Source organism: Amblyomma maculatum, chromosome 5 (assembly GCF_055883805.1).
Source record: "Amblyomma maculatum isolate TAMU_Amacu chromosome 5, ASM5588380v1, whole genome shotgun sequence".
Lineage (NCBI taxonomy): Eukaryota > Metazoa > Arthropoda > Arachnida > Ixodida > Ixodidae > Amblyomma > Amblyomma maculatum.
Genome location: NC_139348.1, coordinates 125229336 through 125373514, shown reverse-complemented (window position 1 = coordinate 125373514; position 144179 = coordinate 125229336). Strand labels below are relative to the sequence as shown.

The 144179-nt window shown below is 46.6% G+C and overlaps 2 protein-coding genes across 2 annotated transcripts; both read right to left on the bottom strand.

Annotated features, from left to right (window-relative positions):
* Positions 1-26486: 26486 nt before the first annotated feature.
* Positions 26487-63375, bottom strand: LOC146189447 (uncharacterized). Its single transcript, XM_084604257.1, has 17 exons — positions 63160-63375; positions 55266-55367; positions 53882-54048; positions 52822-52977; positions 51560-51686; positions 49589-49817; positions 47951-48038; positions 47102-47232; positions 46824-46908; positions 46068-46186; positions 43458-43610; positions 41585-43206; positions 37251-37548; positions 36445-36754; positions 34856-34994; positions 33505-33741; positions 26487-31517 (listed from the first exon to the last, which is right to left on the bottom strand). The coding sequence occupies exons 2-17, from the start codon at positions 55357-55359 to the stop codon at positions 31228-31230; spliced, it is 4245 nt and encodes a 1414-aa protein (XP_084460383.1). The 5' UTR covers positions 55360-55367; positions 63160-63375; the 3' UTR covers positions 26487-31227.
* A 2229-nt stretch (positions 63376-65604) lies between these two features.
* On the bottom strand, positions 65605-100267 carry LOC146189446 (uncharacterized). The gene is made up of 14 exons (XM_084604256.1): positions 100023-100267; positions 96420-96544; positions 93990-94107; positions 90520-90565; positions 87623-87857; positions 82588-82709; positions 80833-80935; positions 79748-79936; positions 78015-78245; positions 75775-75922; positions 73775-73891; positions 72690-72754; positions 70209-70454; positions 65605-67257 (listed from the first exon to the last, which is right to left on the bottom strand). The coding sequence occupies exons 2-14, from the start codon at positions 96525-96527 to the stop codon at positions 65785-65787; spliced, it is 3201 nt and encodes a 1066-aa protein (XP_084460382.1). The 5' UTR covers positions 96528-96544; positions 100023-100267; the 3' UTR covers positions 65605-65784.
* Between the last annotated feature and the right edge of the window lie 43912 nt (positions 100268-144179).

Genomic DNA, 144179 nt, shown 5'->3' with positions numbered 1-144179 from the left:
TCTTAAATCTTAGGTTCTTGTTTAGTTGATCATTAATTTAAAGCACTAGTATCTGTAGGACATTTGGCAGTCCACACTGAACCCTGCAGCCAATCCCCCTTCGTGGGTATGTGCCATTTATCAAGGCAGAATTCGAAGAAGAAGAACGGGTTGATTACTGACACAGTTACACAATAGATACACAAAAGTGCTTGTGTCGTCCGCGTCTTTCCCTGTCCGTGTTCGTGTGCGTTATACGGTTGCAAAGCATCAAGTCGCTCAACAGTCAGTGTGCCCTCGATGCAAACACTGCCCTGCGTTCTGGACCTGTTACCTGCACAAAAATGAAATCAGTGTCCGGCGAGGCTGCATATGCAAAATATCTGCAATTTCCGCAGTAATATCCACATTTGTGATGGACTACTCAGGTCCTGGAAAATATCCATGCGCTGTATTTTCCGGTTATGGCTATGAACGGAAAAACAAGCGGTCAGTGCCACAAAGTATAATTCAACGTAATCTTTAAAATGAATTTCTTTTGAAAGTGAAAAGCAAACTGAATTCAATAAGCCGATATGTTTGAAGATCGAAGCCCCTACCTTTCACATTCGCGGTGATCAAGAAAACGTTTGCGCATCATTATAACACAACCAACACCAGAATAAGAAATGTGCAAGCGGCACTTTTATTACCTTAGCCCACGAGAATACGATCTACAGAATGATTCAGCTATACCAGAGTACTGGGCACAGCGAAATATCTTCTCGAAGCGCCATCTGTTTTTCTTGTTCTTTTCTCTCTCAGCACTTTTTCAGCAAGTAAGGCATTGTGCTCCATGCGAATCCAGCAAGTTGATCTACATGCACAGGTAGTTTGTATTCGTTAATCTTGACAGTGCACTTATTACATGCAGAAAAAAAGAGTCTGAAGTATCCACAAGGTAAGAATGAAATTACGTACTTTTCATTAAACATCGCAAGCGCAGTTCCTACGTGAACGCATAAGTTTAAGTTTGGTCCATACAAAATACACAAATGGAGTTAAATCTTATTAATAACCCGAGAACAGGCCTCCGAACTTCACTCGGATAAACTGGTAACATATGAGCTTCTACAAACAATGAAATTACCAAGAATGTTAGGCACCGTTACAAAGCACATTTTTTAAGGGGCTTCATACGAGATCCCCGTTCACAATGGAATGCGTCGGCGAAATCGTCACTATTGCCAAGGGCAACCTCCCAGTCACGGCCACCTGTCATGTCCTCCCCGACACTTGTACCGTACTTGCACGTCTGAAGCATTAAGTAAATGAAAAACAGCTGCTGTCCAGTCAAGACATGGTCGTCCGACAGGCGAAGGTTCTTTGTTTCGTGGCGACTTTCGTTCCTAAAGTACGCGTACGCCGTTCGCACAGCTATAATGTCGCGAAACCTGGCGAAGCGCGGAGAGAGTTCTCCGTCAGGAGAATATATGCAGGCCTCAACGCTCCTCATCTCTTTCACGGTGCTCTCCGTCAGCCAGTTGGCGGCGCTGCTTCGCGTCTCAAACGTGGCGTGGACCATGAGGTCGAAGATGCATCGGCCCAGGCGCGGTCCCGTTCTAGCGAAGTGGTACACTCCGCCAAGCTCGTTGTAAGGAGCGCGCACCACGTTGAACACGAGCAAGGGGATGTAGAGTGTGGCTGGGTAAAGCTCATGCCAACAGTCCGTGCTGAAGGCAGACCGCGTCCAACGGCTGGAAGAGCTGAGCACGTGAGACGCCAGAAATGTGTACTCGTAGTTCTTTGTGTACAGTTCGAGGCAACTCTGGTTGTTAGCTACGAGGGGTAGACCTTGAACGTATTGCTGGATGAGGGTTTCATTGATTACCCATTCCGGACCGAAAATGTGGACCTCGGCTGCGGATATAAGGCTTCTAATGGCCGTTTCAGACTCCACGTCAAATTGTGGAGAAGCCTCTATTACATCCATGAACGCTTCCATAAAGTCGTGCGTTTGGCCAAGGAACGAAGTAATATGAGTATGCAGTTCGAGGTTTGAAATTAGAGATGCGTGTACTAAAGGAAATAAGGCCTTCTCAACGGCACGTACGCAAAGCTGCCAACGAGGCACGTCCCTTCGGCGCCGGGCATAAATTAAGGTGCTGTAAAAGTCGTCGAGGCCCGCTTGAGGGAGGAACACAGACGTCCCAATCACGACGCGAACGGCGAGGTAGTTCATAACAGTATGCACTTCCGTCCCACGAACAAGATCGAATATTTTGTTTATCAGAATAGGCGACAGCACCATCACCTCTGACCCTTCGCCAGCGAAAAGTGACCCATTGATGCCACGAAAAATTTCCGCGAGAAACTCCAGTAGCTGTGACGGTGACTTCAGAACAATAATATTGGGTGAGTTCTTCCTCCACAATTTCGCATCTCCAATCTTTTCCAGGTCGACAGCGAACTTGACAATGTTGTGGGAACTCTCAGGGAGTATCTGCTTCTTGAATACGCGGGAAGAAGAGAACACGGCCTCCGTATAGAAGTCAATCGCTTCGTTCATGTCTATGTCTTCACTAGCCATCACAAATTCGGGCGGTCCCACAGATGTAAAATCACGGTCATAAGGTTGATATTGACTGGCTGCAACACCGACGCTGAGGAGCGCAGAAGTGCCAGTCTTTCGAAGTGCTTTGGCGGCACTCTCCCAGATGGATACACTGCTCTCCATGGGCGCTGCAAATGGGAAGCCCTCCAATGATAGCTCGGACATCAACTCCTGGAGCGCTGTGAAGCCCTGCACCTCGCTGGCTCTGCGGTCTCTACATCTCATGTAGAGCTGTCTGACCGGCAAAAGCACGTCCGATTTTAGGGGCTCGTCTTGGATGATGGCATGCATCTTGCTCTCCAGATAAGCTGAGTAGTCGTCGTCATAGGAAACCGGGTGATCTTTGGAAGCTACCGTGATGTAATGGCTCTTCCAGCGTCGGCACACGAAGGAGTAAAAATCGTCGCACGGATCGTCAACTTTCCAAGAAAGAAGGTCGTTCAAGTACCGTGCGATCTCAAGACAGCTGGTAGAACGGCAAATATCAGAAGTCAGCGCTCTGACATTCATGTGAGCGGGCCCTTCTGCCGGCACTAGCATAAAGACGCAGACGAGACCAACGCCAAAGAGGAGGAAGACTGACAGCGGGTAGAGAAGCCACTCCTTGAAGAGGACTTGGTGCTTGTGCAGACGTACAATAAAATCAGCGTTGCACTCTTCAGATGCGAATCTAGGTGCCGAATCAGGTGGGCGCTCGCAATCAAGGTGTTTCCATATGCCACGGTTGTGAATACTATTCCTTGCCAACTTGTCATGGCTCCGGACAGCCAAAAATCGGCTTTTCCTCGTGGAAGGTTCGGCTATGTCATTCGAGTCGCCATAAAAAGAGCGACACAGCGTTCGTCTTAGCTCCCGTTCACTAGCTTCAAAGTTTGTACTTCTAACTTTCACCCGTTGAGAGTCAGGCGAAGTACGCTTACAACTGCGCTCGCGTTCTTTGTTTTTCACATGCTTAGCGAGCGGTGCTTCGTGGATAGTTCGGCTACCTAGTACCGTTGTCTTCCCTGAAGCGAGAGAATTGTATCGGTAAGACACGGAATCATTTTCGAATTTCTCGCAGGAGGCTGACTTCGACAACTGTGCTGGCAGGTCGTCGAATATAGTGTCACTGGTTGGAACGAAGCTATGATTAGCATCTAGCTGATGCACCATGTTGCATCCGAGTTGAGATCTCACTGCAAGGATTTGAGACATAGCCGGAAAGGAAGGTCCAGAGAAGCATGTTTCATCATTCTGTAGTGGGCCATCTCCTCTGTGCAAGTACTGTCTCTTGGATACAGACGGTCCGCTATTCTCTGCACTGTACGGCCGGTTAAAAGTGCTAAGTGGGCTATTTGAGCTTTCATCCACTCTCTGTGAGGCAAGTTCTTTGAGAGCAGATTCGAGCCGAGGCACTTCCGCGAATTGGAGGACCGATTGTAAGTCCTGTGCACTTGCTCGGTAATGAGAGGCGGGAATCTTGCGAGTAGGGATTTCTCCTATGATACCTCGATTCGTTACCGTGCAGCTTGAACCGTCCGGTGGCGGTGACGTCGAGGTTTTGGTGCTGCTTGCCGGACTCACTGGTTTCGAAGACTTCTGTACCAAGGACATCTCGCCGCTGCTTCCAGCAGGAGCGCTGGAACAAAGTCCGGAATCCCCAGGGACGGCGGCCTTCTTGTGAACAGTGGAGATGTTTGTGGCGGGCGCACAGTGAAGGGCGTGGTGTTCTTCGAGGCGTTTTCTTGCTGTCGATGGCGACCCATCGCTGAAGGGAGAAAAGTGGACGGAGGTCGCATCACTGATGGAAGAGGTCTCTTGCGAACTTGCACCCAAGCAGCAGGAAAGCTCACACATTTGAGGCGTGTCGATGTCACCGTCGTGCGCCGAGGGTGGCTCACTTATTTTCGGCAAGCTTGACTGAGGACGGAGGGAAGTCTTCTCAGCGATTTGGCAGGGGCCTTCATCGATGCGAGACATCATCTTCTTTGTCTGGAAGCGCGAGCACTGGATAGTAATGCTTTAATGCAGTGACGTGTTAGCTGCTCCTAAATATGTTTCGAGGGAAGGCGATGGCTACAAATAATTAAAATGGAAAACTGAGAAACCTTAAAGGGACAATACTGGTGGCCCCTCATAGGATAAACAAATTTGCAATCCAGAAAAACTGCGACTGCGAGCATATTCATAACTTTACCATGCGCACGAGTGACTCAAATATGCGCAAGATAGGAAGAAGTGACAGAAAAAAAAATCAAATTAGCATCGCACTCTGTTCATTTCCTCTTCTACACCTGATTTATTTAGTACTGAGCGAAGATATCCTTAACTGCGTTAATTTATGCCGACGTAGAGTTCTCAAAAGCGCGAGAAAGGCTCGTAAAGTATATCCCTATATAGAAATAGAATTGTAACAGCTGTAAGATTAGCGCAAGTTGCCCGCGTTTGAGCGTCGAAAAAAAATGCAGCCTAGTTTATCCCGTTGGAAAAAAAAAACTCGCTTTCTCGGTCTGTTGTTAGTGAGCCGCAGCATGTTGTCTCCCACTGTGAGAGTGCCATCTCATTTACGCACATGCTTAATTTCATACTATTTCTCCTAGATGCAAAAAGACTGTCAAAACATGCGCTCTCTTTTTGTGCGTTGACGCATCTTCTGACGCCTCACTTTTCATATTTTGTCTGAAAACTAAGCTGATGCAAACTCATTTGGCGATTCCCCTATACCAGCTCTGACCTTTGGAAAAGAGCATGTAGAATGTTATTTCTAAAGCTGGGACGGTATTGTTCGAGAATTGTAAATTGTATTACTGAACTGGGCTAATTGCCGACTACAGGAAGAGAAATCCATACAGCGCTAGAAGCCACTTTTCAGGAATGCTGGCTATTTTTGTGCAGTATGAACACTGATCAACAATTGACAGCTTACGAACTTAGAAGTCTTTTTGGCTTACAAAAGACACTGAAGTGCAGGCTTACAATAGGCACGACTCCAGAACTCAGCGTCAATAATTCCCCCAGTTGATAGCTAGCGTCTGCCTGTACTGTAGTACTTCTCGATACAGCAGGTTCAAAACATAAGCGTGCCAAATCAATGAATAATTTGCCACCTTGACTACGTTCTCTTTACTCTGGATGTCTCAATGACAAAGATTTTAAGTTTATTTTCCAGCAAACACTTCAATATCTAATTAACAAGATCTAACTCTCATCATGAAATTTCGCGGCCTCAAGATAAAAAGCGTAAAATTGATGCCACTTTGAACTCGAAAGAATTTTAAGCGGGAAGTTCGCATAACACACGTAACCCTGAGATGTTTGGACATACATAGAAAAACTGTATTCACGTATGTTACAAGATGTAAGTACGCGTTGATTCCAACTCAGTTGGACATTTACGCTCCGGGTTCATAACGGAAAACGGGCTGCACTTGTACGCTGCTGCAAATTCGTAACTGTTTTGAAGAGCAACACTCCAGTCGGCACCGTCTGCAGACTTCTTGACGCGGCGAGGGCTCTTCTTACAGTTCTGAAGCATCAGGCTCGCATAGAAAGCCTGCGCAGCGGTGAACGCGCCACGTCGATCACGAGGAATGACGAGTTCAGCGTCGGTGTCGACTAGCTTCCCGAAGAGCCTGTAGGTGGCGCGGACTGCCAAGACGTCACGCAAGCGGCCAAAGCGAACGTAGTCCTGCTTCTGCTTGAAGCACTTTTCAGTTTCAAGTAGCTTCCGCCGCATGTGGTCCGTGAGCCAGCGCTCGTTGTCTTCGGTAGATTCGGCGGCGTCCAGGATCATGTCGAACAGACAGCGTCCAAGTCGCGGCCCCAGTCGCGTCACCTGCATGGCGTCCACACCACCCCCGTCCAGGGCCTGTGTCACGTTGAAGGCCAGCAGGGGTACGTACACAGTTCTCGGATGAGATTCGTGCCAACAGTCAGTGCTAAATGCCGAGCCGCTCCACCTCATTCGTGGGCCGCGTTCCAATGTGTACACGAAAGTGGTTCGGTAGTATCCGAGGTAGACCTGATGCGCCGAATAGTTAGCCTTCACTTCAGGCAGGCGACCGACGTATTCTTGGACTAAGTCCGCGTTTTGAGTCCAGCTCGGACCAACTACTTGGATTGCGGTCTTCGACAAAATGCTCCTTATGGCAGCCTTGGAGCGGTGGTCGAAAAATTGTGAAGCGTTTATTTCTAAGTTGAACTCGTCGACAAAAGCCTGAACGAAGTTGACGAGGGCAGGAGTTGAAGCACTAAGATTCGGAAACGCGAATAGGTAAGTGAAAACTATAGGACGCAGAGCCATCTCGACGACCCGTACGCACAGCTGCGAGCGAAGAAGCCGGTCGCAGTGCTTTCCGTAAAGAAGAGTGCCGTGGATCTCGATCAATGATGAATGCGGAACGAATGGAGCCATCTGAATCATCAGTCGTAAGCCTAGATAATTCATAACGGTCCGAGCATCAGTGCGCACAACCATGTTTATTATATCGTCCAAGAATTCCGGCGATCTGACTAGGGTCTCATTCGTCTCACCGGAAAGAAAGTCGCCGTCGCCGTGAAACTCCCCGAAAGCTTCCGTTAAAAATTCGAGCAGAGGCGACTGAGTATCGAGCACTCGCATTTTGGGCGCGCTTCTTTTAAGTCTTAATTGGGCCAACCTCTCAAGTTCGCCTGCAAACGTTACTGCGGCAAGAGAGTCTGGCTGCGAAAGCAAGCTCACATTTAGTTGTTTGGCAGCTGACAAAACGGCCGTCATGTAAATGTTTAGGGCATCGTTGGCGCTGATACCACGTCGGGTCGTCAGCAGCTGGGGTGGTCCGACTGATGCAATGCCCTTAGCTTTGAAGAAAGGGTGAGAGGCAACGCCGACACTGACTAGTGCAGCAGTGCCGCTTTTTCGGAGTATTTCAGCAGCGGTTTTCCATACTGAACGACCGGATGGTGGCGGTGTTGTCAGAGGAAAGCCCACTGGAGAAACCTCCGAGAGCAGGTCTAAGAGGATGCCAGGATTGGCGTTGTCAATAACCTCGAAGGCATTACATTTTTCGTACAGATTCTGGAGTGGTCGCAGCGGAATAGAATCTGAATATTTTTTATGAAGAACGTTGCTGAGGGCCATTTCCAGGTAGCCGGCGTAGTCATCGTCTGTTGACAAGCCCCTTGGAGAGTCATAAGCAAACCGTGCAGTCCAACGACGGCACACGAAAGCGTAAAAATTTTTGCAAGGGTCCACAGGACTCCAGGAAAGGAGATTGCTCAAATACGGTGCATTACTTAGGCACCTGATGGAGATGCACTTGTTAGTAGCGAGTCTATCAGCTGATCTTCTGTTCTCTCTGCTCGGAGCAAGCGTCGTCTTGGTAGGCAGGAGCAGAAAGCACAGCACAAGAATGAGAACGAACGCGAGGCAGAGCGCTACTGCGTATAAAAGGTGCTCTTTGGGCACCATCGCCTCTACATCGGGGTGGACGGGTGCAACAGCAGCACGGGTTTGGTTTGATGTTATTCCAGACGTATTGTTTACCGTCGTGCTGCTGGTACTTGCCGCAGTGGTGGAAAGCTGTGAGCTGCTTCGTTTCGCAACAATCTTGTTAGATGCGGCCGTGCCATTATTATTTTTCGATCGTTCATAGGTTGATGTCAAATATGGGAGATAGTTTTTACCTACTGTACTAGATTTCTCATCCGAGATGTCACCTTCAGTAGGCTTAGGAATTTCCAAACCAATTCCGCGAGTTGGTAGGCCTTTTAGAACAGGCAAGCATTGCTCGGAAACGTTGCATGTTACATGATCTGGCATACCCTTTTCTGTTGAAGCAATTCGAAGCGTTTTCCGTGAAGCGGCATTTGCTTTCTTCACCAATTTTCCTCTGTCGGAAGTCGTGCAAATATTAGCATTAATAATTGCTGTTTGTGAAAGCTCTTCGCTCAGCATCGCAGTCGTGGAAGATGTTTGCTCAGCATTGAATGACGGTTCTTGCAGTAATGGTCTTGTCAGTAGTGGTGATTTGCACGCCGTAATATTGTCTTTGTTTATCTGAGTACCAGGAACAGGCACGGCTGCACAATTTCGTGTTGAACCAAGCCCGTCATTTGTTTCGCCCATCCTGTCTTTTTGTGTGATCAGCGGATTCAAAACGGCAGTGTCAGCTTGCGTTTTTCCGCTAGTAGCTGAGCCGCCTGCCGAGATGCGTCTCCGTAGTACCACCTGGTCATGTGAGTTCTGCAATGAGAAGCGGCGAGTTGCTGTCAACTTTTCATTCTCCCGGAGTACCCAAGAATCAGGCGATATCTCCCTTGGCGCTAGGGGTTGTTGTGGATGATAGTCGCGGCTTCTGCCCGAGATCTTTTCGCTCGAGCCAGCCATATCTCGGACTCTCGTTCCACTCTCACCTTCTCCAAGGCTTGCTCCAGTGACACTAGACGCAGGAAAAGGTCCGCGGAAGTCTGAAATATTGTTGGCCTGCTGTACGCCGCTCCTTGTAGCCTTCTTTATGGTTTCACGTTCGCATGACGGCATGTTTTTGTCGCTGCTGTCTTTCGGAACATGGTGCACACAAGTATCGTTCAAGTCCAGCTCGACGCAGCTTGGCACATCGACTTTATCTGCAGATAGCGAGCCCGGCAGTGACGTTGGGTCCTTTTGCACGAAAACTCTCCGCACTCCTCCGGTCTTCTCTGCTGGCCCCTCGTTTGCAGTGTTGTCTTGAATCAATGCGGACGCGTCACCGATTGATGCACCGCGAAGCGCTTTGTGGTTGTCAACCCGATACCGGTGACTGGCATTCACTGACTCAACAGTGGCAGCGGAATCACGTTGTCTTCCTGGAGTGGTACTGGCCTGTGAAACGTTGTTGTGGGAGCTGCTGAACGCACCGCTCTCGTCCGGCTGCTCGGAGGTTCGAACGTTGCCTTTAGTCTCAGTCGTCGATTGGAGATGTCTGATGGATGCCATAATGAGCTGAGGCTCAGGACCCTCGGGAAGTTCGTGAAACGCCGAAAAATCCTTGCTAGGTGACCAGCTAGTGCCAAAGATGGCGAGGATGTTCTTTCTCTTCTTCATTAAAGACTACGCACGCTCCAGTTCACCGGTAGCGCTTAGCCGCACATTAGTGAACAATGCCGTCAGTGATCATTGCTTCTGACTAATAATAATATAAAGCGTTCTTGGAGGAAATCATCTTGAAAACAAAAAAAAATTAACGGTTTGTTGAAGGTTTGCAATGAGCTGCACAAACGTTTGTCGCTCGCCAAATCTGCCCGCTATTATTTTTAAGCGAGCAGCAAAATTCTGTTAAATTGCAAATAAAATATTTGCGTATCAGAACCACTTAAACAATCTAGGGCGGATTCGCCTAATGTTACTTCAACAGGTTCGATCTCGACCGCAACGGCTGTGTTTTCGATGGATGCGAAAAAGAGGCGTCCGTGTGCTATGCGATATCAGAGTTGTTGTGGCTGTAGGAAGAAGGAAAGTGGTGGTGGTACAAACTTTATTCATTGAAGGCAAAAAAAAAATTAAAAACGTAAAATTATGTTGCCGCCGTTCCGTGGGTGGCCTTCCGGCTGCTGATCGTGGCCTCCAGGTCACGCCTGGCGGCGACTTCCACTGCCCAGGTCGTAAGCCGCTGTTGAATATGCGGCTCCGAGCTGGCCAAAGCAGCCTCCCACAGCTGCGGGTTGTTTATTTGCCAGGAGACGGGGGGAAAGTGCGCCGGACAAGAGTAAAGAATGTGAGCATAGTCTGCTCGGGGAGAGCTGCAAAGCGTGCATTGGGGCGAGAAGGCACCGGGGTGAATAAGGGCAAGGCGTGCAGGGGAGAGGAAAGTGTGGGCCTGTAAATGGCGCCACGTATTCTGTTCGATTTTAGATAGGGACTTGTGAGGGGGCGGAGGGATAATCGGGAGTTGCGGTAGTGGAGGGCGATGTCATGGAAGGTGAGGAGGGAGTCACGCGTGTAAAAGAAAATGCACGGGCCTGCTACTGGCTCTGTTGCTGAGCCACCTCCGCTGCCTCGTGCAGACAGAAGAGAAAAGATGAAAATAAAGAAAGAAAAGGAAGAGGGTGAGAAAGACGCGCGCCGCAACAACAGCTGTCGTCCACCACCGAAGCGGTGGCGGTTGGAATGACGGCCTACAACAGATAAAAATTCGGTGGCAGGCTAGCCCCCGCCGCAAGCGGCGGTGACCTACCTGCCCCGGCCCCATCAGGGGAGTCCCATATGATATCACAGCACGTTCAAAATCCCCAGGTGGTCAAAATTACTCCACAGCCCTCCACTACGGCTTCCTTTCTCTCTTTCCACTTTCATTTTCCCTTGCCTTAGGCGCGGTGCAGGTGCCCACAGAAACAAGTGTGACAGTAGCGTTAAGGAGCTCGTGTCGCAGAAAAGCCGGTGTCGTCGGCATCCAGTGAGCGATAAATCCCGGCATGCACTTCATAAATAAAAAGCAAGTTCCAAGATGGGCTGGGTGGGAATCGAACCAGGGTCTCCGGAGTGTGAGACGGAGACGCTACCACTCAGCCACGAGTTTTTTTTTTTTTTTTGTTTATTGCCTGTTTTGAGTTCACATCAATTCAAAAAGGATCCACAATAATGGTAAAACTCGCAACAACCAGACTTCGGCTGTCACGAAAGGTTTAAATTTTTTTTAGGACAGCCAGTTCATCGAGCACACTGATCCAGTCAGGTGGATCAGAAAGCACCCGATACGTTTCTCTAAGGAGCAGCACACTCTTCACTCAGCCACGAGTTCGATGCTTGAAAGCGGTACAAAAGCGCTTCTAGTGAATGCGGTGTTGCCTTAGAAACATGCCGTAGAACGTTATACTGCAGTGTCTATCGGTAATTATGAGCATGTTACTTACAGAAGTCGCTGTTACACGAGTAGCGAAGTACGTTTCCGCTACATTTCTTCTGCGCTCTGCGCACATACAGAGCCATATCTTGCGGCAAACACAGAAGAACCCCTCCTCGCAATGTGCGGCGCAGCCCCGACACGTGGCGCGCCACTCGCCCCTGACGTAAAGACCCTGACGTAAAGTCCCTCGATAAAGAGAAAGTACCGCCACGCTTTGTACTTTGCCGCCGCCGCATCACCTCCTCTCCTCACCTCCTCGCCACCTACTCGGATTCAGATCTCCGCGCGACGGGCACCTCTGCGCGACGCCGCGCGCAGACGCGCGGCGCGTTCCGCTTCGCGCTAATTGGTCACTCTGGCTGTCCCCGGGGTCGCCATGGTTACACGCGCGCTTTTTGCATTCTTTGTGAAGCTTTTCGTTCTTCGCGCGCCATTTTTCACCCACTCAAGCAAAGGAGACCTTGCGCACGTTGTTTTTCTTTGCGATGTACCTCACTTGTTAAAAAATCTTAGAAATCATTTGACTAAAGGGCACCTCATCTACCTTCCCGAAGAAGTTGTGCAAAAACATAACTTGCCAACTAATGTCGTGAATTTTGAGTTCATTAAAGCACTTGTAAGGCACGATGAAACGGATGATATAAAACTTGCCCCGCACCTAAATGCTTTCTGTCTTGATCCAAGCCACTACGATAAAATGAAGGTAGGCCCAGCTTTTTCCATTTTCCATAATGACACAGCTTCAGGCTTGCGCTTGCTTCAAGACAGAGGAAAAATTCCGAGAAATGCTCTTACTACTGCATGGTTTATCGAAACCGTGTTCAGGTGGTTTCGCCTGATCACGTCACGGACAACAAAGCTAGCTTTTAGCCACGCAGTTCAAGTGGAGTATGACTCCAGTGTAGCATTTTTGGAAATGATAATCGAGCTCTTCTCTAAAATTCAAATTGGACGTGAAAAAAATGCTGTCTGGAAGTCTGTACAATCGGGAATTATACTAGCGACAACAACAGCACTAGAAGTACAAGACGTCCTTCTCACAACGTACAACTTTCATTATGTGTTCCTGAGCAGGTTAGGCCAGGATGGGCTTGAAAACTTTTTCTCTACATTACGCGCCAAAAACCCCATCCCGAGACTATATGAGTTTAAGTGTAGCTTAAGGAACGCAACACTAGGTCAATTTTTGAAGCCTAGCAAATCAGGAAGCTACTCCGAGGAGGAAGATTATTTACTATTACATTTACGCGACACAAGTGAAGCAAGAAGCGACACAGATGCTATTCAAGCGCCCGATGATATTCTTGACCTGAGCCCTGAAATAGAGCAGTCATTAACGTACCTAGCAGGCTACGTTGCTTCAAAACTTGTGAAGCGAGTACAGTGTGAGAATTGCTATAATTCTCTGATTGAACGAGACAGCTCTACGACGCTGATAGAGCTCAAAAACTTTTCAAAGCACCAGCAGTCTTTGACCACTCCATCGCAAGGGGTGATTGAAGTGATAAAAATAGCAGAGAACTACTTCCGCACTAATAAGGAAGAGCTAATCCGTAATTCTGTACATGAGTCGCAGGTGAAACCATTACCCAAAGCGTAACTTCGCAGACATGCTTTCCTTCTTGCCATAACTTACTTGAAGACATTGTTAAAATATTCGGCAAACTGCGCATGGAAATTTTAGTGAAAAGTGAAGCGGCTAAAAGATCTTCTATTCAGAGTTCCAAATGTGCCAGTAAAAGCATTGGCATGCGCGTTGCTGTTTCAAGCATTAAATGATGTGTAGACGCTTCATTGCTTGCGAAGCAAAGGACCTTTATGTGATACTTTTAAAACAAATATCTTTCATAAGCAGCAAGCCACTGCCTGGGATAAATTTTAAAATTTTACAGCCACTGTGTAGTTAATATCTAACGTGAGGATTTCACTTTTCATGTCGAAATAAATTTTGTTCACAACAGAAAATACTTTTTTATTTCAATCCGCTTTCAATTTACTGCAACATAAAACTGAAGGGGCTCAATGGTAAAGTGCACCAAGAAAAAAAAACTTCAGAACGTCCACAAAGGGTGAAGGAGAGACAATAAACGTTAAAGAAAACTGCGTTCCGTGCGTTGAACTTCCTTTTACTGGAGAGTTTCGGCTCCAAATAATGTGCTGGCCCTTGCACCACGTAGCATCGGCTTCATTACATGTCTGGAAATCGTAAGCAGTTCATGCTTGGTACCGTGTTGGTCATTTTTCAGCCGCACTAAACCGATTCATTCATAGCGTGATATTGCTTTTGTACAATTGTGCTTGCTTTTTGTGTTGTGTTTTGAACTGTCAGTTTTGTAAGTTTTTTTATGTCCATCACTTCTGCGCCGCACATCTCACTGCATGCACCTGCGTTCACATCAGGAAACTAAACGCATCGTCTTGCACAGCACTTACAACTAATGTATTGTACGCCGCCATAAACACTAGCAAACCGTTAGATGTCTTGCACTGATAAGCTTAATACGCATTAACTTATGCCTGGAGCACTACTTAGTTGATTACACGCCGCAAAACATCACATCTCCTTTCAGAGACGGTTTTCGTAAATGACACCCGCAGAAGAATGTTCTCTTCTGGGAAATATTTAGAAATTAAGTGCCTTAAAAAAAGAAAAAAATCCACAGAATTTTTTCTCAGCATTCTAATCGCTTGGGTAACCGTTTATGAGAATTACTTTCACTACCGAAGCTGTAAACGGTGCTTAAAAAGCACGCCAGCGTTCAAAGGCGCGGCTGGCCGGCGGGCGCTTGGGTGAAAAAGAGTGCCGTGTGCAGCGCGGGCGGCTGGCGGGCGAGGAGAAACGAGGAGGAATGCGCCGCGAAGGAGGAGAGTGTCGCTACTTTCAAAACATCAAGGGGCTTTACGTCAGGGTAAAGTCCCTTGATAATTTGAAAGTAGCGACACTCTCCTCCGCGCCGCGCTTTCCTCCTCGATTCTCCTCGCGCGGCGGCGGCGAGCGCTGCGCACGACACGCTTTTTCCCCCTGACGCCCGCCGGCCGGCCGCAGCAGTGAGTGAAGCGCGAGCTTTTGGGCCAGGTCTGCGCTCCAGGAGTGCACAAAATTTTTGAAAAATTGCGAGAAAAGCATTGAGAATGCCGATAGTAAAGTTCATGAATTGATTCGTTTCTTCTTAGAACTGTTTGAATGGGGAATACTGATAAACAAAGCTTTCAGGCGAGTTCTGTGCTACAGACACTTTTTAAGTCTCATGATAACGTTCTACTTTGTGCACTTAATCTAGTACAGCCTCTGACTTTGTGTTTGTTTTTTTAGAGCGTGAAATCTGTCACCGCGGTAAAACTTCAGAAAACGATCCAGGCTGGTGCTTTGAACTTCAAGATTAGAGAAGGTTAAAGCAGGACTTAGTCTATTTCGCTACTGTCAAGCTATCTCTCTAAGCATAGTATATGTCACAAGATCAATCATGAGATTGGATTATTGGTTAATTGTACATGTATTTCAATCAATTACTGGGCCAAATTAATTTATATTTAGTAAATTGCAATTAAAATCTAAATTTTAGCTGCAACACCGAACCGTATACCGTTGGAAAGCTTAGGCCAAGTGTAATGGCCCTGTGCTAGTTAGCGATCCGCGATAATCTGCGTTCATTAGTTAATTTTGTATAAAATCAAATTTTGAGCTGTTCCTTGCTGCTTCGAGGCAAGGAACAGGTTTGCCACGGCAATCTTGATATGATGCTGATGGAGGAATTAAATAATTTTATGAGTACGTGGCCCCTCACTGACTTCGCGTGTGCTTAAAAGACAGCAGGGTACACTGGAAGAAGTGGTGGGCCCTATTGCCGATACACTGAAGTTCTGGGGCAAGCATGCTGTGGTCTCATGCGCTGTGTAAAAGAGCTTGATTTCATTGAACGCAACAATCAAATAAAAAAATTACAAGGTGCACATAGGTCTTCAACGTGCGGAAATGAGAAAGCATATAACTGCCAATTCATTAACTATCGCTATCCTATCTATCACTATATCTACTAATGCCAGAGACCTATCGTAACTGTCACTATCCGCAACGAACACTATCACCTCACTATCCGGGCCTATTACTACAATTTACTATTATTATTCGTAACAGTCACCATCATTACCTATCACTATTCATAACCATCACTATTTAATCTGATGCCGTCCCATGACCCATTGATATACTTCAATTTTCATTGACTTACGTTGTCAGTCATATCTCTATTGTCTCATAATATCTGACGAGACAACTATACATTGACTTTTAATTCTTATACTTTCTTGTTTTCTCATAAATGGAGTTGGGAAAAGAGCAAGCCACAGAAATAACTGACTACTATCAGCGCGACGTTCATGTCTCTGTCGAGGAGGCTTCCTTTATTTCAGGACAGGTCGGTGAGAGAAAATTGATGGAACTGCGTTTGGTCTGTTTTTTTTTTTCGAGTTCGTGTAATATTGGCGGCTCAAGCTGGTCTTCAGTGAAATGTAGCTAGAACATAGAGCGATGAGATAATTACTCAGGCTATAGGTGAAAAAAAAATCTTGCATACAATTGAAATGAGCAATATGTTACAGTGCTGAGAATTGTTGCTCGCAAAATGTTCCCCTATTTTTACATAATAACTATAATCATCATTGATTGTTTAAGTTTCGTAAATACATAAAATTGATGCAATGTTTCCGGCTGATTTGACATCGATGGGATAACTTTTCTCGCAATAAATGAATACGCGGAATCGCGCTTTTAGAGCTCCAGCTTTCAAAGCGAAGGTAACCTGCCAACGCCTAGTAGTCATCGTCAAAGTGAAGCGTGTGTGATCATATGAACACCTCCTGCACATTGGCCGTATCCCTGATAAAACGAACGCATATTTTTTTAACCCACGCGTGCGTCGAAGCATGGCAAGACACATTCAAGAATTGAAAAAAAAATGCCATACGACCTAACTAGTGCAGATTACCCGCAATACCTCGGGTTTACTTCCCAAAGAGTTTTTCAGGGCCAGCATTCATTGCTCCCGAGTAACCGACGCACACTACAAGTAAAAGCTGGAAAGGCTAGCTCCTCTACAAGCCCGAATTTTGATTTTTAGTGAAGGAGGCCAGGGATCCTAGCATAATCGCGACAAATGCAATCGAGAGACTGTAATTTTCCAGTTATTTCTGACAGCAAAAAGCAGATTATAGCGCCCTGTTTCTGACTGTACAGAAGTCGAAGCGTGTTAAATGATGGAGCCTTGGAGCCTCGCAGAATATTCAGCATGCTGCAGAGGACAACCTTATTTTTATACAATGAACATGCTGCCGCCGCAAAATATTGAGCAGCAAGCAGGAATAAAAAACGCAGCGTCAGGTGACGCGTTATTACGGGGAGTGAGAAAGGCACACGACGTCGCAAACAACTCTGTTGTTTCTAGGAATAAACGTCTTTCGACTAATCTTGTGAATCCATTGACTCGTGCGCAAGCCGTCACGCTTGCCTTGAGATATCATGAATACCGCATAACCATCTTCAGGTCGCTTGCTACAGTTGTACGCGCAACAGCACGGCATAGAGCTTGCACGCTGCAATAAAAGCACAGCGCGCAATATTCGCTCGCCGAGACTAGGAGAAAAATGGCGCGAAGGAAAAAGAAAACACAAGGAAAACGCCAGACGCGCGTCGGTTTCCAATGGCAACGGCAGGGAGACCAATCGTCGCTCAGGAAATCGGGCGGAGAGCCGGCCTTCAGCGAAGGGGCGCGCAAGGGGCGAGGAGGAGGCGAGGAGGTAGCGCGGCGGCGGCAAAGTTCAATCGTTGGCGTAACTTTCAAAGTATCAAGGGGTTTTACCCTGACGTTTCGCCGTGCACCCTCACAGGTTGTAGAATCAAGCGTCTTTCCTTTCTTTAGATCACTATCTTCGCTCACCCGCTTCTCCCCTTCGGGCCGCGCGGGTACCGGTGCGAGGATGCCCCAATACCTTTGCGTTTAGTAAGTTTTCTCGACGAGGTGCAATAACGCTATCGCGTTCCACTCTTGAAGGCGAAGCTTAAGCGTCCTCCAAATTTTCGTTAATTTATATGAATTATCGAGTGCCCCAAAATAGCTTTGCATCGCCAAACCTGACCAATTACAACGATACTGAAAGGTACCTACTGCATCAAACAGATACCTGTTTTTGCAGCCGTTATAAAAATATTTGGACCTTGTAAACTCGGGAGCGGTTTTTTACGGCAGGTGTTTAGAACGGGCTCTCAAAAAGAAGTAAGGGAAAGCCAGAAATGACAAGCGTAACGTATATTACAGGCTGCATGTCTTCTGACTTAACGACTAAGCATAAGCATAATCGGGAATTTGTGAGCCTACCATATTTCGTTAAGCCTGCGATATTTCTCCAAGTAAACTTGTGGAAAGGAAAGCACGTTCCATTGAATTTAGGAACTTTGGTCCATAAAAATTCAAAACAAAAAATACAACCCAGAGACATTATGGTGACTTTAATAATTGCGGTCCATAGAGAGAGAAAGGAATGAAAATGAAAGGGGAGAACGTTATGAAGGAAAACGATTACCCTGTACCCTCAAACCAATCTACAAAATGTGCAAAATATGCTTTGTGGTCTGTTAGGCCAGGAGCCGCATTCCCTAAGCCTCCCTTTCCATTTCATTTGACTAAAGTTTGGAAACTTCATTTCAGAAGGTGACGACAGTTTTATTATGCACTTTTCGGATGCTGCCGGACGCTTACGCATGGGGGCACCACCTACAAGCGACCAGCATCTACTTCTCACCATGACCTTCTTAAAGGAGTATAGATATCAAATTTTATGTCATTTTTCTTATTTTTAATTACGCGTAAGACGCTCCTGTATATGGATCACTACGTTGTTTTCGCCTACGACCGCTCAATAATTTATAAACAAATTTTCCTTTCTCGCTAATTGCGGTTTCGATTCCAGCAGCCGTTTTTGGTTACGGTATAGTTAATTTCTATCCGAGTTTTTTTCTACCGTGAGTTTTTAGACCTTTTGTGATTTTAAGATTTCTGGCATGTTTCTTTGGTATCGCGCAGCATCACCTCGGCCCTAGCCCTTTTGGGTCATGTGCTCCGCTCCGAAATAAAATTATATTTATTAGCGCCTGCGTCCGTTATTCCCTTGTTTCTCCTAGCCATAGTCTTAGGAAGACTGTACCAATTAGCCCGACACCTTGTTCTTCTGATTCTAACCTCATGTGTGCGCAAATTAAAACAGACGATAAACTATAATAATTGTTATATAGTTTTGCAGCGCGTAGCCGGACAAGAACAAAGACGGAGGAACGTGTAAGACGCACAGGCACTGAACAATGACAAGTTGTTTTCCTTCAAATGTGAAATCGTTTTCTTAATCGGAAACCTGTTCACTTTTTCGCTACAACGCGTCACTACATCTACGCTCTCCGCAACACATCTTTCGGCTTCACCCTGGGGCGCAAGCCTGGAGACTTGCTTGGCCATAGTGAGCAAATGCGGAGCGGTCTTCCTAGGTTCCACAGCGTACTTTGGTCCATGGCTGAGGAGCCGCTGTCCTCTTCAAGCTATATAATAAATAGTCTACGAGGGGAAACCTCGCCTCTCTGACGACCGGGTGGTGTGGATGGCGGAGTGGAGTAGGAGCGCTGCCCGACGTACTACACGGTGAAGCGACTGATTGCTCATATATGTACTTATTGGTTTCTTCTTCTGTTGTTTGCCACCCCTGCGGTGTATTCTAATCACTCTGAGGAAGCTTGATACATCCACCGAGCAAATCATCCTGATGATATATCATATCAGAAATAAGCACCAGATATGAAGGAAAAGGACGCCGCCCGCTTAGTGAAAGCTTTCGTGATCTCGAGGTTAGTGTACGGGACGGCATTCCTTAATCACTCCCGGGCTGAAATTGAAAAGTTGGAGACACTAATCAGAAACTCCTACAAGACGACGCTAGGGCTACCGAACTCCACGCCAACGGCAAAGCTCATGTCTCTATATAGGAGTACATTATACCCTCGATGAGATGTGGCAAGCACAATGGCTCTCACAACTCAACAGGCTCACCCTCACAAAACCAGGTAGAGAACTGCTCAAAAAAAAAAAAGGTCTCTGTTAAGCTCCCTTATACGATCGACCAAAGGGAACAGGTACCGCGAGATGTGAGGAGACGCAATAAAGTTGAAGGCTCCGCCTTCTAGAATACGGGTCCGCGAACGATGGTCTCGCCCGACGAGTGAAAAACCAAGTCTTTCTTAAAAACACCGGCTTATTCGGATCAACAGAAAAGTATAAAACAGAAAAGAAACAGCATTGGTCAAAACTGCGCTGGAAACATGTCGTCGAAGTGCGCGACAATGGACTATGCAGAATAAAATGGAACATATGGGTCAGGACTTCACCGCGGCAACACAAAACACACTGCGGCGCGGATAGGGCGAGTAATAGGGCCAAAGCGTTGATGACGGTACAAAAGCATTGTTACTCGCGTGGCAGCACTCACGCTAACACTCCTAAGGCATTCTTGTAGGCGCCGCTTTCGTCTTCGTCTCGCAGGACTCCGCTCCGTCGTCCGTGCACATCCCGCCGGCCTGGGACGCTGCCTCGCCCCCCTCGCTGGCCGGCCGCGCGGTGAAAAAGCCCCGAGCCATGCTTCCGACGCGTTTATCTACCCTCGGTCTCGCGCCGATAACATGCCGCCCCCGTTCCGGGCAGCTCGCTCATGCGTACATCGCGGTGCCCGGGCGCACACCAACACAAACAGAAAAAAGCGCGCGCGGTTTGAAACACTAAAAGTCGTTGTGGGGCCCACAAAGTGTACCCGATTCCGCGGAATATGCATCCCGCATACAGCATCGAAAGGAGAAAGACAAGAGGGGAAGCCCTACAAAATAAATGGGACGAGCAACCCAACATACTTTACGTGGACGCAGCGGGACCAAAGAATGGAGTGATGACTACTGTAGGCTCAACGCCTTCAGGATCGCTGGTGAACTGCGCCTCGATAAAAACGTTCAAACCCACTCACGCAGATGAGGCAGCTATTGCGTTAGCTGTAACATATCTAACCCCAACCCCGTCGTGCTCACGGATTCCCAGAACACCTGTCGCAACTTCAACAACAGGTTGATTCACAGGTTAGGGATGTCATTGCTAAATAAGCACCCACCCAGTCAAGCCCCAGTCATCTGATTTCCGGGTCACCTGGAAGCACCAGGAAGAAACGAAGCTTCCCACAGGCATGCCCGAGCTCTTCCATATCGGGCGTTTCCCTCTGATAACCATGGAGGGTGCTCTGACCTAATAGCTTCAGCAGTACACATATGCTAGCAATCTCGGGTTATACAGAACAGCCAGGCAAGCATGTGCACCCAGCACCACATAAATCTCTTAAAAAGTTAGAAGCGAATTAGGAGACTACAAACAAACACATGCCCAACGCCAGCTAGGTTACACTAGCGGTACCCTACATTACACTCTCCGCAAGGCCCACACTGTGAAGAGGTAGCTAAACCACTACCACATGGTGCATGCATGCCAATTCAGTCCCATAGTAGGCCCCATTACAAACCCACCAGAAGAGCAGTGGGAGGCTGTTCTGCTCAGCGATGATCCTGACCGTCAGCATTGGCTGGTGGGAGGGACCGCGGGGCAGCAAAATCCAGTGGCCTACCGGACTAGGCGGCCCACCCACATGGTCTACAAGACTGTAAATAAAGATGTTTTAAATCAATCAATCACGCAGCCGAGCAGAGGCCACTTCTGGGCATGCGCGGCTACCTTGACACCTAGACTACACATTGCAGCGCGTGACGTCATTACTTCGATATGCGCCATGGGGCGCACGAAAGGCGCACGAGCAAGGCGCCTACGCGCCCAGGGCCGCGCACTGACAACGCTGGAAAAAGTACGCGTCTCGATGAAGCTCTCTGGCGAGCGCGCTCCTGTGTTGTTGCAAGACTTCGCAGGCTGAAACCGGCCGAAACAGTTCGACTGATACTTGAATCTTGTCCCGAAGCGACTTCCATCGCCTTTGCACACGCTTGATGCTGTCTGCGCGACTGCAGCACGAGGATTTTTAAGCACATTTCACTTATTCAATGCTTGCCGTAAACAATGCACTCGCGCGGTGCTCACGAGCAGCACCTCAGACGCCATTTCTCCCCACAACAGCTTAACTTATTTATTTTAGGCGGTTTTTAGGCGCGTAGATAGTCCGACGTGCTCTGCAGGCTCTCCCAGTCATTCAAGCTTAAAGTCAAGTTGCAGTGACTTTATTCAAGCTATGCTGGTTTCGCCAATTTCGCTACGCCAACGAAATATATGCCCACGTGATCTAGAGACATCGCAAGCCTACCTGATCGAAATTCTGATTCCCTCCTTTCCCGCCTTCTTCCCTCGTGCTACCCTACCTAGAATATCCTAGCGAACCTGATTTCTGTGTGTTCCGTCTTTTTTTTTTATTAATGCGAAAGAATTACTTCGCTATGTTCGCAGATTTCTGTCCGCAGAACGTGTCCGCAAAATCATGTCCGCAGCAGTTGTAATTGAGGAGTGGTAAAGGTTAATGAGTGGTGTCAGTTGATAGAGAGTGACGTGTGTCCGAAAGAACAATTAGGCAAATAAGTTAGTCAGGTAATTAATTAGAATAACTGGTTCACATGAAAGGAAAGACACGTGTCACACTTGTTATGTGGACACCTGAACCGTACTGTAAAGGAGGGGAGGGAGGTGGGAGTGAAAGCGGAACGCGAGAAATAGTGTTCCTGTATATCGGGAGCATATACAGGAACACTAGCGAGAAATGGAAATGGGTGCCGTAGTGGATGTGGCGTCACGTAACGGGAAGTAGAGCCGAAAAAAGGGCATAGGAAGGGATTGGCGCGCAGTTTTAAAGTACCAGACTATAATGGGTAAACAAGAAGTGGATTAACGCAACGTAGAGGATGTGGCGTCACGCAACCGGAATTAGAGCAAAAAAAAAAAAAAGAGCATAGGAAGGGATTGGCGCGCAATTTGAAAGTACCAAAGACTAAAATGGGTAAACAAGAAATGAATTAAGCAAATAAAAACTACCAGAAGCAACCAACAGCAGCATCCGTGCTTTCGCATTATTCCAATGCATATTCTGTAGTGCTCTTTAATTTTTTCATCACCTTCCTACGTACCTGTTTCGAATATCGAGCGCAGAGGAAGAGATTCTACCCTTTGCAAAGTTGCGGACTGCGGTCTTAGAATCGCTAAATATGAAAAGGGCCGGCGTGCTGGCAATGGCGAAGGCGATGGCTGCTTCCTCTGCGGCAGTGGAAGTGAGAGCAGGGATAGTGGCGACGGAGAGGGGGTTCGTGTATTGGAAACAGTGGCCAGGGCATAGGCGGGGTGCGAGAGGTAGGGTGCCGCATCAACATACACGGCGTCATGACCGTGTAAGCTGGCACCAGAGGGTGGAGGCGCGGGCAGATCGGCAAGCGGCATGATGCTCCGGGTGCATGTTCTTGGGAAGGGGCTTGACAGTGACCATAGAAGAGGGAGCTGGGTAAGGGATGGGTGACACAGACATGGGATCGAGACATGGGTCAAGCGAATGGGAGTAAGAAGGGCTCTGACAGGGGTGGTGCGAGATAAACGATCGAGTTGTGCCACGCGATGGGCCTCCACGGGTTCTGAAAGAGTATTGTGGACGCCCATCGCCAGCAGACGAGACGTGGGGGTGGAAGTGGGAAGCCCGAGAGCCGATTTATAGGTTTGGCGGATGAGACAGTTGACCTTGTCTTCCTCGGCACGAGACAGAAAGAGGTAGGGGAGGGAGCAGACAAGGCGGCTTAGCACAAAGGCCTGCACAAGACGACGGAGGTCGCGCTCGCGCGTGCCATAGTGTCGATTAGCGACCCGCCAGATCAGCCGTACCGCCTGCTGGATGGTGGTGTAAGTCGGGAAAGGACAGTAGTGTGTTTGCGATTGGATTGGAGACAGAGACCGAGAATACGAATACAAGAGACAGAAGGGATGGGATTTCCGTCGATAGTGACGTTAAGGTTAGGAGATAAGGTTGGAACTATGCCTCGAGCCCGGAGGATCAGGAGCTCCGAATTGGACGGGGAACAAGCTAGCCCGACCGTGCGAGCATGTTTGGCGGCTGTAGAATGGCTTCCATCTCTCCAAGATTGCCGGTAGTCACCCAGCTAGAGGGTGATATCATCAGCGTAGAAAGCATGGGGGAGGTTAGGAATGGGAGCTATAGAGCATGTGCCATAGAGAAAAGGGTGATGTTGAAGAGAAGGGGAGGGAAAACAGAATCCTGGGGGGTACCTCGATTTCCGAGGGAAAGCGGGAGAGGAGAGGGGGCCGAATGAGATCTCAGCCGTGCGATGGGCAAGAAAAGACTTGACGTAACCATGTATCGGGAACCCATGTTAAGGGTAGAAAGAGCGTCTAGGATGGCGGTATGGAAGAAATTGTCAAATGCTTTCATCAAGTCCAGCGCCATGATCGCGTGAGTGCGCTTGGCGTGAAGAGGGTGAAGGACTTTTTCGGAGATCTGGAGCATGACATCCTGGGTAGAGAGGGATGGGCGAAAGTCGAACATCGAATCGGGGAAAGGATGGTTGTCCTCAAGGAAGCTCTGCAAGCAGTCTAGAACTATGTGCTCAAAGAGCTTACCGAGACAAGAGGTGGGGGAAACAGGACGGAGATTTTGAATGTCTATGGGTTTGCCGGGCTTGGGGATGAAGGTTACCTTAGCGTGGGTCCACTCAGAAGGCAGAGTGCCTTTGTGCCAATGTTTGTTAAAGAGGTGCATAATGGCCTCTAGGGTTGATGTGTCCAGGTTACAGAGGGCCTTGTTAGAAATTTGGTCTGCTCCTGTGGAGCTTATGTAGCGCCGTACAAACCTCCCCCAAAGTAATATCTGCGCCAAGCGCAGAATTGAGGGTGCCGATGTAGGAAGGGAGGGGGGACGGAGGGGAAGTGCTGAGATAGCGATCTCGGAGTGCAAGAAGGAAATAGAAATCTGGTAGTGGTGAGGATTGTAGGAGGCGCGTCACATCTCTGTGTTGCGTGGCCTTAGTATGCGACGGGTCGAGGACACGTAGGAGCGTCTACGTATCCCTCAGCCCGAGGTTACCGGCCATGTGGTCGCAGGTCTGGCCCCACTGCTGCCTGGCGAGATATGAGCAGTGCTCCGCCTCAATTTCCATAGGCAGGCAGGCAAGGCGGAGGCGTAGTGAGTGGTTGTCTTTTTGTGAAAGCCAGCGGCGGTGCAGGGAATGATGAGCCCCCCGTAGGTGAAGGAGGCGGCTGTCAGCCGTGGAGGAGTGAGGAGGGGCAGGGACGGTAGAGGGGGCGGATGAAACATCTTTGAGCAAGGTGGCAGTCCATTAAGAAAGGTCTGAGATGGAGGTGGGGGCATGTTGCCGTGAGTGGAGGAACCGATCCCAGTCGACTACCTGGCTCAGACGCTGGCGGGAGGATAGGGTAGGAAGAGAGAAAGAGATGGACAGGATATAGTGGTCGCTGCCGAGAAAGACCCAGATGTTCGTCCACGCTGCGTCAGAGACGTTTTTGCAGGTGGAAAGGTCCGGGTTAATGTTGCGTTGGACGCTGCAGCCGATGCGGGTTAGGTCAGAAAAATCATTAAGGACGGATAACCATTCTGGACGAATGTCCACAGCGCGGGACAACTGCACAACTGCAATGAGCTGCACAAAGGCAACAGTGGTGTGCTAGGTCCCCACAAAGTTTAGCGTCATAGTGAAAAAGGGAGAGGGGTGGCTTGGTAAGGAGCGATGAGCTAGGCCCCACAAATTCATAGTGAAAAGGGGAGAAAGAATGAGTTGGTAAAAAGCTGTGTAGACAACAGCGATGTGCTAAGTCCTCACAAAGTCTAATGATTGCTATCAGAAGGTGCATGTCGGCAGGAACGGCACAAAATAGCCACATTTATAACTATCTACCAGATTAACTTTAATACTGCATGAAGAAGCACAGATCGGTTTGTCGCTAAGTCATCTTTTATTTATGTACACAATTCACAAGGTGAGCTACAGATTCATCGAACCACTATACAAACTCAACACTTCGACACTAGCGGTGTCCGCAGCTGAAGAGACAAGGTCTCCGTATAATACTCTCAAAGCTACTCTGGCAATACAAAGAAAAATATAGACATCATATATATTCTACTGGCACTCTTCACCTCTGGACTGCACAAGGAGTAGACTCTACGTGGCAGACTTGTGTCGTGGAACAAATAAATATAAGCACAACCTGAACTTTCTCCGGCGACAAAAGGCTCTTGGGAGCCACAAGCACTATGTACAAGTATCGAGACGGATGTGTTTTCTGTACGACTGCTGTGCACAGGCGAATTGTGACTATGGAAGGGTGATACGTTCAAATTCCTAAGCACGAGGCGAAACAGAATCATGGATCAAAAAACAGACAGGCTTCTTCATTTCAGACTGCATTCACAAACACATCTGCACACTGCAAATGAAAGAAAAAAGCAAGTCTACTTTATCGAAAAATGGATACTCGTGTAGCTGCAATTGAATCTCGTAAAACATAAACTTAAAGCCACAATGTGCATAATTTGGGAATGGAAGGTCCGTAGCATACGAGTGTCACTAGCCTGTCATCAGCACAAGCAGTTGCTCGTTATAATGCTTGGAGGCTTCAAAGTTTATTTATGCTTGGCTATGGTGGTGTAGAAACGTATTAATTTTGATTGTGCAGTTTTGCTACAATGCATAGAGGCCTAAATAATGGACCCTAGCCCCAGTCTAATTCTGCCAAGCCTATTCTAAAGCACTTGGCAGAAGAGGCTGAAGTATGGAAAGCAACATACAATATTAAAGGGAAAGTTAATTATGTGCAGTTTGAGCAGCAGTATCCACTTTACCTCAACAAATCAACCCCGCAATCCAACCTCGTAAGCAAAAATTTGAGGCTCTGCAAACTATCGTACAGACTAGTTTGTGCAACACACAAATATGCGCAAAAATCCTAAAATGATACAGCAGAATGGCAGTCCACAAATAAAATCAAAATCAGGGATGGAGATACCTTCTTTATAGTCATCTTATTCAAAACAAGAAAGGAATTTCAATGTGTGAGCATTTTAATTATACTGAGAGACTATACCATGTAACGAGTGACAGCGCTAAGGTAACAACGTTGATTCAAATAATTCCAAAGCCACTTGATTTTACGATACAGACAATGGTCAGATAGCTCCGTTTCGCATAATTCAGAATAAGATTACTGGCATGTGCATGCACAGGCTGGTTAACAGGCATAAGCATGAGGTCCATAGAAGTCGTACACATAAATGTTGTGAACAATTCAGCCCAAGAGGAAATGAAAATAAAAACAATGGTATGCACTGAAAACTTGCTTCCCACAACTAAGCGCAGCCGTGACCATCAGCAGCTTTGCAAGTGTGGAAGCTAACACAAGCGCAAGTTCACGTCCTGAGTTGGCAATACTGAAGCGGTGCCCGCTGACCACATGTGACTATCTCATAACAGAAATGCTTGTGTAATGCAAGCACCGAGGTAAAAATTCTGGCTCGCATAATGAAGCGTGGGCCAATTCGAACTTCCTTACAACCAAAACAAGCAGGGAAAACCCTATTTCGAGCACATAAAGCAATAAATAAAAGGAGGCAGTGCAGTCAATCATCCAATAAAATTTTAGGGGACACTGATTCAATTAAAAAAAGTGAAATACATTGCCATGCATCAAGGGACAAGAAATTATAACGTATGGAGCCACAACATATCACAAAAATGGGCGGAGAATTCTTGCAGATCTCATATCTGCCCTAACTTTCAGATCCAGATTTAATGCCAAGGCCTGTCTACTGCGCAGCGACGACAATGCAAAAGTTAGTAACGACAGGTCTCACAAAACTTCAATATAGTACACAAGCTTGGGAGGACGTGGACAACCTGCAGACACAAGGTCCTGCCAGTTAGCGGGATGAATCCTCTCCCAGAGTGGCAAGCAGCCTATACACCTCCACTAACCACATCCTGTGTTGTTGCTATGGCAACAATCGTCAGAGGCTAGGAAACAAAGGGAATGGGCCCCAAGAAAGTTCTTGGAGTTCCTTATTTTAAAACAGAGCTCAAACACTGACGGAAAGAAAGAAAAACACAAATTGTGTTTCTCTTTCTATCAGTCCATGTTCTAGCGCTGTTTTAAAATAATGCTCAACCAACTCGTCCAACAAGCCACTTTGGAGTTACTGTTGCAGCAAACATGTATCCAACCTTAATAGAACCCACTACATGAAACAATGCAGAGCTGACGGCTGGAGAAGCAAGACATCTCGAGCGTTTCATGGGCACACAAAAAAATTCTGCCACAACAAATGAAGTGTACACTTAAAGATTGTTTCGAACTGACTGAGAAAAAAAAAAGTAAAACCTGAACTGCTCACTGTGCAAAAAATCTTTATACTTGTAATATAAACAACATCCCCAGAAATAATAACACAGCAGGGTTCTTCAGTAAAATCCAACTTGGCCACTTCCCTGATGTAGACGCATAAAACGAAAAGCAGCAAAAGAAAAAACAAATACAAAAAAGCACAACCGAGCATATTTACAGGCTTAAGAGGCACCACAACGCAGCTCAAGAACAAAGTTGAGGCTTTCTCGGCACGTTCACGCTTGTGAAGCCCTTCAACTACGGTATTAGATTGGCAGGCTTACTTCCCTTGGCATTTATGTCGGCCAGAAATCTACAGATACTACAGATTTCAAAGATGTCCAAAGCGGTCGACAATTAAGTGAAAAAAAAAAAAAGGTTTTCAAGGACTGCGACGACTGGCAGGAGAGAAAAAAAACACCGATGGGAATCACTGAAATAATTTGAGATAAAAAAGGGCTGGGAGATGCCCAAACAAAGAGCAAGGAAAGCTTTAAGCTTTCAGCTACATTTGAACATTCACCACCCATCCATTACCCGGTTAACATGGTGCTTACCTACTCTAAATTCTTACAGAAGGATCTCTAGTGCAATTTCTAGTGCAAATCTTAAGAGACTGTGCGTAAGTGTCTTGCACCGTATTTAAAATTGGCCATTGTCTAGTGACTCCACCGAATGTGTAAAACACTTGCAATTTACTGAAAAATTTCCCTTCCCTTTCTCACTTCCCTCAGCTTACAACCTGTAGTGATGAGGCCTGTTGCAGGCGTTTCATGACCTCTGATCTGACGCCAATTTTACCGTAAATTTTTTTCTGCAACCTTATCTCTCTGCAGTTTCAGTTCCAACGGGAAATAAAACAAATGGACCAGTTCTCCCAATGAACAACACCTTGGCTCTTCCAGCAATGAATGCGACAGTCAGCCATCCTGAACCTGCTTAGTACTATCCATATATATATATATACGCTATCTTCATCAACATAGCATCCAAAAGAGGAGACCTTAACGGGCCTCATTTCCTGCCCTCGAATCAATGTACAGCCTTTGTCAAAAGTTTAGAGCCCAGCCCAGAATGAAGCTGTATATTATGACTTCTTCAACAACCATGGAAGTCCTAGCCATTGGAGAGGGCAAGACGAAAAATCTTGCCTTCAGCAAGTTTGGAAACCTGCGAATGCACTACAAGCCTACACTACAATGCACTACAATGGTATGTCTCAGAAGTAGACCCCCTGGGCTCTAAACTTTTGACAAAGGGTGTACCTCAGGGTAATCAAACATTCGCACCACAAAACCTTGCTTGAACCATGTGTCCTATAAGCGCTTCCTACGTTTGTTCGGCTGTGGCTGTTACAGGTTGGCATTACCAATTAAAATGAATGGTGCATGAGACATACTCCAAATTCTTTAAACGTGGGCTCACTCCGGTAGCTTAGCTTCGTCGACCTGCACATCAAAATTCTGAACGAATGAGTGTCTTGCTGTACAGCATAACAGGTGCATAATAACACATCCTACAGTCCCCGTTTGGCTGTTTAAAAATCGAAACGGGCACTGTAAGAATACAGTCAAAGCCAGATACATCGAACTTCAAGGAGATTGGGAAATAATTCAAAATATATCCTTAATTCGATACATAAAAAATGGTACACCTGGCAGCGTGCTGAGAATGCATGCATCATTCTTTAGGCGCAACGGAAGAAGCCCCGTCAACACAAACTGAACTTGACGAGGTGATGTGCGTCATTCAATATATACAACCAACGGAAAAATTAAGTTGACACTGCCTATGATCCAAAACATCCGTGTTTGATATATCCGGGTTCAAGTGCAGCAAATGTGCCAGTGCATCAGCAAATATTTGCTACTCTGACCACTAGCTGAGTAATCCGTTTTTGCTTCCAGAAAGCTACATGGCTTTACTCGGGCAGAGTGTACTACAGTGGCAATCAGGCTTAAGGGAAACACCTAATCTGTGTCCAAGCAAGACCGACGTGCAAACTTTTTTGTAGCCTGGCCTCAGTAGAATGGCTGCCGCGCGGCAAGCATCTAAAGGATGCACGCTAGTCTGTAGTCCTTGAGCTCCAATCTGAGTGGTCATCGGCACTTAAATATTAATGAAAGTGTGAATGTCAGCAATGGCCATTATAATACCATGGTGACACATCTGTGACTGATGCATCACTCTTCACAATATTGAGAACCATGAACCAGATTAAGGAAGGCTCAGAAATGCTTACAACAGTGCAATGCAGAGGTTATCGGCAAGCATGGTGTTGTAGAGAAGATGACCGTAAATCCAGTGACATCAAGGTTATTAAAGGACCCATGCTCCTGCCGCACGGTGTTCAGCAAATCCCAAACACGATAGAGATGATCCTGTGGCCTTTATCCTCGTACTAAAGGAGCACCTCTTGACACACTTCAACCAATCAGTTCCGTTTCGTTGGAATAATTATCCACGAAGTGTGTGCTCTCTTCCAAACATAAAGATTTCACTAGAGCTCCAGTTTTGTATGCATGCACGCACGCACACACATACACAGAAAAACACACATACACAAAAGATGAGGACTTCATAAGAGGCTCCAAACACTGGGGCAGATGACATGACAAGGTGTGCGTCATTTCTGGCAAATAGACAACATGACAAGAAACGGCTTGATACTAAGGAATGGAGATGATGTTGGAGGGAAACTGTAAATGGCAGGACGGACATGACATGGGGGGGTGCCGGAGGGAACTGGCTGTACATGACTGGTCAAACAGAGCAGAAGGGCGTCTCAGGTGGCTCTACGCTAGCCGGAGGCTCGGAAACACCAGGTTTGAGCTCCCAGTTCTGCTAATTCTACTCCTACAAAGGATTAAGCATCTGTATATGCAGGGACAGACAATCCCGAGATGTCTTTTCTATTCTGCTATGCTATTTCAACAACAGGTTCAAATATATACAAGCCAAGTGAAACTGTTCTCGCACCAGTTATTAACCGTTCCCCTCTCTCTCTCTCCCTTGGGATTTGCACACCATATCGCTTCTTGGCACAAATCCTCGAACTCTGACGGCACAAGACTCTCGTGCTGTCATTCCTTCGGCTTACCTTATGTACACGAAATGACTAAAACAGTACCAAACGATGACTGCAACGTCACATCTGACAGCTCCAGCCTGCAATGCATCACTGAAGCAATGACAGGAGACTGGGAGAACCACCCTTAAAGTCCATCACGACGGCCATGAACAATCTTTTTTCCGACCCCGGCTTAAAACAACACCTTCCTGAGTTGGCTAAACGGAGACTTCGCAAGCGGGCAGTTGATCCAAAAGCAACACTGTCCTTCCACAGGCCGCTGCTCTAAGCCTAGTGCGCGGCGGTCGGCGCAGAGTTCGCGCCACTGTCGCTGTTGGCATTGGAGTCCTCGCAGGCCGTGTGTCGCGGCAGGCGGAAGTTGTTAGCATTGAGGTCGATGCTGTGATTGGCTGTCGCCAAGGGGGCAGTGGGGGAGGGCTTGGCAATGGGGCTGTCCGACCGGATGGAGTCGGCGTCGTCCGAGACATCATCCAAGTTGGACAGGTCGCTCATGGAAGAGTCCCATGGGGGGCGCTGGTTGATCAGCAGGTCTTCGCTCGGCTCATCAGCAAGGGATGGCTCTGCATGAAATCACAAGCAAAAAAAATATTAGCTGGAAATTAAATTGAGTATGTGAAAATAGAGTGCGATATGGTTTGATGTATGAAAAATTGCAATCAATAATCTTCGCCCAGATAGATGCAAGAATACACCAGAACAATCGCTCACTAAAATTAAGGCGCGGATGATTCCTGCATTGCCTCCAGCAGTGAAGTGAGTGAAGAGTGCCAGGCAAAAGCCGCTGCGAAACTCTGGTTAGGCTGGTGTCACGACATGACAGCAATGGGGCATAGAAAATGAAAGCCAGAAACCGATGGCTACTCCTCACGCATAACCCTGTTCATCACGTCGCACAGTTTCGCAGCGCCAACAGCAAGAGCCTAAGGTTGTTGTGCAGCAAGACTGCCTCCAGAGTGGACGATAGAAATGGACCAGTAGCAACTGCAGCGTGCAACAGAGCACAACATTATGCATTAAATCAAGAGGTTCCTTGCCTCTTGGCCTTCTTTCTCATTAGGCATTTTTCCGTGGAGCTGGCTGGTATAGAACCGGGGCAACGTTGCCATATTACGGTGTTAGTCTGCACATTAAAAGTGTGTTATAGAGAATGTGTGACGAGTCTTAATTGCGGACACTCGAACTATGCAGCACAGAGCACACATGCGATTAAAGCCAGAGATCATACCACCTGGGAAACTCCGCTTCAAAAAGTGGCTAATTTTAATATGCGCTTTTCGGGTGCCTATGAATTGTCGCGCCATCTAGAAGCGGTCAGTAGAAGCTTTCTGCTATTGCAGTCATTGCCTTCTGGATATCACTGTTTTTTTCTTTTTTTCTACCTTAATTACCTCTACGGCTGTTATGCCTAAAAGCAATTTGCTGCTGCAACTCAACTCTTCGTTTTCCTGGCTGTTGTGCATTTATCAATAATCTGAAAGTTTGCAGCTTACACACAAGTTTCCTTCAATGGCCACGGGCGCTCAACTTGTGTTCAATATGTAGATGAGAGCAGATGGCGTTTGAGCGCAAAGCACTCATTCAATAGCACATGCTCGGTGCTATGGCAGACGTTTCTCTTGCGGCAGTTCATCGACACGAAACTTTCTTGTAGTTAGACCGAACTTCAATGTAGCAGATGATCACATGTCACCAATGAGACCTAAGCCTATGTTCTTGGGCTAATTGGAGGAACATGAGAGAGGTCATTGCCCTACAGTAGGCATAGTCTGGTTGATGAACCTTCAGTCTTCACCCTCGGCCTCAGCGGATGAAGGAACGTCCTTCTTATAACAAAACTGTCTCATGTGCGAGAGACCACTTATGCTTCTCGTGGTACCAAGACTGACAGACCTAGGCCTTTGTTTGGCTAGTTAGCAAACAAGAACAGCGGACCGAGGAGATAGTAACGACACAAGCATACAGAAAATTAACAGCCACAAAGCGAAGCGAGTTAGCTATACAATGATCGACTGCTGCCACGTTTGTTTACCCGAGTACACACACAATCACACACACTTTAACATAGGCGGTACTGGGAACTTGGTTTGGTTAGGTTTATAGTGTTTAACGTCCCAAAGCGACTCAGGTTATGAGAGACTCCATAGTAGAGGGCTCTGGACATTTCGACCACCCGGGGTTCTTTAACGTGCACCACACGGGCACCTTGCTTTTCGGCTCCATTGAAAGGCGGCCACCGTGGCCAGGATTCAATCCTGCATCCTTGAGCACAGTAATCAAGCGCCGTAACCAATGCAACACCGTGGCTGAGTGGAGCACTGAGGACTGAGATACTTCATACTAATGTCAAGAAATTTGGTACACAGAGGCTTATAAATCCAGATTACACTAGTTCCCATATGATAGCACAGCTCAACAGTACAAAAAAAAAAATCCTGCAACTCGCATTAACTGTCACCGATGGCGTAATTCAGGCTTCGCAGAACAGTATGTGGAAGCCACACGTAGTTCCAAGTATGAAAGAAGCTTCTAAAACAGCCGCCTCCTCACCTGTCCTCAGCTCCTCTTCATCAGTGGTTGGGAGGTCATCGCTGGAGAGGGCCGCAATGCAGTACAGTGGAGCAGCTGCAAAGCTGCTCCCCAGTTTGGTGATCCGCGGACGCACAGGGAGACTGTGAAGTGATCCCCGCTGTTGACCCCTAGGGGGAGACTCGTCTTCGCTGCTACTGCTCCCACCACCGTTGGCCTCGGGAAACTCCTCATCCAGGCAGAAGGGGAACTCCCAGTCTGCGAGCACCAGCCACCACTCCTTTCGTCACGCAACCCTCAAGCAGCGACCAAACACTGAACACATTCCAGAAAATGAAGGCCTTATACAGAGAGTGGAAGAGGCAATAAATCAAGTATCCCTACTTGAATACAAGTAGGAGTTGAAGTGGTCTCACCAAGGTTCACTTGTGGCATATAAATTTGCATTTATAATAACAGCTGTTGGCAGTTTAACAGACTAAACTGTGCTCACCATTTCTGCTATCACTACGGAGCGAAAATGCACGAAATAACTTTGCCCGATAGGCAAGCTTCACTGGTTCCAGTTTGAGAGTTCCACGAAGAGGATTATACAAACAACAGCAACAAAAGTGTTCTCAGTGGATGCATAGATACTGATTTCTCGTGATTGTGTGCTTGTCTTGACTTCCATAAAAGTATATGTAATTCTGTCTCGATGCCATTTTGTTTTTGCTTTAACTAGGAAGTGGCCCCACTTGACAAATGGTACTATTTGCAACTGGTCCCTGTCCAATAACCCATTTTAAGCGGTCCAAATTGCAAAATTTTCGAGTAAGAATGAACACCTTCTCAAGAGAGGCTTATTGGCCAGCGCGAGCATATTCAACAGGCAGCATGTGAATTCTAAGGGTCTTGATTTGGCACACATTGTAACTCCAGTGACCACACCATTCCCCACCCGCAAGGTAATCTGCTTCTACTCAGGTGTCCCTGCTAATACAGGCTCACCTGAATTATTATTATTATTATTATTATTGTTATCATTATTCAATTCAAAAAATTTAGTGCTAGTATATGCATATAGCACTGATAACGAGCAAGACCTACTATAGCAGGTAAAAACGTTTGCCGACACTTGGCAGAGCTGCATAACGTGACCTTCAGCATAGCAGCTTGCGGCAGAGAATGTTCCACCTTCGTTCCTCTTACTTCCTAAGCTCTAGAGTATTCCGCAATGTCAGGCGTGGCATGGCCACTCAAAACATTCCGCACACGAACAGCGGAATCAGTAGTTCACCACTGCCGGCAGAAAGCACCCCTACCCTTTCCTCCTCCTCAAACTTCTGCATACAACTCTGAACAATGCCGATGTCATATAATCGAGGTCTACCTTTGAGGCTGGCATAGTCGAGGGCAGAAGGAGGAGCAGATGGAGGTGGTGACGGGGGCGGCTCTTCATCGGCTGCGTAGTGGTGCACCGACGAGATGACATCGTGGAATGACACCGTCTTGCGGAGAGAGGTCGAGCCCTGCACCAAAAAGAATGGCAAGAAAGGATGTAGGAGCAGCGACAGAAGGTGCAACAAAGTGGGAAAATAAGTGCCTATTCTTAATGGTTTCTTCACTCCGCCCTGTGATAATGCGCTGACAAGCCAGCCAGTTGACGATCACACACTACAAAGTATTAAGTATTGGCAAATAAGGTTTAATATCCCAAAGTGACATTGGCTGGAAGACCATAATAGAGGGCTCTAGGTAATCTCTGTGTCACACAGTAAATAGGCGCAATGCATTTCGCCCTCATCGAAACACATCCACTGTGGCTGCAATCGAACTTGTGTCCCCGAGATATGCAGTTGAATGTCCTAACCGCAGAGCTATCATAGTCTGGCAACAGTGGTGTCATTTTCACAATGCCTAGACATTCCCCTCTCGGAATTCATGTGTTCTGAAAGTGCTTTGGTGCATTGTGCTGTATGTCGGCCTGACGTGCATAACACAAACTTAAGCATAGCATAACCTTTTCAGATGCTTAATATGTTCTGTACTAGTATGTCAAATATGAAAATGTGCATGTGAATATTTGGAAAATGACACAAATGGCTAAAGTTTCGGAATTCAGGCATGCTGCGCACTTCAATGTTGATAGAACTGCAGCCCTATTCTTCAGTAAAACAGATTTATATCTGATCGCAATCATTTTCTTTATCGTCCAAATACTCTCCTGCAACCAAACCAACAAATGTACTCCAGTAAGCATTCCACAGCATGAGAAAAAAATTACAGCACTAGAGAGTCCATTTTTTCGACGCACCGCCGGACTTCACGTCTTCCTTTATTTTGTTTTAAGCATGAAATGCTTCTAGCTACCGTTGTTGGTGATTGAGGCAACATCGAGCCAAAAGCAGGCACTGATTTCCCGTCATCTGGGGGCCAAAACGTGAACATCTGGGCACAGAACAAGATTTAAGAAGACGAGTTCTCTGCTCTCCAAGGATTTGCATCATGGGTTTGTACCACGAGAGTCCAAGGGGTATCTAGGTGGGTGCCAGGAGGAACCTTGTGAGGATGGAGGAGATGGGTGAAGGCATTTGGATAGTGGGCATTGGTTATGTGTGTGGCAGGTGGATGATTGCACGAGGGAGGTGCACCTTCCGGCCCAGAGAGTGCCAGAAGAAAAAGGGATCCCACATCGGTGCCAGACACTCTTGTTATAAATGGGCGTTCTAATGCCGTAGAATCAAAGGTTCAAAGAGCCACGCCCACAATTGTAGACGCCACGCCGCAACGGGTTCAGCTCATCTTGCTCACATCTACAGCTCTCAGTGTGACCGTCGCATCCACAGCTCCTAGCATGACTATCGGACCGGTGAGCCAAATTAGTAGTCACGCAGCCCGGCAGGTGGCAGTAGCGCTAAACTAAATATACCGAATGCCCACCAGTGGAGTACGTCTCGCCGTTAACTCGCAATCGCTCACCTTTCCTGAACTTGGCGGGCGTCGGTTACTGGCTGACTTGAGGGCAGATTTGGTGGGCGTGGCCCCGCGGTCCCATGTGCTGGCGCACTTCTGGCCATCGGGGCTGCCCTCCAGGCTGCGTGGCCTCACAGCGGCAGACGGCATAACCGTGCCCTCCACCGTGTCGTTGACTGCCCTGCCCCTTTCCTCTTCCCCTCTTGCCTCCTCCTGGGCGAGGCACTCAAAAGACCCGGATGTGGAAGTGCACGACGTTCCCGTGCTGCTGGTGTCGTCCGTGTCCTCCGCATCGTCGTCCAGTTCACCGGCACGCCTGCAGGCACCCAAACGAGTTAAGGAGGCAACCCAGATTGGTTTGATTATGTTGAAGGAGTACAATCTGAGAGAAGAAAGCACTGTGCGATCAAACAACTGACACACCGATTGGGCTACAAGAAATAAGCATCTGTCATGTGAACGGTCACATTGAAAGTTCTTCAACGGCTTTAGTTTCACGTGTCCACGTGAAAAATGTCTGAGAGATGACCCAACGTGCCTCCCATACCCATTCACTGAATGCAGTAGAAACAAGGCATATGAGGATAAGCCTTTCACGCCTTTTATTAAGCCTGTCCTTTTTTTTTTTTTTAGCCCACAAAAAAAAAAAAAAAAAACACTAAAAAGTCAATGCTTATTAATTAGAAGAAAACCTGAGCCCCCGCAACTCTGAAGGTACGTGTAAAGATGGAACACACTCTTTTCGAGCTCCATTGTCATTATCTGAAGGGATCGCTGTAAAAAGAAAAAGGCACGGCTCCAAACCAACAAACCTGCTGCGTTGTTGCCGCTCGGGCGTTCCTAGGGGACTGGCATCACCCTCGTCCTCTTCCACACCGGCCAGCACTTCCCGGCCGTCGAAGATGACAGCCGCTGGCCTCACGGTTATCTCGTGGGTGAGCGTGTTCACCGTCAGGATCTCCTCTTCCTCTCCACACACTGGTGAGTCCTCCAGAGGGGGCCAGGCTGACCGTGGAGACGGCAGTGCCCCCTGGCCCTCAGCATTGTCCAAGACCAAGGAAATGTCGTTGAGGTCGTACTCCACTAGGCCCTCTTCGTCGCTGCTGTCGCCTGGTGGTTGAAAGAAGTACAGCTTTAGAAAAAGCGAGCACACACCAGACTGCCTGTCCAACTGCGATGCATAAAAAGGTCTTCCCCTCACAGCCTTGTTTCTTTACTTCAGGAGCCAATCTAAGGAATGTTACCGGTAAAATGTAATTTGAAGCAATTTTGCAGAATTAAAATTTCTACTCTGCAGCACATTGCAGCAATTGGACATTGATTTAAAAGAATTCTAGTGCACATAGCTTTTAGTTTCAAAACCTTTTAAGTTAGCAAACAAAACTAGAACCGTCTCAGTGCTGCATTGTCAAGTCTGTTATTATTGGCACAGAGGCATCTAACAAGGCACCTAACATGACCTCTGCATTGAAGTATTATGCTATAAAGTGAAGAGAAGAAACCTTTGTCAAATTTGCTAGTGTTTACTGCAAGAGCACACATATGTAATATATAGGGCATTCAGCATTTACTACTGGACTCTTCAGGCTCAAACACCGATCACAAGGTAGTTTTCGATGGTCTACGTTTCTGAATAAGTAAATTAGCATCAGAACTTCCGTGAATTTTCTGGAATCAGTGAAAAACTGCAGTCATCTGCGGCAGACTATTCGTTGTGGAGCCCATTCGACAGGTTGCGCCATCTGGCTAACTTGAAGGCCCCCCGAGTCTTGTGCACAATACTGGTTGCCTTGTAGTTCGTAGGATGGTGCAGCCTGACGAATCGGCTGCCCTGTTAGCCATGAAAAGTTCACAGGCAGACAACTGCAGTTTTTCGCTAATACTAGAAAATTCGGGCAAGTTCTATGTAGATCGTCGCAAAGTACCTTAAGATTGGCAATTCAACCCAAAGAGTCGAGTTGTTTGCGTATTAAAATTTCACACAACTCGGACAGATAAATACGGAACGCCCTGTACATGAAAATACAACAGCCCAAATGTGCTTATGTGTAGATCTCACTCCTCTTCCGGAGAGGTTCAATGGGTTTATCAAATCTCTAAAATAAATCCTCTTCAATTTTAAGTCAGTCAGTTCTGTCGCACGTTCTTGCACATTCGTGCTTGCCTCACTCAGAACAAATTAATAACACACAGTCGACTTCAAGTCCAGGCCAGTCTTCATCAGTCCCTGTTCTGGCTGAAGCACCGTCTTTGGCTGTTCTGTCTGGAGTGTGCACAAAGCGTGCATCAACCACGCACAACACAGCGTGCTTCATTTTTTTTTAACAAACAGCGGAGCGCCGAGACCCTCAGTTTGCATAACTGGAACAACTCTAGACAAGTACAAATGCAGCAATTCCATGCAGTGCTCCTGTTTACAATCAAAACTGGACTAGTACAGTTAAGGTCAACGTAGCAGTTGAATGCACAATACGGCTGTGTACCCCCGAATATCGAATTACAGAACGTTCCCAAGAGCAGTGCTCGCTTGCAACAAAGTTATGCAAGTACCAGTATCCTCCAACTGAGAAACTAATGACTAATTAATGCTCAATGAGCTGTTGACGCTTTTTGCCCTACCGCAGTATGCTCCACTTCTTTTAGCACAGAGAAATATGCATTCTATTTCACACCCAATTAAAAAAGATGCAACACCTCAAGAGAACTGCGAGGAGTGGCATGAACATCACTCTGCTCTGGAGCATGTTTATAAGTGCTGCTACTTACTGCCCAAGTCGCGTGCACCGATTAATCATGCATATTTAATGCTGCAGTACTACAACCCACATTCTCGCAAAAACCCGATGTCCAAAGCAGATTTGACCTTTGACCTTTCCGGGGACATCAGGTGTCCACAGAAACAAGTGTGACAGATACTGCACCTCTCCTTTCCTGTATACCAATTATAAAACACAGATGAACTATGATGCGTACAACGAAACGCTGGATGTGTTCATCAAGGGGCACGCGATGTACCGTGCACAGCAGCAACGCTCAGACTCTCACATTTCTCCGATGCATATTTTGCAGTGCTCTCGGAATTTGTGGTCTGGTCTATAAGCATGGCCACCTGATCAACACAGCAAGATAACGTTTAACAACTGAGACGCAGCGGACATAATCCTGTCAAAACGCCCTGCTGCTGTGCGGTATTCCGTTATTAACAGAGCTAAACCATCCGTTTTCTAACCTTGCCACAGAACCAACAACACGATTCTCTATATAGTAGACTGGAAGATCACGCCTCACAACCATTTCATTCCAAAATTTGACAATGCTGCGCGAAGTGCTGTCGATGCATTGTTGCTTCTCCCCACCCCTAGCAAAGGCATGCGCTCTCGTCGCAAGCTGTCACTAATAATTTCTCAGCAAAGACTACTACATTCTAGCAGATGCGACGTTCCGCATTAGCAAAAACTGCAGCATATGAGCATGTGAATCATACCACCAAGATACATTCGAGTCATAATTAAATGCAACCTTTGATCACTTGACTCGTGCTAGGTGTAACTGTCAGGCTAGTCAGAATCGTGCCAACATAGATTCTCAATCAGCTTCCATCTCAATGCATGCGCACACTCGTGCTTTCTAAGTGAAAGAAATGGGCAGTGGCCCGCAATCGCATGCCAAACCTTCACTAGACTAAAGGCGGCTCTGACATAGGGCATAAAAGTGTACTATAGAAGACTGTTCCGGCGTTAATTTTTATTAATTAGTCCATTTAGTGCAAACTTTTCGACATAAGAAATGAGTGCCATGTGACAGCCATGCTTGTCATGAGAGGGCTTCGTCAGAGTAACTTCTGTAGTTTTTTGGACATTCTCATATTTTCGAAAAAGTTTCCCTGCAGGTTTTCCTCTCTGCCCCAATGCATTTTACGAAATTCGGACACCATGCAATAATTCATTGTTGCTCGCCAAGGAATGTGGTGCATTCAGTAACTAAAAATGAAAAAAAACCACTGAAGCTGCCCTGTAACACATCGATTCGGCAGTGATAACTAATGTCGCGTCCGCAAAGATAGCCCCGTTTCCAGAGCAGCAAGTTCAGAGCAGTTTTCCTAGTAATTATCAGGATGACGTAGGCTTTGTCTCGCTTGCCCCAATTTAGCGTATTTGGTGTAAAGATTTCTGAGTGAAACCTGCCTGGACTGGCCTTTAGTTTTTTTTTTTTTCCACCTGAGCATAGCATCTGACAAGCTGATCATTATAGCCTCAGCTTAGGAGACATGATATTTCATCCTCCTTGTATGGTATGGTACATAGTTTGATGCTCATTTTCGTGCCGGCAAACATCAAATCTGCTAAGCAGGCAGGAATGAAAACCATTAAATTGCATCCCACTGAATGCCTGCAACTGAAACTAGCTGGAAGGCATTCCTATACACTGAGGTAACTACTCATTTATTCATATTTAAACTTTCTTGTATGCCAACACCCTATTAACGTCACACTTGCTTAGTAGATCACCTCTGAAAGTTGCTCACAAAGAAATGATGCGAGCAGAATATATATATATATGCGCAACTTCACATCACCCGGTGCGACTCACTCATCCACACATCTGCATGCACTAACTCAAGCGTGTGTGCGCTGAAAAAGATGAAAGTACGAGCGCTAAGATTCAATCACCAAGACACAGGATATGCAGAAAATTCGGCAAGTCAATATGTGCACACTTAACGAGTAGAATAGCCCTTCCCTTGACCTTTTGTCATCTCAGCCAACTCTTCTTTAAGTTCATTTCAAGGATGACTGCTTGGGTCAGCTAGGCCAAAGAAGATGCATGCACAAGGACTAAAACTCGAGATTTGTACTTACTCATATTTAAACATGGTCTGAATCACAATGGTATAACTAGATGCTCGCACAAATGCATTCATCACGACCTGCAGTGGCTCACAAGGAATAACTCAAGATTCATGTGCCTGGATTTACGTAAATGAATCAAACTCATGCATGTTTACAAAAAAAAACAGAACAATGAAACGCCCTGACAGTTATTTCTACTGACCAACGCACCTGCACCTTTTCTCCCACCCGTAAATATTTCCCCAGCAAAGGAAACCTCTGAGAAGACCTGAAGAGATGCCAACTAAAATGCTCACCGTCCTCCGGCGCTATCGGTCCATTGCATAAATGCCCATTGGTGACCGTCTGCCCATTCTGCATTCCCTGTCGGTGCTGTGCCACAGCCTCGTTGGCAATTCTGCGCATCTCACCCACAAAAGAGTCCTCGGTGATTGCGAGCGAGTCCTCAAATGAAGAGCCCCCCCTCCCTGCATCGTCCTCCTCCGTCGTCAGGTCCGAAAGTGCTGACTCCTCAATATCGTCCCCCACGTTCCACGACGCACACTTGGGAATCGGCGACACACCAGGACTCGGACAGTCCATTGTCGGTGTCGACGTTCGCACACACTGCGCTTGCGGGCTCGCAAAATTGTCATCATCATCATCGGCCAGGGTCGCTTCAGAGCAGTCCGATGTGTCGTCGCAGTCTGGCATGGCTGTCAGAAACATAGTCTCCGACTCTGACGCCGGACAGTCCAAGAGTCCCGGCACCAGCCCGCAACTCGATTCCTCCGACTCCAGTGCCGTCACGTACGAAGCACTGTCACGGCTGCTGTTACTGCCGGCCTTCGCCGTAGGCTCGAAAGCCGGTCCGGCAGCCGGCGTCGACGTCTCAGAGTCGTCTCCGCTCTGGCTGCAAGTCAAGACAGGGTTGTGCGAATCAGTCGCCGCTCCCTGGGCAGCGGCAGCAGCATCACCGGAGGAAGAAGCGTCTGGGGTGTTAGTGCTCAGCGTGCCACCGTCGATGGAGTTAGCGGCCGGAGGGGGCGGGAAACAGCTGTGTGCTGAAGTGCAACCACCACCAAACCGTCCCGCGACTCCGCTACTTACGTCCTCACGTGCCGTTGTCGCCACCACGGAGTTCCGCGGACCACCACTGTCCCTTTCAGCCAGATGCGGTGAAGACTCGGTCACTTGCACCGCGTCACCGGCACCACTGCCCCAGATGGCCGCATTTGATGCCACAGCACTACTGCCGCCACCGGCAACAACCCCCCCGTTCACCGCACCGTTGACAGATGTTGCAGGACCATCATCGAGCCGCCTCCAGATGTCCGAGTCAGCTCCAAGACTGCGGGGTTCACTACCGCTGGCGTCCGCATCGTCGATGACAGTGATGCGGAACATCTCGGCTACTTTCTCAGGCCCCTCGCGGAGCAGATCCTCGACAGAGGCGCTCTTCTTGAAGCCGAGCGAGTTGAGCTCCCTCGAGTCGATCGACTCGTTGCCCAGGCTGTCTTGCCGGTGCATCGACTCGCTAGGGAGGTCGACAGAGGCCGTGGTGGAGCCTGACTCAGCAGCCAGGATGGCATCGAGGTCACGGATCGCCTCCGAGATGTGGAAGGATGTCAGCTCTTCTTCCTCCTCCTCTTCCACTGTTGGCTCCGTGCGGAGGTCCTCGGCACTGCCGTGCAGGTTCTGCAGGCTGGCAGCAACGAAGTCGCTCTCGAAGCCCAACCGGGACAAGGACAGGGCAGCCGGATGGTTGGGCGCTAGGTTGTGCTCCTTGACACGCTCTGGCCGGAGGGCAGCCCAGCGGGACTCAAAGTCGTGCGCATCGCTGTTCTCACGCAGGAGATGACCGAGCAGCTCGCGCAGCTCATGCATGGATGGCCGGTCATTGACCACCTCGCTCCAACACCAGGTGGCAACTTGGTACCTGCGCCATGGTGAAACGACAAGGTGAAACTTGTAGTTTGCCAAACAAGCCTTCTAATCCTCTTTCCAAACTCTGTATAAAAGCTTCATCATAAACAGTCATGAAAATGTAAAACAGAAAAGGAAAATAATAAACTAATCTTGCCAAAGGCTGTGAACTGCACATTAACAGCACGTCCAGCTCGTGTAGGAACTAGGACAAGCTATTGTTCATGACGAGGAGCAGGCACAAGGAGAAGAGGGGAAACTCACAAGCGGTCGGTGTGGCGTCCAGCTGGTGTGGTGGGCCTGGATGGCACCAGATTGCGCTGCACCACAACCCGCTTCAGCACCTCTTCGTCCGAGAGACCCTCGTAGGGCAGGGCCCCCAGGGACAGCAGCTCCCAGAGCAGGACCCCAAAGCTCCTGCACATACACGCACCAGATGCTGCAATTCTCAACCTAACATAGAAGGGAGCAATCATCCCTGCCACAAATGGCAAAGCTCTTTGTCCTCTTCACAGCCATGCAAGTTAGTCTTTGATTAAAATGCATTCATTCAAACGGATTGGTTTGGATCATCATCATCAGCCAGACTATACCCACTGCAGGGCGAAGGCCTCTCCCATATTTCTCCAATTATCCCGGTCCTGTGCTAGTTGCATCCACTTGATCCCTGCAAACTTGTTAACCTCACCTGCCAACTTAACTTTCTGCCGCCCCTTGCTATCCTTTCCTTCCCTTGGTATCCAAATGGTTACTCTTAGCGACCATCGGTTATCCTCTCTTTGCACTACATGGCCATTTCTTCTTCTTGACTTCCACAAGAATGTCACTAACCCGAGTTATTTCTGTAACCCACCCTGCAAGCTTCCTATTTCTTATCCTGGCTTGCATAAATCTGGTGATTTCTGTACACCACTATTTTTTCACTCGAGCTAATGGCACGCTCTCCGTTCTTGTCAATCATTTAGAGAAGCACCCCTGAGCTTCTTTTATCAGACTCGATTATGACAATTGCACAAATAGACCTTGACCTTTATTCACATACTGCAGGAATTGCGACGTGCTGGTTTAGCAATGTATTGGTTCTAAGCAAGGCTCACGGCATGACCTATGGCTACGGCACACACCTCAGTGTTTCTGAACCGAGGTGTCACGTGTAGTTTGTTTTGCAACTGTGATAGGTGAATTGTCAAAATTTATTATTTTTCAAACTGGCCCTTATCGGCCGAGCGAGTTTTTTCTTTGTGCGTTAAGAATTTTTCTGACTGGTCAGTTATACTTTAACCATGTAGCTCCGAACTGGTCACAGGTTTTGTTTCAATGCAAAAAGAAAAAAAAAAGGGCTGGCTGAGGAAAAATAAAAGACAAATCAAAAAGAAATCATTTTTGATAATTTCCAGCTGGAGTAAGTTCTGTAAGTGTGCAGTAGTTAGTTTGTAGTAGTTAGTTCTGTGGTAAGTTTGAGGTAAGGCCTGAGTTGCCTAGAGAGAGACGCTATAGAAAGAAATTTAACCAAGTTGACATCATTGCAGTGCACGTTGAATCTGTCAAAACCAATCGAGTTTTTTTTTTTGCTACGTGGCAGCAGTTTATTAGAAGTCGACACAGGAAGCCGAAATTACTAAGACCCATAGGTTTAGAGATAACTAAATATGATTGCCAATGGTCACTCTAGAACATGTCTTCTTGCTTAGGGAGAACGATTTCGAACTCCACTGGTTGACCAAGATCGGCCGCGCATATTCCGCTGGTCATAGGGAGCAACTCTGGGCATTCTAGCTGAATCCACTGACAAGAGTTGACGGAAATTCTAGCTGGTGACGTCATCACTTTTGGAGGTTGCAGAATTTTTTTTTACTGTTTTTAGCAGCTTCGGAGATGCAGGCACAGGACACTGGGCATAACCTTTTTTTCTTCTTCACGCATATGTCGAATTGCGTCTATCGAAAAACGTCTACAGCGTTAAAATTGCGCAATAGCAAGTTGCAGAGTGCCACATTCCTGCCAATTTATCAATTGCAACACATTTAGGTGCCCGGATGCAACTTCAACTTCCGAAACCGGCTCAGCATTACTTCCGCCGTGCGCTCTGCATGTTCCGTTGGTAGATCGAGACTGGTTCACTCTATTCCGATTCGGGCACTCAGCTCCACTTCACCAGTTGGAAGTTGCCACAAGATGACTTTAATGAGGTCACCTCCAAATGAGAACAGCATCAAGTCTGTGGTGCAACGCAGAGGTGCCAATGGCCCTACTAAACCTTAAACACCAAATTAAAATGCTAAACCGTTTGTTTAATTCTACTGGTTGCTCTTACACTAATTACGCTTTATAGCAGCAAAGAGAACACAGCTTCTGCAACACCAATGACCTTTTCACATTAACCAACATTCATAAACTTGAGCGAATGCAGCATAAGGTAGTTAGGTTTGTGTTTAACTCCTACGGCCGTGCATCTGTCAGTAAACTCGTGAAACGCAGCGGATTACCATTAAGGTTTCTATTTCAGCTCCTAAAAGGTCACTATAATGTTAATACTTGTAATTATTTTGCTTACTCCTCGTGTTATAACACAATACAAAGGCACGCACTGACAATAACCACCTTGAACGCGAGAAATAACTGCTTTAAATATTCTTTTTTTCCCGAGGACAATTACACAATAGAACAAGCTTAACAGCGAGACTGTTACCCAGAATAGTGTACTAATGTTTGAAAAGTGCCTGCAAATGTTATGAATTTAGTGTTATGAATTTTATGAATCCGAGTGTGTTTATATGCTTCTAGTTCGGTTTTTTCTCCACCTTGCTATGATCTGTACTGGATCACAGTATCTATAAATAAAATAAAATAAATACAAATGACCCAGTCACTGACCAGATGTTGGCCTCCTTGGTGAGTTCCCGGGCCTCCAAAGCAAGGTCAGTGCAATGCAGGGACTCTGGCGCACTCCAGCGAAGGGGTATGGCTACTTCGCCCACCAAGTGGTAGTCCTCCTGGAGAAAGGGAGTAGCCCCACCAATGTAGACAACGGTAAGAAGAGCAGCACATGTGGACTGTGACTCGCGGAATTCAACGATCAAAGCAAAAAGTACAACTCCTAAGTGTAAGCTGTCTTACTAGTCTGACAATGCATACTCCCAAAAGATGTCATGAAAACAGAGAAATGGCAATCAGGATTCAATTGCAAAGCTTGAAAGACAGATGAGGAAATCCCGATTTCAAAGATGCTAGTGTCGCATAAAAGCTGGTAAGGGTTCGCAAGAAAGCAGCATGAATGAACAAGGCAAAACAAGCATGAGACAACTTAATTGGGACTTCATTTACGTCAACGGACAATTACACTCACCAGTATGCAAAACGAACTAGACGTGTCCGACCTCGAGTCACAGTACTGTCTCCTGGATGCGTTCGCTAAATGTACCCATTCACTTCGGCACACAGCACAATAATCTGGTGAGTTCACAAAATTTCTCGTGTAAAGCTATACAGTTGCGCCTACGCAATCGGAAAGGTTATAACCAAAAAGCTATTACTGGGCAGTTTTCTATAAACAAGCACGAAAAGAAAACCTTCGTGTTCAAAGTCCGCACAACATTTTTTTTTTTCCTATTCAGCACAAGGCCTCCTCACCTTGTAGGCCTGCAGGGAAGTTCCATAGTCGCCGACCTTGACAGTCTGGTTCCGGTCAACGACACAGCTGCGTGCAGCCAGGTCCCTGTGACGGCCAAAAAGACTCAATAACACAGTGACACAAGCCGCAGCATCAATTTCTTCCAGAAAGAGAACTACAGCTGTCTGTTTTGAGAGTGCTTTTTTTTTGCATGGGCGCAACCCTGAAAGTACTGAGCAAAGGTGCTAGCAAGTGGTAAGGCCAGTGCTCTTGTCTACTTTGTGAATTGCGCACTCACACGTGGACAAAGCTGTGCCGGTGCATGTGGTCCAGAGCAGAGGCGATGGCGCACGCCGCCTGCAGGGGAACCAAGCTGAGGAGGAAGGGCTCCGCCTCTGGACGCCTGCTCAGCAGGAACGTTTTCAAATCCTGCGCAGCAACAAAGGCGACACTTGTCTGTGACACCTATCCACATATGAACGCCAGATCTCCAAAGACAACTCCTCGAGCACTGAAGTGCTGTGTGCCATGGTGTCCGCTCATCCTTGGTGCCATCTCTGTTCGTTAGTCACGTATCTCATGTCCAAATGCCACCAGCTTACCCCAGAAGTCAGCTGTCAACAATATCTAGAGCCATTCCTGTGCCCCCTCGGAACTCAATCATTAAAAAATGCCAGCCCTAAAGCCAGCTGTGGGCATGCGGGTTTACCTAGATCCATTTACATTGAAGAGCTGCTGAACATGAGAATGTTGGGTTTCAATCCCCTTAGCTAGATTAGTGCCACGCAGTGGTTTCTATACAGATGCAGCATGAACTCGTTTCGAACATGAGCAGGAACAGATTTCAGTCTGTGGTCAAGAAATTGGCAAAATCCAAATACTCTCCCCACAGCCTAATTATAATAGACTTGTATATGCTCACAAATCAGTTATCACGAGCCATGCCCAACTGTAGAGAACTGATGCATTCAACGTTAACATCTACGAAAGAACCCCTTAACTTTAAAATGAACTGTAGTAAAGCTAACCGCCCTCGATTTAGTGTGATTGAGCCAAGACAAGGTCAACAGGTGATGTATTGCACCTCCATGCATGCAAGCAATGCACACAGCTGCAATGGGCACAACTACTGAATGGGTGCACGAACCATAACGGAGTCCTCCAGGATGAGGAGGAACGGGTCTGACTCCAGGCAGCGGCCCAGCAACTGCAGGAGGTTGGGGTGCCTCAGGAGCCTGCACATTACAATCGCAGAGAGGGAGCCTGAGACACCTGCACAGCACTTCACACTAGTCCTGTGTACATGGACTCGACAGCACAGAGTTGAGTCTGTGTCGAGTAAGTGAGGTCACCTTTACTCACCCTGCTTTTTGTCCACATGAATTCGCTTCTAGCAAGTAAATATAGTAGTGGCACCTAGAGTCGAGGTTATAACTATTGTAGTAGCTTCCTGCTCATGTTTGATTCAATTGCCTTCTATTATAGAAAGCTTCAATTATTATTTTTTACCCCTGATGAAGGCCACAAAGCATTCAACTTCGCTGATACTTTTAGCCGCACCGGAAGCTTTTTGACCCCAGAGTTCCCTATAGCTCAACTCCTTGACTCGACAGCATCTACATGCTTCTAGACAAGCGGGTCAAGCAACTTAACCTACCCACTGCAAGCGAGTTAGCTCGACTTGCTCTGCAGCCTACTTTATGCAACCTGACTGCGTTCTATACATGAAACCAACAAGTAGTTTTTTTTTACTCAACAGAGTTACTCGACCCGACTCTGTCCAGTTCATGCATACAGGGCTACTGGTAGAGATGTTAACTTGTGCATCTCATTTTCATTAAAACACCTGTCACCAAGGAAACATGGCAGCGGTCCGAACTGTAATGCAGTCCATTATGCTTGAATACCACCTTTAGTATGACTGCAAAGTGGCCAATTTTTGGGTGACCAGGGCCATTAGGCACAGTCCATTTTATGCTTCGATGTCAATTTTGGTCCAATTTGGCAGAGTTATACGTGTACATAAATTTTTCTCCAATTTGACTGAGGTCAATTTTCAAGTGGGGGGGGGGGGGCCTAATTTTGAAGAAGTGACCGTAGAACTGGGTACATTCAATTAAATGTGTATATACACTTCAGTGCCCTTTGAAGAAGGGGGAGGAGCGCTGTTGCTAGGAGAATCTTCCAAGATCGTTCTAGGTCGCTACAAGATTAGGAACAGTGAGGCACTTTGGACACAATGAGAAAGTGCTTTTGCAATAAAGATAACAGGATAATTTCAGGCAGAAAAATCTGCCCACGAAAAGAAGGGGGAAAAAAAATGCAACGGACGTGCCGCGTCGAGACAAATTGGCCACATCTCACAGCTGGCATTGCTAGTGACACAGAGGAGTCTAAATTCACCTGAAACAAAGGAATCGCTGCTAGGCTTAGCCCACCGAGAAAAAGCCGCGCATTTGTTGTGCACACAGTGCTTCAACAGAGTTGGAGAAAAACGTTTTAAAGTTCCGAGGAGAGCGTGGTGCATTTCACGGCTAAGTACTGCCTCTCAAAAAGTGAACAAAAACGCTCCACCACATTCTCAGCAAGCATCGTGGGGTACAAAGCTTCTGCACCCAAATTTGTGCTGGAGTCCTTGCTGTAACATCCGACAACTGCTTTCTTATACTGTTAGCCCAATATAGGCGAGCGAAGGTTTTATAGCTCGCATGGTTTCGATCTTGGCTAACAGTGACCAACTCTCTGTAGTATGCTCGGGGTTGAAATGCTGGGACGCGCTGCCCACCTGAGATGCTGCACCTCGTGCAGAAAGCAGATGTGCTCCGTGGGCGTCGCGTCCGAGCGGAGGATTTTCACGACCACGGGCGTGGTGGTTGCGGCACCCGGTTCACTGTCGTTGGGCCCGCTGCTGTGCAGGTTCTGGGCCTCCCCACGCACGGCTTGCCCAAACCAGCCGATGCCCAGCTCCTGCAGGTACTGCAGGCGCTCCCTCGGAAAGTTGGCCTGGGGGTCGTCTGCATGCAGCGAGAGCAAGGCTCAAGTCGTCGTCTGCTTCGACAATGCGGTGACATGGTCTCACTGCCACTAACATCACCGCCAGCCTAGGGACATCTTCGGCGCACTATATTTACTCGTGCAATGAACCCACACCCCACTTTTGCCGCAGAGAATATGAAAAAAAAATTAAGGAAAGGTTTACTAAGTAGACAAAGCGAAAGCGTGCGACTCCTCCATGAATGTCTGCGGACCTCGAGGAAATCACTGCCGGTTCTAGATGGCACAAAGGTGTCAAGGGCATTTTGAAAGGAGAGTCCCCAGAAAAGCGAGCCAGATGGGCAGTGGTGGTGGTGGAGGGAAAGGGTAGGCAGGGGACTGGAAGTCTGTGTGGCATTGTGTCAGGTAATGTTGTATAGTGGTGGAGATATGTACTGGTATGAATGATGTTTGCCAGGTGTGTGAAGAAGAAGCAGGTATGCTATGTAGAACAAGCGAAACAGCAACAGAAGAAGAATCTAATGCACTCCGTGCACCACTCGCACGAAGACATCCGCACGCCGCTAGTCACGTGGCTGAAGGTCAAACTGCAGTGTATGCGAAATGCACAGCAGCTAGCCCAGTGAAGCTTTCGCTTCAAAAAAAAAGAAAAGAGAAAGAAAAGAAATAAATAAAGCGTAAATCATTTGCATGTCTCTCTACACTGCTGTGATCGCAGTGTACAGCGCATTTTTTCGCAGCACGCTAAGGTGCTGAGCACGAATAACACCACGGTATGTTTATCTTTTGATGTTAGCAACTCTGCTTGTGTGTGTGTGTGTGGGGGGTGGGGGAAGGGGGGTAGATGCGGCATCAGGGTGGGGAAATCAAAACAGTCAACCAATGCCACCGCTAGATGGTTCCTCCTCACTGAACAACAGTGAAACCGGAACTGCAAATTTAGACATATTTTTACGAATCCGCATACAATAAGAGGCTGCAATCTGACACCTTGAACAGCACACCAATACAGCCAAACGACAAGTCAAAACTAAAGTAGCCCGAAAGCCATTTCCACTTGGTTCTCCTGGTTTTTCTGTTGTGAACAGACAGCGGATGTGCTTTTTTTTTTAAGCTTTTCATTCAGTAGAGCACATATTTTGGGGGGAAATGTTGTTACCGACATATTCCGCTGTCCTTATACCCCACCACAGTGGCAGTTAGGACACTCGACTACTGATCTCGAGGAACGTGGATTCAATCCTGGCCACGGCAGCCACTTTTTCGATGAAGATGAAAAGCAAGTCGTTAGTGTACTGTGCGAAAAAACTCCACGTGGTCAAAATTTCCGGAGAGCTCCACTACAACCTCCCTCTTAGCCCAAGCCACTTTTGGATGTTAAACTCTACTAGCCTAACCTAACCTAACCACTGTTCTTACATTACAAACAAACAGCACTCAAACTGATCATGCAATGTTCAGAGCAATAAAAAAAAAAAAAAAAATGGCACTTCTCCTTGCTCTTGTACCATCTCATAATGTGCCTGGAAAGAACAGCCCATTTTCCAACACTCAACGCAGCAGATGATCAGGTATTGGCCGCAGATATCGTGCCTTGCAAGGCCCCATGAAATCAAGTAAACGATCAGCCTAACAAGGAACACTGAGCTCTAGACAAGAAAAAATGAGTTGGGGATGAGCTAGCAAAAGCGATGCAAAAGGTAATCCAACTGAACGACGAAGCAAAAAAAGTGCGTTAAAGAACCTAGAGCACGCAACTCACCGAACCAGTCGTGGACTGAGCTGGGAGTGCCACCCAGCTCCCCAGAGTAGTGGGCAGGCCGCAGGGGATGCTTGGAGGGGGACGCCGGCAGCCGTGGGAAGATCTTCGGCAGGGGCTCAAAGCTCACCTGTAACAAATCAGTGGTGACAGTGAGATGCAGGGCAGAAGCTGACAGGCACAGTGACACTTCCCACAGAAAGCGCACTCAGATGGGGGGAAAAGAGAAAAACCGCAAATAAAGCTCGTCGAACGACTCGCTTTCCTAAACATAATACTAATAATAATAATGAGGTGGTTCACAGGAAGGGAACTATTACTAGTTCCCTTCCTGTGAACCAACTCAACCGAAATGTGACCGGGATTGAATCTAGCTTCTCTAACTCAGTAATTCAGTAGATGAGCATGCTTTGCCCTCATACCTACTACAACAGCGGTTTAAATATGAGCTCAGATTTCACTCCAAGCTAGCAGAAAACTTCCTTTTTTGCAAGAGCTACACACAGTTACAGCGTTCTCGTTTAAATTGAAGCATGCAGCCCTGCAAGCCAATCAAGCCAGCAACTCACAAACAATAAAGAACCTCTCAGGTAGTTAGCGCAAAGCGTCACTGACTGCTAGCAAGACAAAAATCTACCAACTATGGTGACCCTTCCCCTGACCCCCCCCTGACCAATCCCAGTGCCATACACAACCCAAGAAGGAGGACAAACGACACAACATCGGCCCTGGAAAGACAGATGGAGCTCCTAGTGTCTGCCTGTTCATTCCCTTGTTGCTTGCGCTGCAAAACAGTGACCTGAAATAACTAGCACAAGCTTATGGTTCTAATGACCACTCCAGGTTACGGCTCTCACATTCTACACGAACAAAGGGGTAGCACCGAGCAAAACAATTCATAAGGGACACCTAATTACATTACGCACTGTCACGCAAAAGCGTTAGGAGCTGCTGACACCTTTGCATCCAGTTTTTGTCATGCTTCATGGTCAAGTTTACTAACCCCTACATGTCTGGCTACCTGATAGCTGTTTCCCCAATGGTGTCAAAAGGCAGCACCACAAACGTAATAAAGCTACATAGAAATGTATTTGTCACTTTCAGTATAGAGACGCCGCTTTCCACCAGCCTATCACCAAATTCTGTGACACAGTATAACGCATTTTTGTGCCGCGAAGCTTCAAATGCTATCGCATTAATAAGTGTGTGAGCACAAGGCTACCCCCTCTCCCGTGGCAGAAACAAAGACTGGACCCGACACACACCTTGTCATCGAATGGTGTCGGGGGCGAGGCGAAGGCCAGGCGTGGGGCGGCTGCGGCCGGTGGGAAGATGGTCACCTCGGGCGAGAGGCTGGACCGCTGGGCCATGCTGCCCAGAGGAAGGTGGGGCACGCTAACCCCATTGCGGGCACCCAGGAGCTGTGCATACAGGAACATCGACAAGAGTGACGTTGGTGCCAAAGTGGCAACTGAAGTCTCAATGCACCACACACAAACCATGTGCTCAGGGCTCACATATGCAGTACGTGGAGTTTAACCTCACAAAACGACTCGTGGGCTCTGAGGAGTGCTGTACAAGAGGGCTCCGTTTTGTCATCTTGAGACCACCAGCCCGAACATCAAAGCTATGACGGGTTGGTTTACTTGAACTGACGCTGTGGTCATGCCAACATGAAACGTCTTTGAGAATGTCCCCTAATATTCAAAGTCTACATAGTTAAACTAGTTTTTGGCACCCTTTTAAGTGTGAATTATCAAAGGTAGTTGAACAGAGAATGCTCGTAGGAAAAGCAGGCTTGTCTCGTACGCTACGATACAACAAGAGTCATTAAGACAGGACCCACTGCATTAGTGTTTTGCATTTCCTAAGACACACAGTCATAATGCCAGGGTCTTCTTTTTGTTAGAATCACCCCCGCAGCTTGCTGAAGAGCCACATCTGCTGATCATTAATCCAGAACATTCAATAATACCATTTCAATGCCAAGGAGTAAACGCATTTACGAACGGTTGGCTGCGTAACTTGGTACCACGAGACGACTCCTTCGTTCACCGACACAAAGCATACAAAAAAAAAGTTTTCTTTTGCTTACGGGTGCACTGCACTTGCGAACGTCCCGCTCTGCCTCTAATGCGTGCGGTATCAGCCAATAAAAGAGCGTGAGAAGAAAAAAAAACGCAGTTAGGCCCAACTTGCACCCTGACATCCAGGTATGAAACCCGCACCGTGGGCACATGTACATCATGGCTCTGAAAATGCATTGTCAATATGCTGTCGAAAAACCTAAGCGAAACACTGAGGTAAGTGACAGGCCCCGCCCACCTTGATGCCCTCGTTGCGACAGCAGAGACAACCCAGGGAGGCCACAATGGCTGCCGTCAGGGCAAAGCAGACTGACGCTCCGATCACCCACACCGACTCCGAGAGGGTGCCCAAGGCCGGAATCCATGACTGCCCTCCTTCCTCCTCGGACGACACGGGTGGTTCACCTACCACGCAGGACAAGAGTAGGCAAAAAAGAATAAGAAGCACACCACTGCATAGAGCTACAAGGAAGAGTACAAAGGGCCATAGACACTCTTTAGGACTAAAGGTGTACCCCAGTATTTTAGTCGGTGCTGATAATTCCAGCTAAATAATCGGAGAATGTAAACAAAAGACATTGCGTTTAGAAAGTTCAAAACAAAATGGATTTCACTCACCCAGCGCCAAAACTGAGCGCTACCAATCAGCACCAATCAATCAGTACCAATCAGCAGTTGTTCGTATTCAGTAGAATACAAACAATGAGGGCCCCCTTTGCATCCCTAAAACATTGACTCTGTGAACATTCTACCTTGCGAGCGAAGGATTCTCCTCGGTGCTTCGATGCATGACCTGGATATCTATTATGGGACGCCTCAGCAGAGGAAGCCAGTAAAATGCGCTCAACAGAACGGCAATTTGAGAGGCCAGGAACACAGGAACACTTCGTGCACGACACACAGATGTATCCCTACAGCCTCATGCAATGTTTTGGAGAACGCAGATTAGGCCAGGTGCCCTGCATAGCCCTGCGTACAACTTACTCGCCAGAATAAAAGACGAAGCCACAATGCGCAGTCATAAGCCTCTTGCAACAATATATTCCAAGCAATGAGCACACCTCAGCTTTTATTATTATTGAATAAAGTGGCATGCCTCCCAAACAGATCTCGACACATCTGTTTTGCACTGCTCCAAGGTTTTTGTGCTTCGTTAGCACTTTAAGAAGCGTATAGCACGGCAACCTGAGCATTAAACTTCCTTTTATTCTTAATGGCACAAGGCTATAAACAACTTTCATGCGCAGAAGCAACCTCTGCAAACAACGACAAAGGTCTTCCTAACTTTTGCTGAATTACACATGAAGGTGCCTCTCAATGGTACTGGTTTTCATAAAGCGGAAAGATACAAGAGACCTCAAAGAGACTAGTACTCAATGAGCGCAACAATTAACTACAGAAGTGCTCTAAAATTTCAATAGAACTAGCCACAACTGCTTTCACTATGCAGCATGCTCTTCAAGGTTATTCAGTAACACTACCTGGAACTGCTTTTTGATTCAATGTGCACTACTAAGGTTACTCAGCAAGGCAGTGAGCGATACTACCTACTTTTGAGACCACTTCCCCTGCAAAGAGTAAAATTGCAGAGACGTAGTACTGTATTGTTATAAAAACCTTACCTCCACCCCCAAGAGGGTGCCCGGAAGCGTGGCAGAGCAGAAGCAAGAGGACGGTTGCGGTCCTGGCAACCTCTGAGCCCATCATGGTTGACATGGTGATACCTGCACAGAACGTGCAGAGTACACCACAGAAATCACACATACAGTACAGGCTGCAGATAGCTTGCACTGGAGGTGAAGAAATATCAAAATGCAAGGAAAAGAAGGAACTGAAGATTGTCTCTAGAATGAGGATACAAAAAAAGAGCAAAAGGAATGTAGGACTAACCTATACTTTGTACACTTTGTACACACCTCAGCATGCACATAGACAGTGCCAAACAACAAGACTACTGTGGTAAGCACTGTAATGCCCGGGCAAAGTAAAACAAGTTTTGCAACATATGATTTTTTGTCATTAATGAATTGCTACACACTAGAGAAACTGGGAAAATTGGTAGACTCATTTGGAGGATTAAAATGAGCAAACTAGGCTGACCCCTGAACATGCTGAAAAAGACAAATGCTTGGCCATAGAAACCATAGGTTGTTCGGCCGTAAAACTCATCTTTTTACCTCCTCTGTAACCTCACAACTTGTGGCACATTAAATTAGGTTTCGTTTTGAATACGGGGTTTGATTTCCCAAAGCGACTCAGGCTATAAGAGACGCCGTAGTGGAGGACTCTGGAAATATTGACCGCCTGGAGTTCTTTAATATGCACTGACATCGCACAACACACGGGCGCCTCGTTTTTCGCCTCCATCGAAAAGCGGTCACCGCGGCTGGGGTTTGATCCCATATCTCTGAATATGGTAGTCAACAACGCCCTAACCACAGCACCACCACGGCGGGACTTTAAATGAGGCTTCAGAAATGTCTTACAAAATGTGATCAGTCCAATACACGGAAAGGATTTCAGAGGATTTCCCAAAGGATTTCATATGTGAGTCAAAATGAAAACTAACAGCATACTATACGTCTGTACCATACATTGTTTCAAGCATTCACCAGAAGAGAACTAAAGCCAGACGCTAAACAGGATCAATAAAAATATACAGCAGATGACAAGTAAAGTCATGAGATGTAAACTTTCACTACAAATAACTAACACTGCTATGCAGTGATTACACTTACATAGCAGCTAATGAGACCCGAGTTATGTTAAATTAACGGCATGTGGTAAAGCAGAATCCTCATACAGTGACCGGGGTTCTCGTCAATGCTGTGCCCAACAAAAGGAGATGGCTACAGCAAAGAACTGTAACTGGCAAGAAGCAAAAACAATAACAGAGACTTGTGTAAGTGAAAAAGAAACACGTGCCAGAATGATGTTTATGTTTACTGCCTGCACACACAGAATAAAAATAGCTCCAATTAACGAAGCACTAACTATGTGCAACAAAGAAAGAATTATTTAAAAGCCAAATGGTTCATGAGGAAAGGAAGGGGGCTGTGATCGGCTCAATTTGGCGCCTCTTTAGCGTGCACTGAAACCGGGATACCTTCACATTCTGCCTTAGTCAAAATGAGAAAATTTAAAAAAGAAAAGAAAGAAAAATGTGTATTTAGAGAACAAAAACATATAAAGGAAGGATATGCAGGAAAAGAGCATGCTCCATGGAGATTAATTGGAGAAATGGAGAAATTTAATGGTTCCACAGTGCCTGTGTCATGAACGCCCGAAATACATAATTAGGGTGCCACTGCCAGCAGCTCTCTCCCCTCGCTTATCAGCAGGAAAGCTTGGAAACAATGCCTTATCATGGAGAGCACAAGAACTGACTATCCACACTGTTTATCTTTGCCATTGTCTCACCGGAGACAAATGTGTAAAGTGTTTGGTGCTGTTCTTGCATTAGCATTAAATACCAGAATAGCAATATTATCATGGAATGTTTAAAGCATGCTCAGCTATCCAGTCATCAACTTATCGAGGCAACTTCCCAAAAGCTGATTCATACTCCGCTTCAGTGCATGCTAACTCACGCCACCAGACAAGAATGTTTGCGACCAAACTTGTCCAGAATACTAATTCCTCACAACAGCAACAAAAAAAACCTTATGGAAAGCAATAAACTGGCCTTGCTATTACAAAAACTGTCACCTTAGAGACTAGCAGTAAACAGCCAACAAAAAGATTCCCTACAGAAGGATAGAATTAGCTACGCCCAACTGGCCTGCCCTATTAAAAGCCCCATAAAACCCAGCGCAGAACAAAGGCCTCTCCTACTAGTAGTACCGCACAACTCATCCCTCGCTAACTTCCCAAAGTCGTTAGGCCATCTAACTAGCTGTCGCCCCGCCTCTAGTTTCATTTTCTTGAAATCCACTCGGTTACCCGTGTGACCATCAGTTACCTTTCCTTTGCCTAGCATGTGCTGACCATTTCCTATTCTTAATTCCAGCTAGGATGTCAATGACTCGCATGTTTTCAGTGACCAATTTCAAGCCTTTTCATAGCCACCCAAATCTCTGCATCATCGTTGAGTGCCTTCAAGGTAAAACTAACTATATATTATTGCCGAAGCTCTCCCCTACTGTACTCGTTGCTACAGGTAGTCGGAGGATGTTAAAAACTGCATAAAAAAACTATTACTCACGTCCGAAGAGTGCCTACCAAATAAATGGAGACATTCTCAGACATGCAGCAAACTTACAAAGTATATCCCCATTGAGGGAGGATGAGGGGCTAAAATCAGTTTTCATCAAAGAAACATGTTTTAAATGAATGTTGCTTTGGATTGTGCATGTACTGAAAAAAAAACTCACCAAATTTGATTGTCATCTACGCTGTAGAAAGATTAAAATTATTTTTTCTTGAGAGGTGGGATGCACTCACCACTGAAAGCTCCTATGAACTTATTTCAAGACACAGCCGCACAGTGGGAAAGAAACTGAACTGAGTGTACCCCCAATTCGAAACACTTGTTTTTCGTGCTCGTCAGCCAAAAAAGGCTCGATATTGAGAGTACAGCAGACAACTAAAAAGAAAAACAAAGGAAAGGCAAATTTGGAGACGTGGCAACAGTGTATTGGCTTGTAAACCAAAATAGAAGCTTGGTTTGACTAAAATTCAGCACGTAATCTTTGAATGCTGTTTTCGCGCCACTAGGAGTCTGGCTAACCAAAGTGCTCGACAAGCTGGAGATAGAATATGGAGCCTAGACGAGGAGGCACACCCAGCAAGTAACCAAGGAAAGAATTTCACGAGCACAGATAAGGGCACTGGACAGCTTGACTCTAAGCAATCGCCACAGAGAAGTATCATGTTGAAAAAGGCATACTGGGACACTTTGAATTATTAATTTAGGCCCTCAATTTGAATAGCATGTTTTCTCAGTTTCCACTTTTTGCAAGACCATGGCTGTTAGAAAAACTATAATTTCCAAACTCTTTTGCCAAAGGCTGCTTACAAAGTGGCTTCCAGCTACATATTTCAATGTACACAACATTATCCCCCAAGTTAGTCCTTCCCGAAAAATGCAAAATATATTTTTTTAATGCACTGAGCTAGCTGCAAACTTGACAGGTAGACGGGTCCTTTAATGAGCAGAAGAAATGGTTGATATGAAAGGTATATTCAGCCCAAAAATAAAAAAATTAAAGATGGCTTAGCTCTGCTACGCCTGCATATACGTAGCGAAAAGCAGTGACTACCTCAAGATGAGAAGTTAATTTCTTCAGTCTTCTGCTCCGTTCGCCAGCAGCTAAACTCCTTGGCTTCCATGTCGAGCGCATCTAAGTTCACCAGCGTTCTATAATTCGTTTACAGGAAAGGAAAGGCGCAGCATCTGTTACTCGCGGAAGGCAAGAAGCGCCGCCCGGCGGCATTGGATCACACTCGTTCCCGCTTGGTCCTCATAGCTGACGGCAGATGGGTGACGTCACATCCTTGACGTCAACCTAATTGAGTGACTTAACTATTTTAGTCTTTAGTACTTTCAAATTGCGCGCCAATCGCTGCATCTCTCACTCGCGGAATCCCGCAATCATCCTCATGGTAGACAAACGGAATTATGAAGAGGGTTTCAAGACCCGAGGTGTGGCACAGTTTTTTTTTTTTTTGATAAAGTGCTTGGCTGGGAATCTAAGGAATGGAGGTTCGAATCCCAGATGGAGACTAAATTTTTTTTTTAATGAGGAGGAGTCACATCTCTTAAGCGTTGCTAGGCAATGCCAGCAGAGCTTGGCGAGGGGGTTTTGCGCATGCGCAGAATATGGCTTTTGCAGCATATGGCTCCCACGAAGCTTGGCTCAGACCCTCGTAGTGAAGCTTTTTGCTTCAAAAGAAAACGAGCAACCCATTCCTTTGTGAGGTTAAAGCCAGCTCAAAATACCCACAAACACTTTCAATTACTCAGCACAAAATATGCCTTTTGCTGACAAACAACAAGTTTTGCCACGACCGAAAACTGGCGCAGTTGTTCTCAGCCCCTTTTAATTAAATGAATGCAGCCACAATTACTTCAGGCTATAAAAGAGAAAGCAAAGCAATGCAAAAGCCACTCTAAGACCACGAACAAATATTTGCCATGCGTTAGAGTCCAAAAAAATTGTCCACCCTATTTCAGGGCTCCAGAGCAAAATTCCCAATGATTCATAAATTACAGACGGTCAGAGGTTAAAAAAAAAAAAACAAAGAATCCAAGACAAAAGGTGAAAACACCCCCTAGAACTAGCACCGCATTTCACGACACGTGCTGGGCAACAATCTCTGGACACGGCTGACGTTCCCTGGTTCATATGCCAAAGCTGGATCTCAACTTCAGCAGTTTCGACCGGGGAAAAAAAAGGAAAAAAAAAAGGAGAAGAAAACTTCAAATTTAATTCGAATTACAAAAGTAAATACTTTCCGTCGATTTCGATCTGGAAAAGCATTTTGTGCCACGAGCAACATAATGATTGAATTCCTTTCCCTGTACATGTGATTGATCACTTTGCCCACAGCTCCAATTTGCTGTAATTGCACAGATTGGCTTTGCAACATGCCCCTATGTGACAATTACACTAATACCACAAACCTGGCCACACTGTGAGGGTAATGAAATAAAAGTAAAAAAAAAAGGAATATACCGGAGCAAATGACAACCATTGAGCTTATTATAAAGAACACATGGACAGGTAAGGCCACGTTAAAAATTAGTGCAGATCAGGAAATCAATAATGAAATGCAATTTCATGCGAAAACAGGGAACAAGCCTGACAAAGGCTTTCGCTCAGGATGACGTTCAGCGTGCAGTTTGAATCAAACACAACGTGCAAATACAGAAATTTAATTGCATGAAACTGAGTCACTCCAAATAATTATGGATAGATAATCTACAAATAAACGCACATGAAGCATTATACCTTTCCAGGCATGTAATCATACAAAAAAGCTAGATGATGTGGCATGCTTGCACAGGCAAGAATTAAGAAAGTGAAATGAGAAAACAATAAATCCTGCAACACTAAATGCAGAACAAAGGATGCTTGCTTCATAGGATGATAATTTTCCTTATTACTCTGAAGGCTGCTGTCTGTCGTCAATGCAGCCTTTTTAAAATTCAAAAACAGATGAAAGATGCCTGTGAAGTTCATCCAAATGCCAAGCCACTACAGAGGCAATTAATTATGCACAGAACGCCCTCATTCAGACACCACAGAATGCTCAGTGATTACATGTGCCGTTGTCAGCAAATATGCTTAACGCTATGGGTTACATCTCAGTAATTGCAACCGAGAGGAATAGAAGAGGGATAATAGGAGATGTGAACAAGACAAAAAAGCAACGAGGAAAAAAGTTAGCTGCCTGACGATGCTAACTGCACCAATCTAGTAGTTTGTAACAATGTAGCAGTGAATGCAATTACTTCATGCAATGAGCAAAGTAAACTTTGCAAGTAAGCTTATCTAAATTTCACTGCATAGAAAGACTGCCCTTCTATTTAAAATTAACCTAGTTTACTGTAGTAAATAAATATTGTCACAAATATATCATTGTGATCACCTAGGTAGTGGCATAACATTGAGGTTACTCTTATACCTCGCTGCCCATCAGTCATCTCTTTTACCTCCCCATCTGCTACAGTCTCAGGAAAAACCAAGGGAAAAAAAATGTGGACAGACATTATCGTGAACAATTTTTCTACCTTTCGATGTCTTGACAGAACCTTTAACGTGCCAAGCACACAGCACCCTGTTGCTATATGTACAATCACAATAATGCGGTTGGAAGCTTCATTTCTTTTTTTTTTTTTAGTCTGTACTAGATAAAGAGTAGTCACAATCCCCAGTGTCACAACTGCAGCAAGAATGACTGAAACAGGCACACAATACACCAGCTGTGCAGAGTTTAGAGTAGTTCTTGTTGGCAGGCAGGGTACAGTTTACGAAAGGGGGACCGAGATGACATCTGGGTCGCCCTTTCATTTTTATCACTGCTGCAGTGCAAGTTGCAATATAGGACAGTACGGGCACATTCTAGGAAATGGCCTCTTTATCAGTTTTACACAACACTAGTTCATTAAAATAAAAAAAATCTTTCACAAATAACCCTTTTCACTTTTTCATTAGAATTTTACTGTACTTCAAATTACACTTTTTGAAAATAAAAAAAAAATGACAAGAGTGGATAATGAAAGAAATTATTTAAGGTAGTTAAATCCCAGATAACTGCCCACTTGTCCAATCAAATATGCACTATGCAATGGGGCTATGACACTTTTAAAAACAGAACAACATATCGCTTAATTGGAAGTGAAATAACCTTTCATTTTTGTCTCAATGTTTACCTTCTCCCACCGCCAATATTTCTGGAGATAACAGCGGTCAAGAATGCGGATCCACCTGTCACGACGAAGGCATGTATATACCTCGAAGCGAAACAAGTTCACAATCCAAGCTGTGGGCCCGTGCCAAACAGCTGTGAAACGGTTGATCGAGATCGCACGCTCACTAGCTAACAAAAAGTGTTTTGCCAGCAAGCTACAGCCCGTGCCGAGACGGGATAGTCGGCTCGAATGACTCATGCGCAATGTTTCACGAGAGATGCCGGCCAGCCGCGGCACGCGCCGCTACTATTTATTACTTCCAATTCGGCGATCAGTCAGCTATTGTGTACTGCGGACACGCTGCGCTGCATTAAAAGGGCACCCCGCGAGCCCACACAAACGAATGCAGCATGTTAGGGCATACGGAAAACGAGAGTTGGAATGTATGAGAGAAACCTCCGCCGCCAATGCGGAAAGCTGTTGCGGAAAGTATCAGCTCGTCTGTCCATACGTCCCATTCAAAAAGTTGCGAGAAAGCGATGCCCAAGGACGCGCTGCATTACGAGAAGCGAACAAAACGGGGGCGACAGTTCCGACCGCCGACAAGTGTTCGCCTTGGCCCAGCTTGAGCTTCCAAACAATACGAACGAACACGGAATGTCGAAAGCGACAACGAGGAAATCGCTGACTTTCCCAAACAGCGGTCGGTAGGTCGGTCGACGGTGCACCGCTCGCTCGATCCGGCCGCTCCATCCAGACCGGAGACGGGCAGGGAGCCGAACATATCGTAGACGTGCGCGGGGTAACATCGGCGGCTAGTGAACCGGTGAACGATAAAGGTCACGCGCAACTGATGCGTTTCGTTGATGGGAAGGCATTTCAGTGCGTGAGAAACGGAATTACTGAGCGGACGTTGTTCGAAGAACCGCTAGCTCGGCGTGACATTTGCGCGAACACCCCCCTTCGAAGATATCAGCGCGTGACCGGGATCCTACTCCGGATTCTGTCATTGCTCGTGACGGCTGGCCATTAGCAACGACCAAACGTCGCAGCGAACTCGACGAGGCTAAAATTAGCCGCGCGTTGGTGATGGTGGTCGTTACGAAAGAGCGTGTGGCGAGCTGGCGCAGCTCGCGTCGAAGGTGGTAGTAGGAGCTTACCACAGGATCACAACGGCAGCTGTCGCGGCCGGCTCGGCGAACTCAGCGGGCGTCCCAGGGTCGGTCAGGTAGCCGCAGGCAGCTTCGTCCCTGCGTCGGTTCCATCGCGCGGGTGGTACACGGGCGTTGAAGCGGCAGAGTCGCGCGAGCCGCGTATCACGCTGGCGACGTGACGGCCATCTTGATGCGTGCGCTGCGGCGTTGCATGCAAAAAGCGAAAGCGCAGACAACGCTTGTGGAGGCCTGCGGCGGCGCTATGCGCGCGCGCGTTTTTCGCCGGCAGGGCAGCGATTTTAGCGCGTCACCACCGTCATCATCGGACGCCTGCTCCAAGGCGTCATTAATGGCGGGAAATTCGAGTGCGTGTCTTAAGAGTAGTTTAGTAACGTTGGCCTGGAGCGCGTATACTCTGCTTCCCTTTTCTGTCTGTACCTCAGTCAAATTAACTGGAAACCTATCTAGGCTACGGGAGGTAAACAGGCCACAGCGGTCCCTTTCAAAATTAAGTGACAAGGTGGGGCTTCCATTCGGACTGAAACCAAACAACTATGCGATATTGAAATAATTTAGGTTCCACTTAGTTAATTGGACTGTATGTGTACGTGGAAGTTCCACCTCGTCGTTTTTACCCAGCATGTTGTCTCCCATGAACATCATTTCATGTACTAATTGTTTACAGAGGTTTATGGACACCGAAAATGTAAGACACACACCTTAATTCATACAAACTGCATTGACAATGCGCGGACTAATAAGGTTTCTCGCTATATTTTTTTCATTTCCTGCCCATTATTTTTTCGTTTTTCCAACAAGCCATTTCTCGCATTCCTCATAAAAATTGTCTTGAAGGTCGAGGAAGGAAAATTAATATTCAGCATATATACGGTGTTCTGCAACTTTATCGGAACCGTTTTCAGATATTCTCCCGCTTCTACCGAAAGCGCGTTTGCGGTGAAACCATGCAGAAGGCTTGCGCGTTGTTGACCATTTTGTTACGCAGTAAGTTTGACCATGTGCCTACAGTGCATGCAAATGGTGCACACAAATGCACCATCTGGTCACGAATTGAACCAAAGTGCGAGACAAGGACAGCAATGGAAGCGAAACTATACTGCACATGATTGGTGATCAACCACAGGTATTAATCTCAGAAATTGGAATGCTAATGACATTGTACTGTACTCGCATACCTGCTGGCCTAGCCAATCGTAGCATGCGTCACCTGCCCATTCGATTCATTTACCGCAGTAGATATGTTCCACATGCATAAGCACTGCACTAGCTTAATCGCTGCATCTTTACAACTTAGTAGAAGATCAGACATCCAGAGGCTCACATAGGACCAGTTGGTATGAATGTTAAGTTCATAAATGGGTAATATCGCTATTTGTATAGCAGCTAGGATCTTGGTGTAATTGGCCATTCTTCAGTATGAAGAAGTGGATGTGCATGACAGACCTTTTGAAAAATTACTTTTGCCTTATTTTGCGTAATCAAGCTGCAAAATGGCAAGTCTAATTACTACAAATATCCAAAACAACGATTGAGACTGTCACTATCAGGTTCATTACAAGTGGGCTTGACTGTAGTTTGATATATCATTATACCAATAATTTGTCGTACATTGCAAGCATGGCCATTGGCTGCTCTTTAATCGCTCTTAGTGTCATGACTCAGGGCTTTTGAGTAATGACTAGACAGTAGTCATGGTCATGACTTTGACTTACACAAGTCATGGACTCCCGTCATGCACATTGGATCTCTGATCAGACTTTCTCATGACAAGTGATTATGACTAAACTATGACTGACATGACATTAATGTCATTACATGCACATTCATGATACCTGTCTCATTTTAATGTGACAGCTATCATATGTTACATTTTGCTTCTACTTTTTAAGGAAATGTTTTTGCAACCATAGCCAAGTAAGGATTTTGCCTTAATAATAGAAAAAACCTCCTATTAAAAATTACAGCACAGCCGGTTTCAACGGCACCTTCAATAGTGAAGCATAGTAGGCAAGGCTCACCGCTAGACTTTGGTCAATTAGGTTGGTTTCATAACATAATGTGAGGCATGCCGAATGCCTGTTTTTTGCTTAACAATGATGTCGCAAGGAAAATGACTGCACCCTCAAAGACGCCCTATGGTCACCTGATGGCAAAGTTTTACAGCACAATCTCTGCTGGCAGCTGTGCTAAACTGCCCACATATGAAAAGTGACGATGGGAGCACCATTATGAGAAGCACCACTTGAAAGGAGATGACGTGCTATTCGATGTTATCGAATGCTCCGATTTGCATAGCATTTTTACATCTTCCTGACTGTTCGAAATAAACAATTATTTGATGTATCCGGGTGCAATAATTGGTGACCAACTGTACACATATTTCTCAAAAAGTGCAGACAGAAGGCAGGGAGTGAGTACTAGCACCAGTCATTTCCAGGACATGACTAAAAAATTGTGCATTTATTAAAATATAAAACGGCAATATATTAATACTCTGCAGGAACAGAACAACTGTCAGTGCACAGCACCAGAATGTCATTCACAAGCACTCGCCGTAAATGCCCCAGTTCGTACCCACACATACAGGTGAGGGAAAAATCTCACAGTATTTCATTTCCTAATCTCATGCTTAGCTAAAACCACGTCCGCGTGCGCAAGGCTCCCAGGAGAAACAACATCGTCCTTTGCGCTCAGTTTCACAGAATCGGCAACGACTACCGCACTTTCAACTGCAGCAGGCGCGGCTACTTTTCTGTTGGCTGCTTGTGGGACAGGAGGGGAAGACGGACTCTTTATTGGTAATGCAACCACGTCAGGAACATTCGAAGGCAGAGCTTTCGGAACAGCTTTCTCTGTGGGCTTTACGGAAACCTTTATTGGGACCTCCATAGGGGCTTCCACGGGTGCTCTCGCAGCTCCTTGCATGTGGACTTCTACAGGTGGTTCCGCAGGTGGTGCTTCTATTGGTGCCTCTCGCTTCACTGTCTTTGACATTTTAGCTACCAGAGGTCGATTGTCGGGCAAAGGAACTACTGCACGAGGAACTCCCACGGGCTCCTTTTCTTCCACAGGCCTCACCTGTGGCTTCACAAGATTCTCGACTTTACCTTCCGCAGCCTGCTTAACGATTCTATCTGCACCCAATGGCATCGCTAACTGCTCAACACCATGGTTTGCAGCGGGCTGAGCGTTATGCATGACGTTCATTTTGCTATCAACAGCATCGGGAATGTTTTGTGGCATTACTTGACGAGCGATGTCTTGCTTATTGCCCTGCAAGATGACATCCAGTGGCCTGACGTTCTCACCAGCTTTTGCGATGTTGTCCACGACAGGAGGAATATTGTTGGACACCACTACCTTCTGCACGTTTATTGGAGACAGTGGAATCTTTGCTTGAGCCTGTTGTTGAGGCTGTTGTGCGGGATGGTGAATGAATTTCGGGACCTGGTCTAGTGGTTGCTGTTGGAATACCCTCGTGTCGTCCGCCCGAGCAGCTTCTTTCCTCTTGATGTCCTGGGCCGGAGGTTTAACAGCCTTCACAGGGGGCTGCTGTGGTTGGAGCGGTGCTGCATGTTGACCGCTCAGCACGACAGGCGGAATGCCTCCCGACAGCGGAACCCTGACGACTTGGTCGAGAGCCTTGTCAGGCTGACGTTGCTGTCGTGAGCCTAGATTGGGGCTCTGCACCAAATTCTGTACCGGCAACGGAGCGGCTGCCTGCCCAGAAACAGGAACCAGATGCGGAATGTCTTGGATGGCAGGGGCAACGGGAGGAGGAGCCGGTTTTTCCAATGGCCGGCCGTCCTTGTTCTGGATGAGCCCAGGTGCTATGCCTCCAGAAGCCACGGGTTGAGCTGCTGGCAACTGCGGTTTCCCCGCGCCCCCCAGAGACGACGCGGGAGCAGGCAGAATGGCAGGGACGGCGACACCGGCAGGTGCGGCCCGTCCTACCGTGTCCGCCTGCACTGCAGCATCCGGGAGCGTTCCGTTGGACTTTTGCTGTGGCGCGGTGTCTTGCTTGTGCTTGGCCAGTTCTTGCTTGAGCTCACGCTGGAGGTCCTCCAGCATCTTCTTCTGCACCTGCACATCCACCGGCAATGGTACATTCAAGTCACTGTTCATGAGTATAAACACACACCGCTCCACTCTCAAACGGAGGCACAATATATCACGAACGCTTAGAGAATCTCTTCCCACCAACTACTCTATGTACTCGTGTATTGAACTTTCTCAAGAATTAAGTGCTAGTGTGGCTCAGCTAAGCACGAATACACATGCAGAAGCATTATTTAGCCCTCGCCACGCTTTGCTTTGTCACGTCTGACCATGCATAGTTAAGTATTTTTTGGGTATTTAGTATTTAGGCTTTTATTAAGATTCTATTAAGATGAAATACAAAGCACAGCGTGAAAGGCTGTGAAGAAACCGGGAAACTGGCTACCGAGACAGTGCAGCAATTTAACGCGTTGACCATAGAAGGCGAAAAGCAAGGTGCCCGTGTGCTGTGTGATGTCAGTGCACATTAAAGAAACCCAGGTGGTCGAAATTTCCAGAGTCCTCCACTACGGCATCTCTCATAGCCTGAGCTGCTTTGGGACGTTAAAACCCATAAACCAAACCAAACCATAGAAGCCGATCTCTTTGCCTCAGCCTGGGTCTGAACCCCCCTCCCTCCCACAGCAGCGAGTTTTGAAAAAAGAGGGCATCAGTTTCACAGCAGAATCCGTTACATGGAGAAAATAAGTTCAGATGTGTTTTTTTTTTATTTGTTTTCTCAAGCATTCCAACTGAATATCACATGGCTGTACGATATGCAGCAAGGCTCCAACCTAAATTTTATAAGTGTCTTTTGTGAAGAAAAGCAGAGTTGAATATGACACCTTGTTGAGTAGGGGTGTGTGAATGTTGAAATTTTCTAATACAAATCGAACATGAATAAGGGAAAAAAAATGTCGAATATCGAATCAAATATCTGATAAATGAAAAGAAATGGGAAATGAAAAATGGCAAACACTGTTTGTCTTATTTATTTCAGAATTCACAATGTGCTGCAGAGAAAATCAAACTAGAATCAGATAAAAGTGCATAGTCCCTACTGAAAAATCGAATATAAATTTTATACAGGCTTTCTGCTTTTTGTACAGGAAGGATCTGCACGAAACTGGGTAGAGCTGTTGTATTACTGCTGAATACGGTAAACTCTCATTAATTATGCCTCCAAGAGACTTGATAAGGGCGGCAATATTAGCAGAAAGCTCAAATTATCAAATGGGCCGGAAAAACTGCCGAAAACTGTTTGTTTGCATCACAGTAATTTCATCTGATGAACATGTGCACGGTGGTAGGCTGCATACGAGATGAAATCGAAGTGAGAACGACGTTCAAGCATTCGCACACAGATGGTCTCTCGGAAGCTGTAGCAGTCCCAAATATTGTTTCCTTTTTAACCATGGTAAGTGACCAGCGAGCTCCTTACACCTATGCTTCTTCACTATAAAGTATGCTATCGAATTAAAGGCTCTAGAAAATGTTTTCATGGAAATATTTAATAATTTTGATACTACTCAAATCAAATTAACTGTTAGGTAATTGAAATTTCAGTACAGCAACCAACCGAATTTTCGGACTCCAATAACTCGGACTCCAATAATTCAGACTCCAATAATTCGGACTCCAATAATTCGGACTCCAATAATTCGGACTCCAATAATTCGGACTCCAATAATTCGGACTCCAATAACTCGGACTCCAATAACTCGGACTCCAATAACTCGGACTCCAATAACTCGGACTCCAATAACTCGGACTCCAATAACTCGGACTCCAATAACTCGGACTCCAATAACTCGGACTCAAATAACTCGGACTCAAATAACTCGGACTCAAATAACTCGGACTCAAATAACTCGGACTCAAATAACTCGGACTCAAATAACTCGGACTCAAATAACTCGGACTCAAATAACTCGGACTCCAATAACTCGGACTCCAATAACTCGGACTCCAATAACTCGGACTCCAATAACTCGGACTCCAATAACTCGGACTCCAATAACTCGGACTCCAATAATTCGGACTCCAATAATTCGGACTCCAATAATTCGGACTCCAATAATTCGGACTCCAATAATTCGGACTTCATTCAGGAACCGTCACGTGCCCATAAGAACGTGTACAACATCTTCACAACCAATATTTCAGACCCTATGGTATTTAATAGTTAAAATTTTTCAGAACAGATTTGGCGGAAGCAATACTGTGGAGATCGTTTTTTTGACCAAAGGATTTTTTTTTTTTGCATGAAATAGACGCGAACGGACATTGTCACAAACAACCTAGTTTTTGCGCGGCCATGCAAGCTTAGGCGAAGCAAATCCTTTGGACGTCAAACTTAGGTGCTCTGTACATTGTTGCAATTGCAGGCTGTGGCACTAGGGGAATGCTAGGACGCGCTCCGATGCCATTGACCACGGGGAAAAGCAGGGGGAGGTGGGGGGGGAGGTGTGGATGGCAGTGCATTCACGTAGGCTCTCGTTCCGCTTGTTTTTTTTCTGTGTTCTATGCCCGCGGTCTTTGCTACCGTTGTTAACTACGAAAAAGTGCCTTCGTTCATGGCATGAGCATGACCTGCGCGCCACGGTACATCGTGAAGTGGCATAGGCATGACGAAAGCATGACGGTTGAGATATTCTAACTGGTGATCACCTTGAGCGAGTTGCATGCTAAATAAGTTCCCTCAGCTGTGGACGAATCCAACTGCTTCTGCATTATGGTTCTTGATAAGTTTTGATAAGAAATTTCGGATGATAGGCATTTTTTCACAACTTAATGTGAGTCGGACACGACTGAACGACTAAACTGAACTGAACTGAATGTGATTTATATCACCAAGATTCTACTGTATTCGCACAGGCTTTGCGAAGTGTGAGGTATGTCGGGCATTACAGTGGGGCGCTTTTCCTTCCTGCGAATCCCAGCTTCTGTGACTGAAGAGAATCAGCACTTTGGCGACGCTAATACCAGCCACCCACCTTCTGTTCCTGGGCGATTTTTTCAAGCAGGGCCTCCTGCTTCTTCACCTCGGGAGCCATCGTCGGAGGAGGGGCGCTTGCCGGTGGCCCACCACCTGCGGGAGGAACCAAGCCCTTGTTGGAGGTGGCCGCTGCTATCTCGTGGTCCTCCTTCTTCAGGGCCTCCGGATCTAGGGCGACCTCGTCTTTGGGAACAGCCTTAGGCTCCGGCACAGGAGCAGGCTTGGCCGTTGGAGGGGGAACGACCTGTTGTGCATGGATGGGGGAAACACAGTGAGCACTACGGCAGCTCCCCAACTCCACTCTGGTTGCCCCTGGGAGCTAGACTCAGTTCATTAAAAAGACTAGGGCATAGAACGAGGACAAAGACAGCAAAAGACAGAAAAAGCATTGTCGTCTTTTTCTGCAGTCCTGTCTTTTTCTTTTTCCACATTTTATCTTTCAATTAATTGTGACCTACCGACTAGCCCAGTTTTCTGCCTTACCCGAAGTTAAGAGCAACGCTGCTACCCGCTTTATGGCTATGCTGACATATGCTTGGCGAGAAATTTGATTTGGAAAGTCTTTTCCCCCATCACTCAATTTGAACTTGTGACATCAATAATGAAAAGGACTCTATGTTCACCATTTGGAAGAGAATTGCTGCACGACCTAGTTTCAGGGACAAAAAAAGAATGTAAGCCGAATAAATAATAAATAAGCCTATGCTTGATGTCGTCCCAGTTTCCTCGTAAGGACAGGCAGTGATGGTGGGTCCTGTATGTATTTCATCATTTGATGCATTCTAGCATACACCAGCTATGTTTTCAATGAAATTACGTTCTTCCTCGCTAGGATGTAGTGATGTATGAACACAGGCCAACTACATAGGAGTTGACGTATGTCGACAGAGCGCCAAGCTCAAACAATTGAGGCCACTCTCACCAAAAACAGCTGCTCATAAAGCCCAGCTTATAAACAAGCAAGAAAGACTGAAAACAAATACAAGAATCGCTGGCACAGGCTGACTTCATACACAAAAAAATGCGTGGATCAGCAATAATTTTCGGGTGTGCATTCCAGAGGCTATGTTACATTGCAATTCACCTTAGAACGGTGACAACCCGTTCTTTTTTGTGTTACCGCAAACGTCATGACTTGGAGTGACTAGCAGGGAGACTTCTAAATCTAATTTTCTTGGTTGATAAATGCATCTTTTGCTGCCGTAACAGCATCAACATAGCCAGGAGGAGTCTCATAAGGTGCACAAGTTGTTCACAGGTGAGTTAAGTAGTATGGTTACGGTCGAGAGCTGCACTTTAGACACAACAGCATTTCTAAGCTACTCTTCAGCACAACCACGCTTAAGAACGAAGTGGACCTGGACATATCAAACCCAGGTACAGTGAAATTTCGTTGATAAGTTTTTTACGGGCATTGAAAATGTATTATACGAAAATCGTATTATTAAAAACGAGCGCCAAAAGGTCGTGAATGAAACATATTTGGCAACAGCATTTCCTTCCCTCCGCTCCAGACATTTCGTTTCTTAATGTCAAGAAGCAAGCTTTTCTGAAACCCATAGAAACAAGTCAATTTCAAACATGGGAAGATGTTACTGTTGTGCAGCATCTTGGCACGCTACCAAGGTTAGCACCCTCAGACTGTGACGGAGTGAAACAGAGACCTACTACAAAATCAACGGCTAGGTTACTCTCAGTACTATCACTGCCCCCCCCCCCCCCCCCCCAAGACTTTTTTTTTTATTATTATGCCAGCTTGCCATAAGGCATATTATAAAAACCGATTATTTTCCGCAGGGAACCGGAGAAGGCTCCTGCTCTTATTGTTCTTGGTGAGCCAGAATCCTTATCCTTGATGCCCTAGTCCCTGCACAAGTCCACAGCAGGTGGTGAACATCCACAGTGTTCAGAACTTAGTGTGTGAGGTGGTCAACTTTTCTAAAGCTGAAATTCTTAAACCATGCAAGTCGCACATTTTCACAATCACATTATCTAAACAAACACGAAAATATGACCACATTAGCCGTACGAAAATGCATTTCCTCTACAGGGCAATGGCCGAAGCAGAGGCAACAATCAGCACGCCTTTCATGGTTGCAGTTGCCGGCATAAACAATCTCCACACAAAAGCACTCGGCGAGGGCCTTGGATGAAAAAAATGGCAAGCACCCTTTTGTCCCATGTCGTTTCCCACATTCTCATTTGATGAACATGAAACACGCTGATGATCTCGTGAAATGTTAATGTTACACTGACAATGTGTACTTAAAACATGCTATTTATTGGCGACGTCTGGTGCCCACAATCAGAAAACCATTTTGAGCGGCAATGGCAACACAGCAGCTAGAATCCGAATGATCTCGACATTTGGTCGCGCTCTATCCAAAGATGACTGAAAACTTTTCAGCCAGCATGGCTATAATGCCACGAGCGACCCAGAACATTTTAGAAGCAGCATCTAAGACAAGCAAGAGCTCACCTCTTTGTCGACGGGAGGCTCGACGGGCTCCGGTGGTTCCAACCGCTTCTCCAATGATGTCACCGCTGCAAAGGTGAGAGAGAGTAGGTTGCAAACCCCTTCTAAATCTTATTCTGCAGCACAGAAGAGTTAAGTGACAGTAAGACGTGGCGCTCAGAAAGTGGGGATCTAAGGAAAGCCTAAGGAGACTTGAGTGTGGAGAAAAAGCTACCTCCTAATATTTGTTTACTTTTTGCTCTACCACTACTTTATGAACTCAACTCAAAGGTGCCACAATCGCAATCATTCTGGCCTCAGATGAAAGAAGTTAGAACACAGTTTATTTATTTATAATACTGCAATCCCATATTTTTTTGTTTTGTTTTTCCCACCCTGTTGAAACAGGGTGGGAAAAACAAAACAACAAATACATCATACAACACATGGGCAAAACATTAGCAAGTTGAAACTGAGAAAAAACAAAAACAGCCCTTTCATAAACTTTATAGAATGACGGATGCAAATGAACTCGGTGAAGGTTGTAAAACTTCAAGGTCACTCAGGTTATTCCAGTCAGTCCACGTTCTTGGGAAAAATAAATACTTACAACAGTTTTTGCGCCGCTGAAATGGTGTTATACAAGTAAAAGCATGCCTTCATCTAGTATCATAGGCAGTTGAGAAGGAGATACTTTCAGAGAGGTCAATTTTATAGATGCCTTTAATTAATTGAAATAAGAACTTCAGTCTGGTGAGACAATTTCTTTGACTTATTGAAGGAAAGTTAGCTCTTGTTAATAAGGCAGTGACTGAATTACGCTAAAAATTATTGTAAATAAACCTTACTCCTTTCTCTGCACTTTTCCTAGATTATTAATGTTAGTTATTGTATAGTGGTCCCAGATAAGGGAAGCATAATCTAAGGTAGGAAGAACTATTGATCTGTAGTCAAGAAGACGACTTTAACTTCACGGCGTAAAAAATACGTATACGGACAGGCAAACAAGCGAGTGCAGAAGCTTTCTGGGATCTGAAGATTTCAACACCCTCATTATCGAGCTGTCAATGATAGAGATTCCTTTCTTTTTTTACCTTTGGTTCACTTACGTTGTGCGGCCTTTGGAGACAATGCTGGTACAGGTGACACTGGCGCAGCCTTGGGCACCAGAGGCTTCACCAAGTTGGGCACAGGTGAAACGTTGGACAGCTTGAGGTCGGCTTTAGCTGCATCGAGGTCAGTGAACCGTTACGACAAGAAGGCTCACCTCATTCAGAGGCGGACGGGGGGGGAGCTGTTCTCTCCAAGCTAATGGCCACCCCCTATCACTTTGAACATATCCTGAACTCTAAAGCATACACAGGAACTTTGTGTACATCAATCAAGAAGCCCCGTTAGGAGTGCACAAAACCAGACGTCGGCGGATGTAGTAGCGGGCAGAGCCACTGGAGGGCACTAGTTTACCTTATACAAGTGCGAGAATAAACACAGGAGGACGGTAGACATCGAAGCACAACAACACTGCCTTTTATTCGCTCCTGCATTCGTCTTTTTAAGTTTTTACTGTTGCTGTGTTCCTTCCATAACGTTTAACGCAGCTCATAGTACAAGAACGTCACAGTGTCACAAACCTGCCGTAAGAGCTACAAATCTGTCACAAGACAAGGCAGGGCACTTGCAAAACAAAAGACAGCTCGCAGAACAGGAAGAAGACCGTCCCTTCGATGATGCCCAACGACGCCTGAAGAAGAAGTGTCGGTAATGGAACGCCACCCAAAACGCAGCGTTCATAACGCTCAGCTTCCTCAGTCCTGCGTATTGTTTTCACCAGACTGCGAGCCCTGCAATGAACCTCAAGCCTATAAATGCTGTCAAGAACTGCAACGGTACGAAAACAAAGCCATTCTGCTAGGTGTCTAATGAGCATGCTGTGTGCGCCATGTAGCAAAGCGGACTGGTTTCGAGCCCGATGCTTCTGTGGCACATTTTTTTTTTCTTTCATCAATGCTGTCCGAGATACGCAATTTTTTTTTCTAACCAACAAAAATTGAGAACAATGAAAGTGGTCACTGCAGCTACTGCAACGTCGCCCATTACACTATCCTCCACAAACCGGGCCGCTTCTGTTTGCGCAGTGTTTCGCTGCCAGGTTAGATGAATAGAAATTCGAAACTTCTAACTCCAAGAAGGCCCAAATACTTCAAAAAGTGAAAGTACCGCACAAATCAAATCAAATTTATTACTATCAAAAAAAACTAAGCACGCACCTTCTCTTCATATCTCAGCTAGGGTTAACTAGTAGATCCCAGAAGAATAGTTCCCAGAACAGTTAGAATGGCAGCGTATTATTCAACACCCTCAAGCCGAAAGATGTGGCCATTTTTTTTTTTCCATGCAATTTTTTTTTCTGTGCTTCTCCAGTTATGAGCACCTGAATCTCCAATCCTTTGACAAATCCTGGTTCAGTGATTTACAGTTTTCAAACACTTTGATAGTTTGCCCAAAATTAAATAAATGTCTACAAAAAGAGTAGCACTTCACGTTACAAACCTGGCCAGTTGCCTTTCTCGAGGACTGCATAGTTGTTCTCCAAGGAGAGAAAAGCATAAGCTTTTCTTTTTATCAATATCACGTTCACTGCACAGCACGTGATGTTAATGTTTTTCAGTGCACAACATTTCACCGCTTCCATACATTCCCTCCAACTTTCCTTGGAAAGCTGCCGATTCCTCCAGAAAAAGAGAGTAGAGAGACAGAGCTCTTTTTCTCAGAGTATTTCGCTCTCCCTTTCTCTCACTAGAGAAAGAAGAGACTCTTCCTCTCTCTCTTTCTAGCTCTCCCTCTCTACAGTGAGAGAGAGACTCTCTCTCTCTTTCTAATCACTGACTATCATTATCTATCAATAACTATAACTACTGGTCACTATACACCAGTATCCCACCGATATCGCGTGGTATCTCAGTCTCACGGACCCACCTCGCAGGCAGGTTTCAGACAAACGGTTTTCACCAGAAGCCAAATAAGGCTCTCGCTTTAAAAAGAACATTCATATTTCTCCAGAGAAAAAAGCTTTTTCTGTCCCGCTAACTATGCCAAAGGTGGTGCTTACGGAGCAGGGGTGCAGGCCTCGACACGATGGCGACCGCAGGGTTGAAACGACCGCTGGCAGGAGGGGAACCCCGGTCGGGAGGACGCACCTGACTCAGGGTAGCCGCTGTGCATGCGATCATGATGCACAGCCCCGTCCATGACAGGAACTGCACGGCACGCATTACATTCTATGCACGCTCAGGTGAAGCAAGTTGAGCACTCTTTTTTAGAACTCCATTGTACACCAAGAGAAACCTGGTGCAAATACTGTCAAAATCTGCCGTGAAACCCATCCCGGTGCTCCTAGCTGGCTTCAAGCTAGGCTCTGCAGCAACTTTTCTCGACAATATTGCTAAAGCTACAGACCCAAAACACTCTCTCTTTCTGTCACTGAGATACAGTCTCTGGATGAAATTACCTGTTTCCTTTCGAAACACCAGTGTACTGTATTGCTCATTTTTAAGGTGCATTTCTAACAGAACTGCACATCTAGAAGCACAGAGTCGCACCAAGAGCAATTCCTTTGAACACACCAAACTATTTGAATAGTTACAAGAAGCTTCCATACGTGACACCAGCTACAGTGGTGATCATAACATTTCCAGCAACTGGACAGAAAAATGAGCATCCACAGGAGGTCTTCAGACTATGCACAGTGTGAACTTTATTCGCAAGGCACTTAATCAGGATTCCGAAATGCATGCAAGCACTTTGAAGCAATCCCATTGGTGTATTTTCATAATGCAACCAGACTAAAGCAGTTCGAGCGCAACTTCCAGCCTTAGACATCAGCTGCCACCAGTATATAAAATTCCACAGGAACACTTCTATATGTCTTTACCTGACCATCCATTTAGTATCACACAAACAAGTAAAAAATGCGACTTAGTTTCAGACAATCAACCTTCAGCCCACTTCACGCAAAACATAAATGCTATATTTACAAACATCTCATTATTGGGAGGCTCTTTTATTGATTGTTTTCATGTAACACACATGCACGCATGCAGAGAGGGAGAGAGAGAGAGAGAAGATATGGACGCACTTAGCATGCTTGCATGTAATAGAAACAAGTTTCCTGGCAACTTTGAGTTCCTCTTAAAAGGAGTCTAATATAATCCAGTCACTTCTGTTCATGAAGCACTCATCGTGCTTTGTCTATAGAACAGCCAGGGAATTGTGGGATTGGATTGTGCAACTGTAAGTTACTGGCACTAGAGAAAGTTTCCGTTCAATGACATTTTAGGCCATTGTTCCACACACTTAGTGCGCATGGAATGGTCACCCAAGTGCGGTGTGCAAAGCTAGGTCATGTGAATGGGCCGAAAACTGCAATACAATCCCTCCTTTGCCATTTTAATTCACGAGAACAGTAAAGGCAGCCTGCCTCAAAAACAGTAATCAAACTAAACGAAGAGGCTGGCATTATGGCGCAGTTTTTCCATCCCTCATGTGACCTAGACTCCGCATTTGATATTATAGCCCTCGCTCGGCTGCTGACACTGATACCGAAGCTGGTGAGAAAATAATGTTCAATTATTTGTTTAGTTCTCGTCGGCAGAAACCACACGATTCATGCACAGTAACGCCTTACGTGCCAGTAACGAGAAAAAAAAATGTTATAAAAGTTTGGTGTCTGCGCTCCTTTATGTCGGTTGCATACACCAGTGGCCAGGAATGAAGGAGGACTTGGCACTAATGGATGTAATTTGTGGCCAATGGGAAGCACAGAAGCTTTTACAGCCAAGATTTAGGTGCATCATGGTTTAATAGGCTACGTTGATGAGGCCAAAATGCGGAATCAAAAAGTCAATGCAAAAAGTGAAGCCACCATGGTTCAGGTGTCCCCAGAGAAAGTGTGACAGATACTACTCCCTTCCTTTCCTGTAAACCAATAGGCTTTTTGAAAAATAAATAATGGTAATTAATGACTGTGATAGTTAATAACAAAATAATAATAATAATAATAATAACAATAATAATAATAATAATAATAATAATAATAATAATAATAATAATAATAATAATAATAATAATAATAGTGGTGGTAAATAAAAAGACCAAATAAAATATAAAAACAAAAACAACACAAACTAAAATAAAAATAAACACATTACAAAGTAAGAAAGTAAGACCCCTAAATTTTTTCAGCAGTGTCTCTGATACTCATTCCCACATACTTGCCACAATGAGAGAGCACTGTAAACAAAGGGTGTAAATTGAAACCTTAAACCTTTCATCAGGGTGTAAAAACTGCACCTTGGCAATGAGCCGCTCGTTGGTGCTTTTGGCCTGGATGCGGGTGAACACGAGGGCGGGCATGATGATGCAGATAAGCGTGCCGATGGTGGACCCCGTGAGGCCCAGCACTATCTCAATGTTGGGCACCAGGCAGGCTGTCACCAGGGTGGCCCCCACCAGGAGCACCGTCAGCAGACGAAACTGGCCGTCCGGTATGTAGTCGTACGACGGATCGTGAAACTTGCTGCCCTGCACACGATGGATAATAGATGCTTTAGGCTAACTGTCCTCACTACCTCTCATAATATGTTTAGCTTTATTTTGCTTTACAAAGATAAATGTTACAGCTCCGACGATACCGTAGTGGAGGGCTCCAAAAATTTCAACCCCTTGGGTTTCTTAACACGTGCCGACTTCACAAAGCACACGGACGCCTAACTCTGCCACCTAGCAAGCTTTCTTTTGACGTGAAAAATACTGACGAGTGTTTATGTCCTCCTGGGTAACATGCTAGGCTTAGCGAAGGCTGTCGTGCTACAACCTGTCTTTTGCGAACACTCGAAACTTACAGCAATATTTAAGATCTACACATTTTATGGCACCTTGAGCTAACACAACGATAGCAATGTGTGCATTGGTCACGTGCAGGTGCTGGCCGCGTGACTGAACACACGTGACCTCTGGCGTGAATTCACTGGTGAGGGCTCGGTAAAGCAGCTTCCGGCGACAGTAGACAGGGAACATCGCGCGAAGAGCGTTTGCGTTACGAGAGGCACCGACTGTGCAATGCACAAGGCTGCGGCCGCTACTCACTCAGAGAGCCCTCACTTGCCTGTTCCTCTAGCATGACCAAGGGCAAGTGATCACCATCGAGACCGTACAGGCCCGCACAGGAGTGATCACTGTTGGCCTGCGGAAGGGGCAACACTTCGTGTCAGGCAAAAAGCACTGTTTGAGCTAGACTACAAGAGGATACTACAAGGATGTTGCGCACCCCTCTTTGGGAGGTTTCAAGGAAGAAGAAAGCAAAACCGAAAAAGCGTTATGCACTGCACTACATAAAGCAACCGCCCAGCAACATCGGTTAATCTGCAGTATTTACTGTGCGGGTCCATACCGTAGCTCTGAAGCCTAAACCTCATGATTGTGCCCTTGTATTCCTTGCCACCCTCATCTTGCAGCACCATAGTTGCCAGGTCTGCCAGCTTCTTACTATTACCACCCCGTGCTGCAGCATCTAACCTCGTGCTGTTGCGCCTGGTATACCCTTCCTTTCAATCTGTCCTCTCCTCCTACCCTCCCTCCTCTTTCCTTTCCCCTCTCTGCCTGTGCAGGTGCCTACATTAACAAGAGCTCCTCGCATTAATAGCTATCTCTGTAAAAGCGAATTTAAGTGGTCCCTTTTCGTGGTTTAAGGTGATTTTCATTTTTACCACCTTCCACCGAGCATCAGCCACAGAGAATAAACACTGGTCTCAATTCAGCACAGGAGACAAAATGTTTTTTTTTTTTTTTTTTTTTTTTTGCAACCAAATTTTGGGGTTCCTCACGAGAGTCCTGTACTGCCTTCGACGATGAAGAGGGCAAAATATGAGGGCCATTTAGCAGCACCCTTTCCGAAAGCTTGTCTGCCTCGAGAGGATCAACCAAGAAACAAGTTACGTTGAATGAAATGCGAATGAGGCGCTACTTCCGTGTGACATCGGCGCATGGCCCTGTTGAAGAGAAACAATAGCCCTTAATGCACTCACTCTCTTGAAGATGAGCGAGTGCAGGCTGGTGCGGCAGGGGAATAGGCACAGAGGAAAGGAAACCACCAGGGTGGCCACAAAACCCAGCTTCAGAAACTCCGAGGACAGCGAGGAGCCCAATCGCACCAGCACATTGCCCGGCAGGGGGCCACCCGCACCACAGAATGCCACGTACCCAAAGAAGCCCATCTGCAAAAGAAAAAAAGAAATGGAAAGAAATGCACGCACGCAACTACGGGTCTCTATAACTTGCCAGCCTTTGTTTGTCAAAATCACAAGAGGGCTAAGGCCAATAAGAACTAAAAGGACAGAGCAAAATGCGAGCAATGCCTCTAAAAAAAAATATGCAACATAAGCAATGCCATCACTTTTATGCTTCCTTGCAATGGCGGAGATAAAGTGCCGGTGGTGCGCAATATATAACAAAATGTTCCCATCATGTTTTTCCTTGTCCTCTGTGGCCTAGAGTAGGCAGTTTAATGATTCTCACTGAAGAGAATTGAGATTATAGAAGTACCGCGATTCGGACGGGTTTGAGACAGCGCTTGTTCTGTGTCGTTCTTTCTTCAGTCCCAGTGTTTCCTCGCGATGTTCGATGCAGTGAATAGAGATTAATCAACGCAGTCACCACATGAAACAACCCCGATTGCGGACGTAGGTTTGCAACTTTGCCTTTTCCACTGAGCCATATGCATATGCGTTTTACAGTGGCGATTCGAAAACAGGAGGACTGCTTTAAGTCAGGGTCTTAACAAGATGTCAACTGCATTGTGACACGACAAAATGTGCCACGTGACGCTACACTTCCATTTTCCAGCCTACAAGCACGCAGTGCTCAAGAAGCAAAAGCGGGAGCTCTCAAGAAACGTCAGTGCAGTGTTCTTATTCAAGGGTTAGCTATCATTACTGCGCATTAAACTTCACTGCATTCCAGCAGTCACATCTAGCATGATGAAGTACGATTATAGCATGATGAGGAAAAAGCAAGTTAACCCACGTGACAGGTGCAATATGAAAGTTGAACGAAACACGAATGTGAGGTTTCACTACGTGTTGAGATGAACTTGCGGCGAGGGGTCACCCACCATGACGTAGACTAGGGAGCACATCTGGACCGCTCCGTTGACCACAGAGTTCATGCGCTTGAGCGACGGGTCGTTCACCGTGTCGAAGATTTCAAACAGCTGCCTGCAAGAAGTGTCACATGGTATAGAGTCAGCTTTACCAGCATCCCTGAACTAGCTACTGCGAAAAGTGAATGTCGAATCCTGCACAATGGCACAAGGCTGGACGCTCTAGTGACCTGGCTCTGCAGCAAACAAAGAAAAATGAACTTCTGGAAATTAATGGAGCTTTACACGTAAAAGCTATGCTCAGGCTGTGAGGCAGGCTGCAGCAGAGGGCTCGACAAAATTTAAAGCACACGCACCAAAATCCATAAACAGGAAACGCACACAAAATACATAGATGCAAAGCACGCAAGATAACATGTAACACAGGGCAGGTGCAAATGCCTTTCCTCTCAAAGCTATTAATCCATTCACGCTATCACGGCATTCAGTCTTTACAACACTGCTCGATACATGGCTTACGTGTTTTCCCTGAAAGAAAAACTGATCTATTAAACACAGTAAAAGCTCGTTAGTTCGAACTTCGTGAGGACTCCAACAAGGTTTGAATGAACTGATATTGTAACGAACGAAAAAAACAGAAAGGATAGTACACTGAGAATGTGGAGCAGCCTGGATGGTAGTGAAGTTATTTCATTTCATCTTTTAAAAAAGTCTGTTATAACCGTCTGCATTTGCGATGGCCTAAGAAGTCACTGGTGTTCAATGAGTCTGCACTGAAAGATCGCATCGGAGTTGCCGAGGGGTTGCAACTGCCTATCATTTTCGTCCAAGGAACAGGCTAACGGCAAGTTCACCAACATACGAAGTCCTGTGGGTCATTTTGTCAAGTCGTTTTATTTGGACATACAGCTGAGAGTGTTCACAAACCTTCAATCACCACCAAAGCATTAAGGATCAATTTTGCAGTTTGCGATGTATTTCAGAAAAGTTGGCAGTGTGTTTTTCAGTGCAATGTACTTTTTACTGCTTTTCTATTTCGATACCAGCACGACGTCAATTTTTCTGCTGGATTTCAGTCGTTTCTTTCTGTGCGGCACAACCTAGACAAATACGTGCAGCCAACAAAAGCGAGAACCCTATTCCGTTTTTTTGTTTTTGTTTCGAAAGTGCCATCGGCAATGCTGTGTAAATACTTGGTTTACTGCATCCCGGCACTACTAACGCTATTGATTGCTTAACAACAAAAAAATTCAAGGGGTGCACTTAAGTCTACTCACGTGCGGTAATGCGAAAGCACGCAGGGGCACGTCTTGCGTTGGTTTCAGTTGGGTTGTTAAGTGGATACTGGATTGCACTGTTGGTTATGGCTTAGATTACAGCTATGACTAATGCCGCAAGTCATAGTGAGAAAATCTGAATAACCAAGCAGGTGTGAAAAATCAGGAATGCAAGTTTTTGGTTTGTATACTCCAACAGAGCGTAATTAGGCCAAGCAGTACAGTGTCTGAAAATTCAAATTAATTTGGAATAAACGAGCTTTTACTGTTTGATGAGACTTGTCAAAAAGATGCAATCAAATTTGCAAAATTTGTTGAGCAGTTCCCCATGTATAGCTATGACAGCGAAACGATACACCATCATTCCTATTTAGCTTTTTTTTTTTTTTTGCTTTTTTGTACCTATGCCTATCACGCAGCTAGCGATAGATGGCGCTACTAGTATATTCCTCCAAGTGAAATGGGTACGTCACAAGAAGCAGACACTGACGGTTGGCAGGAGAGGGCCATGGCAAAGATTGGCAGCACAGAGAGCAGGTTCTCATGACGCCACAGAACCACCCGGTCCCACCAGGCACCAGACCACAGCACCGGGAAGCTCTCCACAAACACCTGCAGTCACAGCAGCACGCTGCTTAACAAAACAACAAGCGCTGTTCGCATGGTGCCTCTTTTGCTCCCAGCGCAAAGCACAGTTTGATATTCTTCCTTAACTCTTTGAGTGTCGAATATATTAAAAAAAAATTTGCCCCCGATTCTAGACAAACAAAATCGTGAAAGTCCGGATAAATAAGCAGATAATCTATAGGGAGAGACAGTCACAGCATCAATAAAACTAACTAAACAGGGGAGAAATTACACTCCGTGAGTGTCAATAAACCGAGAGCGCCAACAAAGATAAAGATGAGCATCCATGAACCACCGCTGCCGTCCCAAGAAAGATAGAGAGAAACTTTTGCGTTTCCATTGCAATAGCACAGAGAACACTAGATTGTGAGGGCGAGTCGCTGCAAACCACTCGTAGCTCAAAAGCGCTCAATCCACTTTTTTTTTTTCTACCAGATAGTAGTGTAAACATTTTTCCAGCACTTCTTGCAGGTCCTAGAAGGTCTTCCCAGGCCTCCACTAGCGCCCCAATAAACATAGTGACCAAATTTCGTGCGTCCATTGCAATCACATGGCAATATCGAAATCCTGAGGGCACACTGCCTCGAACAGTGCGCAAAAAGACAGTCACGGTCAGTCTTCATTTTCTCCACAAGACAGCAGCATAGACAATACAGTAGAACCTCGTTGATACGTTCCCGGTTCGTACGATTTCCCGGTTCATACGATCAAAATCGAGAGCACGAAAAAATGCCCCATAGAGTTCCATGTATTTGTTTCCCGGTTTATACGTTCCTGGATTGCACGGTTTCCCGGTAAATACGTTCAGACTTTAGCGAAACAATACGTTTTGCGACGAAAAGAAGAAAACGATTTGGCGAGGCGTAAGTCGCCGCCGTGGCGGTTTCTCCGCAGTGCTCCGCTCGGCGCGGTCGCATGTCAACGGCGCTGCCCCACCATGGAGGAGGGAGCGTGCGGCAATATCCGTGAAGCCTAGCCATAAAAAATAAATGGGAGCGGGTCGGCCCCTACGTGTTAGACCACGTGATAACGTGCGGTGATATCTACTACCGCGCGAATACGCGAGTCGGCGCCGCGCGGGGTCCGCCGCGCGCGCAGCACCCAGCAGACCACGGTGGAGCAGACAGCCGCGCGCACTAAAACGCACCGACGTCAAAACATTGGGTCTAACTAGGAGAGCGAAAAAACGGGGGAGGGAGCGGCTTCATCGACGCTTGGCTTGCGAAGGCTAGCCGCGTGACGTCATGCTTCCTCCTAGCTTTTCCTACCTCTATGTACCCCACCTCCTCCAGTTCCTCCGATTCCTAGCAGAGTTAGTACGTTCACTGTATGCAGCAAACAGAAAGCGCTCGCGATATCGCTTGGTTTCCGCCAGTCAAGCGAGCACCACTCTGGTTGCTTTTATAGCCGGTAAACAGCGCCACAAGCTGAGGTTGCGTAATCGGGACGCACAAGCCTGTCAAAATTTTTATCTCTTAATCTACCGCAGGTTTGACTATGCAGCTTTGTTTTGGCCGACGCGGGTTTATTTTGATGATTGCCTACTTTTAAAGCTTCCAGACACTACTATTGCTGCTATCATCATCAGTTCCCACCACCCTGCGGTCGGACGAATAGATTAGCTACCGATTCTCATTTCCACCTTCCTGCGTCGTTTGCTGGCTGCCATGGCGTCTCGTAAGCGTAAGCCGTTGTCCTTGAAGGAGAAGTTGAACATCTTGGCAGTCGTCGACGCAAATCCGAAAAAGAAGCGAACCGACATTGCAAATGACCTCGGACTGCCAGCATCAACTGTCAACACGATCGTGTCGAAGCGGAAGGAGATTGAAGGCAACGCGTTGGTGTTCGGCGCAGGGACAAAACAGGCCCGTGGAGCCAGGCATGGGGAGCTGGAAGAAGCACTTCTGAAGTGGTTCAAACAAGCGAGGGCGTCCGGTGTCAACTTTGACGGAAGTATTCTTCGCGAGAAAGCATTGGAAATTGCAGATGTGCTTGAGATTGATGACTTTACCGCCTCGAATGGCTGGATTAGCCGCTTTCGTGCTCGGCATGCCATCGCGTATCGCCAAGTGAACGGCGAAGCGGCAAGTGTGAATCCAGCTGACATCGAAAACTGGATTTCATTGCTGCCCGGAATTTTGAATGCACACGATCCACGAGACGTGTACAACGCTGATGAACTGGGACTGTTCTTCAAGGTACAACCGAACAAAACGCTGTGCCTGAAAGGCGACGATTGTCACGGCGGCAAAATAAGCAAAGACCGCGTGACGGTCCTTTTATGTTGCAATGAAGATGGGAGCGATATGCTCAAGCCTTGGGTGATTGGGAAAGCCAAGAACCCGCGCTGTTTGCGCAATATCGCACACTTGCCTTGTGTTTATAAAAATAACACAAAGGCGTGGATGACGTGCAGCATTTTTGAAGTGTTCCTTCGGTACCTCGACGGACGACTCGGATCGAGAGGAAGGAACGGGCTGCTGTTTCTAGACAATTGCGCGGCCCACCCGAAGGACACTTCTTTTCTTCGAAACGTCCGCGTCATTTTTCTTCCGAGCAACACAACGAGTCATCTGCAGCCTTTAGACGCCGGGATTATAAAAAACGTGAAACACTTGTATAGAAAGTGCATTGTGCGACGATTCCTGGCTCGTGTTTCACGACAGCAGGACCCGGGGAAGTTGTCGTTGCTAGACGCAATGCACTACTTGATCAGTTCGTGGGAAAGCGTTACGAGCGAAACTGTGCGTAACTGCTTTCACAAGTGCGGTTTTCGGCGCGTGCCAGGGGCCGAGGAGACCCAGGAGCCCAGCGACGACAGTGCAGAGATCGACGAACAAGAGTTTCGGTCAACCGGTGCCGATGGCTTATTTGCAGATTTTGTTGCTGTCGACGACAACGTGCCGACCTGCGAGCCGCAAAGCGTCGCTGAAATTGTGGCCGAGGTACGAGGCGGCGAAGCGTCTGATAGCGAACAAGAAAACGAGGAGGACATCCAGACTACTTTCGCCCAGGCCGCCGCCGGACTTGATGCGCTGCGGAGTTATTTCCGCGACAAAGAGAACAGCGTGGCAGACAAGAACATGCGTGAGCTAGAGAAGCAGCTCTACCTTGCTAATAGTCGCACCCTTCATCAGCGAACGCTGGTCGACTACTTTAAGCAGTGAGAATGGAAATAAAAAATGCCCTTTCACATCGTTCTCGAGTCTTGATTTTCGGAAATCAAGGTGAGTTTGGATCATACGTTTTCCCGGATAATACGTTTTTTTCTCGCATTTTAAAAAAAACGTATCAACGAGGTTTTACTGTATTTAAAAATTCCTATATTTTCTAGAGGATGGCAGCAGCCTCCAGTGAGCACGTCTAACTGAAGGGCACGAAATTTCATACACGTGCTCAGTGTCGTACCTGTACAGCGAATTCAGCCATAGTAGTACCCACACAGCAAGAACACTCAAAGGGTTAATTTAATGTCCCAGCAAATTACAATTAGAGTACTTTCTGCCATAGACTGGCCAGTTTGAATGCGGCAGTGAAAACTCTTCAGCGCGGAGACTTCAAAGGAATAACCAGAAAAGCAACACGACAGCTCTGAAGCACAAAAAGGACTAAAAGGTACAAAAGAAAAAAGTGTAACCTAATCATCGTCATCTAGAAGGCCTCCCCCATTATTGCTGGACAGGTTGTTCATCAAGCTGTAACCCTTACAGTCCAGTGAACTTGGCAGGCAGAGAAACTGCCTTAATGTCGTATACAACTTGAAAGCAACTCCGAGGCTCTTTGACATTCACATATTTCAATGAACTTTTTACTCCTCCATCCTAATCCGTTCTACCAAGTTTCGGAGCCGTGCAACGATTCCCTCCTGTGCGAATCAATTTTAAAATATGCCATTTCCTTTCACCCTCAGTTCCGACAATTGCTGTGGGCAACACTGCATTTGTGATGCAAAACCATTATTCCCATATTACTGCAAACTCGCCGCATGAAAAACAATGTTGAAGCTTGTATTAAGGCATTTTATGAACTGCACTACCATTTCAAATCGTTATTTCCACCATTCAATGCGCGTATGAATGTTTGCCCATAACTACTATAATAACTTATATGACGTCATCTATTTCTCAGCAGGACCATCATTTCTGGTTATGAACAGAGTTCTGGTTTTGATTTGCTGTTTTTGCATCAAGTTCTACTTTGTCTTTTGAAAACAGTCTGTTACAAATATCAAAAACATTGCAAGGAATGTGATGCATGTTAAAAGTGAAGCCCACCCCCCCCCCTCACCAAAAAAATAACAAAAAAAAGCCTTCGCGCCAATGGCGTTGACCCCCTTTAATGACATTGCAGTTAATCCAGTTAATCTGTGGCAAATTTTCCTGCACTTGCCATCCCCTTGTGATGTGGGAATCATCAAGTAGCATCAAGAGAATCAACCTCAGAATCGTGACAACTGAGCAACGTCACTGACAGGAGAGCTTCTTTTTTGAGGAATATTTTCCGCTTTGTTCTTCAGTTGTATCCGACTAAAGTGCCATAGTGGTAGTGGGTTTCATCAACAATTGATGATTATCTGGCGTACACATAAACTCAGGCGGCATGGACCTTCGGTCCAACATTGGCACTGTAATGGTCCTATATTGGGCTCTTCATTGCCAATAAGCACCAATATTGAGCCAATGTATTGTACTGCCTGGCAAAAAAGAGACGCGATGAGAACACAAGTGAGGGGGTTAGAGTGAGTAGGCATGCCAGCAACCTGCACTGGTCACCGCCGTGAGCAGACGCCAAAAAAACCCGTTTGCGTAAGTCCGTCGGAATAATAGATGCTGGTCCATCAGCGTGTGCACCGTCTCTCCCTAGCCAAGCTTGCAGAACAAGGAGGAAAGAGAGTGCACCTTGAACACCAGCAGGCAGTAGAACCCCAGGGAAAGCGCGGAAAGGGAGGTGAGGCTGTCCAACCGGCGAAGAAGTCCCAGAGGGAGGCCAACACAGGTGCCTAGCAGCATCAGCACGGTGAGCCGCAGCCGTGGGGAGGCCTCCAGCAGGAAGAAGTCAGACGCCAGTGGAGGGGCTAGGTCCCCCATCACCACAAAGAAGGCCACGCAGCTGCCCAGCAGGAAGCCCAGGATTCTGAAGAAGATGGAGGGGACACCAATCGATCACTAAATGTGGTAAAGATTTCACACTTTCTCTCTTTAAATTAATCCACGAAGTGTTTATATTGTATGAATACAGATTTTTAAACAGTGTTCGCTCTGCATTATATTCATGCATTTTCCCTGAGTTACCTTCCGCTTTTTGAGCTTCAATTATTTTTCTATTCACTATTTATTCATTCATGTAAGCGTGACTTGTTGTTTGCCGTTGTATGCCATGATATAAGAGTGCAGCTACACAATCACGCTGCTCTTCAAAGCAACTTTTCTGCGGCTGCTCCTTTCCTTGTACCAAAAAAAAAATAAAGACATATGATTATTGCTGTTATCATTACCATTGCAACAACAATGAATTTTGTGGCTGCTGAACCTGTCCAGGCAAAAGCAATGTGAAAGTGTGGGGGGGGGGGGGGGGGTAGTGCACACAAGCCCAAGCCCATGGCAATGCAAGTCGACAGCGCACTTCAGCCTGTCCTAAACGCTGGAAGTACACCCCGTCATGCCTCCCTCCATTCTTCAATGCATGCCAAAGTGCTTGCTCGGCACGTATCCCGCCTTTTAAATCAGAGTCACAGTTCTCAAAATTCTTACTGTCTTCATGCTTGCACCGGGCTAGGCCTCAGGAAAGCCACAGGTGTTCAATCAGCCTGCATCGCCACAAGCTCACATGTTCCCTTTTATATTACTTCCACATGTACATGGATGATGTCCCAGTGCCATGCAGAGCATGCTAGAAGTGCTTTTTTAAACGTCAAGATCCACAGCATAAGTACAGACATCTCTATAGTGAAAGAGATACTGTGGTAAAGAAAGGAGCACAAAGTAAGACAGACTAGTTAGTGTTGCATGTGTTATGAAGAGGTTGGTGCAGGAAACATGGATGAGAGACGAAAAGATGAGAAACACATAAGACGACTGACTAGCATTAGCCAGCCATCTTATGCATCTTATCTCTCCCTCCCTTTTCTACTTTTTTTGCACTAACTTCTTCATAGCATGCATGCATAACATGTGTGCATGCCATGGCTTCTCTTACACGGTTTACATCAAAAAGGTAGTATAGCATATTGTGAGGCATAGTGTAAACCTTTGACCACTTTATTTTTCCTTTCTTTTTTTCTTCTGTATCTCAGTTTGTGCATCAGTCAGCCAACCTCGAGGCTTTTCTCTCTCTACACACAACAATAGCAAGCACATTGACATTTGCCTATGAAAGGTGTCCCGCTGAATATTAAGGATAATAAGAAGAAAACTGTGCGATGCAAATATCTACTTTGTTCCAGAAGACAACGCCACTGTTGTTATTTGTGCCGTGACCATGACAACAGCAGCAGTAGTTTCAAAACGGTGCACTTTTTAATAAGCCATTCAACAAACACGTCTTTCTCACAGTATAGTTGTCACCTGCCTCTAAAGCATTCCAATCCTACCTATAGTTCAGACATCATTCTGCAGCTGTTTGGCTGCACATCAGTATGGAGGAGAAATGAACATATACACAGAATGTGAACCAAAAGATGTGCAAGCCATGATCCTCACGATTTGAAAGATATCCCTACAAGGAAGATTCGAGGAACATTTAGTAGGCTTTTAAGGCGACTCTATACACACACCACCACCAAAGAAACACAAGGGCCCAGTGCCCAAAGCAGAATGCTGTCCACACTGCCACAGAAAAACCGATGGGTGCCAACAGTTCACTCCGGTCATCCAGAAAAATGCCAATCACGCTGTATGATAAGCCACCCCGGAATAAGGGCAGACTGCCCTGGAATCAATCCTTTGCCTACAAAAGCACAAGAGCAGCGAGATCACACAAGACTGTGGCACGAGATAACAAGATCCTGACAACTGCGGGAAACCATGACAGCAAGAGGTCACAAAGTACAGGCCTCACAGGTATCTCCAACTAAGCCCAAACTCAGTGCCAAAGCAGAAAAGTGGACTAGATGGCAAGTCTAAATTCTGGAGGGCCACACCATCATAAAAGGGACAGAGACATATGAAGAAGAGGTAAGCAGGGAGCAATGGCCGGTCTCAGCAGCTGTTCTGTGCATTTTCATGGCCTGTGCTCACAGTTTGTGTCGAAAGTGTTGTTACCTCCATGAACCTCGAGTGGTCTGACTGATAGAAACACCTGAACAGGAATGGTGACAGCCATACTGACATCCAGTTTCAGTGTTTTCGTCAATCAAAAGACTTGAAGTCAAGAAAATAGCAACACTTTCGATAACGACGCAAACTCAGAATACGGACCCATGTCTCTACTCTTATATTTAGTGGCACATTGCAAAATTAAAACAAAGAAAAAATCCCACACAGAGCATAGGTATATGGGAGAAAAAGCATCAGATCTGCTTTTTAAATATGACTACATCTGATAGGATAAGTTTTGTCCACGCTTGGCATTATGAGCTGAGGAGTTTCTCGTGCCCCCAACTCCCGTCAGCCTTTCTGTTCACTAAACTCCCTCCCTCAGTACAAGTAAAAATCAATTCGATTCGTTTCTTCCCACTTCCAAATTCTCTTAAATGACGATCAATATGAGAAAAGAAGCAGCGAGCCGGACCAGGTAGGACAACTGCCGTCCGCTTCAGACGCTTCAAGAAACGGAAAAGGGGGGATCCACCACTCACCCGATCTCAACAACCAGCTTGCCAGTCGGGCCAAAGGTGTGGAAGGCTGCAAAGAGAGGAGACAAAGGCTTTACCAGTGCCGTATGAAGCCACCAAACTTGTTAAAAAGTTGCAGTTTAGACAAAATTACTGCAGAGAACTTGACTCAAGCATCCCACACTGGCAGTCATGCCAAAAGAATAGAAATGCCAATATGCACAGTATGAAATCCTAGACATGCTCAGTCACAAGAAAAAAGAGCACAGCACAGAATAAAGGTACCTCTGGAAGACACTGCTGCTATATTAACCTCCAAAATTCATTGCAGGGATGCAGGGAAAAGATATATTCAATATTGTGTACTGAAAGCTCAAATGTAAAGTAACATGAAATAAATTTATACACCGACATTAAGCTCGTGGTTCATGTAGAACAATACAATGAAAACCAGCAATGCAGCCTTCTCTACACACCTTCGCAAAGTGGCATTAAAGAAGGGGTAATGTTTCAAGCAAGGTCAAGAAGTAACAAACATCTGCATCTTCCCTTTCGGCAACAAAATGTTTTGCCATACTTAAACGTTACTTCAACGTGCTTTGAAGATGCGACCTTGACAGCTCTTATCCTTGATAGATCGCGATAAAACCTGCACAGCAAAGCTTCCCATTTTCTCTACAGTTCTCCAAATTTCCACTTCCTTTAAGGATTGATATGGCTCCAAACATTTACACTATCAGGTTAGTTGAAGCTAGCGCACACCACTGCGTGTGTTTCTATTATGTGTAAACAGTCTGGTTCACAGGGTTTAACTACTTAATTTATGAAACCCTTTCTCAACCAGTCAGCCATCCCTGGAGCTACTGCCAAGCAGGAAAAATAGATGGGTTCAGTGAATTTAATCCACTTTTTCAAAAAATAACATCAATTAGCTGGAACAAATGATCAGCCCCACTCATTTCACCGGTTATGCTTTAAACAACGTTTTAAGTCCAATTACAGCTCAGTTAAAAGATACAGGAAATTCACAAAAAAGGCGATGGCTAAGAATTCAAAACATCATTAACTAATCAGCTTACTATCCTTTACACACAATGTATTTGCTAAGGTAGCCGGCAATGAAATGAGGGCAACCTTACTTCAGTCAACCAAAGCGTCAAGCATCATTTTGTAAAGGCTACTCACAATGGATCATATCCACACAGGTGATAGCTAAATGCTCGGAATATAGCAATCAGCCCCTATAAATAGCTTTCATTGGGTAAGAGAAAGCATTCGATTCAGTCGAAACCTCAGCACTCATTGTGAAATCAGGGTGTAGATGAGCTGTATGTGAAAGTACTGGAAGACGTATATAGTGGCTGCGCAGCAACCATAGTTCTGCATAAAGAAAGTAACAAACTTCTTATAAAGAAAGGTGTTAGGCAAGAAGACACGATCTCTCCAGTACAATTCACAACTTGCTTAGAGTAAGTATTGAGATACTTGGAATAGGGCCAGTTAGTGATAAGGGTAAATGAAGAATACCTCAGTAATCTGCAATTTGCTGATGACATTGCCTTGGTAAGTAACTCTGGGAATGAACTGCAAAGAATGATTGATAACCTAGACAGGAAAAGTAGAAAAGTAGGCTTGAAAATCAATATGTAGAAGACTAAGGTAATGTTCAACAGCCTCGGGAAGGAACAGCAGTTTACGTTAGGCAGCGAAGCCCTAGAAGTAGTAGGCAAATATGTCTACTTAGAACAGGTAGTAACAGCAGATCCGGACCATGAAAGGGAAATAACAAGGAGAATAAGATTGGGATGGAGAGCATCTGGCAAGTGCTCACAGATTTACTAGCAGCTTACTGCTATCGCTAAAGAGGAAAGAATATACAGGTAAGATGTTACCTGTGTTACCTATGGAGTTGAAATACGGAGGCTAACGAAAATGGTTCTACTGAAGTTGAGGACAATGGAGAGCTATGGAATAAAAAATGGTAGGAGTGACGTTAAAAGATAGGAAGCGTACAGAGTGGATCAGAGAAATAACTCAAGTTACTGGCATTCTGTTGGAAATCAAGAAGAAGAAATGGGCATGGGCAGGACATGTAGTGCGAAGAGAGGATAATCAATGGTTGCTAAGGGTAAGAAATTGAATTCCAAGGGAAGGAAAGCTTAGCAAGGGGCAGCAGAAAATTAGGAGGGCAGATGAGATTCAGAAGTTTGCAGAGGTTGAGTGGATGCAGCTAGCCCAGAATCGGGCTAATTGGGGGAATGAGGGAGAGGCCACGTGATCACAACAAGACGAAAACTGACAACCAAAAAAATCCCAAAGGATACTAAAACAAAAACGATGAACAGAGGTTAAGGCTTAAGTCCTAGGAGATGTAAGATAGTGATTTCTTTACCAGAAGCGTGATCAAGGCTAACACAACAAAAGTCTGTCTACTATATGGATAATGAAATCTTTGTGGATTTTCCTGGCCATTTGCTCTTGATATTGTCTGAGAATGCGCATCTGGTCAAGCAACGAATCATAGTTCTTGCACTGCCTACAACGAATTAAAAGATTGTGTACCTTCCTCATCTTCGTTTTGTTTGTGCTGTATTCGCGTTATCATGATGAGTTAACTAATCTTAATTGCTATGCTTCATCAGTTCACTAGTCAAACTGAGCCACCGCAGCAGGGTGTCTCATGTCAAGACAAGTGAAGATTTTAAGGAGAACGTCTTTCTTGCTTGGCTCACGAGTGGCATTACCAGAGCATGTCGCAGCAGAGTGCGTCGTCAGAGCCTGTCATCACTGCGTGTGCACACAAACTGTCAATAATCCATTGCACGGGTAATCAATACAGTAGTACCAGTTTGGTATTCAATCAAATTAGAGTACGGACAACTCGATGGTGGTCAAATTGGCCTCCATTCCCCCCCCTCCTCCTCCAAAAAAGGAAGAAAATTTTGGCCTTCTGGACACCCAAATTTTACCTCATCAGAATTTGACCAAAATAGATGTCTACCTCAGTCTAATCTACCTTCATCTATCCGCCTAAACTAGCTAACAGAAAAACTTGGAAGACGCCTATTTACTATTAGCTGTGACAAGGCATTAGCATAGGAACCTCAGTGTGAGGTCGCATGCATGACCACACATACCGTGCGCATCACACGTGCCTTTCCTTATTGCGCACACAATGCAAGACTTCGCATAAAGTACAACATCCCACACATCGTTTAAATTGATTACAATATTCACCTTCCCGTGCCAGCCACTTCTCTTGCCCTCTTCCTAAAAGAGGAGGCAGACCTTCCTCCCTCCCCTCTGTCATCTGCCAACTGGTAGGCTCCATCCCAGCTGACTTTCCCCTCTACCGACCTTGGCATGCAACAGGTGGAAAGTGTGTGACGTTACCACCGACTTTTCATCCCTTAAGCTATGGGATAAAAATGTTCAACAACCTCTTGCGACGCTTGTACACTACAGTTTGCTTCAGCCTGTCAAGTCCTCCTTACCAAGGAACTCGTAGTTTCGCCGCCTGGCTGTGATGGCAGACTTGAGCAGCAGGTGGCAGGTCATGCGTGTCACCAGACCACTGGCCAGCAGCAGTAGAGAGCTCAGCACTATGCCACACTGCAGAGAGAGGGAACCAAAAAAAGAAGAAAGGAGAACCGATAATTCTATGAAGTTTCGTGCCTCGCATCAAAAGTGCTTCCAATGTCAATGCACCGTGCACGCAAAGGAGACTCAGCTCGAGAAAAGTATGGACAAGAGACAAATGCAGGACAGGCGCTAACTTACAACTGAGAGAACTGAATATCAATTAGCAGTGGTTCAACTTGGTTAAACCGAAGGTCAAGTGATAATCTTTCGCTGTTATGCTATCAGTTTTCCATTCGTTGGTGACACCCAACACTTGGTCGGTGGCATGAGCGACGGCTTTTGCAGAGCACTTCAAACGCCTTTGTTAACGGGTCCTTTCCCGGTTAGCCGGTTAGAGTCATGCTTCTCATTGTTCAGGACTTTCCCTATATGTACTGGCTCGCTTTCACTGTTGAGCTTTATGACTAAATTTGCTACGCTCCAGATCCTGGGGGGATGTGCTCCCCGAGCAACATGTGTTTTCGTTAGACCCCCTGTGGGGTCAGTGGACCCCTCCGTAGGAAGCTACTCCGAGAGTAGCTTCCTACCCTTCCCTTCTATTATTTCCATGCTGGTCACCTCCCTATTGGGCTACCCCATAGTGACGTATTGGGCTATTGTTTCGACAAGAAGCCCCACACAGGAAGTGAAGGGAGGGGGAAACCACGAATGGCACGAGCAGCAGATGTGTACATTTTTCCCTCGTGGTTCCCCAGCCTTTGACAGAAATTGCGAATCTGGGTCGTTCTAAGCTGACACTGGCAATGAGGGATGCTGTAGTGAAGGGCTCCAGAATTTTCAACTCATGGTATTGTTGCTCAGAGCATATAATTGGCCCATTCAATTTCAAATCCAGCAATAAAGCAGCCACTATGGCCAGGACCAAATCCACAGCCTTGGGATCAGCAGTCCAGTGCCCACCACAGAGAGGGGGATTAGTGAGAAGGGCTTGAGTTATCTCAAGCACATAAGTATGGAACTTAAGTATGAGAGCCACAATTACAAGAGAATGAAATAACTGCCTCAACGTAAGTGTGCGTGCTGATAAGTCAGAATTCCGAAGCTTCGCAGAGCAGAAGAGTTTTTCCCTTTATACCTATGTTGCCTTACAAACACGCTTCACATCTTTGCAATGAGTAAAAAAATTTTTTTACATTTGCAAAAAATTTGCTTCCCATGCTTGCAAAAACTTTGTATCGAAACTATGGTGTAAATATACTTCGTGCAATCAAGGATAAAAATACAAGCTTTTAAATAAAATAAAGAATACGAAACCAAAAAGTTTGCAGCATCACTAACTTCGTTATATTGAGGTTTGTAACATTGTGGTTCAACTGTTTTAGCAAGAAAATTCGACTTTACAAACTTTTCCACCAGTCAATCTGAACTCTCGACATCAGAGAGGTTTAGTGTACCCTGATCCGCAACCCGTTACCGTGATCAGCCACAGTGCGTTCCACTGTGCATGGCCAGGTCCCTTGATGCCAATAGATGGCCCCACATGCTACAAGTCTACATATAGACTTGGTCGCGTCGGGTCTAATCAGCATGTGCACACCTGCCCCGAAAAATAGAGGGTTAAGATGACGGATTGTAGATTAGGATTTACTAAATCTGTCTATAAAGAGAAATGGACACCATGATCCCCAAATGAAGGCACATGAAAGCGTAGCCTAGGCTCCAAATTCACACACAAGAAAAGTCTCGACGCATCACACCTTGACTGCTAAAACAGGCAGCTGTTGTGGCCCACATATTGCATTTCACAGACTCTTCTACCTAACAAGAGCTTTTGTTTTCAGTACAAATACTGTCGATCTCATTAGAAAGCAGCCATCCACTGATACCAGCCAACTTCAATCTGTCCTTGGTGCCGCTTTATAGAACCCAGCACGATCAGATTTTTGGTCGGTTAGTGGGGCTTGATGTCCCAAAGCAGCTCAGGCTGTGAAAGACACCGTAGTGAACGGGTCTGGAAATTTCGACCCCCTGGGGTCTTTTAACGTGCACTGATATCGCACAGCACATGGGCGCCTTGCTTTCCACTTCCACTGAAAAGCGGCCATCGCGGCCAGGATTCGATCCCGCAACCTTAGACACAGCAGTTGAGCGCTCTAACAACCGCACTACCACGGCGGCCAGCACGATCAAAATCAACCTACAGGCTCTGAATATGGCTTACCTCATAAGCCCAGGAGTACATTTAAAACAAAAAATGCACTTTTCAAAAAGAAAGAAATTTGTGGCAGAAGAAGGCTCAAGAGAAGTGGTCTGGGACAGCGGACATATGAGAGAGCACTTGCCTTCTCGAAGCAGTACGGCATGGCTAGGATGCTGACCCCAATGATGCTGTTGCCCAGGTTGATCGTGTTCTTTAGGGACGAAGACCACGCCATGTCGGCGGCCGTCATCCACCCACACACTTGAGCTGTGGCACCGAGTAGAAAAACAAACAAAATGGAGGGTTCGATTGTTGAACGAGTCGTCAACATGTAGAGCAGCAGCTGGAAACAGTGCAAAGATGGGGACAGTAACGCAGGCCATGGGATTTTCTCTTGCATTAGCTTTGTGGCACTGCTACCAAGTGCTGCAAAAAACAAGCCGCTCCACTGACACTCTTAGAAGGCTGCCAGTTATTAAAGGGTACTGTTAATAAACAAGACATCCAGAGTTTATTTTCAGCCCAAGGGGCAGTGGAGTGGTGGAGTTCTTCGAGGACAAGACAGCAAGCCACCCTGCACCTGCAGGAAAACACTAGCATTGCAAGTAAGTGACTTTCTCCTGCTCCTTTAAAAAATTAACAATATCTAGCCACACATGCATTTTTATTTTCCTTTACTACCCTACCAAGGATTTGCTGAATTGTCTCGATGAGCTCATATATGCACAGATCAGACGAAGTGAGCGTGTGCAGGTTCTTTACTCAAAACAGACTAGGAAAACAAACTTCACTCGCAAAATAAAAAGCCAAAATGGAACCTGAGGACCCTAAAAGCCTTATGTGATTGACAGCCTCGCAAGCTGCTTCCGGGTGACATGCGAAATTTTCTAAAAACCCAGAACCTGGGCAACAGTGACGAGCGGCAATGCTTTGGCGGCCCTCAGCCCACAGCGCAACGCCATTGCATGGCGTGTCGCCGAGAATAGTCACCTTATGCGATTAGCAGTATATTAGCAGGTGGTAAATGGAAACTTGCCACTCTTTCTGAAGTGACAGAAATGCAAGTCACTGCTCTTTTTCAGTTTAATTTAGTACCTTTGTTATCTCAAATGAAGTGTCTTATATATCAGTTACCAAATGGAAAAAATCATATCAGAACGAAGTGTGGTAACACGTTCCTTCACGCCGACAGTTTTTCATCTGCTATAATGCTTTACTCTGGGTTTCTAGCACTACGTCGAAGTTGAGAAAATGGACATGTAATATCACCATCTTTCAAGAGCTCATTTCACAAATACAGGGGTTTCACCGCAAAACTTAAGGCGGGATGCGGGGCTAAAATTATAAAAAAAAAAAAAAAAAGTGTTTTCAAACTTTTGTTAATTTTTGATGTGTTGGATTATGCATGCATTAAAGAAACTTTTCGCCAAGTTTGGTAGTCATCGGCACTGCGGAACAATTAAAATTAATTTTTGCGAGACTGGTGTACTCGCCGCCGAGAACGCCTATGAATGCTGATTTGAAGACGCAGCCACATAGCGGGCAAGAGGCTGAACACGGAGTCCATCCCCAAGTTAGAATACTTAATTTCATGATCTTAGCCAAAAAAGGCCTGCTATCAAGAGTACAGCAGACAGCTAAAAGGAGAAACAGAAAAGCCAAATTTTGGGTTGTGCCAACCGCAGAATGAGTGGCAAACTGAAATAGAAGCTTTTTTTTTTACTAAAACAGAGCATGTAACCATCGAACTTTGTTCTCGCAACACTGCGAGCCTGACTAACCAAAGTTCTCGACAAGCTGGAGATAGAATATGGAACCTAGACGAGGATGCATGCCCAGCAACCAACCAAGCAAATAATTTCACGACCGCAGACAAGGATACTGGAGAGTTGTAAAGCTCAGCTCAACTAAAGGCAACTCGAAGCAAATCACCACAAAGCAGTGTCCTGTTGAAAAGGACAGCCCAATGTATGTACCAGGCCACTTTGATTTATTAATTTAGGCCCTAAACTTGAATAGAGTATTTTGAAATCTTTGAACTCATTTTTCTCAGTTTGCACCTTTTGTAAGAGCACAACTGTTAGGAAGACAATCATTTCCAAACTAAAACTGGAAACAATATAAGGTACTTTACGAATCCCCAATTATTCCATAAGAAAAAAAAATCAAATATGTGACATGCTATGATAACAGAAAAAATGAAGTTCGTTTTTAAAGTGCTGACTTAAACAAAAATGTCATAAAGAACCTGCAATTTGCCTTATCCTGCACTATGAACTACCTAAAAGTTATCTAAGCCCAAATGGTTAGAACATCATGATTTTTGAAATGATAGTTTTCCTAAGCTGACACAATTAATTACTCATTACGACCTACAACTTTTTTCTATTTGCTAATACAATGAAGCTTAGAATATATTATAAGAGGAGGATAAGCCACCCCTGAAAATTTTATCAAAATTGTTCCTACAGTTCAAATGTTGACCGTTTAGCCCCGCATCCCCCGTTAGCACGATGTCTAATATGCTTACTGAAAATTGACAGCATGGCCCATATCCCAATTCTAAATATGCCATTTCGGTGCTCGCCTGATCAGCGGAAAAAAAAGCCAAACTGGATGTCACCACTCAGAGTCATAACGAAAGTGACATCCACTTCAAATGTTTCTATCAATCATGTTAAGGCAAAAGCAACACTTCTCAAAATGGCACAACCTTGGAATATATGCATGCAGGCATTTTACAATAACTAACCGATTTTCTTCAGCAGAAGATTAGTTTGGATAAATCGGTTCATAGCTGAAATCTGTTATAAGCATGGTGTTTTCATGTGACACAGAACGAATGGCAACAGCAGCATTTATAGATACTAGTACCACTGTTTTCATGTATCTCTTTGCCCCTGTGGCCTTCTTGAGTCCTGCACAGACAGTTCAGGAGGTGGGTGCTATATTAAAGGATCAAAGACAAAGTGAGTGTTTAAATATGGGGCTTTTCTGCACAAGTCTAATGCCTATAACTTGCACAATAGGCGTTGAACGGCAAGGTGAGTGAGCACGAATATAAAGCAACATTGGAGCCATTTGGGCTGTCATATTCCAAAACCCAACTTGCCTGAAAATAATGCCCCTCTACACTGGCATAACATGAAGGAACTGGGATCACGCTGCAAGCATGTAACAACGGGTGTATACTGTAGAAGTAGCGACAACACCTCGCAGGGGAAACCGATAACTAAGTATACACGTGGAAAATGCTAAGCTACGTTAAGGACTATAGCCACGCTTTGCAGCTAAGCTCAAAGTGATGTTAAAATCTGCCACGTTGGAAACCATGCGAGTGCATGTCAATCAACAGAGATGAACAGACGGGGCAATCTAAGCTCTGTCAAAACCGCTTTCTGTCAGTGCAAACGCCTGTCACCAATTTATACATGTGATGCGATTTTGCGCAACGGCAGTACCGCGCGAATGGCACTAACATTTTTCCCGGTGGGCGGTCAGCGTCTGGGTCCGATGGCCAAAAGCTTTGCGTACGTGGCTTGCACACTGCTCGAAACGTGCAGCATCGAAAACAAGCGATAGCCTTTAATTGCTGTAAAAGCCAACAGTACCATTTGAAGAACCGGTACCGCACAAAAAACCGGTACAACACACAGTCCGAGTGATGACTGACAAAGACAATGCAACCAGGAAAGAGCGCTGAGGCAGTCATTTCACACTGCACTCAGCAGGGCGTGATACATACGTGGGTCGCGTTCGGATCCCGGCGGCCGCGCACTTCACGCTTGCATTGTCAACGGGTCGGCGGCGGACGACGAAGTCAGTCACCGCGACAGCAGCCGCCGCGTGTCGACCACGTAGCAGTGCATCGTACGCACAGTGAAGCACCTCCGTGACGTTTATGATGCCCGCGAAGCGACACCGATCAGACGACAGCACAAACACAACGGTGTTAACTGATGGGCTCGCTGCTTGATGAGCTGTTTACGCAAGTAGTGCGCAGCGGTGCCGGTGCAGCTTATTGGCGCTGGATACGCGAGCGACTTCAGGGCGACTAGAACAGAAAGTCGAGCACGTGGTAGTACGTAGTACGTGGTCGTCAACTGGTCGACGTAGTTGACGCGACGTAGTTGACGGTTCACGTGGTTGACGTGGCCTTGAACGCTTGAAAGAAGGTGCAACTGGTGTGCTCTCAGGAAATACTTTCCGACAAGAGAAAATGCAGGGCAGGCCGATGCTAGACTTAAAAGCGAAAGCACAAAGAGAGTGGCATAGTACCGGAGGCTATGCTTGAAAAACGAAAAAAAACTGATTGATTTATAGGAAGGAAAGGGCGCGGTAACTGTGTCACTTGTTTTCTGTGGAAACCTCAACCGCGCCGTAAGGGAAGGGAGGAAGGTGGGAGTGAAAGTGGAAAGAGAGAAAGAGGAGCCGTAGTGGAGGGCAATTTCGACCACCTGGGGATCTTTAACGTGTGCTGACATCGCACAGCACACGGACGCCTCTTCGTTTCGCCTCTGTCGAAACGCAGCCGCCGAGGTCGGGTTCGAACCCGGGTGCTCCGGCACAGTAGTCGGGTGTCTTACCACTGCACCACACCTTTTTTATTGATTGATTGAATGTTCTTTATTGAATGGGAATGCTCATGGCCATGGATGGGGGTAAAGGGGAGCAGACAGAATCTTCATTGTTTAGGTTCTTACTCAAATCATTGCTCCAACATGGCCACTAAGCGAGCCATATACTTGGCAAATATCATCTTTGTGTTAGCATCAGTTTCTAGAGGTAACGGTAGTTCAGGCGGTAGGGTTTGATCTCGGAGGGTCCAGTAGAAAAAGCAGGGCAATTTCAGAGTAGATGAGATATGCCGCCGCGCGTTAGAGTTGTACAGTGGGGGCACGTAATCATTTCCTCTGTGTACTAATGCCAGCGGGCCATAATACGTGGCGTGTAAGCCGCATGGGCGATGAGCTTATTCAAAAAGACTTCTTGACTTCGGGTGAGGTGGGTTTTTCGCGTAGAAGGTGGGTCTGGTGTGGCTACCTGCATGCGGTGCTGAATGAGGCTACGAAGACTGGTCCGAGTATAGTGCATAAGGGCAAGAGAAGGGGTGTGTTGTCCGCCCAAGGTCGAGTGAAGCAAGAGGGATAAGGAAGTAAATGTGGACATCCCACCTGCCAAAGCAGCCGCGGCGTGTGCCGCCGCATTGCCCCCTGATTCGTCCGAGTGACCTGGGGTCCACAGAATGATCAGATTTTATACATAAAGAACATCACTCCACACACACACAAAGAGAATATTAAGCGACAAATACACAGCATAAAACCACGCGATTTGGCACCACCCTGGCGGGGCGCTTCAAAAACGAAAAAACAAACAAACTATGAAGTACCCACGTGGAGATACGTGGAGGAGGTAGTGAAGGGTGGCAGTTCCTGGCCCTACGGGGCTGGGACGGTAGGTCAACGCCGCTTGCGGCGGCGGCTATAGCCAGCCACCGAATTGTATCTGTTGTGGGCCGTCATTGCACCCGACACCGCTTAGGTGGTGGACGACGGCTGTTGCGGCGCGCGTCTTTCTCGCCCTCTTCTTTTTCTCTTCTGTCCCACGAGGCAGCGGAGGTGGCTCAGCTATAGAGCCAGTAGCAGGCCCGTGTGTTTTCTTTTCCTTCTTCCTACAGCCACACCACCAACAACTGCTTTTCGCCGCGGTAGTGCAGTGGTAAGACGCCTGACTACTGAGCTGGAGTAGCCGGGTACGATCCCGACTGCGGCGGCTGCGTTTCGATGGAGGCGAAACGAAGAGGCGCGTGTTGTGCGATGTCAGCGCACGCTAAAGATCCCCAGGCGCTCGAAATTACTCCGTAGCCCTTCACTACGGCTCCTCTTTCTCTTTTCCCACTTTCACTCCCACCTTCCTCCCTTCCCTTACGGTGCGGTTCAAGCATCCACAGAAACAAGTGTGACAGATATATTGCGCCTTTCCCTTCCTGTGAAGGGCTCGGCCACGTCAGCTGCCAGCTACCGCCTTCCACGTAACGAAAGCGTTACGGACGAATGGGCGGACATGATCCGCGAGCATGAGCATCGCCTTAATATGGGGGTGGGTTTCGAACCAACCACCACCTGCTGCCGAGACGTGTGCGCAAGCCACCGGGAAACAACTGCGGTGTTTTGGGCTGCTTTCCCACAAACGGCTTCCTCTCGATCATCGAAGCGACCAATTGCTGTCCAGTGATTACGTGCTGTTGCGAGGTACGGGCTGCAGACTCCCTGAAGGGTATTTAAACGGGTCTTATAATTCGCACTACAAAACTCAAATGCAAAGAGGGGGCCCTTAAGAGGTAGACGACTCCCCGAGCAGCCGTTCTCGTCCGCTGCCCGAGGGAGACTCTTCTACACCGCGGCCGGCCGCGCTTCGTACATCGTGGTCACGTGACCCAACCGCGGGTTCCATGAAGCGATGGTCCTTGGGTGGCCGAGCCGGGGACACCCCCGAGTTCCAATACGGGGAGAAAGGAAGGTTGACGGTCGCCCTCCGCGACACTCATAAATATATGCAAAAGTCCGAGCAGGAAAAGCCTCTCAATAAACTGCTGGTAATGAGAGCACTGCGCCCTCGCTGGCACACCGTGGCGCAGAGGTTGAGCTGGCGCGCTGGCAGCACAATTCCGAATTTCCAGTGTCCATAGCCACCAGCGACTCTAAGCTAAACAGTGCATTGTCCCCGCCTGTCTTCCCTTGGAGCGAGAAGATGCGGTCAGGTTTGGCAGTGCCATTTTATCATTGATTAAAGGGCCCACGAAACGTTGTTTACTGAACCTAGAGTGAGTGAGTGAGTGAAAAAACTTTATTGAGGTCTTTTGGTTAGTCTCGGAGAGTCTTCCTGCAGCCACTTCTTCGCCACCGTTGGAGACTCCTTAGCACGGGTGGTTCCCTCATTCCAGGGCTCCACTGGTCCTGGCTACCTCGCATGCGTGCTGCACCAATGCCCTTTGGGCGGTGAGCTCGCAGCTGGTTAGCAGGCCCTCCCATTGCTCCGCACTCGGGTTAGTTTGTGGAAAGTGCAGTTGTGTTTGCATTCCCATGTGACGTGGTATAGGGTCGGACTGTCTCCGCACCAGGGGCAGCTATCTCTATACTGTGTGGGAAACATTTTGTTTAGAATGTATAAGTTGTGGAAGGTGCCAGTCTGCAGTCTTCTCCAGCTGGTCGCTTCTTCTTGTGTGAGTCGCTTGTGGGGCGGAGAAAACCAGCCGAGCAAAGGTATTCGAAGTGGAGATGCGAAACTTGAAACTCATTGCCCACAAACGTCCCCTATGGTCGGTCATTGACGGCTAGCAAATATCCGTTCACGGCGTGGAGGAAACGCGGGTCGACGCCGGGAAAGAACTCGGAAGCTCTCGCGTGGGGAGGACGCGCAGGGTCGGTTTATCCAGGGCTCAAAGGGGTCAGATGAACCGGCCCACCGTTCTCAGGAGCCCACCGAGAGCTGAAAAAAAAAAAAAAAGAATGGCAGACTTCGAGGTTTGGTACTAAAAATGGTCAAATTATATTCTGCCTGATTTCTCATGATTAGAATTACAGCTTATGCATTCAGTGTAGAATGCTTCAAATGTTGTGCGTCGAATTGTATGCCTAATCCCAAAGCCAGCCTCATTTTATCACCACTCAAAGTACAAAACTTTGTACTCACCCAAATAAACTAAACAATCCAAATTATTTTAGCTGGTTCCACCTGATTTCAGTTGGTTTCACCTAAATCCAGCTGTACTCAACTGGCAATAACTGGTTCGACTTGCCGACTAGCCGGAAGAAAGCGGATACCAGTATATGGCTAAGTGAAATCAACGGGCTCTAGCTGGCTTTCAGTTGAGAGTCAGCTCGTACCAGCTGGCAAACCAACTGACCTCTGCCATTACTGCTGTTGAGGTTCTCATCAGGAAACTCTCCCAGCAAAAGGCACGAAAACGCTTAAACAGAAGTGTGAATATCTTTCCTTACTTGCTCAAAAGTGTAATGAATAAAGCAGACATATGATACGAATACACTCTCTATTTAAAAGTTGAATTCTTGTGAAATCATTTAAACATTTTGTCTTCTTTGTGTAAGCGTGTAATGTTTTTGTAAAAGATATGAGGCCGCTTAAGCTTCGCCTTGAGCTGGCCTTGAGAATAGACGGGATAGCACGGCTGAAGTGTTCACCCTGTTTTATTTGAAGGAACGACTTCGGCTTGTCCCATGGATTGCACCGCCGCCTCGGTGCCTGTAACCCTCCCTCAAGGAACTGTGCCCGTCGCACCGATTCAGTCTTCCCTTCCAAGGCCAACTACAGCGTGTCAGCCCCTGACACCACCACAGATGCCGCCAGTGAGTCGAGCCTCGCTTCCACTTGCTGCTAACTCGTTCCGCGTCACCATCAAGCCTACATTGCGCTTTGATATAACGACTATCCCTCCCCGGTGTGTCCAAGCCACAATTGACCAAGTTCTAGGTTCTACTAACTACTGTGGATTTGTCGTCCATCGCCCATCGAACACCATTACGGTGAACTTGCCATCCTTGGTGGACGCCCAGAAAATGTGTGCAGTTACTCAAATTCCCCTGGATGCGAATGAGCATGTCCCAGTGCAAATATATTTTGCCTCTGGCCCTGACACCCTCCGCTGCGTCGTTTACCATGTTGACAGCAGAAGTCCTTCTGAGGAGGTGCGAGCAAACATTCGCTGTTCAACTCACTCAGTGTTGCAAGCACGGCCTCTGGGGCGCAGGGGTTCATACCTACTCACTCTACAAGGCCCGCTGACTTTGCCTGAGTACCTAACCTATTATGGTGCGATTATCAAACCACAGCCCTTCCGACCTCGTCGTATATTTTGTTATCACTGCCATAAAGAAGGGCACATGCAAAATACCTGCCCTAATCCGGCAGCTGTGGCCGACATGAATGAACCAATAGCGCTTTGTGCCCTATGCAAATCGGCGGACCATGACATGCGCTCCCCCGCTTGTCCAAAGAAGAAGAGAACGAGGCCTTCGCGCAAGCCGCCTGGAAAAGAAGATATTCCTACAAGTAATCGCTTCGCTGCTCTTACATGTGAAGAAACCGACTTCCCTGCACTTCCTTTACTTGACCCACCTGCTCATCATACGTCTTCTCAGCATGGTTCATACGCACAAGCGACCCACCCTCGTGGATCAAATGGTACACCAAAACGGCCAGTGCACCAATCACATGTGGATGCCGCAGATGAAGACGCTGTTTTAGACAATGCCATTGCAGAGGCTTGTCGTGACGCTGGGGCTATGGCGACCCGGCCTTCACTTGGTAGCGTGCAGAGACTCCGGGTTGAATAAGGACTGAATCTTCGAAGTTGGTAAAATATGTACAAGCAGGTTTACTGGCACTTTGAGAAAACGTATTTACAAGAATATTTACATGAAGAAGAAGGGTACATCAGCAAAATGACAAGCGTTAAGAGTTCATAGCGAGAAGCGACTGGATGAGCCGTTTACCCAGGGCCCAGAGCGACATTTCGTGCTCTGCAGCGTCCTTAAAACCCCCTATGTCCAGCCCCTCTCTGAAGATGCTGACCAACCAAATCCAGGGCACGCCCCTCAGGTATCGGCTTCCAATCGAACACATCACTGCACTGATGGTCTGAAGCACTGACTGGTCCGGCATTCATTCGTTGGGCGTGATCACTTGTTGGCGGGAAAAGCTTGGGAACGGCGAGGAGAGGAGGTACATTTCTATTCTTCAGCAAAGAAACCACAGGCTGGTTCTGACAAGTGGTTTTACTTCTCAGAAACCCGAGTGCACGTGGCGCCGCATCCGCTCCCAGCATTGTCCGTTTTCGACAATTGCAAATCTTTCCTGCATTCCTGGGAAATCACTTAATGGCTGTATGCGTCATGCTCCTTTCTTGTCCTGCACGTCAGCGGACATGTCACTCTGTCGTCTCCTTTGGAAAGTAGGCATTCCTCACTGGACGATAGGGCTTCTCGACTGGAAGGGTGAACAAAAGAAAGAAAGCACTTCCTGCTTTTTCCCGCAGGGGGACGTTTCTTTGTGTTTTTCCAGACGTTCTCTTGACAGGGTCAATTTGGCATTTGCAGGTTGTCCACAAAGCAAAACCGGCTTACAAAACAGGATTCCTGGAAACAGGCTCACTTAGAGCCATTGGACCATCACCACATATTCACAATACTTTTCCATGCCCACAGGCGAACAATAGAGCGCGCAAATGCGGATGCTTGGTCGTAACAGCCTCCTCCCCCGCCAGAAGAGTCTCGGAGGGCAGCAGTCCCAGCTGCTGCATGAAGAGACGACTTAATGGCCTGCACGTGAACGCTTGAAGCTCGCTGTTGCTTGTCGCGTTGTCTTGATTGTTGTAGGCCAAATTGCTCGAGCTGTCTGAAACTCAACCACATGTCGAAGCAAGCACTCGGCTCCCGTCTGAAGAGACCAGGTTAAAAGAAAACTGCCATTGTTGTTCGAGAAAAGCCCACTCTGAAGACGTTCAGGACCCACGTATTCCTAGAAAACCAAACGTGCTGCTTTACATAGCCACACATATACAAGCGCACGAAAAAAAAAAAAAAAAAAAAAAACCTGATTATCAATTTGGATACATGGTGAGGAACATCTCGGACCGCTTAGAAAGAGCGGCTAAGCGCGTCCGCATTCCCATTTAACTTCCCCTTTTTGTATCTTATTTCAAAATTGTACTGCTGTAAAATCAAGCTCCACCTAAGAAGGCGACTGTTCTTCGATGTCGCAGTTTGCAGCCAAGCCAGGGGACAATGGTCCGTCTCTACGGTGAATTTGGCCCCTCCAAGATAGCACTGCAATTTTTGAATGGCCCATACAATGCAAGCGCATTCTTTCTCTGACGCGCAATAAGCCCTCTCTCTAGAACTCAGCTTTCTGCTCAAGTAGAGCACGGGGTGCTCATTACCGTCGTCATCTCTCTGGCAGAGAACAGCACCTAACCCTCGATCACTGGCATCACACTGGACCGTGAATTCTCGGCCATAGTCTGGAGCTCGCAATACCGGACGGCTAATCAGCACAGCCTTCAGGTTTACGAAGGAGGCTTCCTTTTGTTCGTCCCAGACTACATTTGTCGGTTCTGTCTTGCGGAGAGCGTCGGTCAGAGGGCTAGCCAAAGCTGAATAGTTAGGGATGTAGTGATTGTAGTACCCAGTCAGACCCAGGAATGCTCGAATTTCCGTCTTCGTGCTCGGCCGCGGGTAGTCTGCTACCGCAGAAATCTTAATCTCGCTGGGTTTCCTGAAACCTTGACCTACATTGTGACCCAAGTAGTCCACGGTCGCCCTTGCCAGGCAACATTTCTCGGCCTTTACGGTTAGTCCAGCTTGACGCAAAAGGCTCAGTACAGCTCTTAGATGTACCATATGGTCCGCCCATGAGTCGGAAAAAACCGCAATGTCGTCTAAATAAGGCACCGCGAATGTTTCACACCCCTTTAAAACCCTATCCATGAGTCGGGAAAAACAAAATGGAGCATTTTTGAGCCCGAAACTCATCATTGTTGGCTGGTAGCTGCCCGTCGGAGTGACGAAAGCCGCGTATCTGCTGGCGCGTTCAGTGAGCGGTACTTGCCAGTATCCTCGAGTAAGGTCCAGCGTAGTCACATATGCCGCTCTACTGACCTGTTCTACTCTCTCCTCAATATTCGGAATAGGATACACTTGATCCCTGGTGAGAGAATTTAGCTTTCGGTAGTCTACCACAGGCCTAGGGTCTTTACCTGGAGCTTCTACTAAGATCATAGGCGAAGCATAATCGCTTTCCGAGGGTTTTATCACTCCCAATTCCAGCATGCGAGTTACTTCCCTATCCAGAATTTCTCTTTGCCTTGGAGAAAATCGGTAGCACCTTGATCGCACTGGCACGTCTGAAGTCAGCTCAATATCGTGCTCAGTCAAATCAGTCCTGCCTGGCCTGTCCACGAAGCAGGCCTCAAACTCTGTTATTAGCTCGCCCAGATCGGACAGCTGAGATTTCTTTAGTTCTCCTATCTGCTCCGTCTTTTTGAGAAGCTCCTGTATCTTAGGATCATTGGCTTGCTCCATAGCTAAGTCCTCTCGGGTTCCACTTAAAAGTCTCGTGAGATTACTAGACACTGGCGGCAAGAGGTTACTCTCAAGAACGTCCTCATTCCGCGTCTCATCAAGCTCACTTTCAAGTTGACTTATCTGAGATGTCTCGCTCTCAAAGTTTTCTGACCCGCTATCTTCCGCTTCGACCACTGTTTTAACTGCCGCTTCCTCCGCTGTGGAATTTTCTGGTATGAGCAGTGTAGCTAGTTCTCGCGCCTTTGAACGTGTTAAGGCTTGCACAACTCTGTCTCCGAACAGGATGCCCCTCTTTCGCAGTAGCATGTCCGATTTGTTGGAAAACAAATACGGATAGCTTTCAGGAAGCTTTCCTGAAACGGCAGCCTCGGTTGTTAACTTGCCGAAAGGGCCCTCGATGACCACGTTCGCGATTGGCAAGCACACACTCTGTTCCTCCACTACCTGGCGGATCCACGCACACTGTCCTGTATAGTCGGAAGGCGACACATACGCCGGATGGACAACATCCATCGTTGCGGCCGAATCGCGCAGTACCTTGCAAGGCTTCCCGTTGACTACTAGGTCATGCAGGTAGGGTTCTAAAAGCTGCATATTTTCATCGCAGTCCCTGACGTACGAGAAAGCAATCTTTTCTTTCCGGCAGTTGACGGCAATGTGACCCTGCTCATTACACCTAAAGCATGTGAGCGGCTTTCTAGCCTCAAACTTTCTCTTTGTGTTCTGCGCGTTGGTCATTTCCCCACTTTTCTCACTGCCGTCCTTTCTAGGGCGTTTGCCTGAAGAAGCCTTCCTTTCTTCGTTTGCAAATCTAGCAAAGTGCCTTTTCTGACGGTTATTTACACTCAACTTGGGATTGCGGGGCCTATCCACTGCTGGGTTGCTGAATTGTCGGCGCGAAGCATACTCCTCAATAAGTTCGGCAGCTTCAGTTGCCGACTTAATTTCGCCTCGGTCCTGTAACCAATTTCTTTCTTTTTCTGGGAGGCAGTTATAAAACTGCTCCAAAAGAATTCGCTCGACTACAGCGTCCCTGTCACTGTAGGAATCAGTGCTCTTTAGCCACTCGCCCAAATTAACTCTTAAATTGTATAGGAATTCAGGGTAACTCTCGTCCCTGGACTTAGTAGCGTTCCGAAAACGTTGTCTGAACGCCTCGGCGCTAAGCCTATACTTTCTCAGAAGGCAAGCTTTGACCTTCTCGTAGTTGTCCGCGTCCTCCTTGCTTAGCCGCGCGACAACCTCCGCTGCCTCGCAGGGCAGAACCGTCAATAATCTCTGAGACCAAGTGTCTCGCTGGAAGGACAGTTTTTCGCAGGTTCGCTCAAAGTTAGCCAGATACAGACCGATATCCCCTGATATCACATATGGCTGCATGTACTTTGACATCTTGAAATCTGCCTCCTTGTTGAGAAGAGGTACCGCTAGCTGGGGACAATCGCCCGACTTCTTGCTCAACTCTAGTTCTAATTTCCGGAGCTCAATTTCTTGGTCCAGCTTTTTTGCTTCTCTTTCAAGCTTCTCACGTTCGTGCTCCCTTTCCTCTTTTTCCCTCTCAAGTTCACGCTCCCTTTCCTCTTTTTCCCTCTGACGTTCGCGCTCCCTTTCCTCTTTTTCCCTCTCAAGTTCACGCTCACGCCTCTTTTCCTCTTTTTCCCGCTCTTTCTGCTGTCTGAGCTGCTCCTCCTTTTTTTGGGCGATGAGGTTCCATGCTTCACTGAGCTCCTCATCATCGGCTCCCAAATCTGTGATTGCCTTTATAATCAAAGGTTTCCGTGCCAAACCACTTGTATCAATTCCCAATTCCTCACACAATTGCAACAGTTCCGGTTTCTGCAGCTTTTGTAGGTCCATGATCGCTCCGAGTGTCGGCTACTTCCAAAACAACAGTGCAAACTACCAAACCTAAAGGCGTTTCAACACTTTTTACCAGTTCTAAAATCTAACCCTGTTCTAGAACCTGGTCCACATCAGAAGAAAAGCCAAGCACTCACCCACACATGCGATCGATGTTCCGAGCTGCTCTCTTGTTGGCCGATTGTTGCTCCTGCTTGTTGCTTGAGATGCCACCTCCGATCACCAGATGTTGTGGCTTGTAGATTCTGATCCACCTCGAATCACCAGATGTTGTAGCTTGTAGATCCAGATCCCACCTCCAGTCATCAGATGTTGTGGCTTGTAGCTTCAGATCCCAACGCTGGTCACCAGTGTTGGGGCTTGTAGATTCAGATCCCACCGCTGCCACCAGTTGTCGTGACGCTGGGGCTATGGCGACCCGGCCTTCACTTGGTAGCGTGCAGAGACTCCGGGTTGAATAAGGACTGAATCTTCGAAGTTGGTAAAATATGTACAAGCAGGTTTACTGGCACTTTGAGAAAACGTATTTACAAGAATATTTACATGAAGAAGAAGGGTACATCAGCAAAATGACAAGCGTTAAGAGTTCATAGCGAGAAGCGACTGGATGAGCCGTTTACCCAGGGCCCAGAGCGACATTTCGTGCTCTGCAGCGTCCTTAAAACCCCCTATGTCCAGCCCCTCTCTGAAGATGCTGACCAACCAAATCCAGGGCACGCCCCTCAGGTATCGGCTTCCAATCGAACACATCACTGCACTGATGGTCTGAAGCACTGACTGGTCCGGCATTCATTCGTTGGGCGTGATCACTTGTTGGCGGGAAAAGCTTGGGAACGGCGAGGAGAGGAGGTACATTTCTATTCTTCAGCAAAGAAACCACAGGCTGGTTCTGACAAGTGGTTTTACTTCTCAGAAACCCGAGTGCACGTGGCGCCGCATCCGCTCCCAGCATTGTCCGTTTTCGACAATTGCAAATCTTTCCTGCATTCCTGGGAAATCACTTAATGGCTGTATGCGTCATGCTCCTTTCTTGTCCTGCACGTCAGCGGACATGTCACTCTGTCGTCTCCTTTGGAAAGTAGGCATTCCTCACTGGACGATAGGGCTTCTCGACTGGAAGGGTGAACAAAAGAAAGAAAGCACTTCCTGCTTTTTCCCGCAGGGGGACGTTTCTTTGTGTTTTTCCAGACGTTCTCTTGACAGGGTCAATTTGGCATTTGCAGGTTGTCCACAAAGCAAAACCGGCTTACAAAACAGGATTCCTGGAAACAGGCTCACTTAGAGCCATTGGACCATCACCACATATTCACAATACTTTTCCATGCCCACAGGCGAACAATAGAGCGCGCAAATGCGGATGCTTGGCCGTAACAGCCTCGACAACGTCTAGACGAACTCACCCAGCTCCGAGAACAGCGTCGCTCTCACCCCTCTCGAAGAACTATAATACCTCGTGATAAGATTTCAAATGAATCACCTCGAATAAGCGACAATCCACAATCACGTGCAGACAACACGTTAAGCCCGAATACCCCGACAGTGGATAAAATATTAGCCCTTATGGAGCAGGTGACCTCCCTCATCGTAGAAGCTCTTCGGCCTCGCAATGGATAATGCACTGTCTCTGGTGGTGCAGTGGAATTGTCGAGGCTTTGCGAATAAGGCCTCTGAAGTGAACATCCGTCTTCGCGACAAAAAGCTAAAGGCGTGGGCCTTCTTACTTCAAGAGCATAACTCACTTCCTCGCCTTTCAGGATTCTGCGCTTACCATTCACCTTCCATTCCTGATCGCCGTTGCATCACCTCTTCCCACAGCCCAGGTAAATCTGCAATTTATATTCACACTTCAGTTCCCCACACACCGATCGACCTTTCACGCTGGTGTAACACACGCCAAGAGGTGGTAGCACTCCTAGTTAAGCCTGTACGCACGCCACTTATACTAGTTTCCTTTTATGGCCGTCCTGGTTCCGCATCTCCTAATCTTGGATGGGTTCGTTTTCTGCGTTCTACCTACTCGGGTATCTCTATTCTAGTCGGTGGAGACTTCAATGGCGCACACACCTCGTGGGGTTACCCATCGGATTCTCCCAGGGGTGCACACATCCAGGGAAGCTTTTCAGATAATTCTTTTCACCTTTTAAACCACCCGCATACATCTACCCGTCCACGAGGTGGGCCTTATTCACCTGATTTGACTTGGTGGTTAGGCCCTGGTAGCCCTCGTTGGGCTGTTGAACCAGATACCTGGGGTAGTGATCACAGTCCTATCTTTATCTCTCTCACTCCTTCGCGGATACGTAAAATACGCCGTAGCGTACGAATAACATCTTGGGACTCTGTACGCGCAGACAATCGCTTATCTGATTTCACCCCATCATCAGCATTGTCTACTCTCTCTGCAGTTCTTGCGTCCCACACGATTACCACCACTGTAAATGAAGACGAGCCAAACCCGGACATCCACCTCCTGAATCTTTGGGCTCTGCGTCGCCAGGCAGATCATTATGCTGCTCGTAACCCCGATGACCCATCGGCTATCCCCGCTCTTCACCGGGCTACCGCGCGTGCGAGGCGGTATGAAAAGCGTCTAGCAAGGCAACGTTGGGCTTCATGGTGTGAGCGCCTGTCCTCCAAGCAGAGTAATCGACAACTTTGGAGAGTGTTTCACGCCATGGAGCGCTCTTCTCAAGTTTCCGATTACACAGAGAGCATTCGCCTTGCTATGAATGTAGATGAGGACACATTTGCAAAACAGGCGGCCAGACAGTTTTTTCCCCACTATGATTCCACCTCAACTTCTCCACCTTGCTTACCGGTTACCGAACCCCCCGATGAGATTACTTCTGACCTAACCATGGCAGAGCTGCTGGCCTCCATTGAACGCCTCAAATCTAACTCTGCTCCCGGCCACGACGGCATACCTAACTCCTTATTCCGCAACTTGGAAGGGACTGCTTTGCAGGCCCTGCTTGATGCATTCAATGACGTGTGGCATTCTGGTGTCATGCCGGACGAGTGGAAGCATTCTATTGTTGTTCCAATACCGAAGTCAGGTCATCCTCCAGTTTCTCTCTCGGCCCTTCGTCCAATTTCCCTGACGCCAACAATCTGCAAGCTTTACGAAAACATTCTCGCCACTCGCTTATCGTGGTGGTTGGAATCCCATGATTGTTATCCAGAATCCCAAATTGGCTTCCGCCCGCAAATAGGAACGGAGGACGGTCTTGCTACGTTGGCTGCTGACGTGCTTCACCACTCTCCGCACAGTCATCTTGTTAGAACTGTGATCGCTACAGATATAACAAAGGCATATGATAACATCCTTCACTCAGCCATTCTTGCCTCCCTACAAACTCTTGGTCTTCCTCACAGGTTTCTCCTCGCCATTCACGCCTTTCTAACAAATAGAACATTCAGTGTGCGTGTCCATAGAAAGCCCTTTGGTCACTTCCCCTCAAACAGAGGAGTGCCCCAGGGCTCCGTTCTCGCCCCTACTTTATTTAATGTGGCCTTCATTCCACTTATTCGAGCCCTAGAGGTCATCCCTTCTATACGGGTGCTTGCGTATGCCGATGATATAACCTTATGGTGCTGTCACCCAGATACGTCTGTCCATCAGGCGGCCCTCCAGCATGCGCTGGATATATTGACATTTCGCCTCCCTCCTTTGGGCCTAACTCTTTCGCATACAAAATCCTGTTTCATTCGAATTGGAAATAAAGCTGGCTTACGGAAAGCTCCCAATATAAATTTTATGATAGATAATACCCCAATTCCTCAGGTACAAACCGTTCGCATTCTTGGTCTTCTTCTACATTCCTCTGGGACTGGCACACCGTGGCTGACAGCCATCCGTAAGACCGCTCACGCTACTTTAGGTCTCATTCGTCGCATAGCTATGCGCTCTGGCGGCGCGCGTGCTCACACGGCCCGCCAGCTTGTTCGCTCTGTACTCCAGCCACGTATAATATACCAGGCACAGTTTCAACGTCTCACCCGCAGACAGTGGGACTCCCTTGAGGCCATCAATCGTGAGGCTATGCGTGCAATAACGTACCTCCCCCGCCTAACACCCATACCAGTACTTCAGGAGTATGCCCAGCTAAATACGCTCACTGAACTCGTTGATCAGCGGACGGCAAACAGAGCTCGCAAACAGTCTTTACAATTACATCATTTAAAGACACTACCTCCATGGTCGTACTGCCAGCTCACGGACAATCGCCCCACTGCTTCCCCGTCGGTATCATCCGCACATCTGCCTGAAGGGTGCATATTATATACCGATGCATCACATACTGCAGAGCGAGGAGTTACTGCCGTGTATAGTCCCTCTCATCCGCATCTCAACACTCACGTGACATATACCGCGGATACGTGCACCCCTCTGGCACTGGAACTCCAAGCAATTTACAATGCTATACATTCCCTCCCACCAGTTCATACATTCAATGCAGTTCATCTTTACACAGACTCTCTCACTGCCTTTAAACAGCTTAAGGCCGTTCGACGCACATTCCAAATAACACAGTCTATACATTTGCTATGTTCAAAGTACCCATGTCCTATTCGCATACACTGGATTCGCGGCCATGCTGGCGATCCCCATAACATACAAGCAGATGCTATGACGCATATAAACACATCAGCCGATCCACCACCTTCCCCTCTGCCCCCAGATCCGTTCCTGTCCCACGTTTCCGATTCGCAAGTTCTGCGCCACCGAACACGCGCTCTCATTCCTCCGTGTTCGCACCCTCTCCCCCGTAGTCTTACTCGGCAGGAGGAGGTGACAGTGCGCCGGATCCGGGCAGGGGCGGCTCTGACCCCATCTGTTCGACATCGATGGCGGGAAAAAGACCTACCAGTGACTGACAGGTGCCCTCACTGTGACACTCCACCTGACGTCTGCGATGTGCGCCACTTGTTGTGGACGTGTCCATCAACAACGCACATCAGGCAACGGATAATCATGAAGGTGGGCCTGCGGTGGAATCGCGATAGTGATTATGACAAATGGACAATGGACAATCGCTATACTGCCAACCTTCTCGAATTCATAAGCACAACTGGACTGCACTCCTTCTTTTAACTTTCTATCTCCTGCATCCCATTCCCCCTTTCTCAACTTATGCCTTGTGGCAAACTCTTCGAAAAAAAAAAAAAATTGAAGGAAAAGAGGAAGCAGAACGACGTAAAAGAAAAGCAGAAAACGTGGGTGATACACGCAAAAGTGCTTCCTTCTGTTTTAAAAGTAGAAAGTATAATATGGATAATACAGTGCACATGTATATTACTGATTATTTGAGCATGTTAAAATTTTAATTTCGTGTCGGTTCATTCAATTACTTTTTGTACAGGAGCTATAACATTTCGAAAAGAGTTACCTGCCCACATTATGGCTTTTGGTGTAACAAACATTATTTGCTATACTGTAAGTGCATACAGAACATAATATCGCAGTTTCTGTAGAAACACTGCATTAGGCGAGCTCGAATTTGTCTTGCTGGAAGAATTCACAAAACTATTAGACGATTGGTATGGTGTTTTCAAAAAGAATTCGCGAACAGCTTATGCATAAGACCCATCTTTCTCACTACTTCGTCTGTGCTCACACACAGTCAATCGTCAACGTTGTCGAATTAGCGAAGAAAATAACTATTCAATTTTATTTTTTTTTTTTTTCACGAATGCGCGTTCTGATTTTTTTAGGGAGGATGTTGGTGTGTCCGGTCATTTCCTAGAATAGCTCAGTTTAGATGCCAGTCTGTGCGTGCGCTCTGCGGGAAAGTATATGCTCAGGCGATGTTCATAACACTCCGCAAGTTCTGCGAATAATTATGGCCTGTGCTCATCGTTGGAAATTATAAAACGCGCCACGTCTCGAACTCGACAACAGGGGGCGGAGTGTGGTGTTGGGGGATTATAATTCTTATTTTTTTTGAACCGGGCCCTCATCACTGCTAATCTGGCCCTGAGGACGCGGGAAGATGCTGCGCATTCTAGGGCCTTATCCCACCATGGACGTAGTCGTTCTTTCACAAAAGTTACATGTGCTTGGGATCGGGGTGTCCGACCCGGCCTGGCCGCGTATTGACAAACCATATCCCGTAGGAGCACTCGAGCAGACGACGCTCTGACGCGCAAGCACGTGACACAACGTCACTTCCGCGAGTAGCAGCGACGATGTTTCTCCCTAGCGCCTTGTGACGAGACTACTCATGGTTTTAGTTTCGTTTCATGCAGGGCTCGCATTTACGTTTTTTTCCCGCTGGTGTTTGCCAAAGGTACTCATGTTTCGGTGTCGTTTTCGCGCAGCGCCCGTATTTTCGCACGGCTGTCGGCTGAAGTTCACGTAAAAATAACGCGAATTGCCGTCGGCTAAAAGTTCGGTCACGCGATCACGTTAATTTCGGTCCAGTGACCACTGCGCGGGCTTTTTGCTCTGGTGTTCTGTAAACGTCGGTCGGTTACCGGTCACGTGTTACGTAAATTTCAGTCCAGTGGTCACTTGCGCGGCTGTTCTTGTTCTGGTATTTTCTGGAATCGTCGCTCTGCTCGGCTACACCCCGAAGTTTGCACTTCTCCCCATCCGCATAGCTCCACGCATTTCGTCCGGTGCTTCTGGGTTGTACGCACGTGCACTTGGCTCATCCGTTGCGCGCTGCGCTAGCCAGGGTGATTTTGTGCTTGGCGAACTTGTGTGTCAATTGCGGATAACTAGAGATGATGGACGAGCTCCCAGAGCCGCTCGAGCTCGTAAAAGATGAGCTCGCGTCAAAAGGGCTCGGATCAGTGTATCGCGCGAACCTGACAAACGAGGCAGCCGTCAACGAATGGCTGGAAGCCTACAGCGTCGAAACCAACAAGTCTTGGATTGTGCAAAAGGTTCAAAAGGATGGAGAAAGATACGTACTTTGCCGATCAGCCAGTATTGCTCATAGCAGTATATTTCAATCATTGTCAAATAATTTATACTCGGCTAGTGCTATATGTGGGTTGAATTTCAGTCAATTTAACAAAAAGTGGAGCTACATTTCTCACTTATACACTGGAGTCGAAAGTACACGAGCGCAATATATTAGGCGATAGTTTCAATGCAGACCAATGCAGTTAACTGGCAAGCGCGAGAGAAGAGGCTTTTGAAGGAAGTCATCACCTCGAAGCTAAATGACTAATTGTAGAAATGATGACACAAAGTGCTAGTCACATGCCGTCAATCTGATAACTTTCCCTTGTAAACGTTCGTAAAATCAGTTTACAGAAAAAAAAAAATCTTAGCCAAAGAACTTATACTGAGTGAACATCTAGTGAATATCTGCCGCAAATGTTAATAATATATCATTATAGTATACATTATAATGTCCACGTTGAAGAGAGTAGAAAGTGGACATGTACCGAATACCCACATATGCCCACACATCTCTTGATGAGATATTAAATGATATTCTGTAGATATGTAGTCAGCATCTTTTTAGGGATCAGAGCAATTGCTGAAAAGTGCCAAAGAAGATAATTGTTTATCCAAGGTAAAAATTTCCTACTGGTTTCTTGCGGGGATCCTACTAGTTCCAGTAGTACTGGTTTATAAACACATTCCCCATAGCCACTGGAATCGGTAGCGGCTGAGTCTCCCTGCAGAAGGTCGGTTGGGTGCATTGGTTCTGGTGGGCCTGTTGACCTATGAAAATCTTGGTGCAGCAGCTGCCTAGGGCCGCACTATCAAAATGAAGACAAGGGCAAAGGTTTCATAAGTATGAATCATACTTTATTATTTTCCATGTCTACAAAAGTTCTGAAATCTGCGTGGACACTTTTGTCTTGCTGTGTGGTACTGCTGCAGGTGTTCCAGCTTCAATCAGATGTTGCAATGAAGTTAGCTGCACAGCAAGATTTTTTTCAGAAAAACATACAGCACCACACTACTTTAATTTGAATATCAACAATTTGGAAAGCAGCCATTCAAGAACAATGCATTTGGATTACGTTTGTGTACTTGCATCGCCAAGGGCTTAGATTACTTCCAACCAAAGCCATCATCTCAGCTTTTAGACATTAGTTGATGGCATGGTACCCTGCCAATTTAACAGTCAAACCATTCCATATGTGACACACCACAAATTGTTAGTGCTGTGCTTCGCATGCTATACAGCTGCTTACAGTGCGATCAATCATGTTTCTGTCTAGTTTGAGCTTTTTCAGAATCAGTGCGTGGCGAGCCTGTGTATGCATTTGGACCAGAATATGAGAGTGAAAGTGTGTGCAATGACAACTGGTGCATGTGGAGAATATGCACGTCATGTGTTATATGTCGACTATGCGAGACAAGTGCAATCCACTGTGTGCGTGGTCTTCTCTATAACTCGAACCAATTCACTGCACTACAACATTGTCATCAACCATTTATATCCTCATTCTCCTTTTATTTCCCTTTTCTCCCTTCTCTAGTGTGGAGCAGCACGCTAGGGTCATATTGCTGCTGGCTGAACTCTCCACCTTTCTTTTCGTTGAATTATTTTCATCGCTATCTTGCTTATTCACTGTGCTTTTGGCCTCCTTGCAAACACAAATGTGGCTATTTGCAATTCAAAGTAGGTTCTTTGATGGCTGCATGGCTGCCCAGTGTCATTTGTAGAACTGAAGTCACATCTGCCACTTTTTCCTGCCAAAAAGTTGAAGGCATTTGCCAGTAAAACAAACTGCTTCTGCATAAATGGTTTACAATGTATTGCTTGCCGTGCATTTACTAAACAGCAAAGGCATTGTTTCACCTAAGTTTAGAAGCAGTGTATTTCAGTTTTGTTTAGTATAGTGTCCCAAGTTGACTTAGGCTTTGCAGGATTCTGTAGTGTAGGTCTCCGGCTCATTTTTGACCAATGATTTTTTTTTTAACATGCACTGACATCACACAGTAAATGGGTGCCTTACATTTTTCTCTATCAAAACATGGTCACTATGGCTGGGATCGAACTCAGGTTCCTCAAATTTAAATGCCTAAAACTGGTTGTTTCATACTATTTCCTAGACGACTTTCATCGGGGTAGCCTTGTAGTACCTAATTTACTATAGCCACAAGTCCTTGTAGTACCTAATTTACTATAAACACACTTGTGGCACATGATGATGACATTAACAAGCGTTTCTTTGAAATGTTGGATTGCTAGCTGACCAGTGTGCAAACCATAAGGGAGTCATGTCAAAATACTCTGGTTCTCCCCTCTTCAAGTGTTGCTATAATTTTTGAGCTTAATCCTTTAATTTTGTAGCAATGATTCCTTCTTCAAAAAGATTGGTAGGCATAATGGTGCATGTACAACATGTCACCTAATTCAGAAGCTTTTGAAGCGGCTGTAAGATAGTTTGGAATTCAAGTTAGCCAAGGTCACTTTGAGATGTATACAAGGAATAAACAGTTGTTGTGAAAACCAGCACTTATTTATTTGACTCAATATTGATCTGCACCATTCTGCGTAAGCATGTTATGGGGTGCCCACAACTTCAAAAATAAACACTGTTGTTTCTTCTTGCCATGACACTTGAGCAGAATACCAATCACATACATAAAGAGTTACAAAAAACAAATTACACAGCATGCTATGCCACTGCCTCTGCTTAACAGGTGCAGTTAAGTTAGCTATTGCGCTCAACAAATGCCTATTCAACACAGTGCTCTCAAACAAGCGTGAGTACTTTAAGAGGGTGGAAATTCTGGCTGGTTGGTGCATGATCTGTGGCTAAAAACAGCGCTAACACGAGACGAAGCAGACGAAACAGCATCGTGTCCCCTCTGCTTCGTCTCTTGTCAGCGCTGTTTTTAGCCACAGAAGCGTGAGTACTTGGTTATCGAGTTCACCTAATATCCCACTACTTTCAGAATCAATAGTTTGACGTCGCCAGATTATGGGCTTCAGAAAAGGGCGGTTGCCGCTATGACCAGGGCGCCGTAATCATGCATGCGTTCACAAAACGAGAGCATGTTTTCATTTCAAGGATTATTACCGCTAATTTCAGAAAACTGGCTTCGCTGTTCCAGCATGTTGCCATATAGAAACATTTCCGTATTTAAATGCCGGAAACTGGAAAAAGAAAGAAAAAAAAAAAACAATCCTGAGTGAAAACAGCTGCTCACAAGGTAGCATAAAATGAGAGACGGCCTTTGAGATGTAATTTAGCATCGGTAGTAGTCTACATTTGCCCTTGGGTAGGCCAGTAGCTTTAGCATCCTCAGCGAAGACCCCCGAGCAGCGATGCAGCATCACAGCAAATGTTGCACAAATACACCACGTAACCAACTTTTTTTTTCTCTCTTTTTTTCCCCCCTTTTTACCCCCCATATTCCAGCGGTGCTTATCTAAATATTGCAGTGCTACTAACCAAGGCACTTTCAATGATTAGTGGCTCCAAGGCGAGCTCCAACGGCGCTGCGCAGCTTTCTTGGAATCGACACACTTGCACATCCAGCACCAGCACAGTCGGCATCCAGCATGTTTAGGCAGCAAAAGTTCAGCAGTCGTGGCTTCACAAAATCGCTTGCTGTCAGAGTCAAACACCAGACTTCGAGATGACTGCCAAGACACTTGTTTCGAACTGCAAACATCACAGTATCCAGCATCCAAATGGCATGGCTTGGGCCACTGCATTTATAAAGCCTCAAAACTGCGGCCGCAGCACCACAGGCACTACTACTAAGCCATGGTAGAAGGATACGCGTTTGTCTGGTTAACCAACGCCCCAACGCCAGCGTCGGCGAAGCAACGGCGCGAGCGTGTGCACCGCCATCTTCGTTTGGCATAAAAAAAATAAAAACAAGCAAAAAAAACAACTTAAATGAAGTGACGTTGTGTCACGTGCTTGTGCGTCAGAGCGTCGTCTGCTCGAGTGCTCCTACGGGATATGGTTTGTCAATACGCGGCCTGGCCCGCCCGAGAAAAATAAACCATGGCCCGCGAGCCGGGCCATGCAGGTACGGGATTTATCATCGTTTCTGGCCGACCCGAGCACGTGCACAGACTATAGAGGCGCCATCCAGGCTGAAAGGGTTCTCCAGCTCTGTGCTGCGTATATCACCGTGGGAAACGGTCGCATGACGTGCCCTACGGGCGAATTCTTAAGCTCTGAAAGGAGAGATGTTTTGGCCTACCCCCGCTTCGTCCAGCCCAAAGGCGAGCGGTCGGCGCGTTCTATGGCACCGCCGCCGCCGCCGCCCAGGTGGCCTATCCGATTACTCTGGAGGACGCGCAGTAGTCCCACTGCGCTTGTGGAGCCTCATCCCGCATCACGGACGTAAGGGAATATCTGCCATCGCGGGCTCCGTCGTCGGAAGCGCTCGCCACGCCGGCGCCTCTTCACATTTCTCCAGTTTGAGTCGATGAACGCGTCCAATGCGAGGGAGAGGAACCTTGGCGCCAGTCGAACTTTGTGGATTGCGTAGCGATGGTGAAAGCGCCATGTTCGTCATACGAGCTCAAAACACACGATTAGATGCCCGTTAAAAGCTACCGAATTATGCACTTAGATTTGAGGAGCCATCTTACGAACAGACGCAACGTGAAAGAGACAAACTTAACCACACTGAAGTGCGTCAACTGGACCTTCAGGGAAGAGGAAACAAGAAATACGGTTCCACTCGGGCCATGAAAGTAAGCTTTATTTGTTTCTTCAGGTAACAGAGGCCTGCTTGCATTGTTTTGCGTGGTCTCGCCTTTTATTAACAAACAGTTATTTGCACCCGCCGAGGTGGCGTAGTTCATTAGACTCATAAAGGGCCTGTCACACTAGCGCGACACGACACCGACACAGACCCGACAACGACACCGACAGTCGGCGAACTCGTCGGCCGACCGTGTCTGCGGCCGACCAAGCTGTCACACTAGGCCGACGACGACACCAACACGACCGAAAACCAAATGTCTTCCCAGTGTGACAGGCTTTGAGGCCGGGGACACCGACAAAACCAGTCTGCCGACTGTCGGTGGCCGAGTCTTCGAGAGATCGGCCGCCGAGCAAAAACTTTCTCGAAACGCAAAACCGACTAGTACACCACGCCGACAGCGAATACCTTTCAGCACTAATATACGTAAAAAAGTAGAGTCAATGCATAATCCCTGAAGGAAACGCGAGCGTGAGCCGCCAAAATACTCAAGGCCGCCGAATGCGTGTGGAATATCAACGGCAGCGTTTTCTTTTCGGGGCGAGTGAATTCGGGGCGCATAGATTTGTGGCGCTCGTCGGGACCGTGAGCAATCTTTCCGCTTTTCCGAACTGCACAGAATAGTGCAAAATGAACATAGCACGTGACAAAGAAATGATGAAAAGAAGCGATTATTTTCCTGAAGCCAGCAGAGATGCCGATCCTCCTGCGCACTTCGATCATTGTGTTTAACGTCTAGCCGCTGCGTCGCTACTTCGCAACCCAATTTCAACGCTATTTTACGCATCACGCAATAATTTTTTGTTGCATAATTCAATGTGTTTCAAGAATTGTGTGCGCAAAAAGCGCAGAACTTGCGTTTAAACTTTACAACAGAACCAACAGCAGTCGTGGTCCCGCGGCCGGCCCTGTGAAATCCGCCTAAGGTTTTAGAAAATCTGCCGAAAGTTTTACCTGCTACTGTGGCATGATTCAAACTATCTGCAGTTTACTCTCAGCAAGCTGGACAGTCAGTTAAGCGGTAAACGCTCCTGCTACCTTTGCAACTTTCACACTGCAAGACAGCGTATTAGCTAGAACCATATCCCAACCTCTGAAAGTGCCGGTTACGCCTAACTTTTGTGGTGCAGTGGTTAGCGCAGCTGGCTATCAAACAGGAGGTCGTGAGTTCGATCCCAAGGGTAGCGTTTTTTTTTTTTTTTTTTTTTTTTTTTAGCTTTGAATATACACTGTCTCTTATTCGCCGTGGACAGCTTTTGTTTTTCAAACACTGACGTCGTTCTGATCCGGCAACCAGAGCCGTAAATTACAGGGCACTATTCAGTCTCGGCCCATAATCACGACTGTTGAGGCGCATGTTTTGGTATGGTCGAATATATGAAATGGAATTAAAATTAAGCGTTCCTTAAGTAGTTACGAGAATAAACCATGAAAAATAAAATAGGGAGTAGCTATACAAAAAGGAGAATTTCGCATTGTAAAAAAAAAAAAATAAAAGGATTAAGAAAATGAACGTATAATGACACGAGAAGAGAGTGAGAATGAGTGGGCCTGGTCGGTGGGGAGGTTTCCCACGTTGTCTGGCTAGTGTGACATAGGAGTTGGGCGACCGTCGGCCGACAGCCGTCTTGCGAGCGACGCGCCGCCGACACCGACTGTCGGCCGACTGTTTCCGTCGGCGCAGTGTGACATAGACGCAGACATCAGGAAGACGCGCTGTTGGCAGACCAAATCGGCGTCATGTCGTGCTAGTGTGACAGGCCCTTAAGGGATTAGATTCCTGCCAACTGAAAATAATGATGGGATTCCACTTGATACGGTTATGCTAATAGGCCAGCACAGTCTATGGCAGTCCACTTGATACGGTTATGCTAATAGGCCAGCACAGTCTATGGCAGTCCAGAATGGCGGGTTTTCACTGTGACCCTGACGCCCGCCCTGCAAGGCTCTACTTTCGCGAGAGCATACGCGCATTGGTTGAAATGCACAAATTGAAGACCACTGTGCCAGACTGGATTTCAAGAGTCAAACCACTATGCGAGATGAAGGAATTTTAACTTGGCAAAGGCAACTCGTATGAATCTGCCGGCTTCTGTATTAACAGTGTCATGCTTGTGGTAACCGCTCTGCTGTGAGCGTTCTGTTTGTAGCGCGTTTTTGTTGGTTTTGTTTTGTGTTGGTGATGACCGGCAATAAAGAAAAAAAAAAAAGCCGAGGTGGCGTAGTGGTTACGGCGCTCGACTACTGTTCCCAAGGATGTGGGATCGAATCCCGGCCTCGGCGGCCGCTTTTCGATCGAGGCGAAAAGCAATTAAGGCGCCTGTGTGCTGTGCGATGTCAGTGCACGTTAAAGAACCCCGGTGGTCGAAATTTCCGGAGCCCTCCACTACGGCGTCTCTCATAGCCTCAGTTGCTTTGGGACGTTAAACCCCACAAACCAAACCAAACTTATTTGCGCTGTATTGCAAATTCTGTGCTTGATTTTGACCGCATTGCAAACCCTCCACCTGGCAAAACTTCTCTGCAGTTTGCGCTAAGACCAGCCGTCGCTGGAAACATTACCGAAAAAAAAGAAGAGAAAAGGATTCCATTTTGAAAGACCTATTACATGGCACCGAAACGAAAGAAATTCAGAAATAGCCCTTGTATCTCGCAGCCGGTGACGGGATGCCGATCAGTACGTGTTGTCGAGTTGTCGATGACGTCGCTTTTAAAAAATAACTTTAATACCACATCTCAGTCAAGTCTTCGAGAAGACTATGACGACGGCAGGTGTGGATTTTGCGTGGGCAGAATGGAACATAGGGTGATCTTTAAACGTTGTACAAACTCGTATTTTAAAAACTATTAAGAGACGTCTTCGGGCTCTGTGCAGGTGGGTTTCAGAACAAAGCAGACGTCATGTATATGTGAACAGGGCTTGATTAACAGATGTTATTTAACTATAATTAATTTAGACTTAAAGGAAAATATTATAATGACATATGCCGTAGACATTTACATCGAAGGTGAAACCCATTTTCATATTTCCTTATTCGGCAGTGCGGTTCAAAATATCGAAGGTGATGAATACGCATTTGACGTGTCTTTCCGACATGGCAAAGCGAACTCCAAACGCCGCTGCCGGCTGCTGTTGCCGTTCGCTCTCATTAATTCGTTTTCATAGCGCTGCACCGTACTGCGCTGGTCTGTCGCTGTGCTGTTTTCTACGGTGTGCTGTTGTTTTCCTTATGCAGTTTTCTAAGTCAAATTACAAAACCAATTTTGCTCACTGTCTAGCGACGTAACCATCCGTCGCGTTCCATTGCCCATGGCTATAGCAACTGCTGATTTTTGAAATGCTGTATGCTAAGAAATATTATCACGCGATAGTTGGTTATTCCATGTTTTTTTTTTTTTAATATTGTAAAAACAGTACGTAAATGGTGTCCCCATTTAAACATGCCGGAGTGGCATTTTTCAGTCCGGTGAACTGCCTAAATACACCTACGATGTAGTCACTCGATTTCTGATAAAGGTACACGGTTGACGTCCAATATAGGCCCATGGATAAAGTCAGGTGAAAATAACACATTTCTGCCTTCCGCTTGCTTCGCGACTCGTGAGGAGGTGCTGAGGACAGTTCACCCATTCTTACGTATTTGCGTTCCCCCAAAGACGCAAATCACTGTGTTCAGTCAGTGTTGTGTGCCGCTATAGCAGCACTTGTCACTCCCCTAATGGGGCTGGGACAGGTAGGTCACCACCGCTTCCGGCGGAGGCTAGCCTACCACAGACTTTTTATCTGTTATAGGCCGTCATTGCACCCGCCACCGTTTCGGTGGTGGACGACGGTTGTTGTTGCGGCGCGCGTCTTTCTCTCCCTCTTCCTTTTCTTTCTTCTCTATTTTCTCTTCTGTCTGCCCCACCGGGGTGGTGCAGTGGTAAGACGCCCGACTACTGTGCCGGAGTACCTGGGTTTGAACCCGACCTCGGCGGCTGCGTTTCGATGGAGGCGAAACGAAGAGGCGTCTGTGTGCTGTGCGATGTCAGCGCACGTTAAAGATCCCCAGGTGGTCGAAATTACTCCGTAGCCCTCCACTACGGCTCCTCTTTCTCCCCTTCCACTTTTACTCCCACCTCCCTCCCTTCCCATACGGCGCGGTTGAGGAGTCCACAGGAAACAAGTGAGACAGTTACCGCGCCTTTCCCCTTCCTATAAATCAATCAATCTCTTCTGTCTGCACGAGGCAGCGGAGGTGACAGCTACAGAGCCAGTAGCAGGCCTGTGCATTTTCTTTTCCTTCTTCCTACAGCCACAACAATAACAACACAGGTTGTATGCAAGCGACGGCGGCAGGCGACGCGACGTATCTGCACTAGCACAGAGAGAGAGAGAGAGAAACAACTTTTAATGCCAAAAGAGTAATAATTAGGGCATGTCGGTCTGGCGTGGCCCCCAGGTGGGGGCGACGCTCCGGGCCCACGAGACAAGCGCCAGCTGTGTCTTCTTGTCTGAGCGCGTAAGAAGTTGGTCCCAGCTCTCCTAGTGGGGAGCTGGCAGTAAAGTACAAGGGGGTGGTCTTCCCCTACATCCCCAAATGGTGTGTGCCGTGTAGACACGCATGTTATCAATCGGGCAGTTTTCATTTCGAACTAAACTGAAAAGTAACCTCGATCTGCTCGTAATGTAAGCGAGCTATTCCTAGTATCTGCGCTGTCTTCGATCCTGCACCGACCTCCGAAGGTCGAGCGCCGACATAGCACATCGTCGTGCCGAATACATACGTTATAATCCGTATGAAATTCTATGCTAGACATTTCCGTCTATGCATGCAGACGGAGGGAGTAGAATGTATCTCATTCAATCCTTCCTTTAGATTCTACCTGACTGTCATGGCAAAATGCATGCCGAATCTACTATAGGTCTACTCTGGTATACAGCGGTGATGACCAGTAGGCCGGCGAGCCTGATAAGGCAAAGGCGTACTGCACTGCAATACAATTAAGAAAATCGCTTTTCGGTTGTATACAACTGAAAAGCGATTTTCTTTAGGTATATAAGGGAGGGCTAGCCTCCAGTTGTATCGTCTCGTTAAATTTGGTCAACATATGGAGTTTAAACACACGTCAGAGGTGCAACGACAGAATTTAGGATTTGTAGCGATTTTTGCAGCAGCAAAATATCAATTTTGGAGCTGTAAAATGCAGGTTCAGAGCAGCTCATAGGTGAAAAAAGAACAAAAAAAACAAACGATACTGTATATTGCAGCATAAATACAAAATCTGAAGCCGATAAACAGGGATGAAACCTTACTTTCGCTCAAGAAATGTGAAAAGGTGTGAATATCAGACAGTAGAATGTCAACCAAAGGAAATATAAATAAGCAATTACTGCGAGGCCCGTTATCAATGAAAAAAAAAAAAATATGAGCAATAATACCAAGGGGGTTAAATTGTCAAACTTCGGGTACCAAATAAAAATGAAAAAAAAAAAAGCTAGAGTATATGCATTTTGTTTTTCATCTAGCGTGGAAAAAGAAAAAAACAACAGCGACAAAAAGGCGAAAGTGCACATTCCGAAAGCAGATGAGGAAACTATAGTCGCAGTTAAACAAACAAAACTGGCGATGGCGTCTTCGGCGTATGATCTAAGTTTTCTAGGGGCTGACAATGAATGGGGTTTTGACTTCGGCGTTATAGAATACAAAATCAGAGGCTGCTGCGCGTTTCCCTATTTGCCGACGCCCGAAATAAGTTTGACATGCACCACCCCCAAGTTACATCAGCACAAGCATAGCAGCAGTGACTGATGCGCCTCGTACACTGTTTGGCGACGCGAACGTGAGTCTATCAACGAGACAGCATGGAAACAGCCTGCTGTATAGGAATGGGCGCACAAAATAACTAAAACTTTGAAGAACAGTGTTGCGATCATCAACGCGACATACTACACCGCCAGCTTCGGGACTGGCGCCTGCTAGTCGAAAGCGCAGCTATAGTGCCTGCGCAGCTGCGGGGCGTGGACTTGAGAGCCGGCGCGCGGAGCGTGCCTTTTCGTTCATTTCCCGTGACCCTGGATCGCAATGCCTGGCTGGCGCGGATTTCAAGTCGCAGACGCAACGCCGCCCTCAAGACGACTCCGGATGTCCGCGCGGCGGCAAGGCGAGCAGCACTATTCCGGACCGCAGATCATCCACGGTGTGTGTGTGTGTGTGTGTGTGTGTGTGTGTGTGTGTGTGTGTGTGTGTGTGTGTGTGTGTGTGTGTGTGTGTGTGTGTGTGTGTGTGTGTGTGTGTGTGTGTGTGTGTGTGTGTGTGTGTGTGTGTGTGTGTGTGTGTGTGTGTGTGTGTGTGTGTGTGTGTGTGTGTGTGTGTGTGTGTGTGCGCGCGCGCGCTGGGCTCTTGTGTAAGGAGCAGCGGATGCCAGGAAGCTCATTCCCACGGGACTCGGGCTGTCCGGCACGGGCGCACGTGACGACGGCTACGGATTTGAACTCCACGAAAATGTGCACGCGTGATGTTGTGCGTACAGCCCTACGGGTGCGAGGAGGAACTATGCGGGAGCCCATTGGCCCCGCCAGAGAGTTTACTTCGTCCCTATTGGCTTAGCGATATGGTCTTTGTTTAGCGAGCCTTTTAACGAGCTGTCAGGGGTGATTTGGGGGGGAAGAGACCAGTTGCAATAAACATGCTGTAAACTTGGTTCGACTCTGAGTAGTTCTCCAAGGTGCTCAGCAGGCACACCTCAACAGACCGCCGGTCAGCGCAACCGAGTACGGCGGGTGAGAGGAGAACCCTTTCGAATGACAGCAGCTGAACAGACCGTCGCCCTGTGGACGAGCACGGCGGGTGACAGCTTGGACAGCGGCTTCGAAACATAACTAGCAGAAAAAAAAAAATCAACCGATACATTTATTAAGAGCGCGCAGCGCTTAAAACACGGACCGCGACCCTCTTCGCAGAGTGCCGCAGTAGCTAGCAGTGGCGACTCGTTACGAACGGCCCCTTAGCGCTATGGGGATGCTTCACCGCACGAACTGTGAACCGTGCGATGAAGCATCCTCAAACAGCAACGGTTCAGCGTGCTTGAAGAGCGGAGGAAGCTTGTGGATGCAAGAGAGAAAAATATTAAGTAGAAATACCATGGACGGTACTTCAAAATAAAACTAAAAGGGACTCGCGATGCAGAGCATGACACGCTGTGGCTGGCGATACCACTGTCGCAGAAAGACCAGGTTAAACCAGATGCGCGCACGACTGGATTGGCCACCGGCGAAATTGCCGGTAGCCGACTCCGCTCTTATCTCTCGCCAAATTCTGCGCGACTACAAACTTTTGCGGCTAGTCGGGGCAATCGACCTCTCTTTGTCTGCAAAAAAGGTGGCGTCAGGGAGACACGTGACGCGGGAAACGAGGAGGGCGCGCCGAAGGGAAACCTGCTTGGTGTGCACAAAAGCGTCATTTCCAGCCGGATCTGCTTGCGGCAGGGAGCGACGGGTAACTGCCTGTTCCTCTGCAATTTCTGTCTCAAAATGTGCGTAAGTCATATTCATATCCTGCTCGATATGCAGCACTTCTTAGTACACGTACACATTAGCAATTATCTCCTTGAAAAAGATAGCCTTGGCAAGCATATAGCTGTTGTTCTGTTCCACGAACTGGCATGCCATGTTTGCGGACGGCCTGAAGTCCTAAGAAACGCTTGAAACTCATGGGACTTATACTTCGTCTCACAAAATATCTACAGCACTGCGAAAGGCAGAGGAGCCCTTGCTATTGTACTCCTAAGTGCCTCTCGCCCCTGCGCACCATAATAGAGAATTGTGCTCCTACTGTCACCCCCGCCAATTTGGGGGGGCGGCGAGATGCCTATTGTAATGGGCGTGTTCCTGATTGGACTGAGGTGCCTCTGCCTTTCGCAGTGCTGCAAACATCTTGTGAGACGAAGTATAAGCAAGCTGGAGAATGGGTGAATGCAGGCCTACTACAGCGCCGGTTTCTTTTTTCTTTTTTTAAAATGTTCTTCACAAAAGCGGCTGCTGAGTTCCACGAAGCGTGAGCGAAAACAGCACCGTCTTGGCTGGGGGATCTCTCTCCCAAGTGCACACATCTAGTTTGTGTTAAATTCGGCCCGACAAGCAAAATGTCGTATTTCTGCTTTATAGTCGGTGACTGTGCTGGAAAAAGTATTCCCTGTAGTCGTGTAAGAATCAGTCACCAAACTGGGTTACGAGGAAGCGTCAGTTTTCCCCGCTGCTAGCTAAACCGCGTTGATGGGCCCCGCGGTATGAAAAGTAACAAAGCGCGTACTGTACCAGATAATAAAATTCATGCAGGGCGTACAAATATTCACAGGCGTACTTAAATGATGCCAGTAAAACCACTTTTCGATTGGGACGCGACAGCGGCTGTACTTGAGCGTCCATGCTACTGGCATGCATGTCCTTGGGAGCCGTCTCGTGACGGAGGCTAACTCCTTCAACATGGCATGCTGAACTGGAATAAATTCAAGGCCGAGCAAAAATTTCTAAAAGCGCTACCATTGAGTGCATGCCATATTGGCCTTTGAGAGAGCGATCGGTAAGCGTTCAAGCACGACTTGTTCGCAAGGGCAATACAGCAAATTAGTTTGTCCGTTGTCCCAGAAATACGTGAACGCACGAATACATAAAAAAAAAAAAATGTGCTTAGCGTCAAGGTTATGTGTTTACGTTCGAGGTTAACGTGAACACCGTCACAAAAACGGTTGGAAGGTATGCGCCGCCGCACTTGTAGCCCATACAAGAAAACCACTTAGGTTGCATAAAAACAGCGCATCGCACGCCAATAGCCCTACTTCGGCAGATAAATTGGGATTTCATACCAAAAAAAAAAAAAAAGGGAGGAGGGTGAACTGTTCTAACAGGTGTGACCGAGAAGACATCGTTCCATGCATACTGGCCGACTAACGCTCACTCTAATTAAAAGCCGCGACAAATCTCTAAGCGAGACCTATTTGTCGCTGGTCCATCTGATACTGGGTGCCTCAAATACCGGTAGATTAAAAAAAAAAAGCACCGAAGAGAGCAGTCAGATACGACCAGCATATTACCTTAGCTATCTTCCGTCTCAGCTACCGGATTTTTCCAGTGTTAAACAATAGCGCCAATGCAAGCACATATTGCCGTAAAGATAATCACAGGTGAATGTTCAGTTGTTTTATTTACATTGCTATGTACAGGATTCAAGAACCTATTTACATGACTAGAAGCGGAGACCGTACACATGTACAGGATACATCTGCGCGTTCACAGCTGTTCACAGCAGAGGCTGGACGTCAATGGAATGGGAAGCGTCGACGCCGTGACCATGACCAATGCGGAAGCCACCATTGACGAAGCCGCTGGCATACTTGAGTTAACCGCACTTGCGGCAGAGCTTGTCGAGCAGTGCGACCTTGGTTTTGACCAAATCGGGAACCACGAGAGGCGGCATGACAATCTTGGGCAGGACCACCTCGGGGACGATGGGCTTGGGAAGCGGAGGCAGGGAGGGCAGGCGGATCACATGCGACACATTACTGGGTACGTGGATGTTCAGTAGTGGCGGGAGAGTGGGCAGCTGAATCACGCGCTTGGCAACGCCAGGAAGCCAGTCAACCTTGACCTGCACAAAAAAAGTCCAATTAAGCGAATGAATAACGGAACAAAAACGTCTACAATTTGTCTACAACACGTCTACAATTAACAAAAACAAGCAATATGTATAATTACAGTACTCACCTCATTCTCAATGTGCATGGGATTGGGGGCTGCAGTGACTGCCGCGACGTTCTTGAGACCGGACCAGTGGGCATCGCGGACCTGATCGTCAGCGTGCTCTTCCTCGCACTGTTCCAGCTGCGAATCGTAGGAGATATTGGCCCTGAAGGACCGGTTACCGGTGGTCATTGCGAGCGGCTTGGTGGCCAGAGACGTCTCGGCGGCGACCGGGGTCTGAGCTGCATCCTTGGCCAGGTCAGTGCCCCACATGAATCGTGGCACTATGAGCCCCAACTTCGGTTCGGACTGCTTCTGGAAGGTCAGCGCCACGGCGATGACACAGGTCCCGAAGCACAACACGAAATTCATGCCGCTGATCTGGGGCTCGGACTGCAGTAAACCTCGATGGCCAGACGACTGACTTCGGTAGTTCCGGCCAGCTTCTTATAGCGAAAGTCCCTGCGCGTTCATTGGTCGAATGCGAACATTAGGGGGACGGGACTAAAGTGACGTCACGAGTGACGTAGAGTCTCGATGGCCTTGTTTTCGCGTCCTTTCCATTTCCGTCGCGTAGTCCGCTGTGACGCCCGGCGGTGCAGGCGTGGACATTTCTCCTGTCCACTATAACATCTCTTTATCTCTCTCTCTCTTCCTCGTCTGGTCCAAATAATGGCCCTCTCACCTCGTGTGATCGGCCACTTCGTCCGACGCGGCCTTCCTGGAAGGCGCATTATAGAGTACAAAAAAAAAAAAAAATAAAATAAAATAAAGAGCGCCAAATTTATTTTGCATCCCTAACTGCGAGTCAAGAAAAATATGCCAACTGAAATATAATTACTGCAAGCGCCCGCTAATTAGCCAAGTCTTTTTTTACGCTATGGCGGTTGTGGTCAACGCATACTTTACACAGGAATAACGAAGTTAGAAATAAAGAAAGCACATCGAGGTTCAAACATGAGATACTGTGACTAACATATTGCAGCATAGATATTATGCGTTAGTAATCAGGCCTTTATCGCTCTTGAGCGTTAAACACTTATTCTTCCTTAACACAAAAGAAGCTATTGAGTGTAAATTATCTTATCATACCTGGAAAAGGCGGCCTAATGCCGCGACATTTGCGCTGAAGGAATGGCAAAGTTTATGCTAACTAAACTATTGAAACAAGAGTCTTGCTCTTCGGCAAAATTTCTTCTAATGTTGTTTATTCGTCGGACCTAAAGGCGCTCGAGGTCTAGTGACTTGAGGCTCGACGTTTGCTTCCCGGATTCATTTGGGGCTGCTCATGCATCGCTGCGAGAATGGACCTTTTTCCAGTAGCGTACTCGTCTTGCGGCCAGCCGCCACGTGAAGTACGTTCGCCGGGACCAGATTCCGAGAAACGCTTATTTTCAAGCAGTAGCTCAGTGGAGGTCTGGTCTCTCCGTGCCTGAACTGAGGCCCGTGAGTCATCTGTGGACAATACGGCAGTTGCAGGGCAACGCTTAACTGAAAGCAAATGTAGACAAAAAAAAAAAAAAAAAGAATGCCGCGAGAGGAAAAATTTGAAAGTTGTCTCTTCTGTTTTTTTTGTTTGTTTGTTCGTTTCTTGAGGGGGGTGGAGGGGATGAAGATTGGCCTTACCGAAAAATAAGAAAGGAACAAAAATCGAGGTGTGCAAGTGTACTGAAAAACTAAAGAGAAGAGGAGACGCAGAGCTTCACTCGCGCATTCACACGGTTGAGTACAATAAAGCTTGTTCTTTCTCTCTCACACACGCTCGGGCACCGCGGACGCATCTCGCTCCCTCGCCCACACTCTCACTCTCAGCCCCGTTGACAGAAACGCACTTAAATATACCGAAAACTCACAAACTCACAGTAGGAAGCCCAAAACACAGACTGAGGCGCGCGTATGTACAGTGTCTTACTTTCCAAGTAATGCCAAGGAGTTCCCGGGTCCGCGCTTTTGAGATCGGATACCGGCTGCGGAGCTGCACGAGCACACAGCCAGCTTATGAACAAAAGGCACACCTGACACTTTGGCTGCAAGCTTTAAAATGAAGGGGAGGTCCTCGAGAGACAAACATGTAAATGAAAAGGCACTGGCTGACATAGAGTATGAGAAAGGGATGACTGCATTTAAAACAGCGGGGTTTCAGAACTGTCTTATACAGTTATCACCTCAGATGATTCCCACCTTTCTATGTGTGGATAAATTCTGTCTTTCCATAGACATTTGTCAGTCATCTGTCTGTTCTTTAATTATTCTTCGAGAAAGGCACATTAAATTCACCTTTTATGTAAGGGTTAGTTCAATGTCTGGTCACAGAGAGAATAATATTTATAATAACAAACTGTGGATTGCCCTGATACAGCTACGATCAACCGTCTTATTGCTTTCCTTCGGATTAACTTGTACCATGTACAGTAGCAAAATCAGAATTTAATTACTAAAATACAGGGTCTTCGTGGGGCGACCTCTAGTCAAGCCATTCATAGCTCGTCTCTTCTCCTTTCTTGTTCTTTCCATACGCCCCTCTGAAACCTCCTGTCTCGTGCCGTCCTCCCCGAGCAAATTCTTGGTTGCTGGATCTTGCGCTCCTTCTTTTCTACTATTCTAGTTTTTTCTCTCCCTCCCCCCTCCCCCCCGTGAAGTCAACACACCCACGTAGGTCTGGAAACCCTCAGAGTTTGCGTAGACTTTCTTTACTTCCGAAACTCGCTCGGAATGGCGGCATGATCTTGTTTCACCTTATTTAGAGTTTGCAGCCGTCGTCTGATCCTCCTCCTACTTCTGTTTTCGTGTCGAATGCAACACTAAAAGACACAAACCGTTTGGTACGTGCGCGTTGGTAACCAAACGAGTGTACATGACAAGCATTACGAAAGGTTTGTTTGCCGGCTGTTTTATCGCCGTGGGAAACAATGATTTCGATCTCGCAAGCCGACCTCAATGAGTTACAACCTCACTCATCCTCAAACTGACGCATGAGGTTGAGGTCTCATTTGCTGACCTCAGTCAAAACATTTCCAGGTGTGGCCGACCTCACCTCAACCTCACCTCACACCATGAAGTTGAGGTCTATTAGAAGTTGAGGTTGACCTTCTGAGGTCGAAACCTTATGAGGTTGCCCACCTCTGGCATTTATTTACGGGAATGGTTTGGTTAAGACGTTTGCAACTCAAACTCGACGCTGGAGAGGGCCGCCTCCCAATTCGCCCACATTGTTTTTTTACAGGGTATACGGCTTACTTTTCTTGGCCAGCCGATAATTTGGGGTAAAGGTCTGCATATATGCCGCAAAACTTGCATTAAGCTGAAGAGGAGCGTCTGGCAATAGCGTGTAGTCTCTTTTTAAACGTATGATGCAACGCTAGCATTATTTATTCATTCCTTTACCGGGTCTCAGAGACGTCCGTATCGCTAAGGGGTCGTGTTAAACTTCTACTCAGTGGTATTCTAACGGCGGAAACAGTTGCTTTGATCGTGACATTATCAAAACTATTGTGCACATTCTGACGGCACCGTTCGTGCCGTGTAGGTGAGCTCTACGCAGACTCATCCCCGTCTGCAGTGGAAAACAGCGCCCGCGACCCGTAGGTCTCCCACAACGGTGGTAATGTTTTTACTGTACACACTAAGGTGGAGCAAAACGACCATATAGCGCGTTACAACTCACAAATACAGCATTTTGTGGGTAAAATGTGGGAATGATCCCGGCCGCTTTTCGATGGAGGCGGAAAGCATGGCGCCCGTGTGCTGTGCGATGTCAGTGAATATTAAAGAACCCCAGGTGAGCCCTCCACTACGGCGTCTCTTATAGCCTGAGTCGCTTTGGGACGTTAAACCCCCTAAGATCAAAATCAGATGCAACAGTGCGCGATACATCCCTATTTCGCCACGTTGCCCAGCTCCAGGTGACGGTGTGAACAGCGTCATCTGTTGCGGTCGACATGAAGGGCGCCAAGCGCAGCCGCCATGTGAGCGCACTACAAATATTCTATAGAACACTATAAGTATGCGTAGTGGCGCTATTGAAAAAGGCCAATTTTATGCTTTAGACCACCGTAGTATAAAAAGAAAAAAAAAAAAAAAAAACGGCATTTTTCAAGTAATGGCACTGCGCATGCGCGAAGCCTCCCCAGCTGCCATTTTTGTCAGGATGCCTCGCGAAAATGGCTGGAAGAGTTCGCTGCACGTGGGTTTCCACGAAAGAACTGCCCTCGTTTAATCGATACGGCCAACTGCTACACAATTATTGCATGCGGTGCTAGCATTGTCTACGCTTTCGGAATGGACGCATTGCATTGTCCCCGCCTCCCCTAGCTCACATCAAGCGAGGAGACTGGGCCAGGTTCGCCAGCGTCCTTTTGTCATAAGTCAACACGGCTGGGGGGAAGTGTGGCACAGTGGCCACAGATGACTCACGAGCCTCTGACCAGGCTATGAGAGACCAGCCCTTCTTGGAAAATAAGTATTTCTCGGTAGCCTGTGCTGTCAAATGCACTTCGCCGCGCGGCCGCAAGAGTGGTGCGCAACTGGAAAAATGTCTCTTAAGGTGCCCCTTTGTGTAGAAGCGAAAATGTTGACCATGTTGGAGCCAAGTGGGAGAAAGTAAAGCATCGCCAGGTGCCTCCTACAAATAAGCGTAAAACGAGTATAGCTTCAATGTTGAGGCCCGCTTCAAAAAAAAAAAAAAAAAAATATATATATATATATATATATATATATATATATATATATATATATATATATATATATATATATATATATATATGTTTTCTTATTAATTTGGCCTGCTTTTGCTTTGCAAGCTCTTTTAATATATGGTCATGGAAACGCGCCTCGAACCGACATATGAGACATTGTGCGCCACCCGCATTACACGGTGCCAGCACCAGCCACCACCTCCCTCGGCCGAATTCACCGGACTTTAATGCGATGACGCTAAGTGTATCGTGTCGCAGAAAGTCCTGCGTCGTAGTTGTTGGCCTCGAACGAAAATTCTCACCAGAAAATTCAGGAGCAGCTTGAAATGTTCATATTGAAGCTAAATTTCTCAAGGAAGTTCTGTAACGAAAGGAAGATAATTGGGAGGGAATGAAAACTGAGCCAACTTTGAGGCAGGGTGGAAGTCGAGCCGAGGACGTTCGTGTTGCGAGACAGCTAGATGCACGATCATATAGAGTCACGAAGCTGGCTGGTTCAAACTGAATAAAAGTGAATCTACTGAATTCGCGATGCGAACGGAGTCCGAAAACACAATCGCATTGGGATCTTAATATGCTATGCAGAATTAAGCGCTCAATTTTTTAAAGCATCTCCCACGGCATTAGCCGTGACAATGGAGTGGATTCACAGCTTGCTTAGAGGAAGTATTCAGAGACTTGGAATGGGAGCAGTTAGGGATAAGGGTAGATGGAGAATACCTCAGTAATCTGCGATTTGCTGGTGACACTGCCTTGCTAAGCAACTCGGGGGAGGAACTGCAAATAATGATTGGTGACCTAGACAGGAAAAGTAGAAAGGTAGGCTTGAAAATCAATATGCAGAAGACTAAGGTAATGTTCAACAGCCTCGGGAAGAAACAGCAGTTTACATTAGGTAGCGAAATACTAAAAGTAGTAGGCGAATATGTCTACTTAGGACAGGTAGTAACGGCAGATCCGGACCATGAAAAGGAAATAACAAGAAGAATAAGACTGGGATGGAGTGCATTTGGCAAGCACTCGCAGATTATGACTAGCAGCTTACCGGTATCGCTCAAGAGGAAAGTATACAAAAGTTGCATCTTACCTGTACTCACTTATGGGGCTGAAACGTGAAGGCTAACCAAGAGGGTTCTACTTAAGTTGAGGGCAACTCAGAGGGCTATGGAACGAAAAATGGTAGGAGTAACATTATGAGATAGGAAGCGGGCCGTGCAGAGTGGGTCAGAGAAATAACTCAAGTTACCGACATTCTAGTGGAAATTAAGAAGAAATGGGCATGGGCAGGACATGTAGTGCGAAGAGAGGATAACCGATGGCCGCTTAGGGTAACAAACTGGATTCCAAGGAAAGGAAAGCGTAGCAGGGTGCGGCAGAAGGTTAGGTGGGCGGATGAGGTTAAGAATTTCGCAGGGGTCAAGTGGATGCAGCTAGCGCAGAACCGGGTTAATTGGAGAAATATGAGAGAGGCCTTCGCCCTGCAGTGGGTATAGTCAGGCTGATGATGATGATGATGGATTGGATCGCGGCGATGACACGTTTCGTAACGTGTACAGTCGGAAGTGGGTGAAACGCTGAACAGCGAGCTTACAACTTTCGACAAATTCTACACTCGGTAAAGTTTATGCGCTTAGTTAAAACGACAAAATACTTAGAGATGCTGATCTTAACAGCCACCGCTTATAGGTCACTAAATGCATGTGCCATGTGCTTGGACCACCGAATTTAATTAATTAAATCTTGTACCTAACGCTCATCTATCCGTCTTTACTTTGCACTCAGGACCTATGTCATGACTAAAAAATTAAGCGCCACAAAGATATCCAGCACTACACTAAATAAATGAACTATTACAGGTTTACGCCGTAGCCGAATATATTTTGTTTTCTGCACCTAAAAGCGAATGGCTGCGATCATCACAAAATTCACAATGACGCGCCGATATTGTTTCAATTGCTTTCATATAGGAATATAAGACAGGAATTAAACGCGGCTTGTTAGCGGGAAGCGAACTCAAACTTTTGGTCGTATTGCTTGACGAGCTGGGACGAGTATTTTACAGCTTTCTTTTATAGTGCATTTTTTATAACTTTCGAACGTTTACCCAATTACAAACTATCACTGATGATGCCCCATAGTTTGTGTCACAGTGCACTGGCAGCAGATGCTGTTCATACAGCAATGCAAAGCGTCGTGAGAAACCGAAATTATGACTCGGCGACCACATAGAAACACAGTATACTTCATCTCACAAGATGTTTGTACGATTGGGATCACCCGGATAATTTTTTCTCTTTTTTTTTTTTATGGTCAGCGCGTAGTGATCAGACTTGCCATTCCACTGAGCAACAGGCATTCCGTGCCTTTCGGCGTTTCGAAAGTGTGAGGCGGATGTCTGACTGGGCCGAAGAGCGAGAAATGCATAGGAGATAAATGAACAAGACAAAAGAGAAAAGACTGGCCGAGAGACTGCCAGCGGTCCTCGCTTGGGAAAGGAGAGTGAAGTCCACATACAAAAAAAAAAAAAAAAAAAAAAGGCGATGCGCCGACGGGTGTCATCTAACACGCTCTCGCGCAGAGGTGTCCGATTGGCATCGGGTTAATGGTGTGTTTCCAGGGTACACGCACGTACACAGGCCCGGACCAACGTTAAAATGACGCGGAGTCTCTGGCAGGCATGTGTTTTCAAGCACTCCTCACAACGGAGTAATTCGTTCTACGAGAAGAACGCACTTGCCAGTCAGTATCTCAGCGGCATTAAGTTTGCGTCTTTACACAATACTAATTCATTTCGCCTCCCGCCCCTCCCTCCCTCTCACTGCCCAGCTGCATCCCCCTCGCGACGCCACTGCATATATTTGCATGTCGCCTTCGGTAGCACAGTTCGCGATCTGTGCACGAGTGCAACAGACAGCAAATTGAAACTCGGCAACTGAATTTCCTGTTTAACTTATAGTGTGTCTTTGCACGCATGTGTGGACGGTATAATAACGTTATAACAACATGAGGTTATATAACAAACCGCTGTCGAGACAGAACGGCACAGTAAAAGCAGTACGCGATTGCGACGCATACATGCTGGCCGGGAGGCCCCTCTGGAAGCTGTGCTATAGTACCTAATTCTAGGCACTATAGCTGCGCGTCCGACGCGTCCTCCGCTGATACCATCCTTCGGGGTATCAGCGGGGTATCATTATCATCATCATCCTGACTATACCCACTGCAGAGCGAAGGCCTCGCCCATATTTGAAGTTTATTCTTAGTTTCCTTACGCAGAAACTAAAGGATCCCGAACAAAAGGTGCGTACTTGCACCTGACCAGGTTCAGAGCCCCATACAATTTGTACACAGGGGAAACGGCGTGGTACAGATGAAATTGTTTTTTCCACTCAAAGATGCAAATTAACAATGGAAAAATACAACAGTAAGAAGCACTCAAAAAGCTGAACACATTAAAAAATGAAAAAGAAACAAACAAACAAACAAACAAACAAACAAACAAACAACAACAGTAACAGACACTTAAAAAGCTAAACAATTGTTGACATCGCTGACAGTTTTAATTACAACACATAGTTCCACATCTCGTTTAGTGTACGTTTAAATACACCAAGTGATGCATGCCGTTCAATAACGGCAACAAGATCCTTATTTTTGTTCAAAAGCATGGGTATTTGGGATCGCAGGCTTTGCCCACCGTAATTTGTTCTCAGCTTTGGTAGTCTGTATTGTTTTTTCGTGAAGTCAAAATTTTGATTTATGCTCATATATGTCTGTGCAAAATTGTCACAGTTTTTCCTGATTTCATTGTATATATAAATCGCAAGTTTTTTTTTTTTTTTTCCATAAAGTTTATCCACCCTCACTACTCCATAACTGCAACGAAAAGTATGCGTGTTTTCGCTGTACTTCAAACCTTCTAGGGCACGGATCGATTTTTTCTGTGTAATAAATATGATTGCCAAATTGGTAGCAGTAGTTATGCCCCCATACGAGAAGACAGTAATATATATGGGACTGAATCACTGTAGAGTAAATAAATTTCTTCAATTAACCCCGTTTTGTGCTAGCTGCATCCACTTGACTCCTGCGAACTTCTTAACCTCATCTGCCCACCTAACTTTCTGCCGCCCCCTGCTACGGTTTCCTTCCCTTGAACTCCAGTTTGTTACCCTCAGCGGCCATCGGTTACCCTCTCTTCGCACTACATGTCCTGCCCATGCTGATTTCTTCTTCTTAATTTCTACTAGAATGTCGGTAACTTGAGTTATTTCTCTGACCCACTCTGCACGCTTTCTATCTCTTAATGTTACCCCTACCATTTTTCGTTCCATAGCCCTCTGGGTTGTCCTCAACTTAATTAGAACTCTCTTGGTTAGCCTCCACGTTTAAGCCCCATAAGTGAGTACAGGCAAGATGCAACTGTTGTATACTTTCCTCTTGAGCGATACCGGTAAGCTGCTACTCATAATCTGCGAGTGCTTGCCGAATGCGCTCCATCCCAATCTTATTCTTCTTGTTGAACATTAATTACTATTGCTTTTCTTTTCTTCGCATTTTATAGTCATGAGATAAACTTGATGAAGCTGGAATAAACTAGCTCGGTTTGCTTCCTTTCTTACAGGCTCTAAATTTTCAGTAGTCGCCGTTTTTAACTTTTCCTAGCCGATTTTGCAACTTTTCGAACACTTTCTCATCATAAGCGCTAGAAAATAGGGTGTGTTATATACCGCAAGAAGATCCCTCTCGTTGTTACGCAATGCTTCGAAGTCACCTTCTATACATCCTCTATGAAGCGTTGCGTGCGATTTTTTTTTGGCGCTTTGAAACTGTACTGCAGGTAAGGCCGCCGGAAAGCTGAAAACTCATCCTTAGTTGTTTTCTTCGGAACATCAGAAGCGGCTTCTGGTACGGAACCACTAGGAGGCCGCTACAGTATCTACGACCAAAAGCTGGCGACAGAAACTTTCGGCCTTGTTCCTACATAGTAACAGGTCCTCTCAAAGTAATGCTCAGAACATTTCCCGGGCTTACTACAAACCGTACAACTATTACTGCGAATCTAGGGACCAAAGCCCGCCCTCTAATTTTGCGCACCGTATGCGTATCCCCGCATGCACTTATTATTATTATTATTATTATACGCTAGGTCTCAAATGCGAGGCTAGCAGTATGTTTAAATAAACAAATAAATAAATAAATAAATAAATAAATAAATAAATAAATAAATAAATAAATAAATAAATAAATAAATAAATAAATAAATAAACGTCATTCGAGTCGTGTTGAGTCAACCCGGCTTGATCCGTTCAGCTTGATCCGATCCACTGGAAAATGAGCATATGTACGCTGACGCAGAGCTGACGCGTCGTGCAGCGCCTCCTCTCTTGCCTCTTTGATGGTGGGGTTTTATTAGAGATCACTGTATGTGTCTTATTAACACCCCAATACTTAAATCTTTTCATTCTGCATGTTTCTTGGCGCCTGGCTGTCGCGAGCTGTTTTGATTTTAGCAGGGGTTCACTTTAAATTTTTAGCCCGAGCCCGACCCGACACTGAAAAGGCCCGAGCCCGGATCGGCACTCAGAGCTGGCGTCCGGGCCCGACCCGACATGCTATAATTGCATTGAAGCGACAATACAGAAAGAAAAAAAAAGTCAGGATGATGAGTTTGTGTAGATCTTGAAATGTTGAGATTTCTCACGTATTATATGCAAAAGCAACAATCTCTGCATTGATGAAGGCTTGAGGCATTTATTTGCTGCCCTCCTGACAAGGAATCCGAAGTGTCTTCCGGTGCTTTAACCTGTGGCTGGAAAGGGGGTTCTTAGCAAGGATAGCATGTTCTGGGTAAGTGGCTTCTTTGCTTCTCCAAAAATGCGATAGCTCGAAATCTAAACAAGGGGTTGATTCTGTGCCGAAGTATTCGGAGATCTTGTCTGGTTCACTTCACTGTGTGCGTTTCACTCGTGCTTTTTACGACGCCAGCAAGGCGCGCCACTGCATTGCTTTCGCCGAGAAACAAGAAGAAACTCAAGTACCCCGAATGCTCTCTCTCGCTCCTATCGAGACCACGTCCAGGCAGGAGTAAGCCATGACTCGCGAAACGGACACTCAAATATCTCCGTCGCGGTTACCGGTGCGGGGATGCCGAACCCCGCCGTGGGAAACAGTGATCTGACGTGACCCAGCGACGAATTCGACAGCTCGGAAAGAAGAGATGTTTTTTCCTGCCCCCGCTTCGTCCAGCCCAAGGGGAGCGGCCGTTGTCTTCCATGGCGTCGCTGCAGCCGCGCAGGTGGCCTATCCGATTACTCTGGAACATTCCCATGATGCCTCATCCCGCATCACACACGTAAGATATCTGCCACCGTCGGCACCGCGCGTGAAAGCGCTCGCGACTCCCCGGCGCGCCTCTTCAGTCTTCACCGCTTTGAACCAATGAACGCGTCGAATGCGAATGATATGAACCTTCGCGCCAGTTGAACTTTGTGCATTGCGTAGCCGTGGAGAAAGCGCCATGTTCTTCAAACGAGCTCGACACACGCGATAGAACGCCTGTTGTGAAAAGCTACCGAATGAATTTAGATTTTAGGAACCACCTTACGTACAGAGGCCAACTGAAAGACTCAACGTACTTCACTTCAGGATCTTCAGGTAAGTGGTAACGCAGTTCCAGCCCGGCCATGAAAGTAAGCTATATTATTTGTACCCTTCGCTAATAGTTCTTTAGGATGGCTTGCATTGTTTTGCGTAATGGCACCAGTAATTTGCGCTGTGGTGCAAATTCTGCACTTGACTTTGACAGTATTGCAAACCCTCCGTCCATAAAAAACAAAAGCAAAAAAAAAAAAACTTCGCCTTAGTTTGCACGAAGGTCAGCCATACCTGAAGGCATTACAGAAAAAACAAACAAAAAAAAAACATCCCATTATGAGGGCTCTATTACATGGAACTGAAAACAAATTCAGAAGTGTCCCCTGGATCTTGTAGCCGATGACGGTGTGCCGGTCAGTGTTGTTGAAGGCATCGCCTTTAGGAACTTTTACTATCACTTTTTAATCAAATCATCTGGAGGAGTATAACGTTGATAGGTGTGGTTTTTGCATGGGCATAATGCGGCAATCTAGGGGGGGTTTCTTTAACCGTGTACCAACTCGTATATTTAAAAACTATTGAGATACGTCTGCGCGCTCTGTACAGGTGAATTTCAGAGAAGAGTATGTAAGCAGGGCTTAATGAGTAGGCAGTATTTAACTGTAATTAAATAACTTCTTAATTTATTTTAAGGGGAAATAACAATGCGATACCGTAAACGGTTACAAGACAGGTGTACCTCCTTTGATATTTTCTTATTCAACAGTGTGGTTCGAAATATGGACGGTTATAAATGCGCATTTGAGGTGTCATTCTCGGCATCGCAAAACGAAAACCGCCGTCTATATCTCCAAATGCACCTACCGACCACTGTCACCTATCGCACTAGCTGTCACCGCTGTCAGTGTGATAATTCGACAGCGTTCGAATTCGCACTGTCTAGCGGAGTAATACGCCCGTCGCGTATCATGGTCTATGATTAGCAACTGCTGCTTTTTAACACTTTTATCCTAAGATACGTTTTCGCGTGATTAGTTGGTTAGTCCATGATTTTTTAACATTGTCAAAATATGCATAAATGGGGTCTCGATTTAATTATGTCAAACAGGCGTTTTCCTATTTGAAATACATAGTGTCTAAGATGCGTATGACGTAGCCATATGATGCTCGTAGCTACGGCGGACGTCGACATAGGGCCATGGCTAAAGTCATGTCAATTTCACGTATGTCTTCATTCCGCTTGCTACGCGCGTATGTAAGTACAGGAAGCTCAGCCTTC

Bases quoted from the DNA above. Each gene is read 5' to 3' on its own strand.
- LOC146189446 (XM_084604256.1), bottom strand. From the start codon at position 96,527: ATGACGGCCGCCGACATGGCGTGGTCTTCGTCCCTAAAGAACACGATC. The intron at 94,108-96,419 runs GCAAGTGCTCTC...CTCTCTCTGCAG, and splicing joins TGCCGTACTGCTTCGAGAAG to TGTGGCATAGTGCTGAGCTC. The intron at 87,858-90,519 runs GTGAGTGGTGGA...CATCTTCTTCAG, and splicing joins AAGCTGGTTGTTGAGATCGG to AATCCTGGGCTTCCTGCTGG.
- LOC146189447 (XM_084604257.1), bottom strand. From the start codon at position 55,359: ATGTCAACCATGATGGGCTCAGAGGTTGCCAGGACCGCAACCGTCCTC. The intron at 51,687-52,821 runs GTGTGTGTCGGG...GATTTGTTACAG, and splicing joins CGACACCATTCGATGACAAG to GTGAGCTTTGAGCCCCTGCC. The intron at 31,518-33,504 runs GTGAGGAGGCGG...GATTTCATGCAG, and splicing joins TGAAGAGGAGCTGAGGACAG to AGCCATCCCTTGCTGATGAG.